This window comes from Scyliorhinus torazame, chromosome 12 (assembly GCF_047496885.1).
Source record: "Scyliorhinus torazame isolate Kashiwa2021f chromosome 12, sScyTor2.1, whole genome shotgun sequence".
Classification (NCBI taxonomy): Eukaryota; Metazoa; Chordata; class Chondrichthyes; order Carcharhiniformes; family Scyliorhinidae; genus Scyliorhinus; species Scyliorhinus torazame.
The window spans coordinates 31433098-31577276 of NC_092718.1; positions in this window are offsets into that span (position 1 = coordinate 31433098).

Sequence of the window (144179 nt, forward strand, 5' to 3'; positions counted from 1 at the left end):
CTTTCCCGTGGCACGAAGATCACCAATACCTTTTCGAAGTAGCGAAACAGTCATTATCAGAAGCATCGACATTGCAATTTTATAATCCCATGAAGCCAACTTCCCTGGAATTAGGTGCCTCACATAAAGGTTGGGGAACATGCATACTACAAAAAGGTAAACTGGTTGCATTTGCTTCAGATACTCTGACTGTAAAACAATCCAAATACTCCAACATTGAGTTGAAAAAGTGTTTGGAATGTGTTTTCATACCTGTCTATTTGGCAAAAGGTTTGTGGTAGAGACTGATCACAAGCCACTGAAGATGGTTTGACGAAAACAATTGACGCGGGCACCGCCAAGATTGCAATGCCTCTTGATAAAGATTCAAAGTTCACATCAGATTCACTGAGATTGTCTAACCCAGCAAAAGCAGAAGACATATCCTTCGGCCTACAAGTTGACTTCGTTGACTTGAATTTGAAGATGTTTTCCAAATTGATCTGGTACATTTTGCGCAACACAAATGCCAGCAGCTGCAAGAGGAAATGGTAAAAGATGCCACACTACAGAAACTGTGGAAAATCGTCATCAAAGAAAGGTCTGATTTGATTCAGTGTGTCCATGAACACGTTAGACAATTTTGACTTTAATGGGACAAGTTGGGAATCTCCCAGAGAGCCGTTTTTCAATGCAGGCAGATCATCATAATGGCATATTTACAACTTGATATTCTTTCAAATTCATCACTCACACGTGGTCTTGAGTCTGGCGAGAAGACTCGCAAGAGAGGCCATGTATTGGCTGCGTTTGATCAATTGCATTGATATCATTGTCAGGAAGTGTGAGGCATGTCAAGAGCATATTATTGCCAACGTAGCACAAAGAACCACTGATTTCAAATTATGTTCCTCCCAATTCTTGGTCGAAAAACGCATTTCAAGCTCTGTTATATCCATGGCACTGACTTTAACGTCATCTTCGATTACTTTACCAAGTGCCCCATTATTCAACAATTGTACAATATGTCAAGCACAATTGCCAGGCACACTCTAAATACTATTTTCAGTTTATTTGTTATGCATAAAGAGATCATTGCAATTTATTGCCATGCCATTTCAGGATATATGTGAGAAGTGGACGATCAGTCACACTACTTCTTGTCCACAATACCTTAGATCTAATGACCTAGCTGAATGCACGATTTGCATGGTGAAATCCCTAATTCTCAATATAAAACAGACTAAACAAGACCTACACCATAGAAAAGTTACAGTGCAGAAAGGGGCCATTCATTCTATATATCTGCACCGCCCAAAAAAGGAGGAAAAGGAAACCAGTCGCTTTTTTCAATCCAATCATCTAGCACCTGGCCTTGCAGGTTACAGCACCTCAGATGCAGATCCAGGTGCCTTCTAAATGCATTGAGCATTTCAGCATCAACAACCATGCAATGTTACAATTGAGAGCGACCTCTTTAAGTGATGTTATTTCATCAGTGGCGGAGTTCAAGTTTTGCAGACTAGTGTGTACCAATTTACCCACTCTTATCCATGCTCTCAGAAACTAGAGAGCAACTTTTAAAACTGTAAGAGGTGATGACAAACGTGCTTGATAAAAATGCAGGTATAGGGGCGGCAGGGTAGCACAGTGGTTAGCACTGTTGTTTCACAGCTCCAGGGTCCCAGGTTCAATTCCTGGCTTGGGTCACTGTCTGTGCGGAGCCTGCAAAGAACAAAGAAAAATTACAGTACAGGAACAGGCCCTTCAGCCCTCCAAGCCTGCGCCAATCCAGATCCTCTATCTAAAACTGTCGCCTATTTTTAAGGATCTGTATCCCCCTGCTCCCTGCCCATTCATGTGTCTGTCTATATACATCTTAAATTACGCTATCGTGCCCGCCTCTACCACCTCCGCAGGCAATGCGTTCCAGGCACCCACCACCCTCTGCATAAAGAACTTTCCACGCATATCTCACTTAAACTTTTCCCCTCTCACCTTGAACTTGTGACCCCTAGTAATTGAGTCCCGCACTCTGGGAAAAAAGCTTCTTGCTATCCACCCTGTCTATACCTCTCATGATTTTGCAGACCGCAATGAGGTCCCCCCTCAACTTCTGTCTTTTAATGAAAATAATCCTAATCTACTCAACCTCTCTTCATAGCTAGTACCCTCCATACCAGGCAACATCCTGGTGAACCTCCTCTGCACCTTCTCCAAAGCATCCACATCCTTTTGGTAATGTGGCGACCAGAACTGTACGCAGTATTCCAAATGTGGCCGAACCAAAGTCTTACACAACTGTAACATGACCTGCCAACTTTTGTACTCAATACCCCTTCTGATGAAGGAAAGCATGCCATATGCCTTCTTGACCACTCTATCGACTGCGCAGCCACCTTCAGGGTACAATGGACCTGAACACCCAGATCTCTCTGTACATCAATTTTCCCCAGGGCTTTTTCATTTACCGTATAGTTAGCTCTTGAATTGGATCTTCCAAAATGCATTACTTCGCATTTGCCCGGATTGAACTCCATCTGCCATTTCTCCACCCAACTCTCCAATCTATCTATATTCTGCTGTATTCTCTGACAGTCCCCTTCACTATCTGCTACTCCAACAATCTTAGTGTCATCTGCAAACTTGCTATTCAGACCACCTATACCTTCCTCCAGATCATTTATGTATATCACAAACAACAGTGGTCCCAGCACGGATCCCTGTGGAACGCCACTGGTCACAGTTCTGAGAACTGAGTTTTTGAGAAATTCCCTTCCACTACTACTCTCTGTCTCCTGTTGCCCAGCCAGTTCTTTATCCATCTAGCTAGTACACCCTGGACCCCATGAGACTTCACTTTCTCCATCAGCCTACCATGGGGAACCTTATCAAATGCCTTACTGAAGTCCATATATATGACATCTACAGCCCTTCCCTCATCAATCAACTTTGTCACTTCCTCAAAGAATTCTATTAAGTTGATAAGACATGACCTTCCCTGCACAAAACCATGTTGCCTATCACAGATATGCCCATTTTCTTCCAAATGGGAATAGATTCTATCCCTCAGTATCTTCTCTAGCAGCTTCCCTACCACTGACGTCAGGCTCACTGGTCTATAATTATCTGAATTATCCCTGCTATCCTTCTTAAACAAGGGGACAACATTAGCAATTCTCCAGTCCTCCGGGACCTCACCCATGTTCAAGGATGCTGCAAAGATATCTGTTAAGGCCCCAGCTATTTCCTCTCATTTCCCTCAGTAACCTGGGATAGATCCCATCTGGACCTGGGGACTTGTCCACCTTAATGCCTTTTAGGATACCCACACATCCTCCCTCCTTATGCCGACTTGACCTAGAGTAATCAAACATCTATCCCTAACCTCAACATCTGTCATGTCCCTCTCCTCGGTGAATACCGATGCAAAATACTCGTTAAGAATCTCACCCATTTTCTCTGGCTCCACGCATAACTTTCCTCCTTTCTCCTTGAGTGGGCCAACTCTTTCTCTAGTTACCCTCTTGCTCCTTATTTATGAATAAAAGGCTTTGGGATTTTCCTTAACCCTGTTTGCTAAAGATATTTCAATACCCCTTTTAGCCCTCTTGATTCCTCGTTTCAGATTGGTCCTACATTCCCAATATTCTTCCAAAGCTTCGTCTGTCTTCAGTCGCCTAGATCTTATGTATGCTTCCTTTTTCCTCTTAGCTAGTCTCACAATTTCACCTGCCATCCATAGTTCCCTAATCTTGCCATTTCTATCCCTCATTTTCACAGGGACATGTCTGTCCTGCACTCTAATCAACCTCTCTTTAAAAGCCTCCCACATATCAAATGTGGATATACCTTCAAACAGCTGCTCCCAATCCACATTCCCCAGCTCCTGCCGAATTTTGGTACAGTTGGCCTTCCCCAATTTAGCATTCTTCCTTTCGGACCACTCTCGTCTTTGTCCATGAGTATTCTAAAACTTACGGAATTGTGATCACTATTCCCAAAGTAATCCCCGACTGAAACTGTTCTCCCCCTGTCTGCGTGGGTTTCCTCTGGGTGCTCCGGTTTCCTCGCACAGTCCAAAGATGTGCAGGTTAGCATGCCAAATTGCACTTAGTTTCCAAAAAGATTAGGTAGGATTACGAGGTTAGGGTGAAGGTGTGGGCTTAAGTAGAGTGGTCTTTGCAAGGGCGGGTGCAGACTCGATGGGCCGAATGGCCTCCTTCTGCACTGTAGATTCTATGATACAGAATTGCCAAGTTTAGAGTTGGGACAACAAGTTCGCATCCAGGATCTCACAGGGGATATGTGGCAACAAAGTGACAAGAATTTGTTTGGAACCAAGGTCCTTTGATGTCTTTAAACACAACTTGATGGTGAGGCATAACCAAGGACTTATCAGATCCTTTCTATCTTCTAAACCAACATAACAATCCCATCGCATCAAGGATGAGATCCCAAATGCCCAAATGAAACTAGGAACAACATCCAAGAAAGACTTTCTCACAAATCGCTGCAAGCAATTAGCAAAATAAGCTTACCATCACAAGATCTGGGTGAACCAGCAGATTACCTCTATGCTTTGGAGGTTCATAGATTCACCAGCTCAAACACTTACGTAATAGTAACTAAACTATTGTAAATAGTTATACTTATTTGGAAGGGAGCAGGGTATCTTTACAAAGAAAGGAGGATGTTGTAACACACCTTTAAGGGACAGCAGCATGCCATCTCTGGAAGGGAAGTGTGTCATGCGATACAGTCTCAGTTTCACTTTGGCCTGGAGCAGAACACAGCTCTGCAGCTCTGATGTCTTCAGGTTTTCTCGCCACATATATGTTCACTGGTGCCTGGATTCAATAAATGACTCCACAATGTGTTTGCTCAATCCCTTATGAGTGATTGGTGCCTTTATATCATTATTAAAAAACAACAAATGGCAGGCCTCGTGGATGATCAATGATATCCATGCGAAGAATGTTCCCTTTCCCTGCTGGCCTTACTTATAGTGTTCACTTTACTTTAAGCATACTTCTTAGGCTTCACTCTCTAGTATTGACCACACTATATATTTTTAAAATTTTTATAAATTTAGTGTATCGAATTATTTTTTTTTTCCCGATTAAGGGGCAATTTAACGTTTCCAATCCACCTACCCACACATCTTTGTGTTGTGGGGGTGAAACCCACGCAGACACGAGGAGAATGTGCAAACTCCACACGACAGTGAGCCAAGGCCGGGATTCAACATAACAATCCCATCGCATCAAGGACTAGATCCCAAATGAAACTGGGAACAGCATCCAAGAAAGACTTTCCCACAAATCGCTGTGAGCAATTAGCATGTGACCATTTAAAGGTCCATTCACTTCAGGAGGGAATTTCTGATCTCGGGGCAGGCATGACCGGAAAATCCCGCCCTATTTGTTGAATTCTTATTGGGCTGCTTATTTTCCACGAGTGAAAACGTTTATGTTGAATACAATGAGGGAAGACACGTTTCCTTTTCCAAACCGGCTGAAACTTTTCCCCACCGTTTCTCTTGTCTACAACCTGGATGGGGCTCCCTAATGTTCTACTGAGCTAACAGAAGCAGTGGGCAAATTAAAAGATAATGACTATTAATTATTTCTAATGCGCTAAAAGCATAGCAGTAGCATGGTACTTTGTCTAATAGCCATTTTGAGTATTTGAGCTATGAAGGAAAATCTATTTTGTAATCGAACTAATCGACAAATGTAAATGAGGTATACTTAGCGAACTTCATTAATGTGCTCCCTCATTAAGTTTAGCAATTATACTGTTTTATTGAACGTATATCATGCATCTCCACAGTTAAATGTAAAATTCAGATTGCTCCTTATAGCCTATGTGCAACTAGCCTTCAATTCATGCAGCAGATGCTTCCCGAATGACATTCTACCACTGTCTAAAATTATTTCAATTAAAACTGCAGATAAACTGTATAGGATGACCCAAAGGCAAGCTCCTGCAAATTGCATTTATGTTGCTGCGGTGTCCAATGCTGAACTCTTTCTGGTTCAAATCCCCAGTGCTCTGACTATGACATTTGTAGATCACTGTGTGTGATGGCAAAGCCTTCAACTTTCTCCAGCCTTATTCTCTGGATCTCCCTCCTGAAACTTTCTTGTTAATTCTCTCCCCTCCTTTATGAGATTAATGACATCTTTTTGACCGTCTCTTTGGAAACTGTTGGAATTATAGAATACCTACGGTGCAGAAGGAGGCCATTCAGCCCATCGAGTCTGCACTGACCCTCTGAAAGAGCACCCCACCTAGGCCCACTCCCATGCCTTGTCCACGTAACCCCACCTCACGTTTGGACACTAATTATTAATTTATCATGGCCAATCCCTGCACATCTCTGGACAGTGGGAGGAAACAGACACATGGACAGCAGTAAATTGAAGGGGTGTAGGTTAGGTTGATCTTAGATTAGGATAAATGGTCGGCACAACATTGTGGGCCGAAGGGCCTGTACTGTGGTGTACTGCTCTATGTTCTATGTTCTATGTAAACCAGAGCATCCAGAGGAAGCCCACTCAGACAGAATGTGCAAACTCCACATAGACAATTACCCAAGGCCGGAATCAAACCCGGGTCCCTGGCATTGTGAGATAGCGGTGCTAACCACTATGCCACCATGCCGCCCTCCTTGGCAACGTGCTGTGGGACATTCTATGCATTAAAGGCACTATTTTAATGAAAGATGTTTTGTTGTTATTCATGTACCACAAATGCTGTATCGCAATATTTAAAGGAGCAGTTGAAACGCCATAGCATCCCGGACTCCAGCCCAAGTGCTGGACAATGGGGTTAGAATGGATCGGTGCTTGATGGCCGGCGCAGACCCGATGCGCCAAAGGGCCTCTTTCTGTGCTGTGAAAACTCTGTGGCTCTATGACCCGATGCCATGGAGATGCTTCCAGCCAGCTCAGCACAAAAAGGTGTCAAACACTGTGGTCTACATTCTGTTGAAATTTCTTCATATTATGGGCTGCCTTTGACAGTGAAAATGCTGTCCGTCACCTGGCTGATAGTCCCTCAAATTAAAAATGACCCAGGCTTTACACGCAAAGCGAGTTGAAATGATAAGACTCCTCATTTTGCGTAGGTACAGATTCTACACAACAAAGCGGGAAGACAGAGAGTCAGTCATGAATTTCTTGACCCGTCTGAGAAGGCTGGCGGAAAAATGTGAGTTCGGCCCGACGCTAAATGAAATGCTTTGGGACCGGTTAATGTGTGGCATAAATGACCTCACAATACAGAAGCGCCTGTTGGCAGAAACGCAGCTAGACTGCAGGCGGGCGTTACAGCTCGCACTGTCCCTAGAAAAGGCAGCAAGTGGGGCGCAGGAACTACAGGGCACGCCAATGGAGGCAGATACCTGTGAGAGGGACTACCACAATGGGTCCAGCTACCAGATAGCCGCCCTCAGGAAAAGCCTGAGGAATAGAGGGCCAAAGGAAAACCCCAGAACTGCCCCCAAGTCTGCTAGGACTAACTGGAGACAGAGGGAACTACCGGCTGAGGCTCCCCCAACAGAGAAGGACCGTTTCTGGCACCAGACAGAGTGGGGTAACAGCGACAGAAACCCTAGAAGGAGGTGGCAAAAGAGGAATAGCAGGAGGGGACGCAGGGAAGTACACAACCTAGACGCACCATCCTCCTCCGAAGGGGAACAGTTATATAATATTGCGACGAAGAAAGCAGAACCTATTAAGATTACCCCACGGGTAAACGGTCGGCCGACAATAATGGAAATAGACATGGGTGCGGCCGTATCAGTAATGGGAGTGGCAGCATTTAAAAAAATCAAAGATGGACTCCAGCCACTAGCCCTAACAAAAACATCGACAAAACTTAAAACCTACACGGGGGAACCCCTGGAAATTCTAGGCACGACTCAGGTACTCGTAGAATATGACAAACAATTGCTCAGATTACCGTTGATGATAGTAGAGGGCTCCGGATCAAACTTAATAGGACGGAACTGGCTGAAAGACCTAAAATTAGATTGGATGAAAATTTTCCAGAGTGGAAGCAGGCAGTTGAGTGGAATACTCCAAAAATACCCGGAGGTCTTCCAAGAAGGTTTGGGGGAAATTATAGGTGCCAAAGCAACTTTGCACGTGGACCCAGAAGCCCTTCCGAAATTTTGTAAGGCCAAGCCGGTACCTTTTGCATTAAGGAAGAAAGTAGATGCCGAAATAGAAAGGTTACAGCGCGACGGAATTATCAGACCAGTACAGTTCTCGGAATGGGCAGCGCCGGTGGTACCAATTTTGAAGCCAGACGGCTTGATACGTCTCTGTGGAGATTTCAAACAGACGGTAAATAAATACGCACTGCTGGACAAATACCCGATCCCGAAAATAGACAACCTATATGCCAAATTGGCAGATGGGCTTTTGTTCACGAAACTGGACATGAGCCACGCCTACCTGCAGTTAAAACTGGACAAGGACTCCCAGAGGTTCGCTACGATCAACACTCTGAAGGGACGTTTTCGTTATACTAGGCTACCCTTCGGAGTGTCATCAGCCTGCGCTTTATTCCAGCGTACGATGGAAAATATTCTGCAGGGACTACCGCAGGTGGCGATTTATTTGGACGATGTCTTAATCACGGGTAGGACAAACAGGGAACACTTAAGGAATCTGGAGGAAGTGCTCAGGTGTTTCGCAAAGGCAGGCGTACGGCTGAAAAGAGAAAAATGTGTTTTTCTGGCCCCACAAGTGGCGTACCTGGGATATAAAGTAGACGAGTCGGGCTTACACCCATTGGAAGACAGAGTAAGGGCAATAAAAGAAGCCCCAGCTCCCACCACGGTCCAGGAGCTACGATCATTTCTAGGGTTGGTAACCTATTATGGCAAATTTATTGAAAATAGGGCATCCATCCTAGAACCCTTCCACCAGCTACTAAAAAAGGGACAAGAATGGAAATGGTCCGCCCGCCAAAACCGAGCATTTCGGGACATTAAGGAACAGCTGTCATCCGAAAATGTCCTAGAGCATTATGACCCAAGGAAGGAGTTGGTGGTCAACTTACGGGATAGGAGCCGTCTTAGCCCATAGAGGAAGGAACGGGGAAGAACGGCCAATAGCCTATGCTTCGAGGACCTTGGCGATGGCTGAGAGAAAGTATGCCCAAATCGAGAAGGAAGGACTGGCGGTGATATTTGCAGTAAACAAATTTCACCAGGATCTGTACGGGCGGAAATTCACCATAGTGACGGACCATAAGCCGTTATTAGGGTTATTAAAAGAAGACAAGTCAATACCCCCGATTGCATCAGCTAGAATCCAACGCTGGGCGTTGCTACTGGCGACGTATAGATACGTTCTGGAGCACAGACCGGGAACGCGAGTAGCAAATGCAGATGCTTTGAGCAGACTTCCCCTCCCAGACACCCCGCCGCTAATACCGAAAGTAGAGGAGACAGTAATGACTCTAAATTTTTTGGACAGCCTACCAGTGGACGCACAACATATTCGGTTGTGGACGCAAAAAGACCCAGTTTTAGCCAAGATGAAGCATTTACTACTAACAGGGGAACTGGAGAGACCAGTGGAGCCCCAGATGCACCCATACTGGAGCAGGAGGGACCAAATAACCGTAGAAGACGGTATCCTATTATGGGGAGCCCAGGTAATAGTCCCAGCTCAGGGCCGTTGGGCAATCTTAACCGAGTTACATCACGGACACCCAGTGGTGTCTAAAATGAAGATGTTAGCTCAAAGCTATGTTTGGTGGCCAGGATTGGACACAGACATAGCAGCCTTGGTACGTCGGTGCCAGGCGTGCCAACAGGGGCAAAGAATGCCACCAGCTGCGCCATTGCACCCGTGGGAATGGCCAGGCAGACCGTGGACCCGCCTGCATATTGATCACGCCGGCCCTTTCATGGGCTCAATGTTTTTGGTGATAGTGGACGCCCACTCCAAATGGTTGGACGTCCACCGAGTAAACGCGGCAAGCACAGCATCGACAATTGAAAAGCTCAGGGCCTCGTTTGCAACACATGGACTTCCGGAGGTATTGGCGTCGGACAACATTCACAAGTGGGGAATTTGGAAAATTCCTAAAGGGAAACGGAGTTCGCCACATCAAAACGGCCCCTTACCATCCAGCGTCCAACGGCCTGGCAGAGAGAGCGGTCCAGACACTAAAAGCGGGACTCAAGAAGCAGCCGGCAGCGTCAATGGACACAAAGCTCTCCCGCTGGCTGTTTGATTACAGGACCACACCGCATTCCACAACAGGCATACTGCCAGCTGAACTCTTAATGGGAAGGTGGCTGCGAACGAGGCTGAGTCTCCTTTTCCTAAATTTAATGGGGAAAGTGGAGAAACAACAGGAGGTCCAACGCAGGGGGCATGATAATAGTCGGCAGCAGAGACATTTCCAGGCGGGGGCACCGGTTTGGGTCAAGAATTATGGGAATGGACCAACGTGGGTCAAAGGCACGGTAGAGTCCCAAACAGGGCCCATAAGTTTCGATAGGGGGTAAAGTGCTGAAGAAACACGTAGACCAAATAAGGGCAGTGGAACCACACCTGGAGGGAGGCGAAGCAGGACCGCCTCAAGCTGGGGTAGCCCAGATGGAAAAGATACCCACACCCCAGCCGTGAGCAGTTTCTCCAGACCCCGTCATCCAGTCGTCCGAGTCGGAGATGGACACATTCGATGAGGCCGCCGCGACACCTCTCCCCGAGGAGGAGGAAGAACAACTTCCAAGGAGGTCGTCAAGGAAAAGACAGGCACCTATAAGGTACACCCCACCCACGTCAGAGAATGACCCGGCGGACGACACAGAGGTGAAAGTCCCGGACATGAGGAGCAGGAAGAAGCTCAGAGGAATGCCAGCTGGCAGGAATTCCTCGGACCTTGGGGGGGGGGGGAGGGGTGTAATGACCTCCAATTGGCATTATTGGTTGGCCAATTGGAGTATGGGCTCCCTCAATGATAGCTCATTGAGGGGGCCCATATAAGCACCTGTGTAGGCTTTGTGAGGCTTTCTTAAGTTGACTGGAATGCTAGCAGCTCTGTTTGGAGCTGCTCTTGGATATAGTTATTGCAAATAAATACTGGTGTAGTGACAGACCCCTGCCTCCTGTGGATTATTACAGTGACCCAAGCCGGGATTCGAACCTGGGACCCTGGCGCTGTGAAGCAACAGTGCTACCCAACGTGCTACCGTGCTGCCCCTAAAACTCATACCCAGTCATGGCTCATCTTCAACACTTTCAAAGCAAATTAATTAATCATGAGAAAGTTTGTGAATCCAGCTAAGTTCTGCTGTTGAGAGTAGGGAATGGAAAGATGGAAAATGAGGAAGAAGTTTATGATCACGTGGCTTTGTACACATCGCCACCATTTTACAAGGCTGGGCTCGGACGTCGCCTGTAGCACCGTCAATATGACGCGAGGGAGGTTGAGGTAATGTCAATTGAAGGCTTTATTAAGCAGAACTTTATCCCCAGCAGCGTGGTTACAGAATGCAGCTGCTGAGGGAAATGGAGGGAAAAACTGGGTCCTTATACCGGCACTTCTGGGTGGAGTCCAGTAGGTGGCAGATCCTATCAGGACCTGGCATCCCTCCACCAATAGCCTGTCGACACGTGGTGTACCGTATTACCCCTAATACATACCACCACATCGCCCAGCCCGGAACTGTGCAAAATCTCACGAGACGACATCGCGAGTATTTCCCGATGCCGCCACGCACACGAACGCTTTTGAGGTCGGCGGGCGTGTGCATGATTTAGATGCGCGCCTGCCGACAATTATAGGGCCAATTAAGATTATTAAGCATCCAACCTACAGCAATTTTATGCTACCCAGGTGATTTTTAGCTCATCACACGGGGAGAACGGGTGGATGCAGCTGGTGAGTATAGGGTTTAGCTTGAGTTTCCTAGTCATTGTTTAGCATTTGATTTGTGGCTTTCAGGGACCTTCCTTCCATCATAAGGTCAGAAATAGGGATGTTCGTTGGTGACTGAATAAACGGCACCGTCTGAATCCTCAGATACTGAAGCAGTCCATCTCCAGATGGAACAAGATCTGCACAATATCCAGAGCTGAGGGTGACAAGCAACAAGTAACAGTCGCACCACACGAGTGGCAGGCAATGATCATCTCCAACAAGAGAGGATCTAACCATTGCCCTTCGACATCCAATAGCATTATCATCACTGAATCGTGGGGGCAGCACAGTGGTCAGTGGGGCGGCACAATGGTTAGCACTGCTGCCTCACAGTGCCAAGTACCCAGATTCAATTCCGGCCTTGGGTGACTGTGTGGAGTTTGCACGTTCTGCCCGTGTCTGCGTCGGGTGCTCCGGTTTCCTCCCACAATCCAAAGGTGTGCAGGTTAGGTGGAGTGGCCCTGATAAATTGCCCCTTAGTGTCCCGGTTAGGTTACAGCGAAAGAGTGGGGTGGATGGGGGAATGGACCTGAGTATGATGCTCTTTTGGAGGGTTGGTGCAGACTCGATGGACTGAATAGCCTCTTTCAGCACTGTAGGGAATCTATGAATCTCCCACTTATAACCTCCTGGGGGTTACCATTGTCCAGAACCTGAACTGGACTAGCCATATAAATACAATGGTGACAAGAACAGGTTAGGAATCCTGCAGCGAGTAACTCACCTCCTGACCCCTCAAAGTCTGTCCACCATCTACAAAACACAAGTCAGGAGTGTAATGGAACACTCTCCACTTGCCTGGATGAGCGTAGCTCCAACAACACTCAAGAAGCTCGACACCATCCAGGGCAAAGCAACCCGCTTGATTGGTACCCATTCCACAAACATTCAATCCCCCCACTGCTGATGAACAGAGGCAGCCATGTGGACCATCTACAAAATGCATTGCAGGAATTCACCAAGGTTCATTCGGCAACACCATCCTGACTTGGAAATATATTGGCAGTTCCTTCACTGTCGCTGGGTCAAATTCTGGAACTCCGTCCCTAACAGCACAGTGGGAGTACTTACACCTCAGGGACTGCAGCGGTTCAAGAAGACAACTCATCACTATCTTCTCAAAGGCAACTAGGACTGGGCAATAATTGATGGCCTGGCCATCGATGCCCAAATCCCGTAAAATACATTTTTAAAAATGCATTTCTGGACTTTCCTGAAAGGTTTTTCTGAGGATTGGAGGACAGTGTTCCATCATTTGCAACGCACTGGTTGTCTGCATCAATACCAAATGGGTTAGTGTACTCTGCTGATGAGACCCCTCCCCCCCCCTACCCAGCCCCCGAAGAGGAAGAGAGGGGCAGGAGGGAGAGGAGGCAAAGTGAGCGCAGACAGCGCCCGAGACGGAGACATGTAAGACGAGAGGCATGGGCTCAGTTGGTGCAGGGCAAGCAGGGAGGTCAAGGCGGGTGGGGAGCCAAAGACGTCACGACGGAACAGCTGAAGTATGAGACAGGGCACCAGCTACCTCCCAATGTCTAAGTTCCAGTGTTGCAGGAGGCTCTCCAGGGACACAATGACATCAATTTGTGACAATTTGCGTCCTAAATTCGCCTCCAAACGAATGGGGGGAGGGGGGTGGTCATCCCATGCCACTGGCGTTGAAGGTCAATTGTGTCAAGCTAGTGACTGATGCCATCTTCAGACACGCCAACGCTTCCATCAACTACCGGACAGACGAGGGCAGTCAGGCGCAGAGAGCACAAGGGTTTGTGGCTTTGGCTGGGTTCCCCACATTCAGGGTGCTATCGATTGCATGCATGTGACTATCAAGGAAGCAGCAGGCAAGCCAGGAGCTTTCATCAACAGGGAGGGGTACCACTTGATGAATGTGCAAATTGTCTCTGACCACAGAACAGAGATTCTGCAAGAATGTGGCCGTTATCCAGGGAGCACAGAATTCTTCCATCTCGCGGCACTCCCACGCACCAAGGCTTTTCATGGCTCTGATAAGATTGGATTGATGGTTCCTGGGTGACCAGGACTACCCCATGAATAGGTGACTGATGTCCCCACTCCATCACCCAAGAATTGAGGCAGAGGAGAGATAGAACAGGAGTCATGTATCCATAAGAGCAATGCTGGAGAGGACCATTGGACTGCTCAAGATGTGCATCGGCTGTCTTGACCGATCTGGGTGATCATTGCAGTATCCTTCAGAGCCTCTGTACCTTCCTTCTCACCATTGATGGATGGACAACTAGCAGAAAGACTAGTGCCACATTCAACACTCGCACTGGCAGAGACCTCCAGTGGTTACAGCTGGTCTGCTGGCTTGCAGGTCCAAGAGTGATCCCTGGAACCCCTGAGGAGGTCCATGAGGCAGTCTCTCCAAGAGAGTTGCCAATCTCTCAATTGAGGAGGACATTCACTCGGTGCTCGCGGTCAAGGCAGTGCTCATGTTCCACATGGACTCCCCAGTGATGGATGGCATGGCACGCTGATCCTTATTAATTTCTGCCAGAACTCCCTGTGCATCCTGCTGGACATAAAGTGTCTGCCGCCTGAGGGACATCTCCAGAGTTTCGTCATCTGCCTTGGGTTTATCATGGTCCTAATCCCAGCAGTGCACCCACTGTCTGTGCCTTCGGACCTTTCTGCCTCTGCCAGCTCCTCATGCGAGTGTGATGTGCCCTCGCCACAATGCACTACCCGCGGAGACAAAGACCCAATGTCCACTGATGTGTGAGTAACTGCGCTGATGGCTGGTTTTAAAACACAGTGTGGTGTAGGAGTAGGAGTGATGTCCTCCTGGGTGCCTGATGGAGGGTCCCCAGGGTTGCCTGTGGCTGCTGCAGTTAGCGCATTGTCCGGAGGAAGGCACAATATCAATGAATTGAACCATCATCATCACTATAAACGCTGGGTGGCTGCTGTGACAGTGGAGGGTTACTGTATGGGGACATCTGCATTAGAGCCTCAATGGGCACTCTGGCCCGTGACCTCTCCTATACCCATGGCACACACACCTGGGACCTACACGCTTAGCTTCATCTCAGACCCCCATCTCACCAACAGATTTGGAGCCCCTCCCCAGTGGCGTTCCATGGTATTGCACTTGCCTTCTCCTGACAGGGGACAATAAAAGGGCTCATTAACGTTCCATCTTACGTAAAGTCCGTTACAAATGCCCCCTCCCCCGCACAAGTGTTTAGCGTGCCACTTCACTATGGCACACCTCCCCTGCCAATGCATTGCGGCCTGTTGTTTGACTGTCAACTCATGGCAGGGCAGGATTCAGTGCCGGACGGCACGCACACTGAGGTCCCCGAGGGACCAGGAGAACGGACACCAGACTACCCCTTTCCACACAGGCCTGTGCCATCTCTACACTTATCCTTGGTGATTGTAGAAGATCGTTAACCTTTTGTGACACTGCAGCCAGATGTGGCGCACTGTATCGTGCCCACTGACCTCAGCAGCTACCCCTATTCAGGCTTTCTTACTCAGGTGGGGTGGCCGCTTCCAGTCTATGGGCATCAGAACACTGCACCTGGAAATGAGAGACAGACAGTCAGCAGTAAAATGTTGGGTGGTGGGGGTTGCATCTTACCTGGCTGCATCACAGCCTGGTACGGCAACTGTTCAGCCCAAGACTGTAAGAAACTACAGAGAGTCGCAAGCACAGCCTAGTCCATCATGCGAACCCACCTCCCATCCATTGACTCCGCATACACCTCCCGTTGCCTTGGCAAAGCAGAAAGCAGAATCAAAGACCGCTCCCAACGGGGGTATTCTCTCTTCCTACCACTTCATCGGGCAGGAGATATAAAAGTCCGAGAACACGCACTAACAGGTTCAAAAACAGCTTCTTTACTCAGGTAACCCTAACTGCCCTCATGCCTTCCATGGCCTCGTGGTGCTGATGGCATTCCTCTGGATTGTTGTGAAACACAACAAGCGCCCTTCACCTCCCCCACAAATCCTGATAGCCTTCAGAGAGCAGCCTCCTCTCCATTTAAACTGTAACAACACACTGCTAACTTGGGTACGTGCATTACCAGCTAATCTGTGGCCCCTGTCCTATCACTATCTGGGTGAGGCACTCAGCACATGGTGAATCTCTGAGTGGCAGGCTCTGAGCTCGGTGCTCTGAGCTGGCTGCTGCTGGAATGAGCGGGAACTGTATTGTTCCCTGTTTTTATAGTGCGTGTGCTTTCACTGGTGTTTGGCTGCGATGTTGTGTGTGTGTTGGTTGGTCCTACTGCATGTCCATCAGTGTGTGGGTGATTGCACCATGATATGCTGATCTAAATATCATGACATCCCCCCTTTTCGCAAAGAATATGTGCTACATGATAATAAATAAAGAAGTGTGGTGAATGCATCTAATCATGTGTGTGCAATATTTACAACAATATGTGCATGTGGCTACACTATATACACAGGAAGGTGCCAGGTGCAGAAACTAACTATGTTACACCAAGAACGAAACCAATGTTATTAACAAACAATAACAAAATCTTAAACAGTACGGCAAAACGTCTGAAACAGTATGTCAGAACAAGTCAGTGAGTCCAATATGAAAAGGTTCATAAATTAAGTCTCTCGGGTGGGCGACGAATTTGGGTTGACCTCCTCAAGGGTGGGTCAGGATCCACCGGCTGAGGAACAGGCCGGGCCACGGTCAAGTGAGGAGGATGCAGGGTGTCCGGAAGGTCAACAGAGTCCATTGCAGGGACAACAGGAGGGCGCGGCACCGGTGCAGGATCACGTAGCGAGCGCGGAACCAGACGAAGGGCACGCCGATTGCGGCGGCAAATAGAGCCATCAGGCAGACGAACCAGGAACGAGCGGGGAGCTATCTGTCGGAAAACCTCAGCGGTTGCCGACCAGCCGCCCTCCGGAAGGTGTATGCGAACATTATCTGCAGGCGCCAGGGCAGGAAGATCAGTCGCCCGAGCATCATGTGTCGCCTTTTGTTGCTCACGCTGTTGCTGCATCCGCCGAAGTACCGGAGCATGGTCGAGGTCTGGGACGTGAATGGATGGCACAGTGGTCCTGAGGGTGCGACCCATAAGCAGCTGGGCCGGCGATAGGCCCGTGGACAGTGGGGCCGAGCAATAGGCCAGCAAGGCGAGGCAGAGGTCAGATCCTGCATCAGCAGCCTTGCAGAGGAGCCTTTTAACGATGTGGACGCCCTTTTCTGCTTTGCCATTCGACTGAGGATGCAGAGGACTGGACGTCACGTGTGTGAAGTTGTATGAACTGGCGAAGGAAGACCATTCCTGACTCGCAAAGCAGGGGCCATTGTCTGACATCACGGTGAGCGGAATGCCGTGGCGAGCAAAGGTCTCTTTGCAGGCCCGGATGACAGCCGATGACGTGGTGTCGTGCAGGCGTATGACCTCAGGATAGCTGGAAAAGTAGTCGATGATGATGATGTAGTCCCCGCCGAGCGCATGGAACAGGCCCACGCCCACCTTCGACCAGGGGGACGTGACCAACTCATGGGGCTGAAGGGTCTCGGGGGTTGTGCCGGCTGAAACCGCTGCCAGGTGGGGCAATTGAGCACAGTGTTGGCAATGTCCTCACTTATTCCCGGCCAGTACATAGCCTCTCGGGCCCTCTGCCGGCACTTCTCAATGCCGAGATGGCCTTCGTGCCGTTGTTCTAAGACAAGCCGGTGCATGCTGTGTGGGATCACGATGCGGTCCAGCTTCAGGAGGACATCATCAACGACTGCCAAGTCATCCCGAACGTTGTAAAACTGTGGGCATTGTCCCTTCAGCCACCCTTCCGTCATGTGGCGCATCACACGTTGCAGAAGGGGGTCGGCCGCAGTCTCACGTCAAATGTGGGCCAGGCGTGCATCAGTGGCTGGCAGATTGGCAGAAGTGAAGGCTACATGTGCGTCAACTTGGCAAACGAACCCCTCAGGGTCGGACAGCGTGTTCATTGCCCTGGACAGACCGTCTGCTATGATGAGGTCCTTACCCGGGGTGTAGACAAGTTGAAAGTCGTACCTCCGGAGTTTGAGCAGAATGCGCTGGAGGCGAGGGGGTCATATCGTTGAGGTCCTTTTGAATGATGCCAACCAGCGGGCGATGGTCAGTCTCCACAGTGAACTGGGGAAGGCCATACACATAGTCGTGGAACTTGTCAACGCCAGTCAACAGGCCTAAGCACTCCTTCTCAATCTGTGCATAGCGCTGCTCTGTGGGGGTCATGGCCCGTGACGCATAGGCGACTGGGGCCCATGATGAGGCATCTTCCCGTTGCAGGGGGACCGCCCCAATGCCGGACTGGCTGGCGTCAGTCGAGATCTTCGTCTCCCTTGCAGGATCGAAAAACACCAGTACCGGGACGGTGGTGAGCTTGTGCTTGAGCTCCTCCCATTCGCGCTGGTGGGTGGGAAGCCACTGGAATTTAGTTGTCTTCCTGACAAGGTGCCAGAGAGCTGTAGTGTGGGAAGCAAGGTTAGGGATGAACTTCCCCAGGAAGTTGACCATTCCGAGAAAGGGTAGCACCGCCTTCTTGTCTGTGGGCTTCTGCATGGCCATGATAGCTGCCACCTTGTCGGCATCCGGCCGCACCCCCAACCGGGAGATGTGGTCCCCCAGGAACTTTAGCTCGGTTTGTCCAAAAGAGCATTTGGCTCGGTTAAGACGCAGGCCCTGGTCCCGTATCTGTTTAAAGACGCGCTGGAGGCGACTGATGTGCTCCTGCGGTGTGGTGGACCAAATAATGATGCCGTCTACATAGACGCGCACCCCTTCGATGCCCTCCATCATCTGTTCTATGATGCAATGGAACACTTCAGAGGCCGAGATGATGCCAAATGGCATCCTATTGTAGCAGTATCTGCCAAATGAAGTGTTGAAAGTGCACAGCTTCCTGCTGGACTGATCCAATTGAATCTACCAGAAGCCATTTGAGGCATCAAGCTTGGTGAATATTTTTGTCCAAGCCATTTCGCACGTGATCTCCTCATGTTTGGGTGTGGGGTAGTGTTCCCTCATTATGTTGCGATTTAAGTCTTTCGGGTCTATACAGATCCGGAGCTCGCCGGAAGGCTTCTTGACGCACACAATGGAGCTGACGCATGGAGTCGGCTCTGTTACCCGGGAAAACACTCCTTGGTCCTGAAGGTCCTGCAGCTGCTGCTTGAGGCGGTCCTTGAGGGGTGCTGGGACCCTGCGAGGTGCGTGAACTACCGGGATGGCATCCTGTTTAAGCCGGATTTTGTACGTGTAGGGCAATGTGCCCATGCCCTCGAAAACATCCTGATTGTGCGTGAGGATTGAGTTGAGCTGCGCCCTAAAGTCTGCATCTGGGAAATCGGACGTGCCTTCTGGAGAGAGAGAGTGTACACGCCGAACGAGGTGGAGGATTTTGCACGCCTGTGCGCCTAGCAGAGAGTCCTTTGAGGAGCCCACGATTTCGAATGGTAGTATGGCTTTACGTGAGTTGTGTGTCACTTTGTGCTGGCACGACCCCGTGGCGGAGATGACGTTGCCATTATAGTCAACGAGTTGGCAGTTGGATGGCAGAATAGGTGGTTGAACCTTCAGGGTCTGGAATGCTGACCATGCGAGGAGATTGGCAGAGGCACCAGTGTCCAGGCGGAATCTGACCTGGGATCAGCTGACCGTCAGGGTGGCACACCACTCGTCGTTGGGATCAATGCTGTGCACTGACAGCGGCTGGTGCTTTCGATTTGGGGACAGCTTGTTCTTGTTGATGACAGCAACGTGGAAGGGCTCCCTGTCCTCAGTGTCACTGGTCTGTGTGATGTCAGGATCGGACTCGGTGAACGTGGGTTGAATTGCCCGAACGTTTCTGCGAGGCTGGTTAAACGGGTACGAGTTGGCAGGCTGAGCTGCTCGACAGCAGGCAGCATAGTGGCCCAACCTGTCACAGCGTAGGCATTGTCGCGCTTTGGCAGGACATTGCCGCTTTAAATGTGCGGAGCCACAGTTGCCGCACGTCGTGATGTCAGTGCATTCGTTGCGCCACCGCGCATGCGCGGTGCGGTCTTGCATAGTGCGCACCTGTGCAACGTGTTCCTCTGCGACAGCGTCCCCTCTTTTGGCGCGTACATGCGTGGGAGGCCTCGGAAAGCACGCAAAATGACCGGCCTCCTCCAGGCCGCGGCCCGGGAGGTTCTCGATCGTCTGGACCCGCTCTGCCTCGTGGGGCCCGTGCCGCGCCGTTTCGGCCACCTGGATGTGTGAGTACCGGCTGGTGGCGTTCTCGTGCAGGACGCAGGTCTCGACGGCAGCCGCCAGGGTGAGTTGCTTGACCCGAAGGAGCTGCTGGCGCAGGGTGTCCGACATGGCTCCGAAAACTGTCAGGTCACGTATCATGGAGTCAGAGCTGGTCCCATAGCTGCAGGACTGCGCGAGGATGCGGAGGTTCGTCCTTACCCTGCAGCCGCTGCTGGAAGAGGTACCTCTCGAAGCTCTCGTTTACTTCAACGCTGAAGTGTTCGTCGAACTTCAGGAGCACCGTCTTGTATTTGGTTTTGTCCTCGCCACCCGCAAATCTAAGGGAGTTAAAGATGTGGATGGCGTGTTGCCCCGCCATGGAGAGAAGAAGTGCAATCTTCCTGGTGTCCGATGCATTCTCCCTGTCTGTGGCCCCGAGGGAGAGCTGGAAGCGCTGTTTAAACAGTTTCCAATTGACCCCGAGATTGCCAGCGATTCGGAGCGGCGGCGGCGGCGGCGGGTTGATGTTCTCCATGGTGCAGGACGGCAGATTGCTGATACGTTGCAGGTAGGTCTCACAGGCGCTGGTTTGACCCCACTTCTGGTATCATGTCGTGTTGGGTGTTCTGATGTACAAACGATCCAACACGGCTGGAGATGGTGGAACTCAATTTTATTAACTACTCAACTCTAACAGATCCCTGCTCACTTGGGTACGTGCATTACCAGCTAACCTGTGGACCCTGTGCTATCACTATCTGGGTGAGGCACTCAGCACATGGTGAATGTCTGAGTGGCAGGCTCTGAGCTCGGTGCTCTGAGCTGGCTGCTGCTGGAATGAGCGGGAACTGTCGTGTCCCCTGTTTTTATAGTGCGTGTGCTCTCACTAGTGATTGGCTGCGATGTTGTGTGTGTGTTGGTTGGTCCTACTGCATGTCCATCAGTTTGTGTGTAATTGCACCATGATATGCTGATCTAAATGTCATGACAACCGGGTCCTCATTGGATCTGTCACCCGGCATGTTCCCTCCCTCACCCACTCAGAGACCCAACTGTCCAACACGTTACACGCTGGGCAGGCCTGAACTGGCCATCCAGTGTTAGACCGCATTAACAATGCAATCCCTTTGGGCGTGCTCCGAACATAAAATTCCAGCCATAATGAATCTAGCAGTTTTAACTCTATTTCAGAAAAGATCTTTGCTGATATACATCTGGCCATACTTAATATATAGTCAAAGGCATTGAACAACTTGCTAGTTTTAGACATCCTAAATAAGGACTGAACAGCATCCAGTTCAAGCCTTGACAAAAATGGGGAAGTCAATTCTTTATCTGACACAGCAACTCTTAAGTAGCGAGATTGGAGCCTACACAGCAACACACAGGAGGCCACTTTTCAACAATTGAGCTGCTGGCGTAGGTGTGACAACAATCTCTTCCTCAATGTCAGCAAAACAAAGGAATTGGTCATTCACTTCAGGGAGCGGAGTATCGTACACACCCTTGTCAATAGTGCCGAGGTGGTGACGGTTGACAGCTTCAAATTCCGAGGTGTGTGATGCGACCATCAATTCACTCGAAGACACGTGGAGAAGTAAACCGTGGTTTTAATCAGCTTAGAACTGAGCCTGCCTGTGACCGGTACAACACTGAAGGCGGCCCCGCAGGTCAGCAGCTCTTATACTTCCTGTAAAGGGGGTGGAGCCATGGGCGGAGCCCGTACATGCCCCAACATCTCCCCTGTGGGTGAAGCCACACAATGGCCTATAGATAGAGCCCACAGGGTTAATAACATAACACAGTGCACTGGTGAATTATCAGTAATCATACACTCACCACAGTGTGCACATCACCAAAAGTGCTGGTCCACCCACGTCGACGCTACGACCAAGAAAGCACAACAGCGCCTTTACTTGCTGAGGAACCGAAGGAAATTTGGCATGTCCACATTGACTCTTACCAATTTTTAGAAATGCACCATAGAAAGCATCCTATCTGGCTGCATCACAGCCTGGTATGGCAACTGCTCGGCCCAAGACCATAAGAAACTACAGAGAGTCGTGAACAGCCTAGTCCATCACGCGAACCCACCTCCCATCCATTGACTCTGTCTACGCTTCCCACTGCCTTGGGAAAGTGGGCAGCATACTCAAAGACCCCTCCCACCCAGAGTATTCTCTCTTCCAACCTCTTCCATCCGGCAGAACATACAAACGTCTGAGAACACACACGAACAGATCCAAAACAGCTTCTTCCCCACTGTTACCAGACTCTTGAATGACCCTTTTATGGACTGATGGACTGATCTGATCTGATTTCTCCTCACATCTTCTCTACTGAGCAGTACTACACTCCGTATGCTTCATCCGATGCCTGTGTCTATGTATTTACATTGTGTATTTATGTATGTCCTTTGTTTTTTCATGTATGGAACGATCTGTCTGGACTGTACGCAGAACAATACTTTTCACTGTACCTCGGTAATCAAATCCAAATCCAAATTTGAAAGTAGCAGTTCGGGATACTGGGCGTTGAAAAGTCCTTCTCCGCCTTTCATTTCTGTAATTTCCGTAGACTACACAAAGCCAGAATCACCCAGACATTTATTATTGAACAACTGGAAGAGCTGTTCAAGAGTTTGATGAAAAGCGCAGAGAGGCAGGTTAAATGAGCCCCTAAACCAGAGAATGTTAAGCACAAAAGAAAACTGAGAACCTTTTCATCTTTTACTGGGTCATGGGTCTCACATTCCTGTTGTGGGAAGTACATGGAGTAAAATTCATGGCAGTCACCCTTCTGCCAGGGATAACAGAAATGGGAAGAAACAAAAAGGCCAGTGTCAATCACTACCTCGAAAACCATCCCAGTGAAAGGGATGCGATTAAGTTACCACAGCTTGACTTCCGGGTGCGGCTATGCAGAGCTAGGTCGCATGTTCGGTAGCTCCCGCTTGGAACGGACTTTTGGGCTCTTTACAGGGCCCCCACGGCATTTGTTTGACATTTCCCGGTGTGGGAAGAAGACTGCAACATTCCCCCGACAGTGTCCCCCAGGAATGGTATGTCTCTTGGTTACCAGACCCGGCAGAAACAGTAAAAGATTTGGCTTTAACTGCAGTATAAACAGAGCCTCTTCCAGCATGCAGGCGGGGGAAGGGCAAGCTTAAAGCTGCATGCTGACTTGAGGGCCTTTATGAAAGGTGAATTCTAGCAGCAGAGGGAACAACTATGAAAAGATCTACCAAGGCCATTGAAGAAGCGGGGACGAGGCTTCCGGTGGCAGCCATGGAGGAGGAGGTCGCGCATTCGGCAGCTCCCGTCTGGAACAGACTCTCAGACCTTTTTCAGGAGTTTCCACAGACATTTTGGGGCAGATTGGTGAAGCGAACACTGCCAAAAGGATTCCCTCTCGAGACTTCCGGTTGCGATTATGTGGAGCTAAGTCGCACATTCGGCGGCTCCCACAAAAACGGACTTTTGGGCTCTTTTCAGGGCCCCCAAGGGCACTTTTTCGACGTTTCCCGGTGTGGGAAGGAGTTAATAATAGCTCCCTGTCAGTATATGGCTTTAACTAGGAGCCGGGCGACAAAAAAGGTGGTGGTGGACCAGAAGAAGGGAGGGAAGAAGGACAAAATGGCAGCGGGCGGAGAACAGGCAGCATGGAGGCAGTGGGCGGAGGAGCAACAGGAGGGTATCCAGCGCTGCCTCAGAGAGATTAAAACGGACCTGCTAGAGCCGATGAAGGCTTCTATTGATAAACTGCTGGAGACACAGATGGCCCAGGGGGTGGCGATCCGAGAGGCTCGACAAAAGATCTCTGACAATGAGGACGAGATCTTAGGCCTGGCGGTAAAGGTGGAGGCGAACGAGGCGCTCCACAAGAAATGGCAGGAGCGGTTCGAGGAAATGGAGAATTGGTCGAGGTGGAAGAATCTGCGGATTCTGGGCCTCCCTGAGGGGCTGGAGGGGCCAGATGTGGGGGCCTATGTGGTCACCATGTTGAACTCGCTGATGGGAGCGGGGTCCTTCCAGGGGCCCCTGGAGCTGGAAGGGGCCCATAGAGTGATGGCGAGGAGGCCCAAGGCTAACGAGCCTCCGCGGGCGGTGCTGGTGCGGTTCCATCGGTTCGTCGATCGGGGGTGTGTGTTCAGGTGGGCCAAGAAGGAGAGGAGCAGCAGGTGGGAGAACGCGGAGGTTTGAATATACCAGGACTGGAGTGCGGAGGTGGCGATGAGGAGGGCCGGGTACAATTGAGCGAAGGCGGTGCTGCACAGGAAGGGGGTGAAGTTTGGCATGTTGCAGCCGGCGCGACTGTGGGTTACCTACAAGGACCGGCACCATTATTTTGAGTCTCCGGAGGTGTTCAGGCCAAGAAGCTGGACACAGACTGAGGGTTGGGATGGGCGATTGGGGACTGCGGTGGATATGTTATGCCTATTTTTGGTTCCGGGGGGCGGGGGCCTATGCATTGTTTTGGGTTTCTTTTTCTCTGTGTTTTTCTCTTTCGGGTTGGTGAGGGTGGATGGGGCGGGTTGGGCACTGTTTTGGTTGGTGTCGCACTAAAGACTGGGGGGGGCGGGGCCGGGACAGGGAAGCGAGGATTGTTTCCCGCGCTTAGAACGGAGGGGGGAGGGGGAGAGCCTGTGGATGGGGAGTGGGAGAGGAGGGTGTGCCACACAATGGGAGGAGTCGAAGGGGAGGCGGGAGTGGCCGGGGTCAGCAGGAGTCAGCTGACTTGCGGAAGTACAATGGGGGGAGTTAACCAGCGAGGATGGGTCCTAGCCGGGGGTGGGTGGGGGGGAATTGAGTTGCTGCTGCTAAGGTCAAGGAAGAGCTGGAGCGAGTGTGGGGGGTCGAGACGGGGGTATGCCGCTGTGGGGAACGGGCCGGGTGTGGGGTGCGGGCGCGTGGTTGGCCGAGGAGGGGTCATGGATAGTCGTCACGGGAGGGGGGCGGGTAGCTGATAACCTGGAATGATCCGGCTGATAACCTGGAATGTAAGGGGACTGAATGGGCCGGTTAAGCGGGCCCGCGTGTTCGCGCACCTGAAGGGGCTCAAGGCGGATGTGGTTATGCTCCAGGAGACACACCTGAAGGTGGCAAACCAGGTAAGACTGAGGAAAGGGTGGGTAGGTCAGGTGTTTCACTCGGGGCTAGATGCCAAAAATCGAGGGGTGACGATCTTGGTGGGAAAGAAGGTGTCATTCGAGGCGTCGAGCATTGTGGCAGATAATGGCGGTAGGTACATAATGGTAAGTGGTAAGTTGCAGGTAGAGCGGGTGGTACTGGTCAATGTGTATGCTCCGAACTGGGACGATGCGGGTTTTATGCGGCGCATGTTGGGTCGGATCCCAGACTTGGAAGCGGGGGGCCTGATAATGGGGGGAGACTTTAACACGGTGTTGGATCCGGCACTGGATCGTTCCAGGTCTAAGACGGGTAGGAAGCCGGAGGATGCTAGAGTGTTGAGGGGATTTATGGACCAAATGGGAGGGGTGGACCCTTGGAGATTTGCAAGGCCGGGGGCTAGGGAATTTTCATTCTTTTCACATGTCCATAAGGCTTATTCTCGAATCGACTTTTTCATTTTGGGTAGGGCGCTGATAGCGAGAGTAGAGGATACCGAGTATTCGGCAATAGCCATTTCGGACCACGCCCCACATTGGGTGGACTTGGAGATGGGGGAGGAGAGGGACCAGCGCCCGCTGTGGCGCTTGGAGGTGGGGCTGTTGGCGGACGTGGAGGTGAGCGAGCGGGTCCGAGGAAGTATAGAGACGTACTTGGAGACCAACGACAACGTGGAGGTCCGAGTGGGGATAGTATGGGAGGCACTGAAGGCGGTGGTGAGGGGAGAGCTGATCTCCATTTGGGCCCACAAGGAGCGGAGGGAGCGGGGGGGAGAGGGAGAGGCTGGTGGGGGAGATGGTGAGGGTAGACAGGAGGTATGCGGAAGAGCCTGAGGAAGGATTGTTGAGGAAGAGGCGCAGCCTCCAGGCCGAATTTGACCTGGTAACCACCAGGAAGGCGGAGGTGCAGTGGGGGAAGGCCCAGGGAGCGGTCTACGAGTATGGGGAAAAGGCAAGCCGGATGCTGGTGCATCAGCTTCGGAAGCGGGACGCAGCTAGGGAGATCGGGGGAATTAAGGACAGGGGAGGGAGCGTGGTGCGGAGTGGGGTTGGCATCAATGGGGTCTTCAGGAACTTCTACGAGGAATTGTACCGATCCGAGCCCCCATGGGAGGAGGGAGGGATGGGCCGTTTCCTGGACCAATTGAGGTTCCCAAAGGTGGAAGAGGAACTGGTGGCGGGACTGGGGGCCCCGATTGGGCTGGAGGAGCTGATCAAAGGGATAGGAAGCATGCAGGCGGGGAAAGCACCAGGGCCGGACGGTTTCCCAGTCGAGTTCTAGAAAAAATATATGGACCTGTTGGGCCCGCTGTTAGTTAGGACCTTTAATGAGGCAAGGGAGGGGGGAGCTTTACCCCCGACGATGTCCCGGGCACTGATCTCTTTGACCCTGAAGCGGGACAAGGATCCCCTGCAATGTGGGTCTTACAGACCCATTTCCTTGCTAAATGTAGATGCCAAGATGCTGGCGAAGGTCTTAGCCACGAGGATTGAGGATTGTGTGCCGCAGATCATCCATGAAGACCAGACGGGGTTTGTGAAGGGGAGACAGTTGAACGCGAATGTGTGGAGGCTTTTGAACGTTATCATGATGCCGGCGAATGAGGGGGAGGCGGAGATAGTGGTGGTGATGGATGCTGAGAAAGCCTTCGATAGGGTAGATTGGGGGTACCTGTGGGAGGTGCTGAAGAGGTTCGGGTTTGGGGAGGGGTTTGTCAGGTGGGTTAGGCTGTTGTATGAGGTCCCGATGGCGAGTGTGGCCACAAAATAGGAGGAGGTCCGAGTACTTTCGGTTGCACCGAGGGACGAGACAGGGGTGCCCCCTGTCCCCCCTGCTCTTCGCACTGGCGATTGAACCCCTGGCTATGGCACTGAGAGAGTCGAGGAACTGGAGGGGGTTGGTGCTGGGTGGGGAGAAGCATAGGGTGTCGCTTTATGCGGACAACCTGCTGCTGTATGTGGCGGACCCGGTGGGAGGAATGTCAGAGGTAATGAGGATCCTGAGGGAATTCGGGGACTGCCGCTCCCTCCAAGGAGGTATACCACGAGCCTGGTGGTGGTGGCGGCCCTCAAAATTTGGGGGCAGTGGAGGCGGCATATGGGGGGAAGTTGGGGCCTCGGCGTGGACCCCATTATGGGGGAACCACCGGTTCGCCCCAGGAAGAACAGGTGGAGGGTTTTCGGGGTGGCACAGGGCAGGGATACGAAAGTTGGGGGACCTGTCTGTGGACGGGAAGTTCGCGAGCTTGGGTGAGCTGGAGGAGAAATATGGGCTCCCCCCGGGGAACACCTTCAGGTACTTACAGGTAAGGGCGTTTGCCAGACGGCAGGTGGTGGAATTCCCACGGCTACTGCCACACACGGTACAAGACAGGGTGCTCTCGGGGGGGGGGGGGGGGAGTGGGGAAGATACCAGAAACTTACCAGGTGATTCAGGAGGAGGAGGAGGCCTCGGTGGTGGAGTTGAAAGGTAAGTGGGAGGAGGAGTTGAGAGAGGAGATCGAAGAGGGGACGTGGGCAGATGCCCTAGGGAGGGTGAATTCTTCCTCTTCGTGCGCGAGGCTCAGCCTCATACAGTTTAAGGTGCTGCACAGGGCACACATGACCGGGACAAGGATGAGCCGGTTCTTTGGGGGTGAGGACAGGTGTGTTAGGTGCTCAGGGAGCCCAGTAAATCACACCCATATGTTCTGGGCATGCCCAGCGCTGGAGGAATTTTGGAAGGGAGTAGCGAGGACGATGTCTAGGGTGGTAGGATCCAGGGTCAGACCGGGCTGGGGGCTCGCAATATTTGGGGTGGCAGAGGAGCCGGGAGTGCAGGAGGCGAAAGAGGCCGGAATTCTGGCCTTTGCGTCCCTGGTAGCCCGGCGAAGGATTCTCCTTCAGTGGAAAGATGCAAGGCCCCCAAGCGTGGAATCCTGGATCAGCGATATGGCAAGGTTCATTAAATTGGAGAAGGTGAAATTCACCTTGAGAGGGTCGGTACAAGGGTTCTTTAGGCGGTGGCAATCGTTCTTAGACTTTCTGGCAGAACGATAGACATTGGTCAATGGCAGCAGCAGCTCGTGGTGGGGGGTCGGGGGGGGGGGGGGGGGGGGCGGTGGGGGGGGGGGGTTCTTTATTTTTGTTTATGTTATTTACACTGGAGGGTCTGAGGGGGTGTATATACTTGTTGTGTTAAGTCGGGGTGTTAATGTGAATTTATTATTTATGTACAGTGGGGGAGGGGTTTGGGGGGTTGCTTTTTTAGATTGTGTTTTGTACTTAACCCTGTTGGGTCCTTTTTTCTTTCTCATTTTGTTATTGATATTTTATGAAAACCTTTAATAAAAAATTTTTTTTTTTAAAGTTACCTCAGCTTGCTGAAGTAAATGCCTGAGGGCTAAATACATTTCCCATTGGACGATATTATGTTATGGCTGGTTCTTGCCGAGGTGGAAAATTACTACTGAATCAGGAAAGCCCTCATAACAAAGCGAACAAAAATTACCAGCCGCTATTTATTATATACAGGCTGACGATCAAAAAAAAATTAGCTGCCAGAATCTGGAGAGAAATAATGTGGAGAAATAAAAAGCTGCCTCCCTAAAGCCACCACAGTTAAATAGAACAAATAAGTTAACCTTAGCGTGTAAATAAAACTGCAACATCTATATTAATTAACATAATTGGGCGGCACGGTGGCACAGTGGTTGGCACTGCTGCCTGACAGCACCAGGGACCCGGGTTCAATTCCGGCCTTAGGTGACTGTGTGGCGTTTGCACGTTCTCCCCCTGTCTGCAGCGTTTCCTCCGGTTGCTCCAGTTTCCCCCCCCCCCCAGAGTACAAAGATGTGCAGGTTAGGTGGATTGGCCATGCTAAATTGCGCCTTACTGTCTAAAAAGCTTAGGTGGGGTTACTCGTTAGGGTGTGGGCTTAGGTGTGCTCTTTCAGAAAGTTGGTGCAGGCTCCATGGGCCGAATGGTCTTCTTCTGCACTGACGGGATTCTATGATTCCACAATTCTAACCGATAATGTTTCATACATTGGGCAGGGCCAGCTCTTAACCCAGATGGTAATCAAACACCTTGCTTTCCTTCCCAGACTATTTTAAAGCATACAAACAGCATTGTTTTTAACCTGGGTGTCTTGCAAAGAACTAAGTGTGTTGTGCAATTTATAACTGTGAAATATACACCTGTCACTTCGTAACATGACTGCGATGTGATTAGAGAGCTGTGTACATGAGATATATAAAATCCATAGTCATTTCTGTGAGCCACCAGAGAATGGGCCAGACAACCAGACTTCTTGAACACTCCGTTTGTATTTGCCATAGCACTTTTATCTGCTATGAGCAACATTGCCTCTGGCAGCCTGTGCTACTTATGTTATTAGCTAACCACAGTCTCCAGAATGTTGACAGGAAGAGTAATCCATGCTGAGACAGACTATTGAAGTGTACGGTTCAGTATGGTCGACGAAGGTGCCAGAGGTCAGTCTCATGGCTCATCGGTGTATCGTTGTGTGGGAATGATAACAATAACAGCTTCTTCCAGAGGTCCTCGCTTTCACTTATGTGCCGTGCGTGTAGCCGTGCGGGAGTGATTCCAGCCCCCCCCCCCCCCCCCCCCCCCCCCCCCTCCCTCATCGCATATCAGTACTGGTGCACAGAGCTTCTGGCAAGATAACAAACCAAAAAGGCAGTTGCACAGAGTTCTGCCTTTCACCGCAGAAGCTTTAGAATTAATTTTATTATATGAGGAAGATAGTTGGTTTGAAAAGTTAGCATGCACGCACAGTACATCTGTGCAGCAGAAGGTTTCTGTGCGTATAACTAAGGTGAGCGCACGTTCATGTGGAGTGGTTTAATGTGCTATGGATGGAGCAGCAGTCCAATTTACGCCCACAGTCCCAACACCTCTAGTCGTATGGGGTAGGTCGTGGCATAGTGGTCTTGTCACTGGACTAGTAAACCAGAGATCCAGAGTAATGTTTTGGGGACCCAGGTTCAAATCCCACCACTGCAGATGGTGAAATTTGAATTCCAATAAATATCTGGAATTAAAAGCCTAATGATGACCATGAAGCCATTGTCTATTGTTATAAAAACCCATCTGGTTCACTAATGTCCTTTAGGGCAGGAAATCTGCATCTTGACCCGGTCTGGCCTACATGTGACTCCAGAGCCACAACAATGGGTCACATGCTCTGGTTTTCTCCCACTGCCCTCACAAGGGTAATTGGGGATGGGAATTTCTGGTCCAGTCTGCGATGCCCACGTCCCATAAACTAATAGTACATTTTAAAAAGAGTGCATGTTAATACGTGACTCACGCGGGCCGACCTTCGTGACTCACGCAAGCCGACATTCGCGACCCAACATTAATCCCCAACCAACATGACTAAAAGAGATGATTTGGTCATTGTCTGTGGGAGCCTGTGTGCACATATTGACTGCTGCGTTTCCAAACTTACAGCAGGGACCACACTTCAAAAGATCTTACTCGGTTGTAAAGCACTTTGGGAACATCCTGAGGTCATGAAAGGTGTTACATAAATGCAAGGTGCTACACAAATGCAAATTGAAACAGTCCCAGGATGAGCTCACAGTGCCGGGACTCTGTTGAAATTCGGGGCCTCAGCGGGGGACGCCCTGCCGAGGCCGCACTTAATCCTGTTTACTGCACTGAGGAGCTTCACTCGCCGGAACTCCTCAGTGTAGGAAGATATCGGGGAGGGTGGGGTGGTGCCGAAGTGGTGAGGGTGTGAGGAGTTGGCGTGACCCCACTTTGTAGTCAGCGGCAGCTGGGGCTGCACCTCATCAACAACAGAGGCAGGAAGAGACCCTTCATTGGCTGCTCAAGCAGTGCAATTGAGCTCTTGCAAAGTAGCTTGGTGCCAGGAAAATTACAGGCATGCCTCCACCACCTCGCCCCCGCAAGTGTGCATCCTTCCCCCCTCCTTATATCAATATATGGACCACCTTGCCTCCCAGCCCATCTCCAGCTGCCTGATAAAATCCAGCGTAATGAGGTTTCATCCCACAATCAATTAAAATTTCTTGTCTTGTCCGTTCAAACCTACCTAACAAGCAGTTCCAAGGCAGAAACACCCACAATGCATATCACAGTCTTTCATTATTAGAATACATATTAGGAACGTGGTTCTGCGCAAGCGCACTGATGAGCGGGCACGTATGCGCAGTGCGCCCGCATTTTGTTTATTGTCACGGCCCTCATTTTGAAGGCCGCTCGCAGCAGGCATTGTTAAAAGCCGGCTGCTGTGGCTGTTGCACGCAAATTTACGCAAACGGTATCACTGCGACGGACGGCTCGGCGACCCTCCCGACAGCTGCCCACCCGCTGGTCACGACCCCGGCTTTGAAAACGCCTGCAATAGAGGACAGCAGGGAGACCTTATACTATGCAAAACAAATAGTCCAAACCCATTACTGTAAAATAGTGCATCCATTATGTATTGGAGTTATTGCGATCTCAGAGATACTCGCTCCAGGTGTAATACCATGGGCACCATCTTGAGCCGGCACTTACCATCTTCAGAATGGGCGGCACGGGTCTATCGAGATTCTCGCCGGAGAGATCGCGTTTCCCGATTTTTACCACACTTTCTCAGGGACATTATGAGTTCACGCCCACAAAGGGTGATCCCCCTGTTTAAATATTCATACCTCACCAACGTGACATTTGGCCAGACGCAAGGCAGTCAGGGAGATCTGTCCGAGGGTGAAGAGTAAATATAGCCCCTAGGGGGGGTAGAGGGACATGACTGGGCAGTGCTCTGGCACTGTCCCAGGCACAGGTTGGCACTGCCAGGTTGGTACAGCCCGGTTGATACCATGGTATAGCCTGCCCTTGCCCCGTACTATGCACCACTGCCACCATGCCCCTCCCCAGCACTTCTCCAGGCACAGATTAGCACTGCCAGGTTGACATGGTATCAACCTGGCCGTACCAACCTGGCAGTGACAACCTGTGCCTGGGACCATCGATAACTCACGAGGCGAGACGTAGAGAACTCAATCGAGGCTTTATCGAGCAGACTTGTTCCCCAGCAGCTCAGTTACAGAATGCGGCTGCTGGGAGAAACTGGGTTCTTATACCCCGCCTTTCTGGGTGGAGCCCAGTAAGCGGCAGATCCAATCAGGACCCAGTATCTGTCTACCAATAGCCCCTCAGCATCATGATGTACCATATTACCCCTAATACATATCACCACATTCACCCCTTGTTAAAAAGGAACCCGGCGGGGTGGTGGATGGTATGGTGGTAGGGGTTTACACGTAAGCGTACTGCGGGTTTGCTTGGAGATGTACCGTTTCGACCAGCGGGTCTGATTTGTGCGCCCGCACATGTTTCCGGGGCAGGATGGGTCCCGGGGCTTTAATGACCGTGGCCGCGGTCATGTCAGGGCAGGGGATGGCGAAGGGGAAACGGGAGTATTCGTCAACGACGTTAAGAAAATACGTGTTGCGACCGGTGGAGGGAAGGGGGCCTTTGAAATCCAAACTGAGGCGTTCAAAGGGACGGGAAGCCTTTATCAGGTGCGCTCTATCTGGCCTGAAAAAAATGCGGTTTGCATTCTGCGCAGATTTGGCAGTTCCTGGTGACTGTTCGGACCTCCTCGACGGAGTACGGGAGGTTGCGGGCCTTTATGAAGTGGTAGAAACGAGTGACCCCCGGGTGGCAGAGGTCCTCGTGGAGGGCTTGGAGACGGTCCACTTGTGCGTTGGCACATGTGTCGCGAGATAGGGCATCAGACGGCTCGTTCAGCTTTCCGGGACGGTACAAGATCTCATAATTGTAGGTGGAGAGTTCGATCCTCCACCGCAGGATCTTGTGTTTTTTTTATCTTGCCCCGCTGTGCATTATCGAACATGAAGGCTAGCGACCGTTGGTCAGTGAGGAGAGTGAATCTCCTACCGGCCAGGTAATGCCTCCAATGTCGCACAGCTTCCACTATGGCTTGGGCCTCCTATTCTACTGAGGAGTGGCGAATTTCTGGAGCGTGGAGGGTCCGGGAGAAAAAGGCCACGAGTCTGCCCGCTTGGTTGAGAGTGCCGCCAGAGCTACGTCGGATGGGTCGCTCTCGACTTGGAAGGGGAGGGACTCGTCAATGGCGCGCATCGTGGCCTTTGCGATATCCGCTTTGATGTGGCTGAAGGCCTGGCGGGCCTCTGTCGACAGGGGAAAAGTAGTGGACTGGATTAGTCCGCCTACCACCAGCTCCCCATTCGCCCCGGTGACCGCAAGTACACTGCCTTCGAAGCAGACGGGCGGCTATACCACTTTTTAAGGGTTCCATTCGGCGTCACAAACGGAGTCTCGGTCTTCCAACGGGAGATGGACCGAATGGTTGACCAGCACGGTTTACGGGCCACGTTCCCGTACCTCGACAATGTCACCATCTGCGGCCACGGCCAGCAGGACCACGACGCCAACCTCCGAAAATTCCTCCAGACCGCTAACGCCCTCAACCTCACCTACAACGAGGAAAAATGCGTGTTTAACACCGACCGTCTAGCCATCTTGGGCTACGTAGTGCGTAATGGAGTGATAGGCCCCGACCCTGAACGCATGCCCCTTTTTGCCGCAGCTTTTACAGGTGGCCGAGCGGGCCGGGCAGCGCTGGCGGGGGTGTTTCGGCTGCCCGCAAAAATAGCAGCGGGGCCCCCCGGGTGGTCTGGGATTCTGGCCGCTCACGCTTGCAGGGGGGTGGGGGGTGCCGGGGGGTTGATCGCGGCGGGGGTCCACGGAGCCGAAGGGGCTGTAGCGCGGTCGGGGGCATAGGCGCGGGTGTTTTGGGAGGCCACGTCGAGGGAGGCCGCAAGGGCCCGTGCCTCTGTGTCCGAGAGAGTCTTTCTCTAAAAGTCTCTGGCGAATTTGCGAGGATGCCAAACCTGCTACGTACGCGTCTCTGATCAGGAGCTCCGCGTGCTCATTCGCCGTTACAGCTGGGCAGTTGCAGTTTCTTCCCAGGATCAGTAGAGCATTGTAGAATTTGTCTCGCGATTTCCCCCCCCTCTCCCCCCCCCCACCGGGTTGCTGCTGCTGTCGACCGAACTCCATCTAACGCTCCGCGAGGTAGTCTAGGAACGGTTGCCGCCGCCTGGAGAACCCCTGCACAGACCCTCTCAGGGCAAACGTTATCCTTTCCAACCTGATAAACCCTGCCATATCATTTATTCAGGCTTCCACACTGGGGGGCTTCGCATCTTTCCACACTAACAAGATCCTTCGCCGGGCTACCAGGGACGCAAAGGCCAGAATACCAGCCTCTTTTGCCTCCTGCACTCCCGGCTCGTCCGCTACTCCAAATAGTGCTAGCCCCCAACTTGGCTTGACCTGGACTTTCACCACCTTAGATACTGTTCTCGCAACTCCCCTCCAGAACCCATCCAGTGCCGGTCATGACCAAAACATATGGACATGGTTCGCCAGGCTTCCTGAGCACCTTTCAAATCTGTCCTCCACCCCAAAGAACCTACTCAGCCTCGCCCCCGTCAGATGTGCTCTCTGAACAACCTTAAATTGTATCAGGCTAAGCCTGGCACACGAGGAAGATGAATTAACCCTACTTAGGGCATCAGCCCATAGACCATCCTCAATCTCCTCCCACAGCTCCTCTTCCCATTTCCCCTTCAGCTCCTCTACCAAAGCCTCCCCCTCTTCATTCATCTCCTGGTATATCACCGACACCTTGCCCTCTCCGACCCATACGCCCAAAATCACCCTGTCTTGAATCCCCTGTGCCGGGAGCAGCGGGAATTCCCTCACCTGCCGCCTCACAAATGCCCTCACTTCCATGTACCTGAAGGCATTTCCCGGGGGTAGTCCAAATTTCTCCTCCAGCGCCCCTAAGCTCGCAAACGTCCCATCGATGAACAGGTCCCCCATTCTTCTAATCCCTGCCCAATACCAGCTCTGAAACCCCCCGTCCATCCTTCCTGGGTCAAACCGATGGTTATCTCTGATCGGGGACCACACCGACGCTCCCATCGTGCCCCTATGTCGTCTCCACTGCCCCCAGATCTTTAGCGTTCCCAGCACCACCAGACTCGTGGTGTACCTTGTCGGCGAGAGCGGCAGCGGTGCCATCACCAGTGCCCCCAGGCTCGTTCCTTTGCAGGACGCCATCTCCAACCTCTTCCACGCCGCCCCCTCTCCCTCCATCACCCACTTACGGATCATCGCCACGTTGGCTGCCCAGTAGTAGCCACCCAGATTCGGCAATGCCAGCCCTCCTCTATCTCTACTACGCTCCAGGAACCCCCTCCTTACCCTCGGGGCCTTGCTCGGCCACACAAATCCCATAATGCTCCTGCTTACCCTCTTAAAAAAGGCCTTGGTAATCACAATTGTGAGGCATTGGAATACAAAAAGAAACCTCGGGAGGACCACTATTTTAATTGACTGAACCCTGCCCGCTACCGAGAGTGGCAACATGTCCCACCTTTTAAAGTCCTCCTCCATCTGTTCCACCAGCCGCGTCAAATTAAGTTTGTGCAGTGCCCCCCAGCTCCTAGCTACGTGGATCCCCAAGTATCGAAAGCTCCTTTCCGCCCTCCTCAATGGTAGGTCGTCTATCCCTCTTCCCTGATCCCCCGGATGCACCACAAAGAGCTCACTCTTTCCCACATTGAGCTTGTAGCCCGAGAAGTCCCCAAACTCCCTTAGGATCTGCATGACCTCAACCATCCCCTCCACTTGATCCGCCACATACAGCAACAGGTCGTCTGCGTGCAGCGACACTCGATGCTCCTCTCCCCCTCAGACCACCCCCCTCCATTTCCCCGACTCCCTTAACGCCATGGCCAAAGGTTCAGTTGCTAATGCAAACAGCAGGGGGGACAGGGGGCACCCCTGCCTCGTCCCTCGATACAGCCGGAAATACTCCGAACTCCGCCGGTTCGTTACCACACTCGCCACCGGGGCTTTATACAGGAGCTTAACCCAACTAATAAACCCACCCCCGAACCCAAACCTCCTCAACACTTCCCAGAGATACTCCCACTCTACTCGGTCAACGGCCTTCTCCGCGTCCATAGCTGCCACTATCTCCGCCTCTCCCTCCACTGATGGCATCATAATCATATTCAGTAGCCTCCGCACATTGGTGTTTAGCTGCCTGCCCTTTACAAATCCCGTCTGGTCCTCATGAATCACCCCTGGGACACAGTCCTCAATCCTCGTAGCTAACACTTCTGCCAGCAACTTAGCATCTACGTTGAGGAGCGAGATCGGCCTATTAGACCCGCATTGCAGTGGGTCCTTATCCCGCTTCAGGATCAAAGAGATCGTCGCCTCCGACATTGTCGGGGGCAGGGTCCCCCCCTCCCTTGCTTCATTGAAAGTCCTTACCAGCAACGGGCTAACAGGTCTACATACTTTCTATAGAACTCCACCGGGAACCCATCCGGTCCCGGGGCCTTCCCTGCCTGCATGCTTCCCAGTCCTTTAACCAGCTCCTCCACCCAATTGGTGCCCCCAAACCAACCACCTCCTGCTCCTCCACCCTCGGGAACCTCAGTTGGTCCAAGAATCGTTGCATCCCCTCTTTTCCCCCTGGGGGCTGGGACCTATACAGCTCCTCGTAGAAGGCCTTGAATGCCTCATTCACTTTCACAGCACTCCGCACCGTAGATCCACTTCCATCCTTGACTCCACCTATTTCCCTCTCTGCCATCCTCTTATGGAGCTGATGTGCCAGCATCCGGCTTGCCGTCTCCCCATATTCATACATCGCCCCCTGTGCCTTCCTCCACTGTGCCTCTGCCTTCCCTGTGGTCAACAGGTCGAACTCCATCTGGAGACTTTGCCTCTCCCTGAGTAGTCCCTCATCAGGGGCCTCTGCATATCTCCTGTCCACTCTTAAAATCTCCCCCACTAACCTCTCCCTTTCCCTGCCCTCTCTCTTCTCCCTATGAGCCCTGATGGAGATTAACTCTCCCCTAACCACCGCGGCCTCCCATACTACTCCCACCTGCACCTCCCCATTGTCGTTGGCCTCCAGAAAACTTTCGATGCACCCCCGCACCCTCCCGCACACTTCCTCGTCTGCCAACAGTCCCACATCCAACCGCCACAGCGGGCGTTGGTCCCTCTCCTCCCCCTGCTCTAATTCCACCCAGTGCAGGGCGTGGTCTGAAATGGCTATGGCTGAATACTCCGTCCCCTCCACTTTCGAGATCAATGCCCTGCCCAGAACAAAATAATCTATCCGGGAGTAGGCCTTGTGTACATGGGAGAAAAAAGAGAATTCTCTGGCCAAAGGCCTGGCAAATCTCCACGGATCTACTCCCCCCATCTGGTCCATAAACCCCCTGAGCACCTTCGCCGCAGCCGGCCGCTTTCCGGTCCTGGATCTGGAGCGATCCAGTGCTGGGTCCAACACCGTGTTGAAGTCCCCGCCATTATCAAACTTCCTACCTCCAAGTCCGGAATACGCCCCAACATACGTTTCATGAATCCAGCGTCATCCCAATTCGGGGCGTATACATTTACCAATACCACCCCCGTCCCCTGCAACCTACCGCTCACCATCACGTATCGGCCTCCGTTGTCCACCACTATGTTCTTGGCCTCAAACGACACCCGATTCCCCACCAGTATTGCCACCCCTCTATTCTTTGCATCCAGCCCCGAATGGAACACCTGTCCTACCCATCCCTTTCTTAACCTGACCTGATCTGCCACCTTCAGATGTGTCTCCTTCAGTTTGCCTTCAGTCCCTTTAAGTGCGCGAACACTCGGGCCCTCTTAACCAGCCCATTTAGGCCTCTCACATTCCACATGATCAGCCGGATTGGGGGGCTCACCCCCCCACCGCCCCCCACCGCCCCCCCCCCCCCCCCCCCGCCGACTAGCCATCTCTTCCATTTTCAATTCCCCATCGGCCATTGCAGCAGCAACCCTATTTCCCCCCCTCTCCCCCCTCCCCACCCCCCCCTCCCCGCTAGATCCAAATCTAGATCTTTTGCTCCCCCCATAATACTTCCGTAAGTCAGCTGACTCCTGCTGACCTCGGCTTCCCTCGCCTTCCCGTTGACCCCCCCCCTCCTCCTCCTTGCGCTCCTCCATTCCCCCCCTCCGTAGCGCGGGAAAAAGCCCGCGCTTTCCTAAGCCAGCCCCGCCCCTGTGGCGCAGCTCCTGTTGCGGCCTTATCCTAATTCCCCCATCCCCGAGTCTCACCTCCCTCCAGCACCAACGCCCACATTCCTCACTGTCCCCCCTTTCAAAAACCCTTCCCCCATCCCCATCCATCGTCCCACCCGTGAAACATTCTTCACCCATATTTACAACCCTGTATACAGTCAACATCTCCCCCACTACCACAGTCCCTCAGTTCGAGTCCAATTTTTCTGTTTGGATAAAGGTCCAAGCCTCTTCTGGCGTTTCGAAATAGTGGTGTCGGCCCTGGTATGTGACCCACAGTCGCGCTGGCTGCAGCATTCCAAATCTCACCCTTTTTTTATGCAGCACCGCCTTGGCCCGATTGAAGCCAGCTCTGCTCTTTGCCACCTCCGCGCTCCAGTCCTGGTAGACTCGGTTCACCGCATTCTCCCATCTACTGCTCCGCTCCTTCTTGGCCCATCTCAGGACACTCTCTCTGTCCGCGAAACGATGGAACCTCGCCACTATCGCCCTTGGCGGCTCACCAGCCTTGGGTCTCCTCGCCAGGACCCGGTGAGCCCCTTGCAGCTCCAGGGGGCTCGGAGAGGCCTCCGCACCCATCAGCGAATGGAGCATCGTGCTCACATACGCCCCGGCATCAGCCTCCTCCACTCCTTCGGGGAGACCCAGAATCCAGAGATTCTTCCTCCGTGACCTGTTCTCCAGGACTTCGAACCTCTCGGCCCACCGCTTGTGCAGTGCATCGTGCGCCTCCATCTTCACCGCCAGGCCCAAGATCTCGTCCTCGTTCTCATTCGTTTTTTCCTTCACCTCTCGGAGCTCTATCGCCTGGGCCTTCTGGGTCGCCTTCAGCCCCTCGATCGCCAACAGCATTGGCGCCAGCACCTCCTTTTTAAGCTCCTCCACACAGCGCCTGAGAAACTCCTGCTGGTCCGGCCCCCATGCTGCTCGATCTCCACCCTCCACCATCTTGTTTTCTCCCCCTCGTTTCTGCCGCTGCTCCAAAGCCTCTTTTTTTGTCCCTCCACTTCTAGTTCCCTCCATCCACGACGGAAGGGGGACTTTACTTCACCTTCCCACACGGGATTAGATCAAAAAAGTTCCATTGGGGCTCCTCCGGAGAGCCCAAAAGTCCGTTCTAGCGGGAGCTGCTGAAATGTGCGGCTTAGCTCCGCATCGCCGCAACCGGAAACACCACTCCACGCAGACACGGGGAGAACGTGCAGAGTCCGCACAGTCACCCAAGCCAGGAATCAAACCTGGGATCCTGGAGCTGTGAAGCAACGAATTGTCAATCTGTGAACCCTCTGGAAATGAATTCTCCGGGCCAATGTTCATCAGAACCTGACTACGTTGAAATTGTGCAGACAATTCGGGGCACATTTTGCAGCTCACCAGATTCGTTGTTCTGCACCGGCTGAAACACAAACCTGCTGGATTAAGGTTTGAAATAACAAATCTGCAAATGAGGAATGTGTATTTCTCCTCCGGTTCACCTGTTATCCCTGGTGCATACAGCCTTCCATTCCATGATCCGTATTGTCACCGAGTCCGAGAGAGTAATGGAGCTAGTCTCCTGGAACACCGATGTGCAGCCCCACTACCTCACCAGTAATGGCGCAATCTTCAGCTGTCTTGGGCCTTCACACTTGAACCTCCCATCTAAACCCTCCACACCTATCCAAGCTTGCCTTTAAATGCCTTTGTAAAACTAATTAATCATAATAATATGTATTGTCACAAGTAGGCTTACATTAACACTGCAATGAAGTTACTGTGAAAATCCCCTTGTCGCCACACTCCGGCGCCTGTTCGGGTACACAGAGGGAGAGTTCAGAATGTCCAAATTACCTAACAGTACGCCTTTCGGGACTTGTGGGAGAAAACCGGAACACCTGGAGGAAACCCACGCAGACACGGGGAGAATGTGCAGATTCCGCACAGATAGTGACCCAAGCCGGGAATCGAACCTGGGACCCTGGCGCTGTGTAGCAACAGAGCTAATCACTGTGCTACCGTGCCCAATTGTTACGACCCAGACTGTTGTCCACCCCTCGTACACTCCAACATTGGCTCAACATTGGCCCTTGCTATTTTTCCATCCGTAAAACCCTTTGGGACCGTTTGCTATGTCAAAGGCTTTATATAAATGGAACCTCTCACTACTTCCATCCCTCTCGCATCTCAGAAAGGACCCACCATATCTGCATTACCCTCTGGCTGTATGTCAATTGAAGTGGGTCATGAATAAAGATGTTTAAAACAACACAGTTAATATATACAGTGAAACACTGCTTATACAAATAGTATATGGGTATTAACTTTGTAATTTGAAGGAAAGAGATTATAAGAAGTCATTCATTCAGCATTCCCTTTTACATATTAAAAAAAAAAGACTTATTAAGAACTTGAGCTTCTCTTTTTGCTATTCAGTTCTGGGTTTTTGGTTCAATTTAAGAGTTGATGAATCCACTGATGACCAAGAGAATTATTGAGAAAGGCAGTACGAGACAGATTAACCAAGATCAGTGGAAATACAATTTTTCATACAGCAATGTCATTTTAAGTGTATATGGTAATTTTATTCCCTAAAACCCCGCTTGATAAGAAATGTTCGAAGCTATCAAAGCTAACCATAAATTGAACCAAAAAAAAGAGAGAACATTTACATTCTAAGAGCTTGCTGAATATTTAAGGCATGACAGCTGAGAGTTCGCTGATATTCTTTTTCTAAAATAATGACACAGGTCGCTTCTCAGCCTTTTGGCTAGATCAAGCGTCAGACCAACCCCAAGATGAGGCTCAACGCCTTTCCCTGTCAGCTTGGATCTGGTGCATCTCCTTTGTGGAGACCACAAATTGACTTTCAATCAAATTGGAATTGTTATTTGGAGCAAGCATTTGGATTAAGGGTTTGCCGTGTCCACTCTGCACATTGGCTTTGTAACTTTAAGGATGGGATAAAAAAAAATTTAAATTTAAAAATCTGTCCTTGTCAGTTTAATATCGGATACATTCCCTATCTGGGGACCAAATATTAAATTGATTTCTGTGAAAAATAAATAAATAAAACAATGACACTGCAAAGGTCCCCCATGGATACACAACTCAATTCTTAGGTAACAGCTAGAAGAATGATTGCTCAGTGGTAACCACCGCCCCCAGTGCACATTTTGTGGTGCAGAGTGTTGTTTACAAGCTAGTTCAATTAGTAAAGCCATTATTTTGCATCTGTAATCTTGCTGGCTAAGCAAATACAGCTTAATGTGTGGTTCCAATAGCATGATTATTTTATACAACTGTTGCTAATTTTTAGTTGGCTCTTAAATGTTGCCCGTTGTATCTTTACTTAATTTGCTCTGTTTCTATAACCTTTGCTCTTGAGTCGCCCGATATCTTTATGATACTGCCATGAGGTTCAAGTTCAAGTACTGATCAATAACTCAACACACCAATTAGTAAGATTCAAATCAAAACACATTTATTATACACAGTAAATCACTACTCATGCATAAACTCTACTTTCTAGACTATTCTCTACCACTAAAAGGCCTATACTTAGCTTCGGAATTGGCCCACCAGGTCAGGGGAACAAATGGCCTTTCGTTCGATCTGAGTCTGCAGGATTCAAAAGCTGGTATGGACTGGTAGCTAGGAGCGCCTATCTCGTAGCGTGCGTTGACTGGAGACTTACTTGGTTGATGCGGCAGCTTGGGCAGTTCACTCTCAAGGGTTGATTCGCTGCTGAGTGACCCTGCCAAGAAGACCGAATTGAACTTGGGGGCTCTACTTTATAGTCCCCAGTGGCTTCCCGCCCCTCGGGGCGGACCCCGTACCTGGTTCCAAGTGATTGGATGCGTTCCGATCACTTGGATCGATTTCTCCAATACTGGAGTTGTTCCCTGATTGCTGGGCGGTCCCTGAGTGTCATTGGCCTTCCTTTGTCTTGGCTCCTGCTGGCGCCGAGGAGTCTGGCTTGGCCTTATTCACCTGAAGTGTTTCCATTGTTCCCGGGGATCGCTTATTAGTATGCAGATGGCTGTGAGTTTCAGTGCTGACTGGGCTTTTGCAAGTTCTAATACACAGGATTTCTGAACTTGCTAGTTTTTGCCTGTGTTGGCTGAATTTCCCTGTAGTCTTTGCGGACCTCCATTTGAAGTCAGGAAGTAGCCAACCCAGGTGGCTACACAGCCAAATGCATTTAAAAGAAAGACGATCAGCAGGATTTTGCAGCAACCCCCCTCCCCAATCCCCCACCTTCCCTCCACAGGACCCCCCACACCCCCCCCACACCTTCCCTCCACCCCCTTCCCCCAACCATGCCATGTTTTGTAGAGGTGTCCCACCATTGATTGCCAGCGGGACTCTTTCTTCACACCCTTTGCCGACTGGGAACCAGCAGAAACAGGAGGGTTGCAATCCGCCGGACTGGAACATCCCAGCAGGAACCAGCGGAAAATTATGAGCAGTATTTTCAGTTTTTCGATTCCAAAATATACACGTGTTACAAAATTGCAATTCATTCATATTGTTAGTAAAACAAAGGTAGTTTTATGGGATTTAGATTTCTATTGCTAAATGTTAGAAATAAGGTATAATTTTAAGTGGGTTTAATTTAATGTTTAAAGTAAGATTCATGCTGGACAAAGGTATTTGTATATGTGGGGGTTGGTTAAGTTCCAACTGTTTTTCTATTGTGCTTAGAGAGGGATATGATGTGAAGAATAAATAATAGGAATAAGCATGTGAGTGTTGCTTAGCAACTGGATGCTTGGTAAGGTAGCAAAACTTTTAAGTTTTACATTAGTTAATTTGGTTGCAGTTGAAGGCAGGATCTTGGGAGTGAACATCTCTCAACTTTGCCAAAAGAAAGACTGGAAAGGACGGGACTACAAAGAGGCAGCCTTCCTAAAGTACAAGTTACAGTCCAGATAACCGGGGAATTGAAAGAAAAATAATTCCTAAGGTGACTGAAGTTAAGTGAACAGAGACCAAGATACTGTGCAGAAGAATTCAAGGAAGAATAAATAAAGTATTCTGATTTAAAGAGATAATTGCAGTGACAGATTTAAAGTGGAACAACAGACTTCAAAGGTACGTTAAACGCCTGATGCCATTTTAATACAATCTGGGAATCAAGAGTTAAAGAAATTGTAGGCAGTTTGCACAGCAGTCAAGACAAAGAAATCTGAAAGGGGTTGGTGTAAATTCCTGAACTGGATTCACTGTTAAAAGTGGAACAGAAGCTTGAGTTAAAAGAGTAATTTACAAAACCTAGATTGGATTTTGGGATGCAAACCGCTAAGGGACAGCGTTATTGTGAGAGAAGATCTTAAAGCGTGTTTTTGGTAGTGGAGTTTGGAAAGCTCATATGATCATCATCTGGGGGAATTCTGAGGAAATATCCACAGACTTGAGTTCAGAGCGGAGTGTGTGTATTTGACCACAGTCATCAACTGTGCTTAAAAGGGACTTTGTGTTAATGAGACCACTGCATGTTAAAACATGCTTTGCAATCTGTGTTAATCCTAAAACCTATGTGGCATTGTTAAACTAAGGGATATTGTATTATAATTCAATTTTTTCACATTTAATAAATGTTTTTCCTTGTTGTTAATACTAAATAGCAGTCCTGTGACTCTGTTGCTTCTCGTTTTGTAAAGAAAAGTAAAGGTTACGGTCTTTTGAGCCAGGGTTCCATTCTTATCTTCCCATCCAGTTCTAACACCAGCTGGACGATAACAGTACAGCAGTTTAGTAAGCGATTAGTAAGTTAGAAAATGCTATTTTATGTTAGTCTAAGTTTATACATTAAGAAAACATTTGTATAAATGTTATGATTTAACTCACCCAACACAGACCTTTATTCGATGTATCAGGAATATTTCACAGGGTGGGTGAATAGAGTGGTCTTGGAAAAGTTCCAGAAATTAGCTAGAAGAATGGTCTCCAGGTAAAAGAACCCAAGGCAGTCAATGTGGCGTAACGAGCTGGGTTTAATTTCTGAGACCTGGTCGAAGTAGATAAAATAATGATGGAGAGGGTTTCCTGCCTGGTATGGAGGATAATTTCACTTTGACAGGCTGGGGAGGATGAAGGGTCATTTGTACAAGGAAGGTGCTACTTTCCCCAGCACCTGGCATGCATTATCAGCTTGTACTGCACATATTGACTTTCTCCAAGCCTTCATGAAAGTGCTGATCGGTTCTTGGCTGGCAAAAAACTTGAATCATATAGAAGATAAGTTAATTTATAAATGACATGCACGCAGTCCATGTGAGTTTGCTGGTTCTGATTGCCTGAGAAGGGGGCAGAGAGAAATTTCCAGATTTTTTTTCCCCTTCACCGACTCCAGGTTTTTCTGGGGGTTTTTTGCCTTCACTGGAGATTACATCACATTTGGGGCCTGGGGGTGGAGTTCAAGAGGGTCAAGATTCTCCAGTCTTGTGGTGTTGTGGTGTTTTCCTATTTGATATTTTTGCGTGTTCAGTATTATTCATTACAACTCATTTGATCTCCCACACACGGACAGAAAATCACGCTGAACTTTGCGTTGGAATGAACGACTGCCATTTTGCAATGCTCTATGACCAAAGTGTTGAATAATAAAATTTACGACAACATACTTTGTTTAAAGTCTGCAATATTTAAAGTCACTGCATGGTACTATTAGTTATATTGTTTTACAGTTCCCATCTTATGTGCATACAAGCATATGAATTAGGAGCAGGAGTAGGCCACTCGGCCCCTCGAGCTTGCTCCGCCGTTCAATAAGATCATGGGCGTCATTCTCCAACCCCCCAGAGGGTCGGAGAATGGCCGTTGGCCGCCGTGAATCCCGCCCCCGCCGGTTGCCGAAGTCTCGGAAGGGAGAAAAGTCGGCGGGGCGTTAATGGCGCCGCTGCCGCGGAGAATGGCACGGGTCTGCGCAAGGCAGCCGATTTTCGGCCTGCCGATATTCTCCCTTCCGGATGGGCCGAAGTCCCGTCGACGTGATGACCGTTCACGTCGACGTGAATCAAACCTCCTTTTCATCGGCGTGACCCGGTGCTCCAGGGTCACGCCGACCAGCGTGGAGGTGAGTGACGGCCTGGGGGGTTGGCTCTGGGCAGGCAATGGCGTGGCTGCAGTCTGTTTGCGTGAGGAGAGGTGTGTCTCGGGTTGTGTGTGTGTGTGTGCGGCGGGGGGTGGGGGGGTGGTTAGAGTAGGCTGGGCTCCGGGGGAGTGCCGGGAGGGGGTCCGTGCCGGGGTGGAGGTTGGGGGGGGGGGGTCCGTGCCGGGGTGGAGGTTGGGGGGGGGGGTCCGTGCTGGGGTGGAGGTTGGGGGGGGGGTCCGTGCCGGGGTAGAGGTTGGGGGTTTGGGGGGGGTCCGTGCTGGGGTGGAGGTTGGGGGGGGTCCATGCCGGGGTGGAGGTTGGGGGTTGGGGGGGGGGGTCCGTGCTGGAGTGGAGGTTGGGGGGGGTCCGTGCCGAGGAGGGGGATGGGAGGGCAAGTGAGTTGGTCCACCTGGCCAGGTGCCAGCCTCCAACAGTTGGACCCATGCGGTCCATGCCACCTGGCTGGGGGGAGGAGGGGATATGGGCAATGATGACATGTCGTCGTTCCCCTCCCCCACCAGGCCGTCATGTTTTCAGATCATCCAGCGATGTTGGCCGCCGTGGTGGCAGCCGCTCATGTCTATGTTGCCCTGGATGAGGAGGAGGAGGAGGAGGAGGAGCGTGCCAGAGAGGCGGCGCAGGCTGCCGCAGAGGGGCAGGCGGCAGCCGCCCAGGCTGGAGGGACACCTGACCGACAGGACGAGGAGGGGGAGGAGGACGTCGCGGCTCCACGGCAACGGAGGCACCCGAGGGAGCCCCGTGTGTAACGGCCCCGGCAGTCATACCAGGACCTCACGGACCGGGAATGCAGGAGGAGACTCCGGATGAGCCGGGAAACCGTGGCACACATCTGCCAACTGCTGGCACACCTGTCACCGCGTGGCACTGGCGGGGGACACCCTCTCCCCGTGTCCGTCAAGGTTACGGTGGCCCTGAACTTTTATGCAACGGGGTCATTCCAGGCACCGAGTGGGGACCTGTCCGGCATATCGCAGACATCGGTGCACCGGTGCATCCGGGCAGTGACAGATGCCCTATATGCCATGGCGCACCGCTACATCCGCTTCCCCGTAGACCGGGCCAGCCAAGATGCCCGGGCCGTGGGCTTCTCTGCCGTTGCCGGGTTCCCCATGGTCCAGGGCGCGATCGATGGGATGCACGTCACCGTGCGGCCACCTGCAGATAACAGGGCCGTGTTCACTAATAGGAAGGGGACCTATTCGATGAACGTACAGGTGGTCTGCGACCACCGCATGATGATCCTGCACATCTGCGCCCGTCACCCAGGCAGTGTACACGACTCATTCATGTTGTCGCGGTCATCCATCCCCGGCATGTACGAGGGACGCCATCCCCGGCTGAGGGGCTGGTTGCTGGGCGACAGGGGCTACCCATTGCGATCGTGGCTGATGACGCCTATACGGAGGCCACGCAATGAGGCGGAGAACCGCTACAATGATGCCCATGTAGCGACAAGGGGAGTGATCGAGAGGTGCTTTGGTGTGCTGAAGATGCGTTTCAGGTGCCTGGACCTCTCTGGGGGCGCCCTCCAGTATCGGTCAGATAGGGTCGGCCGCATCATTGTGGTGTGCTGCGTCCTGCACAACATAGCCCAGCAGAGGGGCGATGTGCCGCAGGCAGAGGAGGGCTGAGTGGAGGAGCAGCAGGAAGAGGCCCAGTCCTCCCCAGATGAGGGGGATGGGGGCAATGGTCAGGGCAGACGGGGTAGACACAGGCGGGTGGCTGTCCACCGTTACCGGCTGGCCCAGCGGGCACGGGACAGACTGATAGACGCCCGCTTCACTGACTAGATGGGCGTGGGAATCGGGTAGTATTGCCACAGACCGCACACCATGGCAACAGCCGACCACCCACACCCCCCCACCCATCCACCCACCCAGCGCCCTCACCCCCCTCCCCAGCCCCACCCACCCCACCCGCATGCACACCCCCCCCCCCATTGCCGATCCACCTGCGGCACAATGGGCCGGGCTCACACAGTTGCGGGTGGACGCGTGTCTATCGCAGGCCATGGAGGATGATGACAACCCGCCCTGCGATGAGCTCCTGGCTCGACATCGTTGGACTATGTCTGACCCATGGCCACAGTACCACCATCCACCCGGACCATCCCTGCATGCGGCTGTGACACTGCAGCGCACGGTCCCGTCCTCTGCCCGGGGGATGTTGATGGCGGCCCAGGGGGAAGGGGGCAGACTCACCTGGGGCTGAGGTAAGACCACCCCTCACACACACACTTGCGCTCAACGTACATGACACCCCCGCACACTTTGGACAGAGCACAAAGGCAGCTTCGGTAGGTGTAACATTGACTTTAATAACCAAAGGAGTTCATGCACGTGCCCTAGCCCCTAAAACTCATCTGTGCCCTGCACCCGTGCCAACTTACTCAGTGTCTAATTGTTTGGCCTTACGGGCCCTTTGACTACGTCTACGTGGTTCCCCAGACGGTACAGCAGAACTGGAGGTGGACTCCTGTGATTCCTGCCCTCTGACACTGGATCCCTTTGGCGGCCGTTTCCTGGGGCGTCCTGGCCTAGATGGGCCAGGCTGCGGCCTGGGCGACTGGGATGGCGAGCTGCCAGCCTGTCCTGCCCGTTGCCCACCCGATACACCTGGGACGGAAGGGGGGGAGCCCGAGGTGTCGTGGTGTACCGGGACCTCCCCTACAGAGGGAGCCGGGACGGACCACACCACCTCCTCCTCCCTCGGGGTGCCCGATGGCCCCCAGGCCTCTACATGGGTGGGGGATGCGAACGGACTGGCCATCCGACGCCCCCCCGACATCTGGCGCTGCCAGTCCTGGAGGCCCGTGCTGGTATCGACAGGGGTCTGCAGGTTTGCAGTCATGGAGCCCAGGGGGTTGGCAAACCCTGTCTGTGACAGTGCGACGCCGGCTCGCACATGGCCACTGGCGCCGATGCCCTCAGCGATGGCCTGCAGAGACTGGGCCATGGCCTGCTGAGACTGGGCCATGGCCTGCAGAGACTGGGCTATGGCGTTGAGCGCCTCTGCCATCTGGCGCTGGCACTGGCTCATGGCCTCCTGTGAGAGGGCAGCCATTTCCTGGGCCACAGACGGCGCCTGCACGGAAGGCCCCAGGCCTCGCAAACCGTTCCCCATGTCTGACACCATCGCACCCAATCCCTCCAACGTGGACGCCACCCGTGCGGTGTCAGCCTGGGTGGCACGCATGACCGGCACCACTCCCAGCTCCTGGACGCGGGTGGACTCCTCCACCTGCGACCGCAGCCGCCGCAAGCCGCCCGTCACCCTCTTCGCTCGTCTCCGGGTCGGTGGTTGCATCGGATCTATGTGTGGGTGTGGTAACTGCAGGAACCCGGGATCCATCTGGGCGGCAGATGTTCGCTTGGGCTGGGCTGCCCTCCGACCGCCCGGTCCCTCTGCTGCTCCTACCTCCACCTGCTGTACCGGGACGGCTGTGTTGTGCGCACCAGTGAGTGTACCAGACGCCTCATCACTAAAGTGCCCAACCGTGGTGAGTGTTTCTGCGATGGTGGAGGGTGTTGGTGACAGCAGTGGCGTTGTGTCGTGCTCTTCATCCCACTCTGAGTCCATGGCACTTTGGGGTGGGGGTTCGTCTCCACCCATCCACTCTGAGTCACTGTCCGGTATTTCGTCTTCCTGGGTAGTGCTGTCCCGGGTAGGGGTGTCCTGGGTAGTGCTGTCCCGGGTAGGGGTGTCCTGGGTAGTGGTGTCCTGGGTAGTGGTGTCCTGGGTAGTGGTGTCCTGGGTAGTGGTGTCCTGGCTCGGATATGACGGGGGCCTGTGGCTGCCCCCCTCGTCGCTGGGTGGTCGCTCCCGCACGTGACGGGGGTGTCGTCTCCCTGTTGCTCCAGGTCTCTCCATCTCCCGTGGTGTGCGAGGGTCATCCTGCGGGCGTCGCATGCTGGAGGGTCCGGGTCTCTCCGTCTCTTGTGGTCTCCGAGGGGCATCCTGCGGGCGTCGCATGCTGGAGGGTGCGGGTCTCTCCGTCTCCTGTGGTCTCCGAGGGGCATCCTGCGGGCGTCGCATGCTGGAGGGTGCGGGTCTCTCCGTCTCCCGTGGTCTCCGAGGGGAATCCTGTGGGCGTCGCATGCTGGAGGGTGCGGGTCTCTCCGTTTCCTGTGGTTTCCGAGGGGCATCCTGCGGGCGGTCTGCATCTGCGGGGATGGGTGCCTGGACGTTTGGTCCTGCGATACACAATGAAGCATGCATGGTTAGACATCAGGCAGTGATCAGGTGATACGGGGGAGGGGGATATGGGGAGGGGGGATATGGGGACGGGCTGTCGGTGGCTCACTCGCTAGTACGCCCCCGACCTCTGCATCAGCAACCTCCCGGTCCTCAGGTCCGCCAGCCAGTTCCAGGGCCCTTTCCTCGTGTACGGTCAGTGGCCTCTCATCAGCGGGCCCTCCTCCAGTCCTCACATGCTCCCTATTGTTGTGTGCGCGCTTCTCCTGTGGGGGGGGGGGGGGGGGAGGGGTAAAAGGCAACAGTGTTAGGCAGGTATATGAATGCACGCCATCGGTTGCGCGTGCATTGCAGAGGTTAAGGTTAGGGCTGGATTCACTTGGGGATATGGGGGATATGGGGGAGGGGGGATATGGGGGAGAGGGGGATATGGGGGAGGGGGGATATGGGGGAGGGGGGGATATGGGGGATATGGGGGAGGCTCACCCTGCCTGCTCTGACGAGGTCGTTCACCTTCTTGTGGCACTGGGTGCCTAACCGTGGTGTCAGGGCCACAGCGGTGACGGCCTCTGCCACTTCCCTCCACAGTCGCCGGCTGTGGCGTGGGGCAACTCTGCGGCCGTGCCCGGGATACAGGGCGTCCCTCCTCTGCTCCACCACGTCCAGGAGCGCCTCCACATCGCGTGACTCGAACCTCAGGGCTGAGCGACGGCCAGCCATCCAGTCGGGTGTTGCGGTCGGGTGTTCCGGTCGGGTGGGGGGGGAGCAGCGCGGCCTTATGAGCCGCCACGCCGTGCAGCGCGTATGACGCTGCACGGCGTGAACCACTGCGCAAGCGCGGATCCCGTTACGTCGCTGCTAGCCCATTTCGGGCCGGAGACTATCGACCCATTTTTCCGACGTGACGCAAGTCGGATTTGCGCCGTTTTTTGCGCCGATCGGCGGACTTTCCGCCGATAACGGAGAATTTCGCCCCATGTCAGTCAAGAATCTATCTACCTCTGCCTTACAATTATTTATCGACCCTGCCTCCACTGCTCTCTGTGAAAGAGAGTTCCAAATTCTCATGATACTCTGAGAGAGGAAAAGTTCTTCTGTCGCAGATGGGGCGCTTTTTAAAAATCGCGACTGTTTCTCTGCGGCGCTGGTTGCGAGGACACCATTCCCGGGCCTCTTCACCGCGGTGAAATCTTCATTGCTACAAAAGGAAACATCCTCTCAACATCCATCCTGTCAAGTCGCCTCAGGATCTTCCATGTTTCAATAAGATCACCTCTCGATCTCCACTGGACACAGGCCCGACCTATCTTAACCATTCCTCACAAAATAATCCCTCATCCCAGGTGTGTCAAGTGGATCTCCTCTGAACTGCTTCGAATGCTTGCATCCTTTCTTAAATAGGGAGACCAAACCCGTGCAAAGGACTCCAGATATGGTCTCACCAACACCCTGTGCAACATAAGAACATAAGGCATACATTCTATTAATCTGAAATGGAAACGTAATTAGCTGTGTGTTATATCCCACATGGGTCTTATGGGGTAGGGATGATCCACTACTCCGTGGTGCTTTCAGAGTATGCGCTCCCCCGATAAGGGGGCGCGGGACCCTTAACACAGTTCATGTGTCTTTCTATAAATAGAGTTGGCCTGTCAGGCACCGACTAGAGAAGACCCAGTGGGGGACTACTAGAGCTGTACATAATAGTTAACGTGTTAAATAAAGTAAGTTTTGTTTTTCTCTACAACTCGCTGGTGACTCTTTCTTGCCCCTTACAGAACTGTGTACAAAGGAACATAGGAATTAGGAGCAGAATTAGGCAATTCAGCCCTTCGAGTGTGCTCCTCCATTTAATCAGATCATGGCTGATCTCTTCCTGGTCTCAAATACCCCCCCCCCCCCCCACCTGTTGCCCATACCCCTTCAACCCATGTTTTAATCAAAAATATACCTATCTCTTTCTTGAAACCATTTCATGATTCAGATTCCACTGCGCTGTGGGGCAAATTCACCCACCACCCTCTACGAGAAGTAGTTCCGCCTCATCGCAGTTTTAAATCTACTGCCTCTCAACCTATATCTCTGACCTCTTGTTCTAGATTGCCCCACAAGGGGGAACATTTGGTCTACGTTTACTTTATCAATCCCATTTAGTATTTTATGAACCTTGATCAGATCCGCTCTCAACCTTCTAAACTCCAGTGAGTATGAGCTGTTTAATCTCTCCTCATACATCAACACTATCATCGCCGGAATCAATCTGGTGAACCTCCTCTGAACATCCTTCCTTGAATAAGGAGACCGAAACTGGACACAATACTCCAGATGTGGTCTCACCAACACCCTATACAATTGCAACAACACTTCTCTACTGTTATACTCCAGTCCTTTTGCAATTAATGCTAACATTCCATTTGCCTTTTAATTATATTCTGTACCTGCATACTGACTTTCTGTGATTCATGAACAAAGACACCCAGACCTCTCTGCCCAGACGCATCATGAATCTGCTTTCCATTTTAATAATAATTTGCCTCTCTACTTTTTCGGCAAAAATGTATAACCTCACACTTACCCACATTAAACTCCAAATTTTGGCCTAATCTCCTGCCTAAACACATCTGTAAAATTTGTATCTCCTCTTCAGTGCCTGCTTTCCCACCTATTTTAGTATCATCCCCAAATTTTGCTATGTTACACTCTGTCCCTGCTTGGAGATCATTTATACAGATTGCAAAGAGTTGAGGTCTGAGGACTGAACCCTGCGTCACCCCGCTAATTACAGTTCGCCAGTCAGAGAAGGACCCATTCAAGGGCAGCACGGTGGCTCAAGTGGTTAGCACGGTTGCCTCACGGCACCGAGGTCCCAGGTTCGATCCGGCTCTGGGTCACTGTCCGTATGGAGTTTGCACATTCTCCCCGTGTTTGCGTGGGTTTCGCCCCCACAACCCAAAAAATGTGCATGGTAGGTGGATTGGCCACGCTAAATTGCCCCTTAATTGGAAAAAATGAATTGGATACTCTAAATTTATATTAAAAAAAGAGAAGTACTCATTTAACCCGACCTTCTGTTTTTATTACAAACCTGATGCAAGAGATATTGGAATCTACTATTTGAAAACGATCAGTATGGGAACGAACCGATCTAGTCACTACGTGAAATAATACACACCTTGCACAGAAACAGAGTAACTATTGCCCCTATGCTGACCACAAATGTATTCAGTATCTCTTATTTTCATGCCAGTGTATGTTTGTATAATGTGTTTAACTTCACTGTCATTGCACTGTATCCTGAGTGAGTGAACCATGCCCTTACTCAGGTAAAATGACACATTTTCCTTCTTCACGGGTCTGTAACCTGCAGATCTGCAGTTGCAAACGGCTCATTAAGGACTCGTGTGACTCCCGGCCTTGATCAATCGATCCCACTTTGATGGTCATTAAATGGCTTGTTTTTTTTAAATACTTCTTTCAGCATTGACTGGTACTTTCTCACAAATACAATTAGCAGAATGTTTTTATGTTAAAAAATGAAAATATTGTTGAAGTGTGTCCCCACCTTGTTTTTCACTATTCCTGGCTTTGTCGCACTTAAGTCTTCACATTTTGGAGTAAATTTTAAAAGTGGCTTCAGCAAGGCACGGGAGACTGATAGCGAGGGTACGAGCCCATGGGATCCAAGGACATTTGGCAAATTGGGTCCAGAATTGCCTGAGTGGCAGGATGCAGAGGGTGATGGTCGAGGGGTGTTTTTCTGACTGGAAGCCTGTGTCCAGTGGGGTCCCACAGGAATCAGTATTGGGGCACATTCTGTTTTTGGTTTATATAAATGATTTAAACTTGAATGTAGGAGGGTTGATCAGTAAGTTCGCGGATGATTGCAAATTGATGGGGTGATAAATAATGAGGAGGATAACTTTAGATTACAGGAGGATATAGACGGACTGGTCGGATGGATTGATCAGTGGCAGATGGAATTCAAGTGTGAGGTGATGCAGTTGGGCAAGCCAAAGTGACGAAGAAGGCATACAGTATACTTGCCTTTATTAACCGAGGCATTAGGTGCAATTCTCCCAAAAGGGAAGAAAGTCCCCGAGCGAGTACGTTTAGCCGCCTGTATTCAGGCACTCGCAGTGCTGAGAAATACATGGCTATTCAACGTGACTCGAGTTGAATAAGGGGCCTAAATGAGGAACGCGAGGAGTCTCCCGGCTTTCACCGGCCACGCTGCGCCACGGCGAGCTGCTTTTCCGGCTCAGCGGGGCCAGAAGATCACACCCTTAGAAATGTTTTGGTTGAATCTACAGTTCTGTAGAAGGGCCATTTAGAGGAACTCTGTTTCCATCTCCACAGATGCTGCCAGATCTGCTGAGTTTATCCATCATTTTCTGCTTTTATTGCAGATTTCCAGCATCGGCAGTATTTTGCTTTTAACTCTTCAGACCTCTGTTGATGCTAGATCACTCCCAATGCAAATTAAACATGGACCAACTTCATCGTCAAGTCTTCAGCATTGGCGGGATATGTAAATGCTCAGAGAAATCAATCTGCATAATTGGCATATGTGCAGTGAACCTCCACCGGAGACGTGTACAAAGAACAAAGAACAAAGAAATGTACAGCACAGGAACAGGCCCTTCGGCCCTCCAAGCCCGTGCCAGTGCAACCTGATCATGGTGTCAATCAGCATGCAAAAATGATTGGATACCAGAAGTGCCATTTTGGAGCACAATGCTCCAGCTACCACCCTGTTCATCTTTGCAAACCTAAACACATGTTCAACAGCTGTAAGGACCCCTCACCATTGTAATTTATAGGGACTATTAACTGCTTACAGTGAAGTTGCCCATTGATTTCTTTTAGTTGTTGCCACAATTCTACAAATGTTTTGATGTTTTGCATAGGTGTTTAAAATTGCAGAAATCAACAGGCACTGGCGTGGTAGGTAATCTTTGCTGGCTTCATGGGTTGTGCGGATGTCAGTTGTTCTCAGATATGGGGGCTCTACTGGTTATTCCTCTTAAGGGTGCTGCATGATTTGGAGAAAGAACAGAGGACATGCAGAGCATGACAAGCTGTAGGATGGGATGAACGTACCCAACCTAGGGTGTTCAGGGAGGTATTCTCTTACCTACACCTCTTCAATAATCAATTTGTGCGATGTGTGGGCTTCAGTAAGGGTGTCCTCAAAAGCTGCAACCTGCTGCAATCACAACTCGGAGCTGGGCGAAGACCACAGTGAGAGGGGTTGTGACGGTTACCATGATGATTAACATGCATGTCACTGGCTCCTTCCAGGATAGAGCCTGAGATATTTGCAACATCTCACAGTTTGCTAACCACTGTTGTTCATTGGGTTCTCTACTCATTGAGACCTAACTACATTTCATTCACTCGTGCTAGAGACCAACGGACAGAGCGAGCGCATGGCTTTGCTAGGATTGCAGCTTTTTCCCATTGCCCGGGTAACCATTGACTGCACGCATGTAACTTTGCGGTCATCACATATCAATTCTGCCCCATACCAGAATCAAAAGGAGTTCCACTCTCTCAATATCCAGCTGGTGTGTGACCATAAGCAGAGATCATTCAGTTCAATAGTCAGTATTATGTAGTCATTTTTATGACTTCATTGCATGGCACTCTGCTGTCTCAGCTTCTCAAACCTTTGAAAGGTCATCGACCCCGACGTGTCAATTCTGTTTTTCTCCACAGATACAGCCTAACCTGCTGAGCATTTTTCACTTTGAGCAGTGCTGGTTAGCTTTAAGCTGCACTCGCCATTGATAATATAGACTTGCTGCTGGAGCATCCAGCCAAGTAAAAGCACAGTCAGTGCTGGTTGGATGCTGAAATCAATGTAATGAGAAGGCAGTGCACAATTAGCTTGATCGCGAGCAGGTTAATCCCATCCCCCTACCCATTTTCTTTTAGCGTTAGGGGGGAGGGGGTGGGTGGGGGATTTAGCTAATCTCTGTTGGCAGCTCAATGGGCAAATGAACAGTTGTACAATCATTAAAATATATATCCTCAAGATACTGGCACTGCTGGCAAGTCCAATTTTTATTTATTGTCTTTGAGAAGTTTGGCGGTGGGCGTTTTTCTTGAACCACTACCATCTGTTAGTGAAAACACTCGCACAGCTCTGTTAGATGGGAAGTACTGATGCAAGTGCTGATCCTCACAGAACTGGAAGGCTTCACTCTTTGGCCTTTACTGAATTAGCTATTCTCAGCGAGGGAAGCATCCAGGGACGCTATAATTGACTTCAGCACCTGCAGGCTAAGGAAGTAAGAAAGGGGAAAATTGTTAACATTGATTTATACTCTTAGAATCTATCACTGAATGTATTTGCGATATATCTGTTTGATAATCCCTCCCGACTTTCACTGAAGGATTTTAACTAGCCTGTGGCTAGTTTTCCTGTTCTGGATAAATTGTCCATTTGGATCTTTGACAGGCGGAAAACGCCAGTGGAAATTACTTGCAGTTTAATCATCACTGGTCTAAACCTTCCACTCTGTGTTTATTTGAATTGAATATGTGTTTGTGCCATGTGTATGGACTACAATCTTTTGCAATCAACATGGGCTATAGAGCGAAAACTCAGTCAAATTAAGTTTTTAAAACACACACACACACACACACACAAAACCTGTAAATCATAATGCAATAATTTGATCTTTGCATTGTAAGATTAGACTTATAATCCTGTACATTTAGCTATATTATTACCCCATTCTAAATGGTGACAGCAGTAAGCCAGAAGCACTTCCACTCACATATGGTTATTTCAGAATGCAATTCATGACAGTAGGATTCACTAATAGCATTTCTGTAAATGGACATCTGTAATAAATATGCACATGGAACTTATATGTATGAAAGTGTGTCATCCAGGTCACCTGCTACATGTTATGTTAATTAATGGAGAATGAATGCCTTGGGCACTCTTTCTGTATGAAGAAAAATCCCAGCACTATAATTTTAAAAATGCATGCAGATCTTCAGGCTCACTCCAGTGTAATAAGTAATTTTACCCAAAGGCTCCCTCCACCTCCACTCGCACCTGGAGCTGCACTTTGGCGGCCTAGTTTCCATGTGTGCTGCAGAGGGTGGGTTGTTACACATGACATACACCAGCACCCCTCCCCCCCCCGACCTGAGGGGATAGTTCCAGTTGGGCCCCCTCTCCTACACCTGGGGATGCTTTATGGGCTTGTTTACCACGGGCTGGTTCTTTGCGGTCGGAATGACAGTGCGACTGCCAGAATTCATCGTTTTGATCTGTGGAATTGACAGCAATTTCGGGCATCTGGATATTCGCAGGGGCTGGTTTAGCACAGGACTAAATCGCTGGCTATTAAAGCAGACCAAGGGAGGCCAGCAGCACGGTTCAATTCCTGTACCAGCCTCCCCGAACAGGTGCTGGAATGTGGCGACTAGGGGCTTTTCACAGTAACTTCATTTGAAGCCTACTTGGACAATAAGCCATTTTCATTTCATTAAATGTGGAAGTTCAGAAGATAACTTGCTTCTCTCGTGGATGTGCTGTTGAAGTCCTCACAGATGGGAACCTAAATTATTATGATCTACTTTTGTTCTCATTGAATGAGATGGAACTGAATTTTATAATGACGTACTGAACCATAATTATTGATGAACAATCTCACTGGTTCTGAAAAAATGAATTTTCTCATCGTGGAATGTCAATATTTTTCATTCCATAAAAAATTCTATAGATTTTTAAAACAATGCAAATTATATTTTTTATTAAAGGTTTTCTTATGATACATTAACTTCTGCATTATCATAGAATTTACAGCGCAGAAGGAGGCCATTCGGCCCATCGAGTCTGCACCGGCTCTTGGAAAGAGCACCCTACCCAAGGCCAACACCTCCACCCTATCCCCATAACCCAGTAACCGCACCCAACACTAAGGGCAATTTTGGACACTAAGGGCAATTTACATAGAACATAGAACATTACCGCGCAGTACAGGCCCTTCGGCCCTCGATGTTGCGCCGACCTGTGTAACCACTCTAAAGCCCTTCTACACTATTCCCTTATCGTCCATATGTCTATCCAATGACCATTTGAATACCCTTAGTGTTGGCGAGTCCACTACTGTTGCAGGCAGGGCATTCCACACCCTTACTACTCTCTGAGTAAAGAACCTACCTCTGACATCTGTCTTATATCTATCACCCCTCAATTTAAAGCTATGTCCCCTCGTGCTAGACATCACCATCCGATGAAAAAGGCTCTCACTGTCCACCCTATCCAATCCTCTGATCATCTTGTATGCCTCAATTAAGTCACCTCTTAACCTTCTTCTCTCTAACAAAAACAGCCTCAAGTCCCTCGGCCTTTCCTCATCAGATCTTCCCTCAGGCAACATTCTGGTAAATCTCCTCTGCACCCTTTCCAATGCTTCCACATCCTTCCTATAATGCGGCGACCAGAGTTTTGTACAGCTGCAACATGACCTCATGGCTCCGAAACTCAATCCCTCTACCAATAAAAGCTAACACACCGTACGCCATCTTAACAACCCTCTCAACCCGAGTGGCAACTTTCAGGGATCTATGTACATGGACACCAAGATCTCTCTGCTCATCCACACTGCCAAGAATCTTACCATTTGCCCAGTACTCTGTCTTCCTGTTATTTCTTCCAAAATGAATCACCTCACACTTTTCTGCATTAAGCTCCATTTGCCACCTCTCAGCCCAGCACTGCAGCTTATCTATGTCCCTCTGTGCTTGTAACATTCTTCCGCACTGTCCACAACTTCACCGACTTTAGTGTCATCTGCAAATTTACTCACCCATCCTTCTACACCCTCCTCCAGGTCATTTATAAAAATGACAAACAGCAGTGGCCCCAAAACAGATCCTTGTGGTACACCACTAGTAACTGGACTCCAGTCTGAACACTTCCCATCAACCATCACCCTTTGTCTTCTTCCAGCTAGCCAGTTTCTGATCCAAACTGCTAAATCTCCCTGAATCCCATGCTTCCATATTTTCTGCAGTAGCCTACCGTGGGGAACCTTATCAAACGCTTTACTGAAATCCATATACACCACATCAACTGCTTTACCCTCATCCACCTGTTTGCTCACCTTCTCAAAGAACTCAATAAGGTTTGTGAGGCACGACCTACCCTTCACGAAACCGTGTTGACTATGTCTAATCAAATTATTCCTTTCCAGATGATTATACACCCTATCTCTTATAAACCTTTCCAAGATTTTGCCCACAACAGAAGTAAGGCTCACTGGTCTATAGTTACCGGGGTTGTCTCTACTCCCCTTCTTGAACAAGGGGACAATGTTTTCTATCCTCCAGTCTTCTGGCCCTATTCCTGTTGACAACGATGACTTAAAGATCAAAGTCAAAGGCTCAGCAATCTTCTCCCTAGCTTCCCAGAGAATCCTAGGATAAATCCCATCTGGCCCAGGGGACTTATCTATTTTCACACTTTCCAGAATTGTTAACACCTCCTCCTTATGAACCTCAAGCCCTTCTAGTCTAGTAGCCTGAATCTCAGTATTCTCCTCGACAACATTGTCTTTTTCCTGTGTGAATACTGCCGAAAAATATTCATTTAGCACCTCTCCTATCTCCTCGGCCTCCAAGCACAACTTCCCACTACTGTCCTTGACTGGCCCTACTCTTACCCCAGTCTTTCTTTTATTCCTGACATATCTATAGAAAGCTTTAGGGTTATCCTTGATCCTACCTGCCAAAGACTTCTCATGTCCCCTCCTGGCTCTTCTTAGCTCTCTCTTTAGGTCCTTCCTAGCTAACTTGTAACTCTCGAGCGCCCTTACTGAACCTTCATGTCTCATCTTTACACAAGCCTCCTTCTTCCTCTTGACAAGTGTTTCGATTGCCTTAGTAAACCACGGTTCCCTTGCTCGAACACTTCCTCCCTGCCTGACAGGTACATACTTATCAAGGACACGCAGTAGCTGTTCCTTGAAAAAGCTCCACATTTCCATTGTGCCCATCCCATGCAGTTTTCCTCTCCATCTGATGCATCCAAGTCTTGCCTCATCGCATCATAATTGCCTTTCCCCCAGATATAACTTTTGCCCTGCGGTATGCACCTATCCCTTTCCATCACTAAAGTAAACGTAATCGAATTGTGGTCACTATCACCAAAGTGCTCACCTACCTCCAAATCTAACACCTGTCCTGGTTCATTACCCAGTACCAAATCCAATATGGCCTCGCCTCTCGTCGGCCTATCTACATACTGTGTCAGGAAACCCTCCTGCACACATTGGACAAAAACGGACCCATCTAAAGTACTTGAACTATAGCGTTTCCAGTCAATATTTGGAAAGTTAAAGTCCCCCATAACAACTACCCTGTTACTTTCGCTCCTATCCAGAATCATCTTTGCAATCCTTTCCTCTACATCTCTGGAACCTTTTGGAGGCCTATAGAAAACCCCTAACAGGTTGACCTCTCCTTTCCTGTTTCTAACCTCAGCCCATACTACCTCAATCGACGAGTCCTCATCAAACGTCCTTTCTGCCACCGTAATACTGTCCTTGACTAACAATGCCACCCCTCCCCCTCTTTTACCACCTTCCCTGAGCTTACTGAAATATGTAAACCCCGGCACCTGCAACAACCATTCCTGTCCCTGCTCTATCCATGTCTCCGAAATGGCCACAACATCGAAGTCCCAGGTACCAACCCATGCCGCAAGTTCACCCACCTTATTCCGGATGCTCCTGGCATTGAAGAAGACACACTTTAAACCACTTTCCTGCCTGCCGGTACACTCCTGCAACTTTAAAACCTTACTCATGACCTCACTACTCTCAACCTCCTGTATACTGGAGCTACAATTCAGGTTCCCAAGCCCCTGCTGAACTAGTTTAAACCCTCCCAAAGAGCATTAGCAAATTCCCCCCCCAGGATATTGGTACCCCTCTGGTCCAGGTGTAGACCATCCCATTTGTAGAGGTCCCACCGACCCCAGAATGAGCCCCAATTATCCAGAAATCTGAAACCCTCCCTCCTTCACCATCCCTGTAGCCACGCGTTCAACTCCTCCCTTTCCCTATTCCTCGTCTCGCTATCACGTGGCACGGGTAACAACCCAGAGATAATAACTCTGTTTGTCCTAGATCTAAGTTTCCACCCTAGCTCCCTGAATTCCTGCCTTACATCCCTATCCCTTTTCCTACCTATGTGGACCATGACTTGGGGCTGCTCCCCCTCCCCCTTAAGGATCCCAAAAATGGCCAATTCACCTAACCCGCACATCTTTGGACTGTGGGAGGAAACCGGAGCACCCGGGGGAAACCCATGCACACACGGAGAGGATGTGCAGACTCCGCACAGACAGTGACCCAAGCCGGAATCGAACCTGGGACCCTGGAGCTGTGAAGTAATTGTGCTACCCACAATGCTACCCTGCTGCCATACATTAATTCTTCATGTATGTCCCAGACTTTATTCCACTCTCTATAAAATAGTCAAATGATGAAACTTCCTGGTTTGCTGTCTGTGAGGATCCTTCAATGTGATTGGTTGATTGGCCTGCTGGATGGCATCACCGATGCTAGATGCCCAAGATCCCGAATTGCCGACTGCAGAATTAACTTGAAGTTGGGAAAAGCGAAACTAATGCCACAGAGCTTGTAGACCTTTGTGAGCAGCTTTCTTCAAAAGTTAGCAAGGAGTGCCATAATTTTGCCACTTACTGCAAAATCTGGGCCAGTGTTCAACTGTTCTGGGCAGTGCATGGAACATTCTACAATCTGCTAATCCCATTTTTTTTCACACTGCTCTTGGCCCAGATATAATTTTCCACTGTTTACTGTTCTTGAAGGAGGAAAATGACACACCATTGAATCACAGAATGGTTACAAGCATGGAAGGAGGCCTTTCAGACCATTGGGTCTGTTGCCAGGTCTCTGGATGAGCAACTAAGCTAACCCCACTTCCCTCTTCCCTGTAGCCTGATAAAAGTTCTTCTCTTCCAACAATCATCCCTTTTAAAAGCTGGTCTCTGGCACTGTGAGGTAGCAGTGTTAACCACCATGCCACTGTGATCACGCTACTGGCATCAGCTAGGTGCATCATCATCAGACGCACCACCCCCAACAACATCCTCATCATTCATCGCTATCACAGTAGCTGACTGTAACATTGACCACTCTCTGCTGTGTAGCAAAGTGAGGCTTCAGCTAGGGTTACCAGACCTCTCCAAGAGGAAAGGTCATCCTTGGACCAATACTTGCTGTGGCACTGACCCAGAAAGGTCCCAGGAGTTTCTCAACATCCTCGATCAGGCTGTTTCGGACCATACCCAAGGCCAGAGTGTGGTGTCAAAGTGGGATCATCTATGTAAGGTTTATTCCCTTAATTCCCCTTCCTTTTATTTTGCTGTTACATTTTTGATCCATGGATGATTATTGGACATGTCTTTTTAAGGCAAGAAACCTGTATTTTTAATTCAAGTAGGAAGAATCCGGAAGGCTGTGCTGGTTTCAAATACAAGCTGCAGACTGGCTGGGGTCAATGACAGAGATTGACTGGGGCACAATTTGATTGCGTTGGCAGGTGGCCAAAGAATTGGCCCAAATGTCTGTGTTCTGCCCAGTAACAGGTGGCGGCTGAATCTGATCCCACTGGAATGTTTTCAGAGTCACAAGGTTTTCAGTTTGGTTTCAGTTTGCTGCAGCATTTCCATGAACTGCTGGGACTCCATTGGAAGGAAAGATTTGTGCCTCAAGTGTCATGCAAATCTAGTCATTCTGCATAAAGTAAAGTCGCCATAGCCCCAGATGACCATAGGCTGCTTTCCCCTTTGAGGGGGAGAGCTGACTGATGGTGATTTAACCTGAGGATCACCACACCTCTGGTGAGAGGCAAGGTTGAGAAGGCGGGGCCTTCATGGATAACCTCAGTCGATATGGGAATTGTTGCTCTGTTGGCCTCGCTCTGCATCACGAATCAGCTGTCTAGCCAACTGAGCTAAACCAGCCCCCCGGTTTACTTTACTTCATTTTGCAGAAAAACAAAAGTAATCACAGTGACTAACAATTACACAGACATCTCCTTATTAAGGATTACGGGGAAGTTCTTTGCTCGTGTCACTCTGGCCAGATTGCAGACCCTAGCATTACGCATCCATCTGAGTCTCAGGTGCATTTTCAGAGCTGGCAGATTAACAGTTGACATGATTTTCTCTCGTCAGTAACTACCGAAGAAGCTCCATGATCATCGCAGAACATCTACGATGCCTTCATAGACATCATCAAGTTCTGTGACCTTGTCAGTAGGGATGGGCTCTTTAAACTGCTGTCCAGCTGGACTCCTGGGCGTAATTCCTTCTATCCAGCAGAACACACACCAGTTGTAAATCGGCTCTCCCAGGCTGCCATGGAGTTTGGACCGACAATCAGTGTCAGGAAAGTCAAAGTTATGGAGCAGGATGTGGAGCCTCCACCCTCCATCAACACTGCCAACCTCACTCTGAAAGTCCTCGACAGTTTCACATATATTAGATGAAGAATTACCAGCCACCTGTCCCTTGATGCACCAGAATTGCCAAGGCTGTAACCATCATACCAAAGTTGGAAAGTTTAGTGCAGACCAAAGCAAACTAACTGAAAATAAAGTTCCGTGTGTACAAGGCTTGTATTCTCAGCACCCTCCTTTAAAGCAGCGAGACACAGACAAAACAGCTGAACAGCATCCAACCTCACTGCCTCAGATGCATATTGGGCATCTCCTTTGGAAGTATACTAGAGTGCAGGGACCCCAGCATGTTTGCTCTCTTGAGTTAGTGGCAACTCCGTTGGCTGGGTCATAAAAGCCAACTGGATGAGGCTGCACTATGCCAGAGATGGCCAAACCTTCTGAACCTTCTGAACCCGCGTATAAAAAGTTACATGAATAGGATGGGAATAGAGAACTCCGGAAGTGTAGAAGATTTTAGTTTACACGGGCAGCATGGTCGGCACAGGCTTGGAGGGCCGAAGGGCCTGTTCCTGTGCTGTACTTTTCTTTGATCTTTGTTCTTTAGACCCACACACGATCATCTTCACATTCAGGAGCTGCAAGGCAACGACAACCTTTACAGACACAATGTTATTACTATTGCACAGACGTCTATGAGGAAACCACAACGTTTACCTCTCTGTTCTTCCAGACTTTCTTCAAACACACTTCAGATTGTGGCCAAAACAAATTTGCTTCACGAACACACAGGAGCTAGCTCATGCTCACTGCTTAACTGACTTTGTCAGCCTTTTGGTCTTCCAATGTGGAAAATCAGTCAAGATGTTAAAACAGAAGTTGACTTTACTTGAAAAATAGTTGTAACCATCACCTGAACAACGAATTTGAATCAGAGTACCTGGGTCTCAATGCAGTAGATTCTTATATTCCTGCTCTGTATTAAACTCCTCTCCCCAGCATCCCCCTGTCTGCCCGCAGATGGCAAGTTGGAGGATCAGCAGCTAGAGGGTGGGATAGGAAACTGGAGGAAATTATACTGAGGGCCACATGACCCCATTCTTCATCTAATATATGTGAAACTGTCGAGGACCTCCAGAGTGATGGCGCTGGAGTGAATTGTAGATCTTAACCCTCCTTCCTATCACCTTTCTGTGCCTGTTCTCTGGTTCTCTCCCTCTGTTGGTGGACGAGGCCTCACCCAGCTGCTTACCTCCCTCCAATATGCGATATATTGGTATCACAGCACAAGGAATGAACCGCACTCTTGTGTGATTAAGAGCTACATACTATACAAAGATGTTTGCAAGTGAGACCTCAAGCTGACCAGGATCAGAGTTGATACATGGAAATCTTCATTGCTGGTCAGAGTGAGTGGAGATAAGCAGTGAGGAGGGACTTGGAAAAGCAGAGTGTAGCACCGTCAATATAACGTGAGGCAGATTGAGGTAATGTCAATTGAAGGCTTTCTTCAGCAGAACTTTATCCCCAGCAGCGTGGTTACAGAATGCAACTGCTGAGGGAAATGGAGGGAAAAACTGGGTTCTTATACCGGCATTTCTGGGTGGAGTCCAGTAGGTGGCAGATCCTATCAGGACCTGGCATCCCTCCACCAATAGCCTGTCGACACGTGGTGTACCGTATTACCCCTAATACATACCACCACACAGAGTACAAAATAAATGACTGGATAATGGAAAAAAGAGCCTGGCAGAAGGAAAAAAAACATAAGTTGATTTCCGGCCATGCTATTCATCTGGGCCAGCTTTGGAAGTGATTACCACTCTCAGCCGATGTTCAGTACAGATATGACATATACTTTGGGCACAGTCCATCATTTACTGAGGTAGATGCCCCTCAAGGTCCCCTATGCTCGGGAGACTAGCTTCTCATCCCTCATGCCTGTGACATGTCCCTAAGACATGAAAGAAATAATAAACTATATAAATCCAACTTTATTCTTGGCTACTTATTTAAAAGTAAACTTTGCTGAAGCTAAATATAGCTGCCACATGTCACCTGATGTCTGGAATTGTAAGGTGACCATTAAGGCATTATGTGGATTGCACTGGAAACATGCCCTGACATGTTGCTCATGGCATCTCACACCTGGGACTGTCAAGGTCCAGTTAAAAAAGGAATTATTGAAAGGAAACGGTTGTAATTTGCATTGTTATAAGCTTACTCTTATAGCAGAGTCCAAGGGTCTACCAGGACAATAGATATCCAGAATAAGCTTATCAATATGGAGAATGACTCTTTCAGAAGCCAATAATTGTGAAATTATAATCCACAAAATAAAAGTTAGATTCAGACACCGGATAAATATCCCTTTATGAAATCATTGTGGATGAAGGAGGCCACATGACTCGAGTGACCATTTTGAAATATACTGTGGAGAACTCAGAAGCAGAGCAATCTGCTGATTTAATTCCAACTTAAAAACATCTAACAGCAGAGCTCCAGGCTGCCAAGCAGTCTGTAGCGAGCCCCCCCCCCTTCCCGAAGCCTATTTATCTGGAAGTCACTGCCAAGCCAAACAAGTCTCTGAATATCAATCCTATATCACTGCATCACCATCATCATTAAATGAATTCTACGCTACTGCTTTCAGCCAGGAATTTGCCTGAACAGGAACTTTTTTATGAGGGAACCCCGTCTAAATTTGGACTTTCTGGACTCTGACAATCACATGAATAGATATCCATTGCTGTGGTGCTTTTTAATGTTAATTTATTCATAGCTCTAAAACACCTCTTTCCTGTCACCTTTATCTATACATGTATGTGTATGTGTGTGTGTGTGTTTGTGTGTGTGTGTTTGTGTGTGTGAAGTTGTGATCATCCCCAACCCAGGGAATAAATGTGTGAGTAAACTAAACTTTTGATTTGATCCTGAGAGTTTACTGCCTCTAATTCCTTCCTAATGGGGATGCCCAGAATTGGACACAATAGTCTGGTTGATACTAAAGAAATGTTTTATTAATATTCATCGTAACCTCCTTGCTTTTGCACTTAAGGTCTCTATATATAAAGTCCTGGATCCCGTATGCTGCCCTGCCAACTTCAACAATTTGCGTACATGTACCCATTTTGCACTGCATTTTGAATTTTGCTCTTTATTTTATATCGTCTCCCTTCGTTCTTCCCACCAAAATGTATTACTTCACACTTATTTGCATTAAGTTTTCATTTGCTTGTGTCCACCATCCTGTTTATGTCCTCCTGAACTCTCTTACGATCCCCCTCAGAGTTCACAATACTTCCTCTTTTTGTGTTATCAGCAAATTTTGAAAATATGCCCTGCACACCAAGATGGGCCATTAATATAGATCAAGAAAAGCAGTGTTCTGAGTACCTAGTTCCACCCTCAGTGAGCCCCACAATAGGTTGTGACCTAATTGCAGTAATTTGGAGTAAATAGCTCATTATTATGGGGTTTTCATGAGAAACCTCAGCTGGTAAGTACTTCCTTGCTTTTTCATACTTAAACTTCAGCCAAAAGTATCTTTTTTAGCCAACACCTGGTGAACAGCCCCTTTTATATCAGGTCTGACATTGCCTTCATCTGTTCCTCCTCGCAACAATACAGCTCTTGTTTTACACAGAGAGGATGTGAACAACTGTGACGTCTCCTATAAAGATGGTTTTGTGGTCTGGAATATTCCGACTACAGCAACAGTATGTAACTGGGAAAGCTGCGGGGCAAAGGACCGATCTCCAGGGGAGAGCAGTTACTCTTGGCATACAAGCAATGCATTAAGTGAGAGTTTAACGTTTAGTCCCTTCATTCTCACAGGAATACACCATTTTATTCAGTACGCTTTCCAGCAGTTTGGGCTCATTTAGAGAATACTAAAATATAATGTACAGCAATGCAACTCGCCAGAAAGCACCAGCAGACACACCAACCAACACTTAAATCAGTATAATGTGAACCAGCACTATAGACAACAGGGAGAGAAAGGATACAAGGCAATGATTACAGATTGAAATCTGTAGACCATGTGAGGGCTCACGACAAAGGGAAGGAGCAAGCCAGATAATAACAAAAGACATAAAACACTCCAGGTTTTGTCCAGTCCTTATATATACTTATTAGTGTGAGTGCAAAGTAGGCACCGTTACACTGCAACTTGTGTCTTGTGTTGCACACATCTCAACCGCATGCTCCAAGACTCACCTTGTTCCATTATTCATGATACAGCTATCTCACAAACCCCAGGAACAACCCCAAGTACAGCGTGCCCCGAAAGCAGAGACCACATGATTTTCTTTGCCAATATATTCCAGTGCCCCATTATTAGTGAAATGGAAGTGTAATTTTCAGCGATGGATAGATCCTTTTTTTGAAGTAAGGCAACCAGTCCCATAGGTTCCGACAAAGTACAAGCAAGGCATTCGGCAGAATTTTCCATGCCAACACCAACAGCTCCCCCCCGCCCCCCCCCCCCCCCCCCCACCCCTAACTTGGTGATGGAGGCACCTCACCATCGGCCCCCTGCAGGGTCATCCAGTGCCGCCGATGTCTACGGCATGTTGTATGGCATGCCAATTCCGCCACAGGTGGTCACCTTCATCAGGATCCAGACCATTAGTTATTTAAGCAGCTTGAAGAATGGGAGAACTTTGGTGATAAACACATTGATCCTGAACCCTTGCTGGATATTAAAATCCCTGCTTATTGGTCATGTTCCTCTGCTGTAAACGTTGCAGCCGCCCTTTCTCTCTGAATCTTCCTTAATCACAGAAGTCAGGACTATTGGCTAACTTCTCCTTTGTCCTTGTGCCCGCAGTAGTTTTTACTCTCTTCCTGAGCACATTGAATTCAATAAGCTCATTCGAGATGGTTTTATCAACCCCCCTAATAGCCAAACAAACTACCACTTGCCCAGAGTTTCTGTTCCGTTCTGCTGGTTTTTTCGACACAATTAGGCCAAAGCTCGGTGTAACTGTTGCAAAAAATATATGTGTACAGGGCGACTTGGTTTTTGCAATGTGTTTAACTCATTTTACGCACATCGGACCTCAGAGCAGGGCCTGCCCACTACATTGGCCACATCCACTGGGTAAATTAATTTTGATTGTTTGCAAGCCTTCAAGAAAGCCCTAAAATTCAAGCTAACTCCTTTGGATGCAAGGTATATATTAAAATCTTGTTTTTGTTTATTAAGAAACTGACTAATGCACCCCAATATAATAGGACATTTTTAATGGATTTTCTAACAGTGAATTCAAATAATTGAAATTCTGGTGAAAGGTTAACCTTTCAACCAACCATTGGATGGAATTTGACTGACAAATTCAGAGGGCAGGTTGTAAGATTTGGTGAGCCGTTCGAAAGTCCATTTTCTCCGACAGGATTGGAAAATCGCACTGGCGGGAGGGGCTCTAAAATTCTAAAATTGACTCTTATTTCTCTCCCCACAGATGCTGCCAAACCTGCTGAATATTTCCAGCATTTTCTATTTTCAGTTTAAAATCAGGTTGCTCAGAGATGGTTGATAGAAATCACGATTAAAATTCTTACTTTTTGCGAAGAACTTGTTTTCAGCTGCATTATAATTTCATCAAACAACCCCAAAAAAATTTTATGGCAGAATTTTAGAAGTCATGCCCTAGCAGGGTTGCCTGGGGGATTGGGGGTTTGAATTCTCCCTTGGTGGGGGGGTGGGGTGCGTTGGTGTCTACTCATTCATGCTGCCCGGTGTAGGTCGTTTAACCTCTTCCGGCACTGGAGGCCAGTCCTCCTGGTCACACTGCCCGAGCTGACTGCAGCCACCACCTCATCCCAGGCAGCACTGGCTGCCTTGTGGCTCCCTCTGAGACCCCCTGGGGAACAGGACATCCCTCCTGGCCTCCACCATGTCCAGGAGCCTCCCCAGGTCAGCATCCCCGAATCTTGAGGCTGGTCTCCTCAGAGCCATTGTTGCGAGCTGGCTGGGGTTGGCCAAATAAGTGCAGCTTAAGTGCTGCCCGACCTTGTTAGCGGGGGTCTGGCGAGCATGGTCCCGGCGAATAAGCTGGCGAGCTGCCATTTGGGGTGAGAAGCCCGTGTGAGGCCTCGTTAAGTGGACCAATTAACGTTGAAGTGCATTGCAGACCTCACTGGGAAACACGCAGCAATTCCTGCTCGCTAGCACTCCAGAAACTTTTCTGGAGCATCGCGCCCGACATGTTTTTGACTACCTGGTGAGCAACCTGAGACAAGTGAGCAATCTGAGAGAATATTTGTTTGACTACCTGGCTTTGAAAGTTGGCCTGTGACGTAGTATTGGAAGACGAACTGGAACTGTCTGAGAACCTGACCTTGGTATGGCCTTAACTTACTGAACACGGACGAAGAGCCTTTCTGTCTGCCTTGGCTTGCTCGCTTAGCTATCCAGTCAACCAGATAGGGAAGATAATCGATGTAAAGATAGCACTCAAAAAAGAGCTAGGATTTTTGTTTGTTTGATTTCTGGATGATTTTGAAATGGATCTATCATCTGGAACAGACTTTGTGACAATAAATATACAGTCATTGTGCTGCTTATCTGAACTCGCTGTTAAAGTGTGTTTAAACTGCGGCCAACAAAGATCCCAGGGCAAGTGTTACTTACACTAGATCTTCTGTGTAGTGATGTTGGCCAGGACCAAAGGCAGCTTTCTTCTTCCAAAACCATGCACAGGATGTTTTCCAACAACAATAATCTTTATTAGTGTCATTACATTAACAAGGCTTACATTAACACTGCAATGAAATTGCTGTGAAAACCCCCTAGTCGCCACACTCTGGTGCCTGTTCGGGGACACTGAGGGAGAATTCAGAATGTCCAATTCACCTAACAAGCATTTCTTTCGAGACTTGTAGGAGGAAACCGGAGCACCCGGAGGAAACCCACGCAGACACGGGGAGAGCGTGCAGACTCCACAAAGACAGTGACCCAGCGGGGAATCGAACCTGGGACCCTGGAGCTGTGAAGCAACAGTGCTAACCATTGTGCTACCATGCCACCCTCCTGAGAGATTAGTCCTCACTTTACTGTCTTAACCTGGAAAGACAGCTCCTGCATCAATGCAGCTCCATGGCTGACTGAAATTCTGTGCTCCTGTGTCTGGTGTGGAATTTGAATCGACAATCTTCTGACACAGAGGCAAGGATGCAACCTCCTGAGCCACAGCCAACAACTACATTGTAATTTCATCATCTTCTGGTGGGAATTAATCCCCACGCAGCCTTAGCTCAGACCCAGAGAGTCGAGGAAATTCAAGTGCGGCCAGAAAATCTCTTAATACTTTACTGTGAAAGTCATAAATTCTTCACAGATCAATTAAAATGTCATACGCTTGTTTTCCCTGCAGGAGCTTTAATTTACTGGCGCATGATCAGGTATCACAATAGCTGCACAGAATAGTATTGGAAATTCCATCTGAATAGAGACAGAAATCAATACATAAATAAGAATTATGAAGCTGTGACTAAGAAAAGGAGTTTACACTGGCAGAGTGACCACCAATACTTAAAATCTAGTACGAAGTCTTACAACACCAGGTTAAAGTCCAACAGGTTTGTTTCGATGTCACTAGCTTTCGGAGCGCAGCTCCTTCCTCAGGTGAATGAAGAGGTCTGTTCCAGAAACACATATATAGACAAATTCAAAGATGCCAAACAATGCTAGGAATGCGAGCATTAGCAGGTGATTAAATCTTTACAGATCCAGAGATGGGGTAACCCCAGGTTAAAGAGGTGTGAATTGTATCAAGCCAGGACAGTTGGTAGGATTTTGCAGGCCAGATGGTGGGGGATGAATGTAATGCGACATGAATCCCAGGTCCCGGTTGAGGCCGCACTCATGTGTGCGGAACTTGGCTATAAGTTTCTGCTCGGCGATTCTGCGTTGTCGCGGGTCCTGAAGGCCGCCTTGGAGAACGCTTACCCGGAGATCAGAGGCTGAATGCCCTTGACTGCTGAAGTGTTCCCCGACTGGAAGGGAACATTCCTGCCTGGTGATTGTTGCGCGATGTCCGTTCATTCGTTGTCGCAGCGTCTGCATGGTCTCGCCAATGTACCACTTAAAATCTAGCCATCTCTCCCGTGGGAAGGGTATCTATGACCAAGAGGAACATATATGCATCATAACATTGTTTATTAATTAGCCCGTAAACGTGTTGCAAACGTCATGCACAGTAAGCAAGTGATGCTGAGACTGAGCAAACCTGAAGAAACATTGTTCTGATGAAAGGTCGTTGACCTGTAATGTTAACTCTGCTTCTCTCCCCATCGATGCTGCTTGATCTGTTGACTGCTTACAGCATTTTCTACTTTTATATTAGTGTTTGCAGTATTTTCAGTATCGTGATTTTGTTAACGTTTCCAATGTTGTCGATCTATAAATACGCAGAACGTCATCTCATTCATTTGAAGGGCCATTGCAAATATTTGAATCCCTCTTCGCGAATGGTAACTTGCAGCAGGTCAGTATTTCAGATTTCAAAGTATTGCTTTAACTCTCCATCAGAATGTAATTATTTTTACAAACATAATCCCCAACTCCTGAGCTCCCTGCAGTGTAACTGGGGGTGGGGGGTACCCCGAAGATGTGCTGGGGAACCCCCTGCATGTTCCCAGGTGAGGTTTATCTGACAATTGCCTGAAACGTACAAACTTCTTCTGAGCAATGACCAGTGATTTCACTCACAAGCTTTGGATAGTTCCGACTGTGTTACATCAACAATAACTCAGAAAAAGTTAGAAGAATAAAAACCACTTCTAACTTCAGAGTAACTGTATTGTTTTTGTACAGACCCACACCAACGCCCCACAGCACACCCCTCCCCCCACAGCCCCCATGAACAGCACCCCCCTCCCACTCCATGACTGTCTCCCCCATGAGGAAACCGCACCTCCACTCGCAAGGGATTCTCCCCCACAGGACAAACACCCCCCCACCCCCATCCTCGGAGTCGAGGATGACTTGCTTCCACACTAAAAATTAGTTCTCATGTGACTGAGGAGTCAAATGTGTGAGCTACAGTCTCTGTCACAGGTTGTTGGGGGAGTGGGTGGGTGGGTGCCCGGGTCGGTGCCCGGGTCGGTGTGTGGGGTGCCCGGGTAGTCATGTGCTCCTTTCACAGTCGATGCTCTACTTCAGCTTGCTCTCGGTGATGAAACTCTAGGTATTCAGCTCCTTCCCGGAAGCTTTTCCTCCGTGATCCTGGGCCAGAGATTCCCAGATGTTGGTGGGGATGTTGCACTTTTTCAAGAGGCTTTGAGGGTGTTCTTGAAACGATTCCTCTGCTCACATGGGGCTCTCTTGCCTTGCCAAAGCTCCAAGTAGAATGTTTGTTTCAGATGTCTCAAATCAGGCTTGTGGCCCACCCAGTGGATCTGACCCACTGTGCTCAATGCTCTGATGCTGGGGATGTTGGCCTGAGAGAGAACACTGATGTTGGCAGCATGGTAGCATTGTGGACAGCACAATTGCTTCACAGCTCCAGGGTCCCAGGTTCGATTCCCCGCTGGGTCACTGTCTGTGCGGAGTCTGCGCATCCTCCCACTGTGTGCGTGGGTTTCCTCCGGGTGCTCCGGTTTCCTCCCACAGTGCAAAGATGTGCAGGTTAGGTGGATTGGCCATGATAAATTGCCCTTAGTGTCCAAAATTGCCCTTAGTGTTGGGTGGGGTTACTGGGTTATGGGGATAGGGTGGAGGTGTTGACCTAGGGTAGGGTGCTCTTTCCAAGAGCTGGTGCAGACTCGATGGGCCGAATGGTCTCCTTCTGCACTGTAAATTCTATGATAATCTATGGTGTGCCTGACAACTAATGGCTCTTGCAGAAGAAGCACTGGTGGGACTTCTTTGGTGTTGAGCTTTGTCATCAATATCTGCCCTTGTTGACAGTAGGCTCCCAAGGTATGGAAAGTAGTCCACATTTCCCAAGGGCCTGTTGTGGATTTCATTAACCAGGGGCAGTGCAGTGTGGAGAGGGAAAGTTGGCAGAGGACCTTTGCCTTACTGATGTTTAGGCCCATGTTCTTGTACACCTCGGTGAAGGAGTTGACGATCACTTGGAGCTCGGCCTCTGAGTGCGCGCAAGCACAAGCATCATCTGCATCCTGTAGTTCAATGGCAGAGAATGGGACGACCTCGGATCTGGCCTACAGGTGGCGGAGGTTGAAAAAATTCCTGTTTATTCTGCAGTTTAGCTCCACTCCAGCAGGGAGCTTGCTGAGGGTGAGATGGAGCATTGCAGCCAGGGAGATCGAGAAGAGCGTCAATGTGTTAGCACAGCCCTGCCTGACCCCCAGTCCGAATGTGTATTGGGTGTGTAGTGGATCGGTTGGTCAGGATCTCGACTTGCATGTCATCATGGAGCAGGGAGAAGATGGTGGCAATCTTTTGGGAGCAGCCGAAATGGAGGAGGATACTCGGTAATCCCTCACGTTTGACAGTGCCAAAGGTCTTTGTGAGGTACCAGCGGCACAATAGCACAGTGGTTAGCACTGCTGCTTCAAAGCATCAGGGACCCAGGTTTGATTCCCGGCTTGGGTTACTGTCTGTGCGGAGTCTGCACGTTCTCCCCGTGTCTGCGAGGGTTTCCTCCGGGTGCTCTGGTTTCCTCCCACAAGTCCCAAAAGACATGCTTGTTAGGTGAATTGGATGTTCTAAATTCTCCCTCTGTGTACCTGAACAGGCGCCGGAGTTTGGCGACTAGGGGCTTTTCACAGTAACTTCATTGCAGGGTTAATGTAAGCCTACCTGTGACACTAATAAAGACTATTAAAGAAGGCCTTGTGCAAGGGTTGGTGCTGTTCACTGTATTTCTCTTGTTGTTGCTACACGGTGAAGTTCATGTCCACTGTGCCCCTTAGTGGGCAGATTCTGCATTGCAACCCTGGGAGGAACTCTTAAGCCACCAAGAGTGGCAAATAAGGAGGTCTCTTGCGATGGCCTGTGGCCGACAGCAGAGAAGTTCCTCTGTTGTTACTGCAGTCATACTTGTCACCTTTCTTGAAAATGGTCTCGATTACGTCTCAGAGATCTCCCAGCATCTCCAGGTAATGGGAATGAGATCATGTATTCACACCAATAGAGCTTCTCTGCCACGTTTTAGTGCTTTGGTGAGGATTCCATCTGCTCCCGATGCCTTGTTGTTCTTTAGCTGTGGATGGCCTATTCTACCCCATGCCATATTGGAGTTGTGCTGAGATGGTGGTGGGGAGCTTGCTGCGTGATGGAGTCGAGGACACTCGTGTTGAAGACAGGGCGTGATCTACCTGAATGGGAACAGTCCCATAACAAACGCGTTTAGCCGGGCGTTTCCCAGCCCTTGGAGTGCCGAGAAACCCCGTTCTATTGAATGGGACCCTATTCCCATTCAGGTAAATTTGGGGCCTGAGTGGGTTAGTCACGTTTTCTTCACTGAAGAGCTCCGCTTGCTCCTCCTGATCTCTCAAACTCCCGCCGCGACCCCCGAAACCCTCAAAGCTGTAACTCACCTATAAGGGGGTCCTCAAGATCCCCCTGCACCCCATCACACCCGCGCAGGGCACCCCAAGGCCCGATCACCACCACGGGAGAAATGTCAGCTTGGCATCGGCACTGACAACCTGGTGGCACTCCTAGGGTGCCAGATTGGCAGTGCCAAGGTGACCAGATGGCACCAGCAGTGCCAGGGTGCCACCCTGCCCAGAGGGAAAGCACCTGGGGGCCTGCAGTGCCCTGGGAGACCCCCGCGAATGCCATTCTGTCTAATCCCCGTTTGTGGATACCAGCACTGAACGGCTCGCCCGAAGTCTCCAAGGCGAAGAGGTTCGATCCCAACGCAGTGGTTAGATCATGGGAGTGCGTATTAGAGTGAGACTAGCTTTGTCGCACTAATATGCAGATTTACTAAAAGGTGACCCTTCCACAATGGATGGGATTCATATCGCGACGTCTCGCGAGATTGCATTAGATCTCGCGAGGCGTGGCGAGTGGGGTAGATCCCGGAAGAGGGATTGCCCGCAGTCGCGCACGCTGCCTTTCAAACATAACATGGCTGGTAGATCGCACCGAGAGTCTCTGTTGAGGAGGCCTTGGAAGTGCTCCTTCCAGCGGGTGCTAGCTGACTCTCTGTTCTTGGCCAGCAGTGGTGAGCAGCCTAGGCTGCCTGGGCCACAGCTGGTCTCGACTGTGATAGAAATCTCGTGCGTCATGGTTGTTGACTAACTGCTGGATCTCCTGAGCCCATTCTCCACCAACATCTGTTCTTAAATGGTGTTTTTTTTGCTGGACCTCAGCCTTCAGCTGTCTGGAGCTGCTTTCTCGCTCTCGATTTGAGTCCCGGTTTCAGGTTCAGAAAGCCTTGCGCTTGTAGATTCTCAGTTCCTGGATCTTTTGGTCATTCTCATTGAACCAGTCGAGTGACCAGATAACTCTTCACAGGTGGAACACAATCGATTCCAATGAGAAATGGTGCAGGATTCGCCAGGTCCAGGATTGACACTCAGGAGGCTGGCAAGCTGAAGCCACACATACACTTCACTTCCCACACACACCATCCCGACCAACAAGATGGCAGCAACACGCGCGGCCACGAGATTTATCGATGCGGAACTGCAGACTCTGCTGGACACCGTGGAGGAGGGGCTGGTGACCCTGTAACCCAGGGTGCAAGGGAGGCTGCCCGCCACCACCGTTCACTGGGCCTGGGCGCAGGTGGCAGAGATGGTCAGTGCCATGGGCAACACCATCAGGACTGGCCAGCAGTACCGGAGAAAACTGCACAACCTCCTCAGTGCAGCCAGGGTGAGTCGGCAGCTCTGGGCCCCTGGCATCAACCCCCATCCCATACACCTGTAACCCTATTAACCCACAGCCGGAGGATGGCCGAACCTCCCCCTCTCGCTGGACGGCGATGCAATCATGCATCATGTCTTGCAGGAGCTGCTGGTGATGTGGCGGGCACACCTGATCTCCCCCCAACCCCCGACCCCAGGCACAGCCAGAACCAAGCAACGAGGATGTCACCGTCACAGATGGGAATCATCGCCCCATATCCCAGGACACCCCCGGATAACGAGTCACGGGATGCCACTGATTTCCCATCACAGCGGTCTCCAAAACCCAGAGACAGTCATCTCGGTTGGGCACCTTCGTGAAGAGGCCCCTGGAGCACTAGCTGTTGCAGACCACACACATCTTCCAGTACAGCAGGTGGAGGTATGAACTCCCGAGGTTGGCGAGCAGACAGAGGGCGGGCCAATCCCAGGGACGAGCTGCTGTCCAGATGCGTTTCGGGCTTTTGTAACGGACGGAGCCAGGAACTACATGAGGGGTTGTCGGCGAGCACCCAGCACCCGCAGGTGCAATTGGAGGAGTCCAACTGCGTGCAGGAGCTGGTGGTGCCAGCCATGCGTGCCACCCAGGCCAACACCTCACGGGTGGCTTCTGCGGTGGAAGCCTTCGGCCATGGATCAACACGTCCAAGGCCTGGGGCATTCTGTGCAAGCAGGGGCCGAGGCCCAGGACATGGTTGCCCTCTCACAGGCAGCCCTGTGCCAGAGCGCCTGGCCATTGCAGCGGTGCTCCTGAGCAGGGCCCAGTCATAGCAGGCCATGGCTGAGAATGTTGGCGGCATTGGCCAGGCACTGGAAGACGTGGCACAGGCACAGATAGAGGTGGCCCAGCCCAGAGGGAGGTGGCGCAGTCACTGGATGATGTGGCACAGACCGAGAAGGTGGCTCACAGTCACAGCGTGATTTGGTGCAGTCGCAGACGGAGGTTGTCCACTGCCTGTGTTCCATGGCCACGAGCATGCAAACCCTGGCCGAGAAGGCAGCAGGCCTCCAGGACTCGCAGTGCCAGATGGCGAGGGAACTTCTGGGATTATCTCCGCTCGCACCCCCATCCATGCAGCAGCCCAGGGGCCACCGGGTATCCTGAGGGAGAAGGTGATGGGGCCTTGCTGGTGACTCCCGCATGGACGGTGCCGCAATACCGCAGCACCTCGGACATCCCTGCCCCCCTTCAGTCCCTGGTGCATCACATGGGCAGTGGGCAGAACAGGATGGCACCACTCCACCTGGGACACCGGAGCAGCAACCGGGCCCATCCAGGCATTGGCGCAGTGGTATTGTCGCTAGACTAGTAATCCAGAGACCCAGTGTGATGCTCTGCAGACATGGGTTCCCTTTTAGCGACTGTCTTCAGGGGTAACTGGGCCTTTTTTTTTGTTCATGGGATGTGCAGGATAGGTGAATTGGCCACAGTATATTTCCCCTTAATTGGAAAACAAATTATTGGGTACTCGAAAATTGTTTTAAAAAAAGTAAAGTAACTCAGGTGTTTGTGAATCCGGCACTAATATTGAGGAGATTTAGAGAAGAGTTGTAATGAAGAAGGTGGAGTGTGTGGATAAGAAGGGAATGGTTTCGGTAGTTGGATTTAAGGCATCGAGCATTGCAAGATTAAAAGCCATTAAAATTACGATTCCACTGGAATAAAAGCTTCACTTTGGGAAAAGAACAAAGTTATGGTTGTTTAATGATTGTTTGACATAGTTAAGCAGAAATTGAGATTTGGAAACAGGATGAATTGACCTGATGCCAAAGCCAGATCACCACTCGCAAACCCCCATTCTGGTGGAGAGGGTGTGGATGGACAGGTTGCACTGTTTGAAGACTGGACATCAAGGTTGGAATTCTACTGCCACGTCACTGCGGGGGCGGGACTGGAAAATGTGCAGCCACTCCACCTAACCTGCACATCTTTGGACTGGTGGGAGGAAACCGGAGCGCCCGGAGGAAACCCACGCACACACGAGGAGAACGTGCAGACTCCGCACAGGCAGTGACCCAAACCGGGAATAGGACCTGGGACGCTGGAGCTGTGAAGCAACAGTGCTAACCACTCTGCTACCATAAAAGCAACCAGAAATATATGATTATGTAACGTGCTGTGCCAATATCAAGCCCCTGTCACCCAAGTGAAGAGGTAGAGAGAAAAAAGAGCAACAGAAAATGACCCTAGTTATTCTCTAAGTCTGAATAAAGATTGTAGACTTCCAGTTAACACAAATACTTTATTCAATGGGTCCGTTCTGTTTCCAGAGCTTAACTAGATATAATACAGTCAAGAGGTATGACCAGTGAAGCTAAGGTAAACTGCCTATGCTGAGCTGTCTCTGTCTGCTGCTGCTCACTAGCTCTGTGCTTCTGAAAGAGGCGGATCCTGCCTTGGGCACGACCCTTTATACCCGTCTCTGATGCTGCCCTCTGGTGATGCTGTGGCTGTTACATCTGTGCTGTAGTGCCTGGTGTGTGTGCAGATGTATGGATAGATGTACAGATCACTACATCCCCCCCACCCTTTTACTTGACATGTTTTCTAGACTGGCCTCAAGAAAACTGTACATAACAAGTGGTGAGAATATGCAAATCTGCACACTGTGAAAATGATAATAGTAATACAGAAACAATTAACTGTGTTGTGAGTCCATCGTGAGAAATGTCCATATTCGTCTTGAGCGTGTGTCGACGTGCCGTTACAAATCTAGCCGGTCGGGTGCCTTACGGCTTCTGCTGGAGCATCTTAACGGTGGTTGTAGGGATGATCATCATAGATTATCATCGAATTTACAGTGCAGAAGGAGGCCATTCGGCCCATCGAGTCTGCACCGGCTCTTGGAAAGAGCACCCTACCCAAGGTCAACACCGCCACCCTATCCCCATAACCCAGTAACCCCACCCAACACTAAGGGCATGATGGTTTGATGTCATCAAGAGTACTGTCTGGCGTTGTGTGGCAAGGAACGTCCTGTGGACAAATGGACTCGGTCAAGTCCAGTGTGGGAAATACTGGCGTTGTAGGTCGAATCTCTAATAGATCCCAGCGTTTACAGCGAAAAAGTACTCCCGCAGACGATTTGACAATGTAGGACCACGGTGCCTCCTGCTTGATCACCTTGGCTGACTCAGACGATCCGCCTTCTGGGTCCCTGATTCTGATGGTGTCACCTATTGTCAGTGGCTTGAGTGGGATCGCATGTTGATCGTCGTACAGTTTTTGTTTGGAGCATAGTGTCCGCATGTCGTCGAGAACTGGTGCGTTGCCGGGGTCTCGGAATTGCTTTGCCGGTAGGGTTGTCTGGATGTCTCTGCCAAAGAGCATTTGCGCTGGCGACAGTCCTGAGCTCAATGGGGTTGCTCGGTACGATAACAGAGCGAGGTTGATGTCGGAAAGTGACTCGGCTGCTTTGCTGATGAGTCGTTTAATGATGTAGACACCTTTTCCCCCTGTTCCATTTGATTGCGGGTAGTGATTCTGTGTCGCACCGTTGTCTGACCTCGGCGCAACATCGCGGGCCGAAGGGCCTGTACTGCGCTGTAATGTTCTATGTTCTATTGTCACAGTTATTGGTAAGAAGTCTTACAACACCAGGTTAAAGTCCAACAGGTTTGTTTCGATGTCACTAGCTTTCGGAGCGCTGCTCCTTCCTCAGGTGAATGAAGAGGTATGTTCCAGAAACATATATATAGACAGATTCAAAGATGCCAGACAATGCTAGGAATGCGAGCATTAGCAAGTGATTAAATCTTTACAGATCCAGAGATGGGGTAACCCCGGGTTAAAGAGGTGTGAATTGTACCAAGCCAGGACAGTTGGTAGGATTTCGCAGGCCAGATGGTGGGGGATGAATGTAATGCGACATGAATCCCAGGTCCCGGTTGAGGCCGCACTCATGTGTGCGGAACTTGGCTATAAGCTTCTGCTCGGCGATTCTGCGTTGTCGCGCGTCCTGAAGGCCGCCTTGGAGAACGCTTACCCGGAGGTCAGAGGCTGAATGCCCTTGACTGCTGAAGTGTTCCCCGACTGGAAGGGAACATTCCTGCCTGGTGATTATCGCGCGGTGTCCGTTTATTAGTTGTCGCAGCGTCTGCATGGTCTCGCCAATGTACCACACTTCGGGACACCCTTTCCTGCAGCGTATGAGGTAGACAACATTGGCCGAGTCGCACGAGTATGTACCGCGTACCTGGTGGGTGGTGTTCTCACGTGTAATGGTGGTATCCATGTCCCTTGGGCTGGACCCTTTATACCCGTCTCTGATGCTGCCCTCTAGTGATGCTGTGGCTGTTACATCTGTGCTGTAGTGCCTGGTGTATGTGCAGATGCATGTACAGATGTACAGATCACGACAGACCCCAGAGGTTGGAAACAGGTTATGAAGTCCCAGAGCACTTCATGAAGGAGGTAGAATTTTCAAACACGTATCAGTAGTCAAGCTAATAATTTTCAAAGGTTAATATGGTTGTCTCATGTGTTTATTTTTACACTCTGCGTCTTTTCATCTGGGACACCGCATGTCTAAGACAGAGGAAGGAAATTAAACTGATTCTCATTGGGAATTGAACATTTATTGGGAACATGATCCGAGGTTTGAAATTGATGAGGATTGTTAAAGTGGATGAACACAAGCATTTACAGTGAAAATAGGATTTGGGGACGAGGGACCATGAGTACAAACTAAAGAATTGACAGCAATTTTGGCTGAAATTGTAACTTTTCGAAACCTGATGAGATTAGAATTTATTTCCTATTAGCCCTGCTCATGCAAATCCTCCTCTAATATGACTACATGTTTTGCAAATTGTTCAAATAATTTGGCGAGTGTTTAAATAAATTATAACATTACTAGCTATATAGCCTGTTTGAAATTATGGTGACGTTTCGGCATCTACATCAATCTCATGGGTGTTAATTAACTTAAATTTATCCCCTGAACTATTGTTACCCTCTTGCCTCTCATAGGAAGGAAATTGCTGTTGATGTTTTAGCTGTCTGCTGCCTCTCGGCTCACGGCTCTCAGCTCCAATTATGCCATATTATAACTACATATTACAGCGACATAGCCATGTCTTTCCTCATTCTTTCTCTAACAAGTTGGCAATTCCTGTTTCTCTCCCCTTGGGAGGTACCCTGAGCTGGATATTAACATGGGGGCAGCAACAGGGGGGATGGGAGTGTCACAGAGAGAGTGGTGCATGGTGAGTGCTGTGCATTCCTGCTCGTTCCTGTTTCAAGGTCAGGAAACCCAGCAGAATGTTATTTGCGGTTTTTGGATCGCAGGACCTCTTTGAATTTCTATCTCTGGTTTTCTTGTCCACGGCCTTGCCGATTGACAAGAGAAGACTCTCCTCAATCTGACCTACAAGCATCGCTGTCCGGTTGACCACAAGCCCCCAACGCTGATAATGACTCTCCCAATGGGACAGTAGTGAATGGGAACATCCGACATAGGAATCAGTGACGGTTGTGTCCAAAGACCTAAGGCAATAGCAACTTACATTCATACAGCACCTTTTAGCTTGGTAAAATATCTCACGATTGTTCACAGAAACAATATCAAACAAAATTTGGCAGCAAGACACCGTAAGGTTACCAAAAGCATGGTCAAAGGGGTAGGCTTTAAGGAGTGCTTTAAAATAGGAGTGCGACGTAGAGACAGGGAGAGTTTTAGAGATGGAATTGTGCTTTGGGTCCAGGCAGCTGAAGCCACAGCTACCAACAGGTGAGCGGAGAAAATTCAGGAGGCTCGAAATGGAGGATTGCAGAAACTCAAGGGGCTTTGGAGCTGGAGGAGGTGATGGAGATTGGTGAAGGGGGGTTCGTGGTGGGAGGGGGTGCAGTGCAGAAATTGAAAACAGGGATGGAAATTTTTAAAATCAACAGGTTGCTGTAATGGGATCCACTGTGGATCAGTGAGCACAATGGTGATGGGTGAACGGGACTGGTGAACAAGGAGAGACATGTCAATGTAGTTCCATTTTCAACAAGAATCTCTAACGGCAGAAAAACAATAAGCATTAAGAAAGAAGGGCTTGCATCCATCCCAAATGGTCAGTCTTCATTGTTCGCTACAGATCCAGGTACATTGTGATGCCAGTTGCATTATATTAGGTGGCTATGTCAGCACAGCAAAGGAACCTTCCAGTCTAGCATGCCCCTTACTGGGTGAACAAGTGAACAACATGAATTTAGTCCAATGACTGCATCTTTCATGACACACTTCATTACACCCTGCCTAAATCAGTGTCAGTTGTGCTTAACCCTGGCGTATGTAAATTGACTCTTTATTAGGGATAATATTGCATTTTACACATCATTGAGTCTTAGTTTTAAAATACCCATGCTCATAACATTTAACAATTTCAGGAAATCTTCAGCGACGGCGATGCCTGTCAAAATTATTAAGAAATGTTGGGCCTGCTATAAATCCGGTGCTCAATCTATAGCTTGTAACACATATGTCATCGGTTATATGAACTTAGCGTAACTTAAGACAAATTATTTTACTTATAATATTACAGCTTGGAGGGGACACCATCAAAACTGCTTGATTTTAAAAAAGACAAACAAGGCTGGCTATTTTATTTATGGGCCAATTGATTAGCTGCTCTTGGTTGGCAAGGATAATTGAATGTTCCATCAGAGCAGATAACTTATGCTTCTGCTGATGAGCTTTTCACGGGTGCAGGTATTGTTTCCAAGTCGTGGATTTTTTTTTTTTAATTTAGAGTACCCAATTCATTTTTCCAATTAAGGGGCAATTTTGCACGGCCAATCCACCTAGCTGCACATCTTTGGGTTGTGGGGGTGAAAGCCACGCAAACACGGGGAGAATGTGCAAACTCCACAAGGACAGTGACCCAGAGCCGGGATCGAACCTGGGACCTCGGCGCCGTGAGGCAGCAATGCTAACCATTGCATCACCTTTAAATCATGAAATTAGCCCTCCGTATTAATCTAATTGTTGGACTGTCAATCTGTCCTCTGCTTCCATATCTGTTTTGTGCACACCTCCTCAAACTGAATCAACAAGCTGATCAGCAGCATTTTAAATGTCACAGTGTCGCCGTGTCTACAGTGTAGACTGGAGGTAGACACTGAGTCCTTATTTATGCATTCTTATCACTTAAAGCAGGTGGTTCTGAAAGACAAAGAGAACATAAACCTACAAATATATGTGATGTGGGGTGGTTGAAATCTGAGTACTCCCATTACACTGTGGAGCGCAATCCCTCCCCAGCGTTGTAGGTCCTGAATTAGAATCCTGGAGCAAGGAGAGGCAACAGGAGGTGGCCATGTTTCTCCATTCAGCGAGATCATGGCAGATCTGCAATCTAATAGGTCTTAGCGGCGCATCATGATTGTAACAATTAACTGTATTTGTTATGGCACGTGATGACGGTCCTGGAGGATGGGTTACTTTTACACTGTGCGTATGGGATGGATTTTCATCCTAGAGGCGGGGAATCAGGAAATTTCCTAGCTAGGCACGCCCGCCTTGCAAGAAGATCCCGCAAAGGTGGGATTTTTGTTCTTGAGGGGGTGCTGGGAGGGGCAGGTGCTGTTGCTAACTTTTGGTTGGTTCTTAATTTGGCTCTATTTAATCACGTTTGCTCAAGAGTCGCCAGGTATCTTTCGACACCGCCATAAGGTTCAGAACCGAATACTGATCAATGACTCAGTACACCAGTTAGTAAGTTCAAAAGCAATGCTCATTTATTTACACACAGTCAAATCTACTCATGCATAAACTCTACAAACTAAACTACCACTATTACTAAAGCCTATACTTAGCTTTGGGCACCCACTCAGTCAGAAGAACAGTGGCCGTTGCTCAGTTCTGAGGCTGCCGGGTTGAGCTGTTTACAGGGTAGCAACTAGGAGCGTCTATCTTGTAGCGTGCGTTGACTTGGAAGTTACTTGGTCTGATGCAGTTGCTAGGCAGGTCTCTCTCTTCGCTGAGAGCCAAAGCCAAAGGAGGGCGTTCTCCCTTGGGGGATACCTTTTATACCCAAAAGGGCTTTGCGCTCTTTTGGGCGGGCCTTGAACTTGGCCTCAACTAATTGGGTCTTTCCCAATCATCGGTATCGATTTTCCTCCAAAAGAGGGGTGGTTCCCTGACCGCTGAGCGTGTCCTGGTGACTGTCAGTCAGCTTTGTCTTAGCTTCTTCTGGTGCCAGGGAGTCTGTCCTAACATTGTGTATCTAAATGTTTCCCTTTTGTCCCCGGAGATGGCTCATTAGTATGTAAATCGTTTGGTAGTCTCTGTCCTGTCTGAGCGTTTAAGGTTCTAATCAACAGACAGAGCTTGCACCTGCTTGTTTCTTAGCATTGTCCAATTTTCCCTGCAGTCTTTGCAAGTGTCCATTTTGTAATCGGGACGTGGCCATCCCAGATGGCTACACTTCCTCCTTGTGATCCTCAACACGAAGCGTGAAGGATCACATTACCATGGCGTCTTCATCCTCTGATCCCCGGAGCACCCATGCTTAGGCTCTACACTGTCCTATCCTATGCAACACAATTTTACCTGAACCATTTTAAATACATTAATTATCAAAAATTCTATGGGGCGCTATGACATTAATACATGCATTGCAGAAAAATAAAAAACTGGAACCTCTAACTATTCTCAATAAACTATCCTCATTTAAACAATCCAAAAATATAAACAATCCAAAAATAATCTATACATTAAACTGTACAAAATAGCAGCACACAAATTTATCTGGCCTGGCAGTCAGACACAGAGGTTTACATCTCTTTATTCCATAGAATACATTAAACAAAATGGATGCTCTTTAATCCGTCCCAATGGGTTCGGGGGTCTGGTGAAATCCGAAAATGGGCGACCTAAATCTGTATACCGGGGTGCATGAGCGATATGCTCTGTTTCGCCATTTCCTGACTCTAAACGTTTGCACGACACTGCAAAGTATCGCCAGCACTAAGAGTGCTTCGACTACATATGAGAGTGAGTACCAGGTGATAAATCTATCACACCTGGTCGGGGTATTGCTGGCTGTCGCTGGGCTAGTTATCTCGGGGTTCCGTGTATTGCAGGGGTGAAAGTCATTTACGGTTTGTGTGGTAGGAGTCAGGGGGGTAGCGTCCTCGCGCAACTGAAGGGATCCCGCTAAGATCCATGTGAACACGAAGGCTGTCTTCATCTTTGTCGGACTTCTTTGTTTTCCTCTGTGGTTCCTGAGTTCCTGGAGTTCTATGAACACAAGCATAATTTCTGTTATTATCTTGCTTAAGATCTCGTATGTCTGTCTGTCTGTCCTTTACTGCCAATTTCACTTTATAATTGGTCACCATCTGTGATCCCTCATTTTTTTTAAAACCGAATATTTGGACAAGACATCTAAGAAAATACTGCCGTACTGCAAGCCGTCTCGCAGCCTGTGAGATTTACCATCCCAGTGTTTGAGGATGTAAATAGCATAGGGAAGCAACCTAAGGGTTGCCAAAACCAAACAAAAGAATTTTGAATGTAACAAACCAAAATGGGGTGCTTATGGGCCGTGGCGGGTAAGAAATGGGTGGACCCCCGGGTAGGATGGTGATCAATGCCGTATGTGCTCTACCCAAGCATAGCTGAACAGAGGGAGGGTCCTCAGGCAGGGCGGGGACCGTTTCTCCACTGCCTGAGCAACCGGCAAGAACGGGTAAGAATGTGGTCGTCGTGGAGGGCTGCCTCTCGAATTAGGAGAGCAACTATGAATCAGGTTCTGTCGACAGACTAGTTCCTCTGAACTATTGTCTGGGACAAACTTGTACCTTTAACAAGTTTCTGGGGACAAACTAGATCCTCTAACAGCCATTGGCCGTCAAAGGGGGTGACGTGGGGCCGTGAAAAACTTTCCGAGTTTACACACAACACTTAACGCTAACACTAACGAACAAACATACAACAAACATGATGCAGGTTCCATCAGAAAGGACACCGTATCTCTCCATCGGTTCCTTTTTTCTCCATCATCTGGACACCTCACTGCTCAATAGCGAACAGGGTCGCAAAGGGATTCGTTTGGTGGGAGTCAGACTCTAAGTCATCATCTTCTCCCGGCTGCCAAACTCTTGTCTGTAGTAACCGTGCTAAAGCTGCTTGGGGCGAATTGGGGTCCATCCCATCATTCCAGATGAACCTGAACGAATTGCCTCGGTGCCTGAATCGTGTGTCGAGGTTGGAGCTACTATGCTTCAATCCGTAATCGTCGGGTGGTGGGTCTGGGTCAGGGGCTTTGATATAAGTGATTTCAAATGGGTCAGTAGAATCATGCTCAGATTCACTGGGAGTGGGGCCTGGTGCAGCGGTGTAGTCGTGTTGTTGTGTGCTGTGGCTATCGTCATCTTGATCACTATCACTGTCGCTGTTGCTGCCGGTTGAGGGAAAGGAGAGGCGGAGTCGTGCCTCTGGTGGTGGAGTTGAAGTCGTGTCTGAGGGCTGGCTGGAGTGGTCGGGGGAGGGCAGGAATACGTCATCTGTGGGCGGGGCGTGATCGTCTGCTGCTGCAAGCAGGATGTGGTGTGCGTGGTTATTCTGTGAGCCGTAAGCCTTGAGCTGGTTTATATGAAACCATGCAGACTTACCATTGGGATAGGTTATTTTGTATACTGAGGGGCTGACTTTGTCCGGAATGGAGTACGGTCTGGAAAATTTTGGGGAGAGGAATGAACTGGGGTTGTAAAGGGAAAGCATAACTTGTTGCCCTACTGTAGACTCAGTGGTGTGTACTGTTTTGTCGAAACATGCCTTGCTCTGTTTCTTCCTGGTTCCAAGTCTCACTGCTGCGGCGAGTTGGGCTGCCGTTATGTTCTGTACTAGTTGTGTAACCGCGTTTTCATATGTGAGGGTTGTAACTACGGGGCTGGCAAAATCCAGTCCTAGTAAATGCTCAGTGCCTTTCATGGGGCGTCCGGTCATAAGGGTGTGGGGGGTGTAACCTGTGGATGTAGATACTGTGTTTCTTAAAAACATCAAAGCAAATGGGAGTACTGAATCCCAGGTGCTATTATTTTGCTGAATCATTTTCCTGAGGGTGGCTTTCAATGTCCTACTCATTCGTTCTACAATACCACTTGACTGGGGGTGGTATGCGATATGGAACTTTTGTGTAATTCCGAAAATTGTGAGGACGTTTTTCATTGCACGTCCGGTGAAATGGGAGCCTTGTTCGGACTCTAAACTGCGTGGGAGGCCCCATCTTGTAAAGATGTGGTGTGTTAATATTTTAGCCATCGTCTTGGTCGTATTAGTTTGTGATGGAAATGCTTCCACCCATTTTGTGAAGGTGTCTATGACCACCAACACATACTTGTAACCATTTCTGCACGGGGGTAGGGGTCCTATATAATCTATCTGGAGATTTGTCCAGGATCCATTAACGGGGCGGGTATGACTAAGTTGAGACTTTTTAGCTTATCTGTCCGGATTGTTCTGGGCACAGATTAAACAATTCTCTACGTAGTGTGTGACATCGATTTTAAAATCAGGCCACCAACAAAGCAGTCTGAGGTGGGCTAGGGTGAGTTCAATTCCTTGGTGTCCATGATTGTCATGGAACTGACAAATGATCTGGTTCCTGTCCTGGCTGGGAACTATATAAAGGTCATCCTTTAAAATCACACCGTCGTGTGTGGTGATTGCGTTTCTAAACTTGTCGTACGGGGCTGGGAAGGTTCCCTTTAAAACTTCCCTGAGTTTCTCGTCCTCTTTCTGGGCCTTCGCTAAATCCTGAATGTTGGTCTGTGAGACCTGAACTGCGTGTACTGGGGCGTTTTCGGGGGGGTTCCAAAAATAACCAAGCCTTGAACCTGCCTTCGCCAGGGCGTCTGCTTTAACGTTTCCGGGGGGAGGGGAAGAACGGTGATGACTGTGAACCTTAATTATTCCGTATTTCCTATCCTTCGCTGTCTCTAAGATGTGGCGGAGTAATGGGGCTGAGGGGAGGGATTTACTGTCCGCGGAAACAAATCCTCTTGTTTCCCAGAGTGGTAGGAAATCTGTTAAACTATTACAGACATACAAGCTGTCTGAGTAGGTGTCTGCTGGGGTCGGGAACGAGTCTGGGTGGTCTACAATATACGCAATTGCTGCCAGCTCTGCTGCCTGCGAGCCTCAGTGTCCTGCCAACTTCAAGGAAATTTCATCTAGGGCGCGTCCCTGCGCGTCCTCTATATATATACCGCAACCGGTAATTCTCTCTCCATTTAACACTGTGGAGGAGCCACCCACATAAATCCCTAGGGGTGCGCACGTGTCTGTGGGCTGGGGTCTGGGGTGTACTACCTGTTTTCCTGGGGGGGGTTGGGGAATAAATGGGCCTGTGTTGTGTTTTCTGGTGATGATCTCACAATCGTGAGGGGTGCCTGCATCCTGCAGATTATCGGCAAGGAAGGTGTGGGTTGTGGTTCTCTTTACTGTGATGGCCCGTCCCTGCAAAAGAACGGTCCAACGGGCTGCGCGGATTTGGCTGACTGTGCCACCTTTTAGTCGGCCGTCTAACAAGAGCTGTGTCGGTGTGTGTTCTGTGAGGATGGTGATGGGGTTGAGTCCTGCAATGTATGCGAAGTGTTGCACTGCCCAAAACACTGCGAGCAGGTGCCTTTCACAGGCAGAAAATCCTTGCTCTACTGGGTCCAACATGCGTGAGGCGTATGCTACTGGTCGTGGCGTTTCTGGAGGAGCTCGGCCGAAAGGGTTCAATCGGTGCTTGCTACCTCTATAGCGTACGGGCAATGTGGATCTGGGACCTGTAGTGCGGGGGAAGTGCTGAGTGCTCTTTTTAAAGCGTCCACAGCATCTGTATGCTGTGGAAGCCATTCCCAAGGTGCCTGCTTCTTGAGAAGTTCGGAAAGGGGCGCTGCTTTAGTGGCGAAACCGTCAATATGGTTTCGGCAGTAACCAACTAGTCCTAAAAATGACCGGTGGGCTGAGTCATTGTTAGGAAGGGGCAATTTGACGATCGAGTCAATTCTCTTGTGCTCGATCTCGCGTTTACCATGAGTGATCACTGTTCCCAAGTAAATCACTTTTTCTTCCAGAATCTGGGCCTTCTTGGGGTTGACTTTACAACCAATTTCTTTTAGGAGTGCTAGGAGCTCGGCGAGAAGTAAAATGTGCTCTCCCTTTGTGTCTGTCTGTAGTAACAAGTCATCTACATACTGGACCAGACAATCGGGGCGGGAAAATTTTGCTAATCCATTTGCCAGCTGTCGGTGGAAAATGCAGGGGGAGTTGTGGAAGCCTTGTGGAAGGCAAGTCCACGTGTATTGTTGCCCTTGGAATGTAAAGACGAATTTGTACTGGCACGCTTTAGCCAATGGAATGGACCAGAAGCCATTACTAATGTCCAAAACCAAAAAACATTTTGACTGGATTCCCTGTTTGAGCATGGTCTCGGGACTCGTGGCTATGGTGGGGGCTGCTGCTGGGGTTACTTTGTTCAGTTCCCGGTAATCAATGGTCAGTCGCCATGATCCATCCGGTTTCCTGACGGGCCAAATCGGTGCGTTGTCTGTGGAGGCTGCTGATCTGAGTATGCCTTGATCCAACAAACTCTATTACTTTGGAGCTTTCTCCCTCTGCTTCCTGGGGAAATCCGTACTGCTTCTGGTGTTTAGGGTCGGGACCTGCAATGATCATAAAGCCAGCAAAACTGTCACAGTCGTGCTTGTGCTGTGCAAATGCTGCTTTGTGTTCCTGCAAGACTGCCCTAACCTGCTTGTCTGCACTAATGGCTCAAGGGTCGAACCAGAAGTCTCCTACTGAGCTAATCTTATTTACGTATTATCCTACTGGGAGAATGAGCGTGGTGGGGGCTCGTGCTGCCTTTGCCATTTTCCAAACACACTTGTTAACTGGATCAAAAGAAAGGTTATGGGAGCGCATGAAATCGATCCCAAGGATATGTTCTGCTGTCTGGGGCAGATCAACTAAAACTACGGGGTGCTTGGTTGCGCTGTTCCCTATCTGTATTGCTATAGGGGCTGTGATGTGTCCCTGTATTAAATGGCCTGTAAAACCACTGAGTGTAATGGTGTCTGTTTTGGGCCACGTGTCTCGCTGGAATATCATGGAGGAATTGAGTGTGGTGTGGGACACTCCTGTGTCCAAAAGAAATTCCATGGGTTGTTCCCGAACTTTGCCTGCTACTACCGGTCTACCGGACTTGTCCCAAAGGGTGTCGCAGACCCAAGTTGGGGAGCCCGAACACCATCAGTCGGTGCCGTTCATGTCTGTACGCTCTGAACGGGCGCTAACGCTATGGATCGGCTTTGCCCTATTCTTGTTTAGGGTGCCTGTCTGTTGGTTTCTCTGCTGCTTCTGGGGCGCGCTGCACCCTCGTGCAAAGTGTCCTAGCTGTCCACAATTATAACATTCCTGAGCTTTGGGCTGGGGTTGGCTGTTCCTGCCCTCATTTACCCATGCGGGGTTCTGGTGTGCCTTAACTGGGTTCATTCCTACCTGCTCTTCATTGGGTGTTATAAATGCGGTTTTGCCTGCAATTGATTGCTCCCAAGCGCGGGACAATCTCTTTCCAGGGTAGAGGGGTCAATTACTAGGGGGCATAGGTTTAAGGTGCGAGGGGCAATGTTTAGAGGAGATGTATGAGGCAAGTTTTTTTACACAGAGGGTAGTGGGTGCTTGGAACTCGCTGCCGGAGGAGGTAGTGGAAGCAGGGACGATAGTTTAAGGGGCATATTGACAAATACATGAATAGGATGGGAATAGAGGGATACAGACCTAGGAAGTGTAATTTTTTTTAGTTTAGATGGACAGCATGGTCGGCACAGGCTTGGAGGGCCGAAGGGCCTGTTCCTGTGCTGTACTTTTCTTTGGTCTTTGAATGTTCATTTCAACGGCAGGACAACAGAACACAACATGAGTCATTTAAGAAATAATTGGATGTTGAAACGGCAGATCTGGAGGAATGTGTATGGATGAGCTGAGGTGGTCCAAGGCGCCTTCATCCATCTCAGTTCATCCATACACATTCCTCCAGATCTGCCATTTCAACGTCCAATTATTTCTTAAATGATTCATGTTGTGTTGTGTTGTCTTGCCGTTGTAATGATTCTCACAGAATTGCTGGTGACTTACTTAGAATGATGATTTATTGATTAGCACGTGGAAGTGTAACATACAGAATGCTATACAGACTTAGTTGCCCTGGAACTCCACGATGTGCGACTGTCCTGGTGTCCACCTTACTACCAACTGATGAGCCTGCCACATCATGTGACCAAGGTCTAGCGCCACTAGCTGGTTGGAGGTCGCATTGCTACCTGCATACAATATTGTTCACATACACATCACCACAATTCAGAGGTTACCTTAGCAGGAAGCCCATTCCCCATGTTGACAACCTCACAAGTTTGGTATAATTTCTAAATTTGCTTCAGTTTGAATTTGTGATCCTTTGTTCTGTTGTCATGATTTGAATCGATGGTTTGTTCTGGATTTGGCATGCAGGTTAATATTTTGTATGTCTTTATTGAGCTTTTTCTGTGCAGCCTCCTGTCCTGATTGACAAGCCCAAGTAGTTCTAATACTTGCTCAGAACTCTAGTCTTCAGATGTCACGGTCAGCCTTTTGGCTCTTTTCTACATCACCTGTTGGGTCTGCACTCTTCCCTTGTGTCTTAATGGCCAGGGCAAGACGCAGTGTCAAAGGTGTGACCTGATCAGAGCACTGTGTAGTTTGGATATTACTTTCCCCATGATTCAGCTTTGTCTTTTGTCATTATGATGAGAAATTGTGACTGAATGAGATTTACCTATAACTTGACCAGCTAAACAAAATCATCATGAACTGTTTAAAGAAAACCTCTTTAAAATAAATACAAGAAAATACACTGACCAATGATGGCTATCCCTGCCTTCCTGATATATAGTGTTGTAAATTGAATATTTTTCTGTAAAGTCCCTATATGATTTGCACTGCAGTCTTGCCCTGAGAATTTGCATGGAATTTCACACCTGGGGGGGTGGGGGGTGTTATGGTTTACTTCATAAAAGGACTTTTGAAAGGACGATGTTAGAATTATACATGACTGCCAGACATGTTAATTGAAGTCCTTTCTTGGAATATACAGGCAGGAGGCTTAAGAATTGGTTTTGCCAAGCCGGACACAAAGATAAGTCATGAACATCATCTGGGAAAATACTGCAGAAGGAAGACGTAAGGAATCTCTCTCTCTTCCTATGAAGCTAAGATCATCTCCAGAAAAATTGAGTTATCTGAACTTAGATTAAACTCCAGGCTTTTAAAGGAAACCAGGTAACCTCAAATGGCTGCAACGTTCAACAATGTACACCTCATGGAAAAGCAAAAGGCTTTTCATTTGGACTCAAACCTTTTTTATTTCTGAGATGTTTGTGTGTTGCTGTGTCTTTTATTATTTATTCTTGGGTTCAGTAACTAATAAATGTACTCTTTGATTCAAGCCAACCATTTTGATTTGGTTCCTTATTAAAAAGTAACTACATTTAGATTGGAAAAGGCATTTACAGGGAAAATAAATAAACAAAAAATCTCTGTTGTGACCAACCGATTGGGCTGAATAACCTGGTCATAACACTTTGCAATATATTCTTGAATTGAAGCTATTGATATACATTAAAAATATATAGCTCGCAACACAGACTTCTGAGACACTCCATTCAGTACTTCATCCATTCCAGTTTTTCTTTTCTAGTGAGTGCCCACTGTTTCGTACCCTCCAAACCATTTTGTATCCATTTCCAATTTTCTCTCATCTCCCCAACATTTTAAGCTGAAAGTCAGAGCTTCCTTGCAGGAGTTTGTCAAAAGCTTTTTGAAATTCAAACACTTTTCATTGCAGGGCTCCCTGCAGTTGGTTGCTGCTGTGTAACGTTTTTCCAATGATATTATGTACAGGTTTGTGGACAAGACTGAATGCCAAGACACTGTGGCTATTACGTTTCCCGCATATCCTTCTGTATCTGGACTGATTAATCCAGTAGGGAGGTCAACGGGTAGCACTCTGCTCAGCATTTTTTATTACATGATCACAAATGGAGCCACTGTTCGACATCACATTTACAAATGTGCACAAAATGGAATTGCTTTTGTTATGGTCCCAGTTGACGTTACTACTGGACAAGAAAGTCCCAGAATGGAACCTGGTTCAAAAGACCATGGGCTGGATTCTCCAATTTTACAGCTATGTCCAGAGGAAGTGTCTGGTCTCAGGACCAAAAAGTCGGCACCGCCCCCGCACCGATGCTCCGCCCAGTGGGGGCTAACAGCCGTGCCACGTAAAGCTCCCGGCTTTACCTGCAGATATAGACGAAGAATAGCAGGGTCCATGGCCATGCATGCACAAGGCAGTGACCTGCGGCGGCCGCGCCATACAACATGGCGGCGACCACGCGTGGACCCGGCCTGCAAGATAGTGCCCCGCTGTAAGCCTCCTCGCCACCACCGGACCACTCCCCACCAGTCCCCCCAGTCCCGCCGACACCTCCCTTGCCAGAGGAACGGCTCCACACCCGCCCCCACCCCCCACTCCGACCGTGGCGGCGCTGGACGCAGTCCACACCCGCCACGCGAGGTCCCCGAAAATATCCTACTGAAGAAAATGCATCCGCAAAAGAGTGTGGCAAAGAATTCTGAGGATAAACTAAACCTTAATTACAGTGCTCTTTGAAAGCTCAAAGTTCGAGAAGACTGAAAAAATCTTGGAAAACCCTATGTGATTGTGTCATCGTATATTTGAAACAGACCTCGCTCCAGCCATTTAAAGGAGATCTTTCCTGAATGCTAAGTCTGCCCATTGATCACCAGCTCTTTAATTTTATTTAAGAATTGACTTTCTGCAAAGTTGCTCCAAAAATGGTGAATGATTCAATGTCATTTATTTCGATATAAACCCATTAGATGGCACAACACTGGGAACACAAAACCTGTTTGTGGGCAAGGTTCATTAATCCTCTCCAGTCAGCAAAACTGTCTCCTTAATGCGGTCAATCCATCACTTTATTCAGGCATACTTCTGCCTTTTTTGGCACCTGAATGTTGTTGAGGCCTCTGCTGCAAAAATCTTTCATCAGAATCTGATGCGTGCTCCTTTGAAAAGTCACCTCAGAGGCTGCTGTTAAAGGGCAGCCAACCCATTCTCACACCTCTTCATTTTACATGGGACACCATCGTGACATTATTGCCATTCTGCATGGACTGAAACTTACAGCATCCAGCCTGATAAATAATAAATACAGCTATTCAGCAAGAACTCGCGGTGGCTCAGTGAATACTCATCCACACAGACCACAAAGATCCCAGGTCCTTGGTCAGTGCTGAGTTTGCCAATCCCATGGCAGCTTCAGGCCCTGGGTTTGTAGAATCCCTACAGTACAAAAGGAGCCATGATGTGGAGATGCCGGCGTTGGACTGGGGTAGGCACTGAAAGAAGTCTTACAACTTCATGGCTTTCATCACTTCATCACTCACCTGATGAAGGAGCTACGCTCCGAAAGCTAGTGATTCAAAACAAACCTGTTGGACTTTAACCTAGTGTTGTAAGACTGCATGAAAGGAGGCCATTCGGCCCATCAAATCTACACTAACTGTTCGAATGAGCACTCTACCAATGTCCATTCCCCTGTCCACCCTACCCTGTCCCCACAACATAACCTGCACATCCCTGGAAACTAAGGTGTCATTTATCATGGCCAAACTACCTAACCCGCACATCTTTGGACTGTAGGAGGAACCCGGAGCACCCAGAAGAAACCCACGCAGTCATGGGGATAACGTACACTCTCTACACAGGCAGTGACCCAAGGCCTGAATTGCACCTGAACCCTGGCGTTGTGAGGCAGCAGTGCTAACCACTGTGTCACTGTGTTAATAGATGAAAAGCAAAAAAAAATTTACAGTCTTCAAAGGAGATTGGTTTTAGTGTCTTTTACTTGTTTCCAATGAACATGCACTCCAAGGTCTCTCACTTCATCTATCCCTCTCTATATCGTCCTCTTTATTGGTTATCCCTTGCTTTGTGGATCAATTGATGGACTTGCATTCCCTTGCAACTCCTAATGTTGCAGCTCCCTTTAAAAGGCCACTTTTGTTGAAACATTCTGGACATTTTGATGTTAGGCCATGAACTGAGGGGGTAGAAGTAATTTCTGCCCTTGATCTACCATGTGATGTCTGACTGATTTCATGGATATTATTAGTGTGAGGTCACGACATGCCAGGAGACCACGCTCCACGCTGTAGACCATATGTATCCCAGGAGGATTGATTGTACTTGCACTCCAGACTATGTACTTCCTGTACACGGAATTAGTGAACCATTGTATGTTGTATGCTTCACAGGAGTCGGTTTCGCCATGGCCTTCCATGTCTGTGGATACATGAAATTTAGAATTTGTAGAGATATTATATTGGCACTTGCCCCATGCCAATCTTGGTCAATAACAATTGGTTCCCAATTTTCTTGGGGTAGATAGTTCAAATCTTGGCAAGCACTTTGGTGTGCTGGCATTCATGCGTTCCACATGACTGACAGTGCGAAGCATGTGTTCACCGGCCTTTGCCTCATTGTCACTTTGTGGCTAGTCAGTCACATCTTGTATATGTTTTTGATGGGATAGCGAATGATAATTGTTATTGCCTGAAGGTACCCATTTGGGAATGGTCTGCTTGGATTAGTGTTCAGCTCTTTGAGCTGAATCAGCCTTTGCTCCAATGCGCTGCCACTGCCAATGGCCGTTTCTGCCACATGCCTGACATAATTGATGAAAAGCTGGGCATTTCCTTGGTACATACAGAAGGCCACACCTTCCACATGTCTTGCTAGGTGTGGTGAATGTATTCACCTAAGTATGAACTGTCTGTATAGTGCTGTGACCTATGACCTGGAAATGATAATACGGTCTACTTCCAGGTACTGTACTGGAACCCCGGTGGGCTCCGCCTCTGGCTCCGCCCTCACCGGGGGATATATAGACCGGCTACCTGTGGGTGGCACTCGTTTGTACAACAGGTACTGGCAGGCGAGTTCCTGAATAATAAAGCCTAGTATTCACTCGTTCTCACGGTCTCACAGTGAATTGACGGTATAACACGAGGTTTGGGTGATCTAATAAGCACATCAACAATCGGAGGTACACTCAGGACCTATAAGCTTTGTTGACATATGAGTATTGATTTGTACTTACGTGTATTATTGAGTCTTCTTGGGCAGGCTTGCGGGGTCGAGGATGACTTGCTTTCACTCCAGGGAGGTGGGTTCTGTGATGGCTGAATACTCTAATCTTGGACCCTCAGTCTCTGCCAGAGGTTTGGCAGGTGGTGTTTGATAAGGCGGGTGGGAGGGTTGCTCTGGAATCTGTGTTTTCTTTGCGCTGTTTATGCTTGGCCTCCCTGTGCTCCACCCTGCGATGCTTGAGGTGATTGCCGCCTTCGCAGATACTTCTTCACCAGTTGTGTGTTCGAAGAGAAGCAATTCCCATGTGTTGATGGGGATGTTGCATTTATTTCAGGACGCTTTCAGAGCGTCCTTGTAGTTTTTCCTCTGTCCTCCTAGTGATCACTTGCCATTGCAGAGCTTGGAGTAGAGCATTTGTTTCAGGAGACTGGTGTTGGGCATGCGGACAGTGTGCTGGTCGAGCGTGGCCAGTGCCTCGATACTGGGGATACTGGCCTGGGAGAGGACGCTTACGTTGGTACACCTATCCTGCCAGTGGGTTTGCAGGATTTTACAGAGGCAATATCTCTCCAGGCAGTTGAGATTTCTGCTGTATATTGTCCATGTTTCTGATGCATACAGGAGAGCGGGTCCACGAGCTTGGTGCTGGATTTGAGATCTCGGTCTTCGAGCACTCTGATCCTTAAATGTCCGAAGACTTCACTGGCGCATTGGAGTCGATGCTGGGTTTCATCATCAACGTCTGCTCACGCCGTGAGGGGGGGGGGGGGGGGGGGGGTTGTGCAGTTAAGTGTGGCAGGAGCAGGCCAGTGCAGAACCTTTGTTTTCCAGATGTTTAGTCCAAAGTCCATTCTTTCCTATGCCTCGGTAAATGCATCGACAATAGTTTGTAACTCAGCCTCCGAGTGCACGCACACACAGGCGGCGTCTCCGTATTGCAGCTCGATGACAGAAGTTGAAGTGGTCTTGGTTCTGGCCTGGAAGCGTCGGAGGTTGAACAGTTTCCTGCTTGTCCGGTAGGTTAACTCCTCTCCAATGGGGAGCTTCAGGGTGATGGTGTGAGGAAGATAAAGAAGAGCATTGGTGCGATGACGCAGCCATGTTTGATCTCAGTTGGCACACTTATTGGGTGTGTTGTGGTACCATTGGTGAGGATCACGGCTTGCATGACTACATGGAGCAGGCGGAGATCGGTGACAAATCTGTGCGGGCAGCCAAATCTGAAGAGGATGTTCCACAGTCCCTCACAGTTGACAGAGTCAAAAGCCTTTGTGAGATTGAAGAAGGCCATGTACAGAAGTTGATGCTGCTCCCTGCAATTTTACGAAGGTCGCTTTTACTTACGCCTATCACTGAGTAACTCTTCAGTGCTGTGTGTTTTGGGTTTGTCGAGCAGATCTTCACAGAATGCTTCCATCGGAGTGGATCCAGGTTGTGAGCTGTTTAAAAATCACAGTAAATACCCTTTACTCTACATCTGCTGATGAGGTAGTCTATGGATTCTATAGACTGCTGCTGAACTGACATGAACTCTAGTCGAAGACAGTTTAACCTGATTTGAACTGGTTATCCAATGTGGTTCATATCTTTTGGGGATCTTTTTGCTCTTCTACTGGCAATCCTGACATGTTCAGCCTGGGTAGACCTTCATTCCCAATTGCTAGGCATGTTTATATGGTTTGCCTGGCTGGTTAAGACACGCCAAAATCAAGAAACCATAGTTCTGCACGCTGTTTCAACATTTTGAATTCAGAAAGTGGTTCTGCTGCCTCCCAATTCAAACTGGACCATTTTGCAGACATTCTGACAAAGTACGCGATCGAAGCAAAAAGAAAACAGAGTTCCGCTCTGGGCGGGAATCGAGTGGTCGTTCCCGGCCTTATACGAGGCCGGAATGACCCCGCTATCTAACGGCACTCTGCGTTTGTTTGGTGGCCCAGCGACGAACATCTCCCCAGGTTGCACTCAGTCGTATTTCCTGCACTGAGGAGCTCCGCTCGCCGGAACTCCCCAGTGCAGGAAGGGATTGGGCCATTTAAAAAAGGTGCCTCGATCTCTCGAACCCCCAACGTGACCCCTGGGCCCCACAATGCCCCAACCCATCTATAAAGGGGTACTCAGGAAGGGCACCTCTGGGCCTGATCCTGAATCACCTACAAGAATCACAACCTTCTCCAGCCGATCTTTATGACGGTTGTTTTGCCTTTTCTTTGTCTGATTCTCTCTTGCTCGCTATTGATCCAGCCATATCCTGGTCGCTTGCCTTTGAACTCCTCCCGCTGCTGGTCCTCTCCACAAACTGTCCCACTCACGGAACTCACAAGCTATGCCTTACTTTCGCACAATGAAGGATCTGTCTGCTAACCAGTTCAGTATTTTAGCACCTTCTCGGCACGGTCTCTTCAAAGCTCTCCAATTCTCTGGCTTTGCTGCCCTCTTACCAAAATGTCAAACATCTTCTCATGCCATGTAGCACGATCTAAGGCTACTTACCATGCTGTATCTGAACTTAATACTGCTGTCACTTGTCTGACCACTGCTGATCACCATGTTACCATAATTCTATAATACCATGGGCCGTGTAATGACTTAGACCAGGCCTTTGAGATTGACCAATTGGAATACTGGTTCCCTGATTAGTGGCCCAATCAGGGAAACTCTTTGTATGTAATAGGGAGTGTCAGATCCTCTGCACTCCCAGTGTAGACAGCAAACTGAATGCACATGGTCATACAGCTGTTGGTTTTGTTAATAAAATGAATTCTAGTGAAGGGACTTCTGCCTCTGTGTACTTTTTACAGGCCTATTTACTGTACAAGACACAAGGCACCAATCAGTTAATTGGGGATTGGGCAAACACATTGTAGGTTCATTTATTAAGACATAGGCACACAAGAATAGTTATACATAGGTATAAAGCTTGAAGCCATCCGAGATGTGCGAGTGTGCCCTGCTCAAAGCAAAAATGAAACTATGACTGGATCACATGACACATTTGCCTTCTAGTGGTGTCATGCTGATATCCCTTATAGGTGTATTACATAATAACATAAGAACTAGGAGCAGGAGTAGGCCATCTGGCCCCTCAAGCCTGCTCCACCATTTAATGAGATCATGGCTGATCTTTGTGGACTCAGCTCCACTCTCCGGCCCGTACACCATATCCCCGAATCCCTTTATTCTTTAGAAAGGCATCTATCTTTTTCACTTTACAACAGTGGAGACTGAGGTGTGCACTCAATCGGCGCACTTAATTTATTAAATGTTCTGGGGATCTAAAAGTTTATGAAGAAACTGAGTGGCACACAGATTGCACAACCAGATCGGTGGTCACACTCGTTGCCCGATATGTCAGTCTGTCTGTTCACTTGAACAGAGGAATTGGACTTTGGTTTCATCCAAAAAGCTGGAGGGATCTACTCCTGGTCCTAATTCGCATGATTGAATGTAAAAGCCAGCGGGCCCGATTTTAACCCATTAAAACCCATCCACTTCTGTATAAGTCCACAGGTCACTGAAAGGGGCAACACAGGTGGAGAAGGTAGTCAAGAAGGCATACGGCATGCTTGCCTTCATTGGCCGGGGCATTGAGTGTAAGAATTGGCAAGTCATGTTGCAGCTGTATAGAACCTTAGTTAGGCCACACTTGGAGTATAGTGTTCAATTCTGGTCGCCACACTACCAGAAGGATGTGGAGGCTTTAGAGAATGTGCAGAAGAGATTTACCAGGATGTTGCCATGGGGTCCAATCATTTCAGGCAATGCGGCTCCCTCTCAGCATTGCTTGGAAGCTCAACCCTCGTGACGTTTTCAAGTCTTTGATTTGTGACTTGAACCAAAACCTTCGGACGCAGCTTCTGCTTTTTTTGACCATCAAATTGAAAGTGGCCTCAAGAGGGAGCCATTGTGCAGGAGCCTGATTTGAAATGCGTAGCGATTCAATGTTTCACACCGTGCATGTTATTCTCAATTTACACCTGAAGAGAAATTGAAATGATCATTAAGGCATGCTCTTGTGCTGATTTTCCAGTTGCTCTTTAGTCAGGCCTGAAAACCTCCTGTCTATTTGTGGGCCACTGAGTCTGTAATTTTAACCGCTGACAGTCATACTACATCATCCTCAGCAATGATATCCACTGAAGTGTTAGATTAAAGCCACATTGCTCCACCACAGTTATTTTTTCAATTAAATTTGGATTGTAAAATATTCACTTCATGGTTAAAGCCCGCGAATAAATCATCATAAAAATCCCCTTCATTTCCAATTCATTTTCGCTGCTTCTCCTCATAATGTCTGTTTGTCACATATCCTCCTGGCATGTCAATCACGGTCTAGTAGAAATCCAGCAGTATCTCGATGCATTAAGTTAAGATGTAGCTGTTAACGTTAAAACAACACAATAGGAATGGAAGGAATCAGTTCCGGACGTATTCTTCAAGTGCAAGGGTTAATGTGCCACTGAGAATAGGACTGCCCACTGAGTGATGTAAGAGAGCACAAGACCTGCACCTAGGGGTCAGTGAAGTGTTGGACAGAGCCGTGTGTAGAAGCAAGCACGGAGACAGCTCCTAGCTTGGATCTTTACGATAACTATGTATATAGTTTCTAGTGAATAAATGATAAACCATAGAAAAGATCAAACAATTCCTACAGTGCAGAAGGAGCCCATTCGGCCCATCAAGTCTGCACCAACCCTCTGAAACAGCACCCTACCTAGGGCCACTCGCCCACCCCAACCCCATATCCCCACCCAACCTGCACATCCCTGGACAGTAAGGGGCAATTTACCATGGCAAATTCACCTAACCTGCACATCTTCGGACTGTGGGAAGAAACGGGAGCACCCGGAGGAATCCCACGCAAACACGGGGGGAAAGTGCAAACTCCACACAGTCGCCCAAAGCCGGAATTGAACCCTGTTCCCCGGCGCTTTGAGTGCTAATCACTGTGCCACAGAAAGGGCTCGTTCAGCCCATCGTGACTGCACCGGCATAGAAAGAAAATAAAGAAACTAGCCGCTCATTTTAGTCCCACTTACAGGCACCTGCAGGAACCTTGCAGGTTCCAGCAATTCAAATGCAGATCCTGGCACCTTTTAAATGAGTTGAATATTTTAGCCTCAACCACCAACTTAGGCAGTGAATTCCAGATGCCCACCACCCTCTGTGGGGATAGGCTTTTCCTCATGTCCCTTCTAATCCTTCTACAGGTCCGCAGATCACTGAAAGGGGCAACACAGGTGGAGAAGGTAGTCAAGAAGGCATATGGCATGCTTGCCTTCATTGGCCGGGGCATTGAGTCTAAAAATTGGCAAGTCATGTTGCAGCTGTATAGAACCTTAGTTAGGCCACACTTGGAGTATAATTCTGGTCGCCACACTACCAGAAGGATGTGGAGGCTTTAGAGAGGGTGCAGAAGAGATTTACCAGGATGTTGCCTGGTATGGACGACATTAGCTATGAGGATAGGTGGTGGAAGCAGGGACTATAGTGACGTTTAAGGGGCGTCTTGACAAATGCATGAAGAGGATGGAAATAGAGGGATACGGACCCCGGAAGTGGAGAAGATTTTAGTTTAGATGGGCAACATAGTCGGGGCATGCTTGGAGGGCCGAAGAGCCTGTTCCTGTGCTGTACTTTTCTTTGTTTTTTGTTGTACCGATCGCTTAAATCTATGCCCCTGGTAATTGACCCCTCAGCTAGGGGGAAACAAGTCTCTCCTGTCTACCCTATCTTGGCCCCTCATAATTTTGCACACCTCAATTAGGTCACCCCTTAGCCTCCTGTGTTATAAGGAAAACAACTCTAGCCTAACCAATCTCTCCTCATAGCTGCAATGTTCAAGCCCTGGCTACATTCTTGTAAGTACTCTCTCCAGAGCAATTATATCCATCCTGTGATGTGGTGACCAAAACCCTACACAAAATTCCAGTTGTGGCCTAACCAGTGTTTTACCCTGTTCCAGCAATACACCCCTGCTTTTATAGGCAATACCTTGCCCAATAAAGGGAAGCATTCCATTGGCTTTCTTTACCACCTTCTCCATCTGTCCTGCCACCTTCAGGGGCCTATGGACATGCACTCCAATGTCTCTCATTTCCTCAATCCCTCTCAATATCCTCCATTTTATTGAGGATCCCCTTGCTTTGTTTGCCCTCCCCAAATGCATTACCTCATACTTTTACGGATTTAATTCCATTTGCCGCTTCATGGCCATTCAACCAAACCATTGATATAATTCTGGAGACAACAGCTATTCTCTTCACTGTCAACTTCACAGCCAACTTTTGTGTCCACTGAAAATTTCCTGATCATACCTCCCACATTTAAGTCCAAATCATTCATAGATTACAGCAAACAGCAAGGGGCACAACATAGAGCCCTGTGGAACACCTCGGGAAACCCCCATCCATTCATAAAAACATGATCAGCCATTACCCTTTTTTCCCGTCATTGAGCCAAGTTTGGATCCAACCCGCCACCTTCCCCTGAATACCATTTGGTGCCTTGCCAAATGCCTTATGGAATTCCATGTAGACAACTTCCACTACTCTACCCTTATCATTCCTCCTTGTTTATCGTCAAAAAATTCAATTCAGTTAGTAAGGCACAATCTTCCCTTAACAAAACCATGCTGACTATCCCTGCTCAATCCGTGCCTTTCTAAGTGACAGTTTATCCAATTGGTTTCAACAATTTGCCCACCGCCAGTTTGCTGACCAACCTATAATTTTCTGGCCTATCCCTCGCACCCTTTTTAAGTAATGTTGCAACATTTTGCAGATCTCCAACCCTCCGGTACCTCACTGGTCTCTAGTGAGGATTGGAAAATGATCTTCAGACCATCTGCTATTTCCTCCCTGGCTTTGTTTAGCAGCCTGGGATACAGTCTATCTGGCCCTAGTGATTTATTTACCATCAAGGATACCAGTCCCTCCAGTACTTCCTCTCTCACTATGCTTACTGTATCTAATAGCTCCCACATCCTCATCTTTAACGAGAATTTCTGCATAATCCCTCTGAGTGAAGGTAGAAACAAAGTACTTATTGAGAATCCTGCCCACATCTTCAGCATCACTGCAAAAGTTACCAAGTCCATCTTGGTACACCCTAGCTTTCCCTGATGTATTATCTTGCTCTTAATGTACAGTAAAACATCTTTGGGTTTTCTTTAATCTTACTTGCCAATAATTTTTCGCACAATCATTTTGCGTTCTTAATCTTGTTCTTTTTGTTGACATCACCCCATACTTTCTATACTCCGCTAGGCTTTCTACAGTATTAAGCTTTTTTGTGACTGTTGTTCTGCACGTTCTCCCGGTGTCTGCGTTGATTTCCTCCGGGTGCTCCGGTTTCCTCCCACAAGTCCCGAAAGACGTGCTGTTCTGTGAATTGGGCATTCTGAATTCTCCCTCTGTGTACCCGAACAGGTGCAGGAATGTGGCGACTAGGGGCTTTTCACAGTAACTTCATTGCAGCGTCAATGTAAGCTTACTTGTGACAATAAAGATTATTATTATTACAATGTGCTCCAAAGACTATTTCGTAATACAAAAACAAAAAGTGCTGGACAATCTCAGCAGGTCTGACAGCATCTGTGGAGAGAAAAAGGAGCTAATGTTTCAAGTCCTGGGGTGTACAGGGTACAGTACTTTGCTTCCTGAACTCAATGACCAGCTCTTTAGTGTTGCTGGCATTGAGGGAGAGATTGTTGTCGCTGCACCACTCCACTAGGTTCTCTATCTCCCTCTTGTATTCCGACTCGTCGTTATTCGACGATGTGATTGGAGATGATGAAATGCCGATGCCAAAAGGGTCTCTCGATGCACCTCATTAAGTCCATACCATCAGATCGCCTGGGGCGGCCAGACTCATGGTGGCCCTGATTATTTTTGTGAGACCCCTGGGAGCTTCTCTGTTCTCCCAATCCAACAGAAATAATTTTAAAACCGCCTTTCAAGGAGCCCCTTTGGTTCAATTGTCAATGAGGCTGTTCGCTCTGACACTGTCCAGCTCTATTCTAGTTTATCATAGTTTATCATGGGACGGGATTCTCCGGCCTCCCAGCCTCGCGTTTCTTGGTCGCGGGAGGCAGCGCACCGTTTGCTGGGGGTGGGGTTATCCGCTCCTGCCGCGCCCAATGGGAATTCCCATTGAAGGCACCCCGCACCACCGGGAAACTCACGGGAGGGGGTGCGTTGCCGGTGGAACCAGAGAATTCCGCCGCCAGTGAGTGGCAGGAGAATTCCAGCCCAGATATATCACAGGATCCTGATTTGTGTGTTGGAAAGGGTTGTCCACCTGGACCAGACTCGACTGCCAGGTATCGATCCTTTTGAAAGTGAGAGAGGTTCGGTGATTGGCCTTCACGGAATCTTATAGCACGGAAGGTGACCGTTCAGCCCATCATGCCTCTGCTTGGTTCCAAAAGAGCTAACAGAGCTGGAAGTCTGCAATGCCGGTGTAGATGCCACAAGTTGAAACAAACTCTGAACTCTTTGCAATCTTGGCTTCACATCACACGACAGATACACTACATAAAGTGTCAAAGCCAAAGTGCTGTGAGAAGGCTGTCCCGACGTGGGGTTTCACACAGTTTGGCTTCATTGCATTCCAACAACCTATTAGGGACATGACTTAGAGGATCTGCTGCCACTTTTATGCCCAGGCACAGCTGGAATCATTTCACACCAGTGAAAAAGACTCAGTACAATGTCACTCAAAAGTCTAATCTTCAATTAGAGTCCACATCGGCTAAAGAAAAAAAAAGAAGCAAATTAATGGTCTGACGCATAACGAAGTGTTGAAAGACAAAAATACAAGAGGTCATTTGCAACAGCGAACTTTATTCTGGCAGTGGAAATCTTTAAGTGCTTTTCATACCGTTAAAACGAATCAAGACTCTGCGAAATGATGTCTCTGGCAACACAACATATTCTGAGACAGAGCCATCCTCCATTCTCTTTTGATTTGAAATCAAAGTCTCATGGACAAAAGGACAGAGGAAAAAGTTGTTTCGTTTGGAAATGGTCTGGTTGAAGAATAGAGGAGTAAGGCATTGAAATAACACCGGGTGCTTTTAGCAGTGAACATATTATAAAGTGCTTTGAATGTCATTTTACGTAAGCTGCTTATCTGTTTAAAATGAGAAAGCTACCACCTGCATTGAAAAAGTTGACAGCAAATTTTGTTATCTTATTGCCTTCATTCAACCCAAATGAAAACAGGTAGCACAATGCAAAAAACGCATGTCACCAGCTCGGTCAAAGAAGGTTGCAATGAGTGTGGTGTTCATGGGCAGCCCTTTGCAAATGATTTAAACCAGTTTTGTCCAACCTATTCGCTTGAGGGTGCACATTTCCAATTTTCTTCTCACTCAATGGGCCGATGAGCAAATTTCGGAAAGATAAGGGACGAAATTCTCCGGAAACGGGGCGATGCCTCCCGCCGGGTCGGAGAATCGCCGGGGGTTGGCGTGAATCCCGCCCCCGCCGGTTGCCGAATTCTCCGGCACCAGATATTCGGCGGGGGCGGGAATCGCGCCGCGCCGGTTGGCGGTCCCCCCCGCGCGAATCTCGCCCCTGGTCGCTGCCGTCGTGAACGGTGCGTGAACGCTGGGGGGGGGCGGCCTGCAGGGGGGGGGCGAGGGGAGATCCTCCACCGGGGGATACCTCAAATGTGGGGTGGCCCACGATCGGTGCCCACCGATCGTCGGGCCGTCCTCTCTGAAGGAGGACCTCCTTCCTTCCGCGGCCCCGCAAGATCCATCTGCCATCTTCTTGCGGGGCGGACTTAAAGAGGACGGCAACCACGCATGCGCGGATGATGCCAGTTATGCGGCGCCGGCCGCGTCATATATGCGGCGCCGCCTTTACGCGGGCGACAAGGCCTGGCGCGTGTAGATGACGCGGCCCCGATCCTAGCCCATTGCCAGGGCCTGAATCGGTCGGGATTGGGGCATTTTCGCGCCGTCGTGAACCTCGACGGTGTTCACGACGGCGTGGGCACTTCGGCGTGGGGGTGGAGAATCCCGCCCATTCACACTCACTCACACCCAGATTCTCACTTACACACACAGGCTCTCACTTACACACAGCTCTCACTTCAACACTTTCACTCACACACACTCTCACTAACACCCTTTAATTTACACAAACGTGCACACTTTTGCTTACACAAATACACACACACGCTCACACTTACACAAGCTCTCACTCACACACTCTCACTTACACAAACATACACACTCACTTACACACACACTTACACACACATGCACACTTACATATCCACTCACTCTCAATCACACCCGCACACACATACACACATTCACTTACACACACTAACTCACACACACATACTCTCACTCATACATACTCTCAATCACACACACTCACACGCATACCCTCACTCACACGCACTAACACACATTCACTCACATACACACTCATTTACACACACTCACTCTCTCACCCACTCACTCTCACACACATGCACACACTTACTCACACACACACACACTCTCACTCACTCACATACACTCACTTACAATCACACACACATACCCTCTCACACACACACACAATCTCTCACACACTCACTTATACTCACACACACACTAATTTACACACGCACTCTCACCCACTCACACTCTCATGCACACATACACACATGTACTCACACTCTCACTTACACACGTGCACTCAATAACACACACACACTCACTTAAACTCACATACACACACTTGCGCACACACAGACATACACGCACACAGGGCACAAATTAACCACTACAGTGTGCCTGGCGGGGATCTGGGTGCATCAGTTAAATAGCACAAAAGGCCAAAATCGAGTTTGTTATCTAACCGGCCCACTCTCGCTGGTGAGTTCTGGATCCCACTCAAATATGGCGAGCATATTATTAACCCTAATTCGCATTAATTTCCATCTCATTAACAAGATTGAAGTCGAATGCATGGCCACCCGGGAATTGACCAGCTCCTGGGCAAGAAATCCCGCAGGCATTGTTTAGTACTTCTTTCTAAATGGGAAGCTGGCGCAATGGCTGCTGGGGGGAGCTGAGGAGGTGAGTAGCCATTTCCATTTTCGGGCGTGCAGCTCAAGGACACTGAAGCTACTGCCGCAGTGCTTGGGGGAGGGGGTAACCCCTCAGGGGGGCTGGGCTGGTCGGGGGGCTAAAGCGCTCTGGGTCGGGGATCGCCCCTGGGTCAGGCACGGGGTGGTGAGGGGCTTTTAGTCCGTGAGGCCTTCAAGCAATCTTTAAATATTGTGGAGACTCATAACTACAGCTGCTGCCTGTCTGACCTACCAAACACTTCCCGGACAGAGCCCTGTTCTTGGTTCTATGCTGAAGGTCACTTTCACTCCCTTTGACTGTGAGCAGCCTCTCGCTTCACAGCTGGAGGCTATTGCTAATAAGGAATTGGCCTTGTTTGTTTTGAGAGCACCTCACAGCTGCAGGTTGAGTTTGTTGCTTGCTCCTGCTGGTGGCTGCAAATGCCTGGAGGCTGCTGTTGCTGTTTCCTTCCTTTTCTACAGCTGGAAAGAAGGACACTTTTTCTAAGATACCTGGGTCCTGGAACACCAGGTTCAGGGGATATATGAGTCCAGAAAGCGATCCGATTTGAAGCAAGAAGGCGCTGCACGACCTGGCGCGCATCATTGTTCCAAATGCGCCACCTGCTAACGCCATTGAAGAAATGCATTTGTAGATTGCTGATACTTTTGTTGCTGGTGTGGTGAGTGCTGCATGTAACTGGCATGTCACCACAGGTTATACATGCTGGAATTCAAGAATGTTCAACTGCACCTTGAGTGCCAGTGGAATATGTGAATGCCAGGATTTGGTTCCGGTGAGATTGGGCCGTGTGGGAGGGTCTGCACAGTTGTGGCTCCTGGACAGAGAATGGCACTGATACGTGGAACAAGTAACACATTGATGGGCAGATCAGTTCTGCAATAAAGTTCTGGACATGATAACACATTCTCAGGCTTATCCTCCATTTCTGTTGAGGAACCTGTGAGGGGTGATACAGTGTGGTTATCTTATGCATTATCTATTCCCATCCTATTCATGTATTTGTAAAGATGCCCCTAAAACGTCACTATCGTCCCTGCTTCCACCACCTCCTCCGGCAGCGAGTTCCAGGCACCCACTACCCTCTGTGTAAAAAACTTGCCTCGTACATCTTCTCTAAACCTTGCCCTTCGCACCTTAAACCTATGCCCCCTAGTAATTGACCCCTCTACCCTGGGAAAAAGTATCTGACTACCCACTCTGTCTATGCCCCTCATAATTCTGTAGACCTCTATCAGGTCGCCCCTCAACCTCCTTTGTTCCAGTGAGAACAAACCAGGTTTATACAACCTCTCCTCATAGTAATGCCATCCATACCAGGCAACATCCTGGTAAATCTCTTCTGCACCCTCTCTAAAGCCTCCACATCCTTCTGGTAGTGTGGCGACCAGAATTGAACACTATACTCCAAGTGTGGCCTAACTAAGGTTCTATACAGCTGCAACATGACTTGCCAATTTTTATACTCAATGCCCCGGCCAATGAAGGCAAGCATGCTGTATGCCTTCTTGACTACCTTCTCCACCTGTGTTGCCCCTTTCAGTGACCTGTGGACCTGTACACCAAGATCTCTCTGACTGTCAATACTCTTGAGGGTTCTACCATTCACTGTATATTCCTTACCTGTATTAGACCTTCCAAAATGCATTACCTCACATTTGTCTGGATTAAACACCATCTGCCATCTCACCGCCCAAGTCTCCAAACAATCTAAATCTTGCTGTATGCTCTGACCGTCCTCATCGCTATCCGCAATTCCACCAACCTTTGTGTCGTCCGCAAACTTACTAATCAGACCAGTTACATTTTCCTCCAAATCATTTATATATACTACGAACAGCAAAAGTCCCAGCACTGATCCCTGCGGAACACCACTAGTCACAGCCTTCCAATCAGAAATGCACCCTTCCATTGCTACTCTCTGCCTTCTATAACCTAGCCAGTTCTGTATCCACCTTGCCAGCTCACCTCTGATCCCGTGTGACTTCATCTTTTGTACCAGTCTGCCATGAGGGACCTTGTCAAAGACCTTACTGAAGTCCATATAGACAACATTCACTGCCCTACCTGCATCAATCATCTTTGTGACCTCCTCGAAAAACTCTATAAAGTTAGTGAGACACAACATCCCCTTCACAAAACCGTGCTGCCTCTTGCTAACACGACCCCTTCCTTCCAAATGGGAGTAGATCCTGTCTCGAAGAATTCTCTCCAGTAATTTCCCTACCACTGACGTAAGGCTCACCGGCCTGTAGTTCCCTGAATTATCCTTGCTACCATTCTTAAACAAAGGAACAACATTGGCTTTTCTCCAGTCCTCCAGGACATCACCTGAAGGCAGTGAGGATCCAAAGATTTCTGGCAAGGCCTCAGCAATTTCCTCCCTTGCTTCCTTCAGTATTCTGGGATAGATCCCATCAGGCCCTGGGGATTTATCCACCTTAATATTTTTCAAGTCGCCCAACACCTCGTCTTTTTGGATCTCAATGTGACCTAGGCTATTTACACACCCTTCTCCAGACTCAACATCCACCAATTCCTTCTCTTTGGTGAATACTGGTGCAAAGTATTCATTTAGTATCTCGCCCATTTCCTCTGGCTCCACACATAGATTCCCTCCCCTGTCCTTCAGTGGACCAACCCTTTACCTGGCTACCCTCTTGCTTTTTATGTACGTGTAAAAAGCCTTGGGGTTTTCCTTAACCCTATTTGCCAATTACTTTTCATGACCCCTTTTAGTCCTCCTGACTCCTTGCTTAAGTTCCTTCCTACTTTCCTTATATTCCACACAGGCTTCGTCTGTTCCCAGCCTTTTAGCTCTGACAAATGCCTCCTTTTTCTTTTTGATGAGGCCTACAATATCCCTCGTTATCCAAGGATCGCAAAATTTGCCATATTTATCCTTGTTCCTCACAGGAACATGCCGGTCCTGAATTCCTTTCAACTGACATTTGAAAGCCACCCACATGTCAGATGTTGATTTACCCTCAAACATCCGCCCTCAATCTTGGTTCTTCAGTTCCTGCCTAATATTGTTATAATTAGCCTTCCCCCAATTTAGCACATTCACCCTAGGACCACTCTTATCCTTGCCCACCAGCACTTTAAAACTTATTGAATTGTGGTCACTGTTCCCGAAATGCTCCCCTACTGAAACTTCTACCACCTGGCCGGGCTCATTCCCCAATACCAGTCGTTGATTTTCAAATCTTTGTTACTGTTGACAGTTTATCAAACAAAATATTCTCAAGTGGTGTGTCTGCTGATTGCTCCTGCCTGTGGCTGCAGATGCCTGAAAGCCGTGTGTTTGTTTGCTGCTGCCTCTTCTGCTTCTGTGACCAGCAATAAGGCAAAGGGAGGATGCAAGCTGGCCTACTACCAGTGCTACCAAGGGGAAAGGGTGCTCTTTCACTCTTCTGCTGTGCTCTACGTTAGTGTGGCTTTCCGGTGCGATTACTCCCGCCTTTGAGAATCTATTGCTGGGCCTGCGGGGGAGGAGAGGGTGGAGAGAGAGACGGATTGATCCAAGATGGTAGCCCAGACAGGCCGGACGCCAGAGAAGGCAGCAACATCGATGTAGGCTGGAGGCGTCATCCCACGTGCGGGACCGCTGCACTCCCTGAAGACCCAGACGCCCATCAGGCCGAGCAGGAACCCAGAAGGCAAGGCAGCGATGGCCCAAGATGTACAAACATTATTGTTCTTTCGAGGAGATGACAGACCGCAGGATACTCCGTCACAACAAAGAGACAGTGGGGCACCTGTGACATGTCCTCATGGCCTTGGCACCTTGTAGAGGAGGAAGAGGACACCCACTCCTGGTGGCCATGAAGGTCACCGCAGTCATCAATTCCTATGCAACCCGTTCATTCCAGGGCCGACGCGGAGACCTGTGTTGGATTTCACAAGTTACAGCGCACAAGGGCATCAGTGAGGTCCTGGATGCCCTGTATTCCCAGGCATCAGACTTTATCAACTTTGAGCTGGCCCTGGCTCACCAAGATGCCCATGCTGCAGGATTCTCCGCCATCACCAGGATGCCGCATAATTGGTGGCACGCATGTCATCTTTCCTGCGGCATCACGGAGTGCCCTTCATTAACAGGAACGGTTCCACTCCCTGAATATTCAACTCATGTGCTCCCACCGCTTCTGTATCATGCACTTGTGTGCCACATTCCAGGGAGCGTGCACGACAGATACATCCTGGAAACTCAGAGATCCACAGCGTCTTCAAGGATCACCTCAGCGTGACAGGTTGTATCTTGGGGCATAAGGGATACCCACTGAAGTCCTGGCGGATGACGCCAGTGCAGAGGCGGAGACCCGATATAACAAGGCCCATGGTGCCACCCGTGCCGTTCCGATGCCTGGACCACTCTCACTCACACACACTGGCTCACACACACACTTACTCTCTCACTTACACACACACTCTCACTTAACCGGACACGCTCATTGACACATGCACACTCGCACTCAGACACACACTCTCACTTTTGCCACACACACTCTGACTTACATACACACACACTGTTACTTACACACACACACTCACTTATACACACACATCCTCACTTACACACACACTGTTACTTACACACACTCTCACTTACACACACACACTCACTTACACACACACATTCACTTATACACACACACCCTCACTTACACACACACTTTCACTTACACACACACACTCACTTATACACACACACTCACTTACACACACACACTCACTTATACACACACACCCTCACTTACACACACATCCTCACTTACACACATACTTTCACTTACACACATACTCTCACTTACACACACACACACTCTTACTTACACAGACATACACTCCCACTTATGCACCGGCAGTCTGGTACTCCACTCCAGGAGTTGGCAGTCTGGTACTCCACTCCAGGAGTTGGCAGTCTGGTACACCACTCCAGGAGTTGCCGGTCTGGTACTCCACTCCAGGAGTTGGCAGTCTGGTACACCACTCCAGGAGTTGGCGGTCTGGTACTCCGCTCCAGGAGTTGGCGGTCTGGTACTCCACTCCAGGAGTTGGCAGTCTGGTACTCCACTCCAGGAGTTGGCAGTCTGGTACTCCACTCCAGGAGTTGGCAGTCTGGTACTCCACTCCAGGAGTTGGCAGTCTAGTACTCCACTCCAGGCGTTGGCAGTCTGGTACTCCACTCCGGTAGTTGGCGGTCTGGTACACCACTCCAGGAGTTGGCGGTCTGGTACACCACTCCAGGAGTTGGCCGTCTGGTACTCCACTCCAGGAGTTGGCAGTCTGGTACTCCACTCCAGTAGTTGGCGGTCTGGTACTCCACTCCAGGAGTTGGCAGTCTGGTACTGCACTCCAGGAGTTGGCAGTCTGGTACACCACTCCAGGAGCTGGCAGTCTGGTACTCCACTCCAGGAGTTGGCAGTCTGGTACTCCACTCCAGGAGTTGGCAGTCTAGTACTCCACTCCAGGAGTTGGCAGTCTGGTATTCCACTCCAGGAGTTGGCAGTCTGGTACTCCACTCCAGGAGTTGGCAGTCTGGTACTCCACTCCAGGAGTTGGCAGTCTAGTACTCCACTCCAGGAGTTGGCAGTCTGGTACTCCACTCCAGTAGTTGGCGGTCTGGTACTCCACTCCAGGAGTTGGCAGTCTGGCACTCCACTCCAGGAGTTGGCAGACTAGTACTCCACTCCAGGAGTTGGCAGTCTGGTACTCCACTCCAGGAGTTGGCAGTCTGGTACACCACTCCAGGAGTTGGCAGTCTGGTACACCACTCCAGGAGTTGGCAGTCTAGTACTCCACTCCAGGAGTTGGCAGTCTGGTACTCCACTCCAGGAGTTGGCGGTCTGGTACACCACTCCAGGAGTTGGCGGTCTGGTACACCACTCCAGGAGTTGGCAGTCTGGTACTCCACTCCAGGCGTTGGCAGTCTGGTACACCACTCCAGGAGTTGGCAGTCTGGTACTCCACTCCAGTAATTGGCGGTCTGGTACTCCACTCCAGGAGTTGGCAGTCTGGTACTCCACTCCAGGAGTTGGCGGTCTGGTACACCATTCCAGGAGTTGGCGGTCTGGTACTCCACTCCAGGAGTTGGCAGTCTAGTACTCCACTCCAGGCGTTGGCAGTCTGGTACACCACTCCAGGAGTTGGCGGTCTGGTACACCACTCCAGGAGTTGGCGGTCTGGTATTCCACTCCAGGAGTTGGCAGTCTGGTACTCCACTCCAGGAGTTGGCGGTCTGGTACTCCACTCCAGGAGTTGGCGGTCTGGTATTCCACTCCTGGAGTTGGCAGTCTGGTACTCCACTCCAGGAGTTGGTGGTCTGGTACTCCACTCCAGGAGTTGGCAGTCTGGTACAGCACTCCAGGAGGTGGCGGTCTGGTACACCACTCCAGGAGTTGGCAGTCTGTTACTCCACTCCAGGAGTTGGCAGTCTGGTACTCCACTCCAGGAGTTGGCGGTCTGGTACTCCACTCCAGGAGTTGGCAGTCTGGTACACCACTCCAGGAGTTGGCGGTCTGGTACTCCACTCCAGGAGTTGGCGGTCTGGTACTCCACTCCAGGAGTTGGCAGTCTGGTACTCCACTCCAGGAGTTGGCAGTCTGGTACTCCACTCCAGGAGTTGGCGGTCTGGTACACCACTCCAGGAGTTGGCGGTCTGGTACACCACTCCAGGAGTTGGCAGTCTGGTACACCACTCCAGGAGTTGGCAGTCTGGTACTCCACTCCAGGAGTTGGCAGTCTGGTACACCACTCCAGGAGTTGGCGGTCTGGTACAACACTCCAGTAGTTGGCGGTCTGGTACTCCACTCCAGGAGTAGGCAGTCTGGTACACCACTCCAGGCGTTGGCAGTCTGGTACTCCACTCCAGGAGTTGGCAGTCTGGTACACCACTCCAGGAGTTGGCAGTCTGGTACTCCACTCCAGTAGTTGGCAGTCTGGTACTCCACTCCAGGAGTTGGCAGTCTGGTACACCACTCCAGGAGTTGGCAGTCTGGTACACCACTCCAGTAGTTGGCAGTCTGGTACACCACTCCAGATTGGCAGTCTGGTACACCACTCCAGGAGTTGGCGCTCTGCTACACCACTCCAGGAGTTGGCAGTCTGGTACTCCACTCCAGGAGTTGGCAGTCTGGTACACCACTCCAGGAGTTGGCGGTCTGGTACACCACTCCAGGAGTTGGCAGTCTGGTACACCACTCCAGGAGTTGGCGCTCTGCTATACCACTCCAGGAGTTGGCAGTCTGGTACTCCACTCCAGGAGTTGGCAGTCTGGTACACCACTCCAGGAGTTGGCGGTCTGGTACACCACTCCAGGAGTTGGCGGTCTGGTACTCCACTCCAGGAGTTGGCGGTCTGGTACACCACTCCCGGAGTTGCCAGTCTGGTACACCACTCCAGGAGTTGGCGGTCTGGTACTCCACTCCAGGAGTTGGCAGTCTGGTACTCCACTCCAGGAGTTGGCGGTCTGGTACTCCACTCCAGGAGTTGGCGGTCTGGTATTCCACTCCAGGAGTTGGCAGTCTGGTACACCACTCCAGGAGTTGGCAGTCTGGTACTCCACTCCAGGAGTTGGCGGTCTGGTACTCCACTCCAGGAGTTGGCGGTCTGGTATTCCACTCCAGGAGTTGGCAGTCTGGTACTCCACTCCAGGAGTTGGCGGTCTGGTACACCACTCCAGGAGTTGGCAGTCTGGTCCACCACTCCAGGAGTTGGAAGTCTGGTACTCCACTCCAGGAGTTGGCGGTCTGGTACTCCACTCCAGGAGTTGGCGGTCTGGTACTCCACTCCAGGAGTTGGCAGTCTCGTACACCACTCCAGGAGTTGGCAGTCTGGTACTCCACTCCAGGAGTTGGCAGTCTGGTACTCCACTCCAGGAGTTGGCAGTCTGGTACTCCACTCCAGGTGTTGGCAGTCTGGTGCTCCACTCCAGGAGTTGGCGGTATCGTACACCAGTCCAGGAGTTGGCAGTCTGGTACACCACTCCAGGAGTTGGCAGTCTGGTACTCCACTCCAGGAGTTGGCAGTCTGGTACTCCACTCCAGGAGTTGGCAGTCTGGTACTCCACTCCAGGTTGGCGGTCAGGTACTCCACTCCAGGAGTTGGCAGTCTGTTACACCACTCCAGGAGTTGGCAGTCTGGTACTCCACTCCAGGAGTTGGCGGTCTGGTACTCCACTCCAGGAGTTGGCAGTCTGGTACACCACTCCAGGAGTTGGCAGTCTGGTACTCCACTCCAGGAGTTGGCGGTCTGGTACACCACTCCAGGAGTTGGCAGTCTGGTACTCCACTCCAGGAGTTGGCGGTCTGGTACACCACTCCAGGAGTTGGCAGTCTGGTACTCCACTCCAGGAGTTGGCGGTCTGGTACTCCACTCCAGGAGTTGGCAGTCTGGTACACCACTCCAGGAGTTGGCAGTCTGGTACTCCACTCCAGGCGTTGGCAGTCCGGTACACCACTCCAGGAGTTGGTGGTCTGGTACACCACTCCAGGAGTTGGCAGTCTGGTACACCACTCCAGGAGTTGGCAGTCTGGTACTCCACTCCAGGAGTTGGCAGTCTGGTACTCCACTCCAGGAGTTGGCGGTCTGGCACACCACTCCAGGAGTTGGCGGTCTGGTACTCCACTGCAGGAGTTGGCAGTCTGGTACACCACTCCAGGAGTTGGCGATTAGGTATTCCACTCCAGGAGTTGGCAGTCTGGTATTCCACTCCAGGAGTTGGCGGTCTGGTACTCCACTCCAGTAGTTGGCAGTCTGGTACTCCACTCCAGGAGTTGGCGGTCTGGTACACCACTCCAGGAGTTGTCAGTCTGGTTCTCCACTCCACGAGTTGGCGGTCTGGTACACCACTCCAGGAGTTGGCGGTCTGGTACTCCACTCCAGGAGTTGGCAGTCTGGTCCACCACTCCAGGAGTTGGCGGTCTGGTACACCACTCCAGGAGTTGGCAGTCTGGTCCACCACTCCAGGAGTTGGCAGTCTGGTACTCCTCTCCAGGAGTTGGCGGTCTGGTACTCCACTCCAGGAGTTGGCAGTCTGGTAAACCACTCCAGGAGTTGGCAGTCTGGTACTCCACTCCAGGAGTTGGCAGTCTGGTACTCCACTCCAGGAGTTGGCAGTCTGGTACACCACTCCAGGAGTTGGCAGTCTGGTACACCACTCCAGGAGGTGGCGGTCTGGTACACCACTCCAGGAGTTGGCAGTCTGCTACACCACTCCAGGAGTTGGCAGTCTGCTACACCACTCCAGGAGGTGGCGGTCTGGTACACCACTCCAGGAGTTGGCAGTCTGCTACACCACTCCAGGAGTTGGCAGTCTGCTACACCACTCCAGGAGTTGGCAGTCTGGTACACCACTCCAGGAGTTGGCGGTCTGGTACTCCACTCCAGGAGTTGGCAGTCTGGTACTCCACTCCAGGAGTTGGCGGTCTGGTACACCACTCCAGGAGTTGGCGGTCTGGTACTCCACTCCAGGAGTTGGCATTCTGGTACACCACTCCAGGAGTTTTCGGTCAGGTATTCCACTCCAGGAGTTGGCAGTCTGGTATTCCACTCCAGGAGTTGGCGGTCTGGTACTCCACTCCAGTAGTTGGCAGTCTGGTACTCCACTCCAGGAGTTGGCGGTCTGGTACACCACTCCAGGAGTTGGCAGTCTGGTACTCCACTCCAGGAGTTGGCAGTCTGGTATTCCACTCCAGGATTTGGCAGTCTGGTACTCCACTCCAGGAGTTGGCGGTCTGGTACTCCACTCCAGGAGTTGGCAGTCTCGTACACCACTCCAGGAGTTGGCAGTCTGGTACTCCACTCCAGGAGTTGGCAGTCTGATACTCCACTCCAGGAGTTGGCAGTCTGGTACTCCACTCCAGGTGTTGGCAGTCTGGTGCTCCACTCCAGGAGTTGGCGGTATCGTACACCAGTCCAGGAGTTGGCAGTCTGGTACACCACTCCAGGAGTTGGCAGTCTGGTACTCCACTCCAGGAGTTGGCGGTCTGGTACTCCACTCCAGGAGTTGGCAGTCTGGTACTCCACTCCAGGTTGGCGGTCAGGTACTCCACTCCAGGAGTTGGCAGTCTGTTACACCACTCCAGGCGTTGGCAGTCTGGTACTCCACTCCAGGAGTTGGCGGTCTGGTACTCCACTCCAGGAGTTGGCAGTCTGGTACACCACTCCAGGAGTTGGCAGTCTGGTACTCCACTCCAGGAGTTGGCGGTCTGGTACACCACTCCAGGAGTTGGCAGTCTGGTACTCCACTCCAGGAGTTGGCGGTCTGGTACACCACTCCAGGAGTTGGCAGTCTGGTACTCCACTCCAGGAGTTGGCGGTCTGGTACTCCACTCCAGGAGTTGGCAGTCTGGTACACCACTCCAGGAGTTGGCAGTCTGGTACTCCACTCCAGGCGTTGGCAGTCCGGTACACCACTCCAGGAGTTGGTGGTCTGGTACACCACTCCAGGAGTTGGCAGTCTGGTACACCACTCCAGGAGTTGGCAGTCTGGTACTCCACTCCAGGAGTTGGCAGTCTGGTACTCCACTCCAGGAGTTGGCGGTCTGGTACACCACTCCAGGAGTTGGCGGTCTGGTACTCCACTCCAGGAGTTGGCAGTCTGGTACACCACTCCAGGAGTTGGCGATTAGGTATTCCAGTCCAGGAGTTGGCAGTCTGGTATTCCACTCCAGGAGTTGGCGGTCTGGTACTCCACTCCAGTAGTTGGCAGTCTGGTACTCCACTCCAGGAGTTGGCGGTCTGGTACACCACTCCAGGAGTTGGCAGTCTGGTTCTCCACTCCACGAGTTGGCGGTCTGGTACACCACTCCAGGAGTTGGCGGTCTGGTACTCCACTCCAGGAGTTGGCAGTCTGGTCCACCACTCCAGGAGTTGGCGGTCTGGTACACCACTCCAGGAGTTGGCAGTCTGGTCCACCACTCCAGGAGTTGGCAGTCTGGTACTCCTCTCCAGGAGTTGGCGGTCTGGTACTCCACTCCAGGAGTTGGCAGTCTGGTAAACCACTCCAGGAGTTGGCAGTCTGGTACTCCACTCCAGGAGTTGGCTGTCTGGTACTCCACTCCAGGAGTTGGCAGTCAGGTACACCACTCCAGGAGTTGGCAGTCTGGTACACCACTCCAGGAGTTGGCGGTCTGGTACACCACTCCAGGAGTTGGCGGTCTGGTACACCACTCCAGGAGCTGGCAGTCTAGTACACCACTCCAGGAGTTGGCGGTCTGGTACACCTCTCCAGGAGTTGGCGGTCTGGTACTCCACTCCAGGCGTTGGCAGTCTGGTACTCCACTCCAGGAGTTGGCGGACTGGTACACCACTCCAGGAGTTGGCAGTCTGGTACACCACTCCAGGAGTTGGCGGTCTGGTACACCACTCCAGGAGTTGGCGGTCTGGTACACCACTCCAGGAGTTGGCAGTCTGGTATTCCACTCCAGGAGTTGGCAGGCTGGTACACCACTACAGGAGTTGGCGGTCTGGTACTCCACTCCTGGAGTTGGCGGTCTGGTACTCCACTCCAGGAGTTGGCAGTCTCGTACACCACTCCAGGAGTTGGCAGTCTGGTACTCCACTCCAGGAGTTGGCAGTCTGGTACTCCACTCCAGGAGTTGGCAGTCTGGTACTCCACTCCAGGTGTTGGCAGTCTGGTGCTCCACTCCAGGAGTTGGCGGTCTCGTACACCAGTCCAGGAGTTGGCAGTCTGGTACACCACTCCAGGAGTTGGCAGTCTGGTACTCCACTCCAGGAGTTGGCAGTCTGGTACTCCACTCCAGGAGTTGGCAGTCTGGTACTCCACTCCAGGTTGGCGGTCAGGTACTCCACTCCAGGAGTTGGCAGACTGGTACACCACTCCAGGAGTTGGCAGTCTGGTACTCCACTCCAGGAGTTGGCGGTCTGGTAATCCACTCCAGGAGTTGGCAGTCTGGTACACCACTCCAGGAGTTCGCAGTCTGGTACTCCACTCCAGGAGTTGGCGGTCTGGTACACCACTCCAGGAGTTGGCAGTCTGGTACTCCACTCCAGGAGTTGGCGGTCTGGTACACCACTCCAGGAGTTGGCAGTCTGGTACTCCACTCCAGGAGTTGGCGGTCTGGTACTCCACTCCAGGAGTTGGCAGTCTGGTACACCACTCCAGGAGTTGGCAGTCTGGTTCTCCACTCCAGGCGTTGGCAGTCTGGTACACCACTCCAGGAGTTGGTGGTCTGGTACACCACTCCAGGAGTTGGTGGTCTGGTACACCACTCCAGGAGTTGGTGGTCTGGTACACCACTCCAGGAGTTGGCAGTCTGGTACTCCACTCCAGGAGTTGGCGGTCTGGTACACCACTCCAGGAGTTGGCGGTCTGGTACTCCACTCCAGGAGTTGGCAGTCTGGTACACCACTCCAGGAGTTGGCGGTCAGGTATTCCACTGCAGGAGTTGGCAGTCTGGTATTCCACTCCAGGAGTTGGCTGTCTGGTACTCCACTCCAGTAGTTGGCAGTCTGGTACTCCACTCCAGGAGTTGGCGGTCTGGTACACCACTCCAGGAGTTGGCAGTCTGGTACTCCACTCCAGGAGTTGGCAGTCTGGTATTCCACTCCAGGATTTGGCAGTCTGGTACTCCACTCCAGGAGTTGGCAGTCTGGTACACCACTCCAGGAGTTGGCGGTCTGGTGCACCACTCCAGGAGTTGGCGGTCTGGTACACCACTCCAGGAGTTGGCAGTCTGGTACTCCACTCCAGGAGTTGGTGGTCTTGTACACCACTCCAGGAGTTGGCAGTCTGGTACACCACTCCAGGAGTTGGCAGTCTGGTATTCCACTCCAGGAGTTGGCAGTCTGGTACTCCACTCCAGGAGTTGGTGGTCTGGTACACCACTCCAGGAGTTGGTGGTCTGGTACACCACTCCAGGAGTTGGCGGTCTGGTACACCACTCCAGGAGTTGGCATCTGGTACTCCACTCCAGGAGTTGGCAGTCTGGTACACCACTCCAGGAGTTGGCAGTCTGGTACTCCACTCCAGGAGTTGGCAGTCTGGTACTCCACTCCAGGAGTTGGTGGTCTGGTACTCCACTCCAGGAGTTGGCAGTCTGGTACTCCACTCCAGGAGTTGGTGGTCTGGAACACCACTCCAGGAGTTGGCAGTCTGGTATTCCACTCCAGGAGTTGGCAGTCTGGTACTCCACTCCAGTAGTTGGCAGTCTGGTACTCCACTCCAGGAGTTGGCAGTCTGGTACTCCACTCCAGGAGTTGGCAGTCTGGTATTCCACTCCAGGAGTTGGCAGTCTGGTGCTCCACTCCAGGAGTTGGCGGTCTCGTACACCAGTCCAGGAGTTGGCAGTCTGGTACACCACTCCAGGAGTTGGCAGTCTGGTACTCCACTCCAGGAGTTGGCAGTCTGGTACTCCACTCCAGGAGTTGGCAGTCTGGTACTCCACTCCAGGTTGGCGGTCAGGTACTCCACTCCAGGAGTTGGCAGTCTGGTACACCACTCCAGGAGTTGGCAGTCTGGTACTCCACTCCAGGAGTTGGCGGTCTGGTAATCCACTCCAGGAGTTGGCAGTCTGGTACACCACTCAGGAGTTGGCAGTCTGGTACTCCACTCCAGGAGTTGGCGGTCTGGTACACCACTCCAGGAGTTGGCGGTCTGGTACTCCACTCCAGGAGTTGGCGGTCTGGTACACCACTCCAGGAGTTGGCAGTCTGGTACTCCACTCCAGGAGTTGGCGGTCTGGTACTCCACTCCAGGAGTTGGCAGTCTGGTACACCACTCCAGGAGTTGGCAGTCTGGTTCTCCACTCCAGGCGTTGGCAGTCTGGTACACCACTCCAGGAGTTGGTGGTCTGGTACACCACTCCAGGAGTTGGTGGTCTGGTACACCACTCCAGGAGTTGGTGGTCTGGTACACCACTCCAGGAGTTGGCAGTCTGGTACTCCACTCCAGGAGTTGGCGGTCTGGTACACCACTCCAGGAGTTGGCGGTCTGGTACTCCACTCCAGGAGTTGGCAGTCTGGTACACCACTCCAGGAGTTGGCGGTCAGGTATTCCACTGCAGGAGTTGGCAGTCTGGTATTCCACTCCAGGAGTTGGCTGTCTGGTACTCCACTCCAGTAGTTGGCAGTCTGGTACTCCACTCCAGGAGTTGGCGGTCTGGTACACCACTCCAGGAGTTGGCAGTCTGGTACTCCACTCCAGGAGTTGGCAGTCTGGTATTCCACTCCAGGATTTGGCAGTCTGGTACTCCACTCCAGGAGTTGGCAGTCTGGTACACCACTCCAGGAGTTGGCGGTCTGGTGCACCACTCCAGGAGTTGGCGGTCTGGTACACCACTCCAGGAGTTGGCAGTCTGGTACTCCACTCCAGGAGTTGGTGGTCTTGTACACCACTCCAGGAGTTGGCAGTCTGGTACACCACTCCAGGAGTTGGCAGTCTGGTATTCCACTCCAGGAGTTGGCAGTCTGGTACTCCACTCCAGGAGTTGGTGGTCTGGTACACCACTCCAGGAGTTGGTGGTCTGGTACACCACTCCAGGAGTTGGCGGTCTGGTACACCACTCCAGGAGTTGGCATCTGGTACTCCACTCCAGGAGTTGGCAGTCTGGTACACCACTCCAGGAGTTGGCAGTCTGGTACTCCACTCCAGGAGTTGGCAGTCTGGTACTCCACTCCAGGAGTTGGTGGTCTGGTACTCCACTCCAGGAGTTGGCAGTCTGGTACTCCACTCCAGGAGTTGGTGGTCTGGAACACCACTCCAGGAGTTGGCAGTCTGGTATTCCACTCCAGGAGTTGGCAGTCTGGTACTCCACTCCAGTAGTTGGCAGTCTGGTACTCCACTCCAGGAGTTGGCAGTCTGGTACTCCACTCCAGGAGTTGGCAGTCTGGTATTCCACTCCAGGAGTTGGCAGTCTGGTGCTCCACTCCAGGAGTTGGCGGTCTCGTACACCAGTCCAGGAGTTGGCAGTCTGGTACACCACTCCAGGAGTTGGCAGTCTGGTACTCCACTCCAGGAGTTGGCAGTCTGGTACTCCACTCCAGGAGTTGGCAGTCTGGTACTCCACTCCAGGTTGGCGGTCAGGTACTCCACTCCAGGAGTTGGCAGTCTGGTACACCACTCCAGGAGTTGGCAGTCTGGTACTCCACTCCAGGAGTTGGCGGTCTGGTAATCCACTCCAGGAGTTGGCAGTCTGGTACACCACTCAGGAGTTGGCAGTCTGGTACTCCACTCCAGGAGTTGGCGGTCTGGTACACCACTCCAGGAGTTGGCGGTCTGGTACTCCACTCCAGGAGTTGGCGGTCTGGTACACCACTCCAGGAGTTGGCAGTCTGGTACTCCACTCCAGGAGTTGGCGGTCTGGTACTCCACTCCAGGAGTTGGCAGTCTGGTACACCACTCCAGGAGTTGGCAGTCTGGTTCTCCACTCCAGGCGTTGGCAGTCTGGTACACCACTCCAGGAGTTGGTGGTCTGGTACACCACTCCAGGAGTTGGTGGTCTGGTACACCACTCCAGGAGTTGGTGGTCTGGTACACCACTCCAGGAGTTGGCAGTGTGGTACTCCACTCCAGGAGTTGGCGGTCTGGTACACCACTCCAGGAGTTGGCGGTCTGGTACTCCACTCCAGGAGTTGGCAGTCTGGTACACCACTCCAGGAGTTGGCGGTCAGGTATTCCACTCCAGGAGTTGGCAGTCTGGTATTCCACTCCAGGAGTTGGCGGTCTGGTACTCCACTCCAGTAGTTGGCAGTCTGGTACTCCACTCCAGGAGTTGGCGGTCTGGTACACCACTCCAGGAGTTGGCAGTCTGGTACTCCACTCCAGGAGTTGGCAGTCTGGTATTCCACTCCAGGATTTGGCAGTCTGGTACTCCACTCCAGGAGTTGGCAGTCTGGTACACCACTCCAGGAGTTGGCGGTCTGGTGCACCACTCCAGGAGTTGGCGGTCTGGTACACCACTCCAGGAGTTGGCAGTCTGGTACTCCACTCCAGGAGTTGGTGGTCTGGTACACCACTCCAGGAGTTGGCAGTCTGGTACACCACTCCAGGAGTTGGCAGTCTGGTATTCCACTCCAGGAGTTGGCAGTCTGATACTCCACTCCAGGAGTTGGTGGTCTGGTACACCACTCCAGGAGTTGGTGGTCTGGTACACCACTCCAGGAGTTGGCGGTCTGGTACACCACTCCAGGAGTTGGCATCTGGTACTCCACTCCAGGAGTTGGCAGTCTGGTACACCACTCCAGGAGTTGGCAGTCTGGTACTCCACTCCAGGAGTTGGCAGTCTGGTACTCCACTCCAGGAGTTGGTGGTCTGGTACTCCACTCCAGGAGTTGGCAGTCTGGTACTCCACTCCAGGAGTTGGTGGTCTGGTACACCACTCCAGGAGTTGGCAGTCTGGTATTCCACTCCAGGAGTTGGCAGTCTGGTACTCCACTCCAGTAGTTGGCAGTCTGGTACTCCACTCCAGGAGTTGGCAGTCTGGTACTCCACTCCAGGAGTTGGCAGTCTGGTATTCCACTCCAGGAGTTGGCAGTCTGGTCCACCACTCCAGGAGTTGGCAGTCTGGTACTCCACTCCAGGAGTTGGCGGTCTGGTACTCCACTCCAGGAGTTGGCAGTCTGGTACTCCACTCCAGGAGTTGATGGTCTGGTATTCCACTCCAGGCGTTGGCGGTCTGGTCCACCACTCCAGGAGTTGGCAGTCTGCTACACCACTCCAGGAGTTGGCAGTCTGGTACACCACTCCAGGAGTTGGCGGTCTGGTACTCCACTCCAGGAGTTGGCAATCTGGTACACCACTCCAGGAGTTGGCATTCTGGTACACCACTCCAGGAGTTGGCGGTCTGGTACACCACTCCAGGAGTTGGCAGTTTGGTACACCACTCCAGGAGTTGGTGGTCTGGTACTCCACTCCAGGAGTTGGTGGTCTGGTACTCCACTCCAGTAGTTGGCAGTCTGGTACTCCACTCCAGGAGTTGGCGATCTGGTACTCCACTCCAGGAGTTGGCAGTTTGGTACACCACTCCAGGAGTTGGTGGTCTGGTACTCCACTCCAGGAGTTGGTGGTCTGGTACTCCACTCCAGGAGTTGGCAGTCTGGTACTCCACTCCAGGAGTTGGCAGTCTGGTACACCACTCCAGGAGTTGGCAGTCTGGTACTCCACTCCAGGAGTTGGCGGTCTGGTACACCACTCCAGTAGTTGGCAGTCTGGTATACCACTCCAGGAGTTGGCGGTCTGGTATACCACTCCAGGAGTTGGCAGTCTGGTACTCCACTCCAGGAGTTGGCGGTCTGGTATACCACTCCAGTAGTTGGCAGTCTGGTACACCACTCCAGGAGTTGGCGGTCTGGTATACCACTCCAGTAGTTGGCAGTCTGGTACACCACTCCAGGAGTTGGCAGTCAGGTACTCCACTCCAGTAGTTGGCAGTCTGGTACTCCACTCCAGGAGTTGGCCGTCTGGTACTCCACTCCAGGAGTTGGCAGTCTGGTACTCCACTCCAGGAGTTGGCAGTCTGGTACTCCACTCCAGGAGTTGGCGGTCTGGTACTCCACTCCAGGAGTTGGCAGTCTGGTACTCCACTCCAGGAGTTGATGGTCTGGTATTCCACTCCAGGCGTTGGCGGTCTGGTCCACCACTCCAGGAGTTGGCAGTCTGCTACACCACTCCAGGAGTTGGCAGTCTGGTACACCACTCCAGGAGTTGGCGGTCTGGTACTCCACTCCAGGAGTTGGCAATCTGGTACACCACTCCAGGAGTTGGCAGTCTGGTACACCACTCCAGGAGTTGGCGGTCTGGTACTCCACTCCAGGAGTTGGCAGTCTGGTACTCCACTCCAGGAGTTGGCGGTCTGGTACTCCACTCCGGGAGTTGGCAGTTTGGTACACCACTCCAGGAGTTGGTGGTCTGGTACTCCACTCCAGGAGTTGGTGGTCTGGTACTCCACTCCAGGAGTTGGCAGTCTGGTACTCCACTCCAGGAGTTGGCGGTCTGGTACTCCACTACAGGAGTTGGCAGTCTGGTACACCACTCCAGGAGTTGGTGGTCTGGTACACCACTCCAGGAGTTGGCAGTCTGGTACACCACTCCAGGAGTTGGCAGTCTGGTACACCACTCCAGGAGTTGGCAGTCTGGTACTCCACTCCAGGAGTTGGTGGTCTGGTACACCACTCCAGGAGTTGGCAGTCTGGTACACCACTCCAGGAGTTGGTGGCCTGGTACACCACTCCAGGAGTTGGCGGTCTGGTACTCCACTCCAGGAGTTGGTGGTCTGGTACACCACTCCAGGAGTTGGCGGTCTGGTACTCCACTCCAGGAGTTGGTGGCCTGGTACTCCACTCCAGGAGTTGGCGGTCTGGTACTCCACTCCAGGAGTTGGCAGTCTGGTCCACCACTCCAGGAGTTGGCGGTCTGGTACTCCACTCCAGGAGTTGGCAGTCTGATACTCCACTCCAGGAGTTGATAGTCTGGTATTCCACTCCAGGCGTTGGCGGTCTGGTCCACCACTCCAGGAGTTGGCAGTCTGCTACACCACTCCAGGAGTTGGCAGTCTGGTACACCACTCCAGGAGTTGGCGGTCTGGTACTCCACTCCAGGAGTTGGCAGTCTGGTACACCACTCCAGGAGTTGGCAGTCTGGTACACCACTCCAGGAGTTGGCGGTCTGGTACACCACTCCAGGAGTTGGCAGTTTGGTACACCACTCCAGGAGTTGGTGGTCTGGTACTCCACTCCAGGAGTTGGTGGTCTGGTACTCCACTCCAGTAGTTGGCAGTCTGGTACTCCACTCCAGGAGTTGGCGATCTGGTACTCCACTCCAGGAGTTGGCAGTTTGGTACACCACTCCAGGAGTTGGTGGTCTGGTACTCCACTCCAGGAGTTGGTGGTCTGGTACTCCACTCCAGGAGTTGGCAGTCTGGTACTCCACTCCAGGAGTTGGTGGTCTGGTACTCCACTCCAGTAGTTGGCAGTCTGGTACTCCACTCCAGGAGTTGGCGGTCTGGTACTCCACTACAGGAGTTGGCAGTCTGGTACACCACTCCAGGAGTTGGTGGTCTGGTACACCACTCCAGGAGTTGGCAGTCTGGTACTCCACTACAGGAGTTGGCAGTCTGGTACACCACTCCAGGAGTTGGTGGTCTGGTACACCACTCCAGGAGTTGGCAGTCTGGTACACCACTCCAGGAGTTGGCAGTCTGGTACACCACTCCAGGAGTTGGTGGTCTGGTACAGCACTCCAGGAGTTGGCAGTCTGGTACACCACTCCAGGAGTTGGCAGTCTGGTACTCCACTCCAGGAGTTGGCAGTCTGGTACACCACTCCAGGAGTTGGCAGTCTGGTACACCACTCCAGGAGTTGGTGGTCTGGTACAGCACTCCAGGAGTTGGCAGTCTGGTACTCCACTCCAGTAGTTGGCAGTCTGGTACACCACTCCAGGAGTTGGCAGTCTGGTACTCCACTCCAGGAGTAGGCAGTCTGGTACACCACTCCAGGAGTTGGCAGTCTGGTATACCACTCCAGGAGTTGGCAGTCTGGTACACCACTCCAGGAGTTGGCAGTTTGGTACACCACTCCAGGAGTTGGTGGTCTGGTACACCACTCCAGGAGTTGGCAGTCTGGTACTCCACTCCAGGAGTAGGCAGTCTGGTACACCACTCCAGGAGTTGGCAGTCTGGTATACCACTCCAGGAGTTGGCAGTCTGGTACACCACTCCAGGAGTTGGCAGTTTGTTACACCACTCCAGGAGTTGGCGATCTGGTACACCACTCCAGGAGTTGGCGGTCTGGTACACCACTCCAGGAGTTGGCAGTTTGGTACACCACTCCAGGAGTTGGTGGTCTGGTACTCCACTCCAGGAGTTGGTGGTCTGGTACTCCACTCCAGGAGTTGGCAGTCTGGTACTCCACTCCAGGAGTTGGCGGTCTGGTACTCCACTCCGGGAGTTGGCAGTTTGGTACACCACTCCAGGAGTTGGTGGTCTGGTACTCCACTCCAGGAGTTGGTTGTCTGGTACTCCACTCCAGGAGTTGGCAGTCTGGTACTCCACTCCAGGAGTTGGCGGTCTGGTACTCCACTACAGGAGTTGGCAGTCTGGTACACCACTCCAGGAGTTGGTGGTCTGGTACACCACTCCAGGAGTTGGCAGTCTGGTACTCCACTCCAGGAGTTGGCAGTCTGGTCCACCACTCCAGGATTTGGCAGTCTGGTACACCACTCCAGGAGTTGGCAGTCTGGTACACCACTCCAGGAGTTGGCAGTCTGGTACTCCACTCCAGGAGTTGGTGGTCTGGTACACCACTCCAGGAGTTGGCAGTCTGGTACACCACTTCAGGAGTTGGTGGCCTGGTACACCACTCCAGGAGTTGGCGGTCTGGTACTCCACTCCAGGAGTTGGTGGTCTGGTACACCACTCCAGGAGTTGGCGGTCTGGTACTCCACTCCAGGAGTTGGTGGCCTGGTACTCCACTCCAGGAGTTGGCGGTCTGGTACTCCACTCCAGGAGTTGGCAGTCTGGTCCACCACTCCAGGAGTTGGCGGTCAGGTACTCCACTCCAGTAGTTGGCAGTCTGGTACTCCACTCCAGGAGTTGGCAGTCTGGTACACCACTCCAGTAGTTGGCGGTCTGGTACTCCACTCCAGGAGTTGGCAGTCTGGTATACCACTCCAGTAGTTGGCAGTCTGGTACACCACTCCAGGAGTTGGCGGTCAGGTACTCCACTCCAGTAGTTGGCAGTCTGGTACACCACTCCAGGAGTTGGCGGTCTGGTATACCACTCCAGTAGTTGGCAGTCTGGTACACCACTCCAGGAGTTGGCGGTCAGGTACTCCACTCCAGTAGTTGGCAGTCTGGTACACCACTCCAGGAGTTGGCGGTCTGGTACTCCACTCCAGGAGTTGGCAGTCTGGTACACCACTCCAGGAGTTGGCAGTCTGGTACACCACTCCAGGAGTTGGCGGTCTGGTACTCCACTCCAGGAGTTGGCGGTCTGGTACACCACTCCAGTAGTTGGCAGTCTGGTACACCACTCCAGGAGTTGGCGGTCTGGTATACCACTCCAGTAGTTGGCAGTCTGGTACTCCACTCCAGGAGTTGGCGGTCTGGTATACCACTCCAGTAGTTGGCAGTCTGGTACACCACTCCAGGAGTTGGCGGTCTGGTATACCACTCCAGTAGTTGGCAGTCTGGTACACCACTCCAGGAGTTGGCAGTCAGGTACTCCACTCCAGTAGTTGGCAGTCTGGTACTCCACTCCAGGAGTTGGCCGTCTGGTACTCCACTCCAGGAGTTGGCAGTCTGGTACTCCACTCCAGGAGTTGGCAGTCTGGTACTCCACTCCAGGAGTTGGTGGTCTGGTACACCACTCCAGGAGTTGGTGGTCTGGTACACCACTCCAGGAGTTGGTGGCCTGGTACACCACTCCAGGAGTTGGCGGTCTGGTACTCTACTCCAGGAGTTGGTGGTCTGGTACACCACTCCAGGAGTTGGCAGTCTGGTACACCACTCCAGGAGTTGGCAGTCTGGTACTCCACTCCAGGTGTTGGCAGTCTGGTCCACCACTCCAGGAGTTGGCGGTCAGGTACTCCACTCCAGTAGTTGGCAGTCTGGTCCACCACTCCAGGAGTTGGCAGTCTGGTACTCCACTCCAGGAGTTGGTGGTCTGGTACTCCACTCCAGGAGTTGGCAGTCTGGTACTCCACTCCAGGAGTTGGCAGTCTGGTACTCCACTCCAGGAGTTGGCAGTCTGGTACTCCACTCCAGGAGTTGGCGGTATGGTACACCACTCCAGGAGCTGGCGGTCTGGTACACCACTCCAGGAGTTGGCAGTCGGTGCCAGAACTGTGGTTCGGCCCCAGCACTCTCGTCCCCCTACACGGAAAGAAAATATCTTTCTCCCCAGCACGCCCACTGCTGCTGCTGTTCATTGCTCCTCCAATCACAGACTGATTCTGTCATGCGGGTGCCTATCTACAGCATGGGAGAAGAACGTTCTGTGATTGGAGTAGTAGCTCCTTGAAGAATCTTCCACGCTACTTACCTATTTGACTGGCATTTTGAATACTGGCTTCGGGGGGGCCATAATCTGGCCCACAGGCTTCCGGTTGGACAAGCTCAATTTAAACTTAGCAACAATATTTTAAGGCAGGAACAGAAATTAGGGGGCGGCACAGTAAAGGGCAACATTATATTGAAAAGTAGGAGTTCTCAGCTCCACTCTGTTATAATTCGAAAATCTTAAGGGGGGAAATTCTCCCCAAACTGCGCGATGTCCGCCGACTGGCGCCCAAAACGGCGCCAATCAGACGGGCATCGCGCCGCCCCAAAGGTGCGGAATGCACCGCATCTTTGGGGGCCGAGCCCCAACATTGAGGGGCTAGGCCGACGCCGGAGGAATTTCCGCCCCGCCAGCTGGCGGAAACGGCCTTTGTTGCCCCGCCAGCTGGCGCGGAAATGATATCTCCGAGCGGCGCATGCGCGGGAGCGTCAGCGGCCGCTGACAGTTTCCCGCACATGCGCAGTGGAGGGAGTCTCTTCCACCTCTGCCATGGTGGAGACCGTGGCGGAGGCGGAAGGGAAAGAGTGCCCCCACGGCACAGGCCCGCCCGCGGATCGGTGGGCCCCGATCGCAGGCCAGGCCACCGTGAGGGCACCCCCCGGGGCCAGATCGCCCCGCGTCGCCCCCCAGGACCCCGGAGCCCGCCCACGCCGCCTTGTCCCGCCGTTCAAAAGGTGGTTTAATCCACGCCGGTGGGACAGGCAATTCATCGGCAGGACTTCGGCCCATCCGGGCCGGAGAATCCAGCGGGGGGGCCCGCCAACCGGCGCGGCCCGATTCCCGCCCCCGCCGAATATCCGGTACCGGAGACTTCGGCAACCGGCGGGGGCGGGATTCACGGCAGCCCCCGGCGATTCTCCGACCCGGCGGGAGGTCGGAGAATGACGCCCGTGTGTACAGTGAGGGCCAACTATAGTTATTAGGAATAACTTCAACTTCTGGGACTATTCTCAGGGAATGTTGAAGGGATCCAATAGAGAATTTTGATAATGTCATACACCAGCATATTATAAGCTTTCAGGCAATAATTTTAAACATTTGAATATAAACATTCTGTTAAAATGGCCATTGCGAATCGTATGACCCCAGGTTATTCTGAGTTCGACAGTCCAGTGCCTTGAACAAATGTGTAATTAACTGTGGCCGTTCACAGCCAGCTGGAAAACTCACATATCTCTTTGTGTAAGGATGCACCATCGACAAGACAATTGTTGTATTCCGGCTGACTCACCTTTCTCTTTCACCATTGACAAAAGAAACATCGAAATTGAATACGTGTGTTGGACGAATGTGAAAGGGATCCCATCGACACTCTATTATAGTCTGATGGTTTCCCACTTCCAATCTAAACAGGATGCATTCCAAAGTGTCAAGTGATGTAAGCAACCATCCTTATTTGGATAAAGAAACCTTGAACTTGTACAAGTCACAACCATGCTTTCTGTCTGCTTTTAAAAACAGAAAAAGATGCTTGCAGACAGAGAGAGAGTTCCATCAAAATCCATCAAGGAAGCCATTAAACCAACTGCAAGTCACCTAGGCAGCCAAGGGAAGACACAGCAATACCTTGAAAGTGGGAGAGGACGCTACCCAAGCTGTTCCAACTTCAAGTTCACCTGAGAATTAATCTCATGGAAATTGAACTACAAGAAGCCTCAACTTACTGAGAAACCTCTGCAAAGGCCCTCACTTCCATTAAAACCACCAGCTCATCTAAAACTCTACAGGCTTGCCATGAGAGAGAAACTGAGGTAATTATACATTGTAATCATGGGCGAAATTCTCCCCAAACGGCGCGATGTCCACCGACTGGCGCCCAAAACGGCGCCAATCAGACGGGCATCGCGACGCCCCAAAGGTGCGGAATGCTCCGCATCTTTGGGGGCCGAGCCCCAACATTGAGGGGCTAGGCCGGCGGCGGAGGGATTTCCGCCCCGCCAGCTGGCGGAAACGGCCTTTGTTGCCCCGCCAGCTGGCGCGGAAATTACATGTCGGGGCGGCGCATGCGCGGGAGCATCAGCGGCCGCTGACAGCTTCCCGCGCATGCGCAGTGGGGGAGAGTCTCTTCCGCCTCCGCCATGGTGGAGACTCTTGCGGAGGCGGAAGGGAAAGAGTGCCCCCACGGCACAGGCCCGCCCGCGGATCGGTGGGCCCCAATCGCGGGCCAGGCCACCGTGGGGGCACCCCCCGGAGTCAGATCGCCCCGCGCCTCCCCCCCCAGGACCCCGGAGCCCGCCCACGCCGCCTTGTCCCGCCGGTAAATAGGTACTCTAATTTACGCCGGCGGGACAGGCAATTTATCGGCGGGACTTCGGCCCATCTGGGCCGGAGAATCCAACGGGGGGGCCCGCCAACCGGCGCCGCCCGATTCCCGCCCCCGCCAAATATCCGGTACCGGAGACTTCAGCAACCGGCGGGGGCGGGATTCACGGCGGCCAACGGCCATTCTCCGACCCGGCGGGGGGGTCGGAGAATGACGCCCCTAATGTCTGTGTGAGACAATGGGCAGGATTCTCCCCCCCACCCCGAGTGGGAGAATCGTCGGGGCGCAGCGCGAGTCCCGCCACGCTGCCCCGGCACCTGTGCGCGATTCTCCCACTCCCCCCAACTGGCGCGGCGAGAATCACGGCTGGCTGCTGGGAGAATCGGCGCTCGCCGTTTGCAACGGGCGAGCGGCGATCCTCCGGCCCGGATGGGCTGAGCGGTCTGCCCAACACGACGGGTTCCCACTGGCGGGAACAGCGCGGGAACGCTGGGGGGGGGCGGCCTGTGAGGGGGAGGGGTTTCCTGACCCGGGGGGGGGGGCCTCAAAAAGGGTCTGACCCGCAATTGGTGCCCACCGATCGGCGGGCCGGCCTCTCTGAAGGAGGACCTCCTTCCCTCTGCCGCCCCGCAAGATCCATCAGACATCTTCGTACGGGGAGGACGGCAACCGCGCATGCGCGGGTGACGTCATTTACGCGGCGCCGGACACGTAATTTACACGGCGCTGCTTTTACACGGCGCCAAGGCCCGGCGCGCGTAAATTACGCGATGCTGCTCCTAGCCCCCCCCCCCCGGGGGTGGGAGAATAGGGGGCTGGGAGCGGCCTCCGACGCTGGAGTGAAACACTCCGGTTTTCACTCCGGCGTCGGCACTTAGACTCCCGATGGGAGAATTGCGCCCATAGTGCGTGTATGTGGTGAGTCGAGTAAGTAAACATCACATTTATAAATCTCAGAGGCAAGTGTGGGATGATAAATACATTTCTTTACTTTTAAACTTACAGAAAAAAGCTTGCATCTGGAATTATTTGGGAACATAGAAAATAGGAGCTTCAGGAGGCCATTCAGCACTTTGAGTCTACTCTGCCCACCATTCTTTATGATCATGACTGATCATCCAACTCAGTAACCTTGGGCGAAATTCTCCGGAAACGGCGTGATGTCCGCCGACTGGCGCCCAAAACGGCGCAAATCAGACGGGCATCGCGCCGCCCCAAAGGTGCGGAATGCTCCGCATCTTTGGGGGCCGAGCCCCAACCTTGAGGGGCTAGGCCGGCGCCGGACGGATTTCCGCCCCGCCAGCTGGCGGAAAAGGCCTTTGGTGCCCCGCCAGCTGGCGCGGAAATGACATCTCCGGGCGGCGCATGCGCGGGAGCGTCAGCGGCCGCTGACATCATTCCCACGCAATGCGCCTCCGCCATGGTGGAGACCGTGGTGGAGGCGGAAGGGAAAGAGTGCCCCCACGGCACAGGCCCGCCCGCGGATCGGTGGGCCCCGATCGCGGGCCAGGCCACCATGGGGGCACCCCCCGGGGCCAGATCGCCCCGCGCCCCCCCCCCAGGACCCCGGAGCCTGCCCGCACCGCCTTGTCCCGCCGGTAAGGTAGGTGGTTTAATTTACACCGACGGGACAGGCATTTTAGCGGCTGGACTTCGGCCCATCCGGGCCGGAAAATCGAGCGGGGGGGCCCGCCAACCGGCGCGGCGCGTTTCCCGCCCCCGCCGATTCTCTGGTGGCGGAGACTTCGGCAACCGGCGGGGGCGGGATTCACGCCAGCCCCCGGCGATTCTCCGAACCGGCGGGGGGTGCTAAACCTAATTTCTTCTTAAAAACGTACAATGTTTTGGCCTCAACTGCTTTCTGTGGTGGAAAATTTCACAGGTTCACCACTCTCTGGATAAAGGAATTTCTCCTCATCTCAGTCCTAAATGGTCTATCCCGTGTCCTTAGACTGTGACCTCTGGGGCGGGATTCTCCGCAATCGGCGCGATGTCCGCCGACCGGCGCGAATCAGTCCGGCATCGCTCCGCCCCAAAGGTGCAGAATTCTCCACATCTTGAGGGGCCGAGCCCTCACCTTGAGGGGCTAGGCCCGCGCCGTAGTGATTTCCACCCCGCCAGCTGGCGCGGAAATGACTTTGACGTGCGGCGCATGCGCGGGAGCATCAGCGGCCGCTCACGGCATCCCCGCGCATGTGCAGTGGAGGGGGTCTCTTCCACCTCCGCCATAGTGGAGACGATGGTGAAGGCGAAATGATAAGAGTGCCCCCACGGCACAGGCCCGCCCGCGGATCGGTGGGCCCCGATCGCGGGCCAGGCCACTGTGGGGGCACCCCCGGGGCCAGATCACCCCGCGCCCCCCCCCCAGGACCCTGGAACCCGCCCGCGCCGACTTGTCCCGCCGTTCGAAAGGTGGTTCAATCCACGCTGGCTGGCGTGGGTTGACAGCGGCGGGACTTCGGCCGATCGCGGACCGGAGAATCGCCGGGGGATTTCAGCCGACCGGCGCAGCGCAATTCCCGCCCCTGCCGGATCTCCGGTGGCGGAGAATTCAGGACATGGCGGGGGCGGGATTCACGCCGGCCCCCGGCGATTCTCCGACCCGGAGGGGGGTCGGAGGATCGCGCCCCAGGTTCTGAACATCCCTGTCGTCAGGAACATCCTTCCTGAATCTACCCTGTGTCGTCCTGTGAGAAATTTATAGGTTTCTATGAGAACGCCACCCCGCCCCTCCCCCCCCCCCCCCCCCCCCCCACCCCCCAACACACACACATTTTTCTAAACTGCAATGAATACAATCCTAACCGACTCAATCTCTCCTCATACATCAGTTCCGCCATCCCAGGAAGCAGTCTGGTAAATCTTTGCTGCACTCCCTCTATAGCAAAAACATCCTTCCTCAGATAAGGAGACCAAAACTGCACACAATGGGCGTCATTCTCCGACCCCCCGCCGGGTTGGAGAATGGCCGTTGGCCGCCGGTAATCCCGCCCCCGCCGAAGTCTCCGGTACCGGAGATTGGGCGGGGGCGGGAATCGGGCCGCGCCGATTGGCGGGACCCCCCGCTGGATTCTCCGGCCCGGATGGGCCGAAGTCCCGCCCAGAAATTGCCTGTCCCGCCGGCGTAAATCAAATCTGGTATTTACCGGCGGGACCAGGCGGCGTGGGCGGGCTCCGGGGTCCTGGGGGGGGGGGCGCGGGGCGATCTGACCCCGGGGGGTGCCCCCACGGTGGCCTGGCCCGTGATCGGGGCCCACCGATCCGCGGGCGGGCCTGTGCCGTGGGGGCACTCTTTCCCTTCCGCCTCCGCCACGGCCTCCACCATGGCGGAGGCGGAAGAGACTCTCCCCACTGCGCATGCGCGGGAAACTGTCGGCGGCCGCTGACGCTCCCGCGCATGCGCCGGGAAACTGACAGCGGCCGCTGACGCTCCCGCGCATGCGCCGCATTTCCGCGCCAGCTGGCGGGGCAACAAACGCCATTTCCGCCAGCTGGCGGTGCGGAAATCCCTCCGGCGTCGGCCTAGCCCCTCAATGTTGGGGCTCGGCCCCCAAAGATGCGGAGCATTCCGCACCTTTGGGCCGGCGCGATGCCCGTCTGATTGACGCCATCTTTGGCGCCAGTCGGCGGACATCCCGCCGTTGGGGGAGAATTTCGCCTGAGATTTCACCAAGGCACTGTATAAATTGCAGCAAGATATCCCTACTCGAATCCTCTCGCTATGTGGCCAACATACAATTTGCCTTGTTTAACGCCTGCTGCACCTGCATGCTTATCTTCAGTGACTGGTGTACGAGGACACCCAGGTCTCGTAGCACATTCCTCTCTCTCAATCTATAGCCATTCAGATAATTAATCTTCCCTCCTGTTTTTGCTAGCTCAGTGGTTAACCTCACATTTATCCACATTATACTGCATCTGCCAAGTATTTGCCCACTCACTCAACTTGTCCAAATCACACTGAAGCATCTCTACATCCTCCCACCCAGCTTTGTGTCATCTGAAAATTTGGAGATATTACATTTACTTTAAATCGGGATAAACACTCTGAGGATGAGAAAATACACCTCTCACATGCAAAACACATTGATCACGGGCAATAAGAAAAGACAAATGCTGTCTGTGACAATAGTGGATAGGGAAAGATACCTTCCTCTAGTTATGGGGCGAGATTCTCCGACCCCCCGCCGGGTCGGAGAATTGCCGGGGGCTGGCGTGAATCCCGCCCCCGTCGGTTGCCGAATTCTCCGGCACCGGAGATTCGGCGGGGGCGGGAATTGCGCCGCGCCGGTTGGCGACCCACCCCCCGTGATTCTCCGGCCCGGATGGGCCGAAGTCCCGCTGCTAGGATGCCTGTCCCGCCGGCGTGGATTAAACCACCTCTCTTACCGGCGGGACGAGGCGGCGCGGGCAGGCTCCGGGGTCCTGGGGGGGGCGGGGGCGATCTGGCCCCGGGGGGGTGCCCCCACGGTGGCCTGGCCCGCGATCGGGGCCCATCGATCCGCGGGCGGGCCTGTGCCGTGGGGGCACTCTTTTCCTTCCGCCTTCGCCACTGTCTCCATCATGGCAGAGGCAGAAGCGACTCCCTCCACAGCGCATGCGTGGGGATGCCGTGAGCGGCCGCTAACGCTCCCGCGCATGCGACGCCCGGCAATGTCATTTCCGCGCCAGCTGGCGGGGCACCAAAGGCCTTTTCCGCCAGCTGGCGGGGCGGAAATCAGCCCGGCGCGGGTCTAGCCCCTCAAGGTTAGGGCTGGGCCCCCCAAGATGCGGAGGATTCCGCACTTTTGGGGCGGTGCGATGCCCGACTGATTTGCGCCGTTTTGGGCGCCGGTCGGCGGACATCGCGCCGATACCGGAGAATTTCACCCATGATATCAGTGGTGACAGTCATCAATTTAATATCATCACAAAGAGAGTGAGAAGACAAGTTCAGAGGATTCTTTTTTACAAGGAGGGTTTTTGGATTTGTTTTGCTGCAGGGTCTAATTAGAGGGCCGGTTTATCTAGTTGGCTGGAGGGCTGGTTCGTGATGCAGAAAGAGGCCAACAGCGGGGCTGAGGTAATTCATGAAGGGTCCTTCTCAACCGTGCCTGAGGTGTGGTGATCCGCTGGTTAAATCACAATGAGTCAGCTCTCCCCATCAAAGGGGAAAGCAGCCTCTGGTCATTTGGGGCTATGGTGACTTTACTTACTTAAATCATTGTTGCAATGGCACCTTTTAAAAGAAATTTGAATAAATAAAGCTGAAGAAGATATGGCGCCATGAGGAGATAGTGAAGCAGTGGATTTGGTTTCAGATTAATACAGTAAATAGTAGGCAGCACGGTGGTGCAGTGGGCTAGCCCTGTTGCCTTACGGCGCTGAGATCCCTGGTTCGATCCCAGCCCTGGCTCACTGTCCGAGTGGAGTTTGCACATCCTTCCCGTGTTTGTGTGGGTTTCGCCCCCACAACCCAAAGATGCGCAGGCTAGGTGGATTGGCCACGCTAAATTGCCCCTTAATTGGAAAAAATTAATTGGATACTCTAAATTTTAAAAAAATATATAGCAAATAGTCAGCACTTTGTGCTGGAAGACCTCTTTGTATTACCCTCCTGTCCGGAATGCGTGGGACCAAGTCCTATCTGGATTGCAGAATGTTCTGAATTATAGAATGATGTTAGAATGCCTATCTACCAGCGTGTGAATTTGGAAAACATCGTAGATATAAATATTTACCAGAAACATCACACAGAGGTTAAATATTATCATGTAGCAATAAAATATGATTTAATAACCCAAATATTCTATCGGCTTTTTTCCACTCCCAAATTATTGATATAAATTGATACTGATGACATCAAGAGAATGTTTGGGTCTGCTCAAAAGGTTACTGGACAACTGGTGTTTCCAAACAACAGTGACTGGAGAGCTCACAGTGCACTATAGTTCTACAACATGATTAATCATGCATTAGAATCCATCAGCCTGTGAGCTGTACAGACTTGAAGCATGGATACTTCCTTGTGATGAATGATCTTGTCAGAATCCCTTGTCTGTTTTGTGCACACTCAGAAACAATACTATTTTAATACTATTTTAATATAAGTTAACATGCATGATAATATCGTGGATCATTTGAGCATTATTATTGAAACAAATAAGTTACCTTTGTCTGTAAAACAACATCTTGAAAGACAGGTGGGAAAGAAGGCGACATGGTGACACAGAATCACAGAATACCTGCAGTGCAGAAGGAGGCCATTCAGCCCATCGAGTCTGCACCAACCATCTGAAAGCCAACCTACTTAGGCCCAAACCCCTATTCCTGCAACCCCTCCCTAAAGGGTAATTTAGCATGGCCAAACCACCTAACCTGCATATCTTTAGACTGTGGGAGGCACAACTTTTGAATTATTAACCTTGGTGCTGGAGAGGTTACACAGGGAATTTACTGCTGAAGAGCCCAGAGTTTATAAATTAAGTTCAGCGATGCACAGTAGAATACAACATGTGATTGCACAGCATTGAACATTTACAATAAGAATCTTCAATATTGCAAGCATAAATTTACAGCACATCCCTGAAGTACATTTGCAAATAACTCTTCACTGAAAGAAAAAAAATCCCTTTTGTCAATATTCATCCTTTTAGATGTGATGTTTCATTATTTTCCTCTCACTGTCAGCATGCTTTCAGGAAAGCGTTGAAACAAATTTGACATTTACTTTTTGGAAGAGTTCATCTCTTGGTTCCTCGAAAGATGGTGGAAGTCTTCCTTGTGTGATGACATTTCCTGGGTGAATCCTCATCTCCCTGTTATGTTCTGTGTTGTGGCCGTGGTAAACATGCACACAGAACATCTCATTCTTTGACTAGTAAGATAGTTTATTAACAAAATGGGCACATGGAAAGATAACTCACAAACTATAATACAAACGGTAAATAATAAGTGAATTCAGTGAATTCTCCTGGAACTACTTCTAATGCGACTGTCCTCTAGTACGACTTACTACTAACTGCCGGATCTCTGGAGTCACAAGGTGGATCTTTATCACCACCTGCTGGTCGGAGGTCATATAGATAACTATATACATTGCTATCCAAATGCATATCACCACACTCCCCAACATTTATTCCAAACTTTTAAAAACAGAATTTTCCAGATTGCATTGTTTTTCTTTCCATTTTTGTTTTCTGCGCCTTGAGCTTCTGCTATTATTTTCATGCTGACTCTCATACATTGCTCGTAAGGTGGGGAGTGAGAAAGATTATACATAGTGGAGAGCTAATGCAGCGATTGTATCTTGTTCTTTGATTATTTCCTTGGGTCCCAGCTGCAGAATTTAACACAATGTTCAAAATGATATGTGCGCAACATGAAGGCACAGTCCCACCTCTTGCCAAAGGTTATTGTGGTTAGTCTTGTCATTGATTGAGTCTACAAGCCATCAGGAATATTAACCATGTCCATACAAATGTACAGCTCCCCCTCTTCCCACTCGACAATGTCACAAAGGAAGCTCTCATTTCCTCAGACCTATCCTGAGCCAATCTCATATTAGACACCGTTTTCTCAGCGGTAAACTCTCCCAGGAGCTTGTTTGTTCACAGCTGGAGAGATGTCTGGATCACTCCACTTGCAAAATACATCTCCATCCGTCGTCCCTTGATGGTTTAGAAGATTTTTATTGTTCCAGGATTATAGCACCCTTAATAGAAAATCCCAAGCTTCAAATTTCTGCTCAAGTGGAGATCTGACATCCTCGGCTCCCCCGAGAATCCCGTTGTACATCCTGCCTAAAGGGCAAAACATTGGAGTCTTACAAAGAATTCTCCACACACCGCCCCTTCAACAGTAAGAGAGATGTCGGAGATATTGGGCGAGTTTCAATGCCAACGGAAGCATCTTGTTAAGTGTGTTTATAGATTTCTGCTTTATTAGTGGCCTGATTTAAAGCACACAAATGTCACAATCATCCACTGTAACTGTCCCCGTTATACAGGAGGTTGTTACTTCTGCAAAATACTTACAGTGACATGCATGATAAGATGGAAGTTTACAAATCAAATAGGAGCAGAAAATGAAATGACCCGCTATTAGATAACTGGGGCGTCATTCTCCGACCCCCCGCCGGGTTGGAGAATCGCCGGGGGCTGGCGTGAATCCCGCCCCCGCCAGTTGCCGAAGTCTCCGGCACCAGAGATTCAGCGCCGGTTGGCGGGCCCCCCCGCTCGATTCTCCGGCCCGGATGGGCCGAAGTCCCGCCGATAAATTGCCTGTCCCGCCGGCGTGGATTAAACCACCTTTTGAACGGCGAGACAAGGCGGCGTGGGCGGGTTCCGGGGTCCTGGGGGGGGCGCAGGGCGATCTGGCCCCGGGGGGTGCCCCCACGGTGGCCTGGCCCGCGATCGGGGCTCACCGATCCGTGGGCGGGCCTGTGCCGTGGGGGCACTCTTTCCCTTCCGCCTCCGCCACGGTCTCCACCATGGCGGAGGCGGAAAAGACTCCCTCCACTGCACATGCGTGGGAAACTGTCAGCGGCCGCTGACGCTCCCGCGCATGCGCCGCCCGGGGATGTCATTTGCGCGCCAGCTGGCGGGGCGGAAATTTCTCCGGCGCCGGCCTAGCCCCTCAATGTTGGGGCTCGGCCCCCAAAGATGGGGAGCATTCTGCACCTTTGGGCCGGCGCGATGCCCGTCTGATTGGCGCCGTTTTGGGCGACAGTCGGCGGACATCGCGCCGTTTCCGGAGAATTTCGCCCCTGGAGTTGGAAGAAAGAGGGAGAATTAAACTTGAACAAGGTCAGCAATTTCCTATAAGCTGCTGCTATCCCCATCGCTATACGTTTCCTAGAAGCGTGGCTGAAACGAGGTAATAAGAATTGCCGGCACATTCCTGACAAGCTGCAGTGGGGAGAGTGAGCAATTCCCCAAAATAAATGTCACGCAAAACATTTTAAGCATTTTCTGATGCAAGGCAAATAAAATATGGATTTCAACAATTATTTCCACAGAATTCGCTTCCAGGGAAAGAATACTGATGCTTACAAAGCACTAATGAGGCCATACAAAGAGCGCGACCTCTGTACAGTTACTTTATTCCATCTCAATTCAATAGAAATCTTGGGGGTGGGAGAGTGGATAGGATAAAATAATTCAGGTGTGATTGTGAACTTGAAAAACAAATCAAGTGAATGAATGTCACTTGGATTTAATACGTGCAATTTCTTTTTGTGCTCCTGATGAAGTCTGTTGGGTCATTTTGGTTAAATTGGACTTGTTCTCACCCATGAGTGAGAAGCTATAGTTTCATGTCACACCCAGTACATGGTATGTTCCAATACCAGTGAGGGAGATGGGCACAGTAAATGTGGAGTTGGGAAATTGTGTCAGTGGCCAAGTGCTGGGGCTGTGCAACACTCAAATCCATCTGATGACTGGCAAACTGAAGGTGACAGAGAGGAAAGTGGTTCTGCCTTCAGGGCCCACATGGGCCAACATCTGTAACTACTTTTGGCAAGATCGATGCTGGGTAGGACTACCTATCTCTGTCATTATGAGTTGGAGGCTGCTAGTGCGTGAACACAGCCTGCCTCAGGTGCAGCCTGATGGCCCTGTTACAAAGCCATGTTGCTGCTATTTTCTTTCCTTTAAAATAGCAGAAGTATAAGGAATTCCCATCGGGAAACCAAATGGCCCATGTGGTGGACATATTCAAACAATAGCATTCCAAGTGTTTGCTTAATTAAGTCAGAACAGGAAAAAAAACAAGCAAAACAAAAGTTTAATGAATCTTAAAATGTGGGGCAGTTTAAATGTACCTCCATGCTCTATACCTGGGCGCCTGCTTTATACAGGAGGGTTGATGACTAAGAGCTGCTCAGCTGGAACACAAAGGGTGGAATTTTCTCTATTTTGCACAGTGCATGCTGAGGTGGGAAATCCAGCGTACAGCTCGCCAGCTGCACACCCGATCTATCTCGTCACATTGTGCAGCACTCTGAGCAAACAGAAAAATGGAGGCGGGCCCACGCCGTCAGGCTGGTGGGGTGGGGCTGGAAAAAGCCGCCAACGCAGAGAACCCCGAGATCTGAAGGGTGCCCCATCTCCAATTTTATAAAACAGGACCCCCCCCCCCCCCCACTCCACATGCACAGAGATCCCACCACGTACACTGGCAACCCTCCCTCATGGGCTACCCCCCCCCCTCCTCATGGACACGTGAACCCGCTCCCCCAAAGAACAAAGAACAAAGAACAAAGAAATGTACAGCACAGGAACAGGCCCTTCGGCCCTCCAAGCCCGCGCCGACCATACTGCCCGACTAAACTACAATCTTCTACACTTCCTGGGTCCGTATCCTTCTATTCCCATCCTATTCATATATTTGTCAAGATGCCCCTTAAATGTCCCTATCGTCCCTGCCTCCACTACCTCCTCCGGTAGTGAGTTCCAGGCACCCACTACCCTCTGCGTAAAAAACTTGCCTCGTACATCTACTCTAAACTTTGCCCCTCTCACCTTAAACCTATGCCCCCTAGTAATTGACCCCTCTACCCTGGGGAAAAGCCTCTGACTATCCACTCTGTCTATGCCCCTCATAATTTTGTATACCTCTATCAGGTCGCCCCTCAACCTCCTTCGTTCCAGTGAGAACAAACCGAGTTTATTCAATCGCTCCTCATAGCTTATGCCCTCCATACCAGGCAACATTCTGGTAAATCTCTTCTGCACCCTCTCTAAAGCCTCCACATCCTTCTGGTAGTGTGGCGACCAGAATTGAACACTATACTCCAAGTGTGGCCTAACTAAGGTTCTATACAGCTGCAACATGACTTGCCAATTCTTATACTCAATGCCCCGGCCAATGAAGGCAAGCATGCCGTATGCCTTCTTGACTACCTTCTCCACCTGTGTAGCCCCTTTCAGTGATCTGTGGACCTGTACTCCTAGATCTCTTTGACTTTCAATACTCTTGAGGGTTCTACCATTCACCGTATATTCCCTACCTGCATTAGCCCTTCCAAAATGCATTACCTCACATTTGTCCAGGTTAAACTCCATCTGCCATCTCTCCGCCCAAATCTCCAGACAATCTAAATCCTGCTGTATCCTCAGACAGTCCTCATCGCTATCCGCAATTCCACCAACCTTTGTGTCGTCTGCAAACTTACTAATCAGACCAGTTACATTTTCCTCCAAATCATTTATATATACTACAAAGAGCAAAGGTCCCAGCACTGATCCCTGTGGAACACCACTGGTCACAGCCCTCCAATTAGAAAAGCATCCCTCCATTGCTACCCTCTGCCTTCTATGGCCTAGCCAGTTCTGTATCCACCTTGCCAGTTCACCCCTGATCCCGTGTGACTCCACCTTTTGTACTAGTCTACCATGAGGGACCTTGTCAAAGGCCTTACTGAAGTCCATATAGACAACATCTACTGCCCTACCTGCATCAATCATCTTAGTGACCTCCTCGAAAAACTCTATCAAGTTAGTGAGACACGACCTCCCCTTCACAAAACCGTGCTGCCTCTCACTAATACGTCCATTTGCTTCCAAATGGGAGTAGATCCTGTCTCGAAGAATTCTCTCCAGTAATTTCCCTACCACTGAAGTAAGGCTCACCGGCCTGTAGTTCCCGGGATTATCCCTGCCACCCTTCTTAAACAGAGGAACAACATTGGCTATTCTCCAGTCCTCCGGGACATCCCCTGAAGACAGCGAGGATCCAAAGATTTCTGTCAAGGCCTCAGCAATTTCCTCTCCAGCCTCCTTCAGTATTCTGGGGTAGATCCCATCCGGCCCTGGGGACTTATCTACCTTAATATTTTTTAAGACACCCAACACCTCGTCTTTTTGGATCACAATGTGACCCAGGCTATCTACACCCCCTTCTCCAGACTCAACATCTACCAATTCCTTCTCTTTGGTGAATACTGATGCAAAGTATTCATTTAGTACCTCGCCCATTTCCTCTGGCTCCACACATAGATTCCCTTGCCTATCCTTCAGTGGGCCAACCCTTTCCCTGGCTACCCTCTTGCTTTTTATGTAAGTGTAAAAAGCCTTGGGATTTTCCTTAACCCTATTTGCCAATGACTTTTCATGACCCCTTCTAGCCCTCCTGACTCCCTGCTTAAGTTCCTTCCTACTTTCCTTATATGCCACACAGGCTTCGTCTGTTCCCAGCCTTTTAGCCCTGACAAATGCCTCCTTTTTCTTTTTGACGAGGCCTACAATATCATTCGTCATCCAAGGTTCCCGAAAATTGCCGTATTTGTCTTTCTTCCTCACAGGAACATGCCTGTCCTGTATTCCTATCAACTGACACTTGAAAGCCTCCCACATGTCAGATGTTGATTTGCCCTCAAACATCCGCCCCCAATCTATGCTCTTCAGTTCCCGCCTAATATTGTTATAATTAGCCTTCCCCCAATTTAGCACATTCATCCTCGGACCACTCTTATCCTTGTCCACTAGTACTTTAAAACTTACTGAATTGTGGTCACTGTTACCGAAATGCTCCCCTACTGAAACATCTACCACCTGGCCGGGCTCATTCCCCAATACCAGGTCCAGTACCGCCTCTTCCCT